Below are 144,179 nucleotides of genomic sequence, written 5' to 3'. Positions count from 1 at the left end.
CCAGAATACGTTTTTTTTGCGGATGATACAACCTGTATCCTTTGCTTTCAGCACTTTAACCAACAAAAATACATTTGACAGCCTTATCATCCAATTTTCTGCGCTGCACTTGTGGCACCAAAGCATATGCCAAACAGCCAAAAACACGCATGTGCTCAATAGAAGGCTTTCTATCATGCCATGCTTCATATGGAGTAATAGACTGCAAAGCTTTCGTAGGACACCTGTTAAGTACATAAGTGGCACACATGATGGCCTCAAGCCAAAAAGAATGCGGCAAAGCTTGACTTTTGACCATACATCATGCCATTTCCGTTAGTGACCTGTTTTTCCTCTCAGCAACACCATTTTGCTGAGGTGTATAAGGCACTGTACATTGGTGTTTTATCCCACGACTAGCCAGAAATGCATTAAATTCATGAGACATATACTCCCCCCCTCGATCGGAACGGAGGGTGCCCATAGTACATTTTGAGACATTTTCAGCCATAGCCAAAAATTGTTTGAAGCACATAAAAACTTCGGACTTCGCTTTAAGCGGAAATACCCATGCATGCCTGGAGTAATCATCAATGAAAGTCACGAAGTACAGGTAATTGCCCAAGGACGGAGTTTGCATGGGCCCACAAACATCACTATGCACAAGCTGCAACCTGCATGTGGCCCTAACTGAACCATCCTTTGGAAACTTAGAACGCTGCATTTTACCCAGAATACAGCCTTCACAAACATGTTTGACAGGTGCTTCAAGAGGCGGCAAAGAAGCAACCATATCAGATTTCTGCAAACGCAGCAAACTGGCAAAATTTAGATGACCAAAACGTGCATGCCAAAGTTTTGCATCTGAAATAGCCCTTGAATGTGCAACAGCATTTGCAAAATTTTGTCCACACTTGTCATACAAAGTGAGCTTATACAGCCCACGGCACAAAAGCCCAGATGCAGCTATTTCATCACCAAAACTGAGATCATGAACTGTACAGCTGTCATCCACAAATTTGACTACAAGTCCAAGTCGAGCAAGTGCGGATACAGACAAGAGATTCTTCTTGATCCCAGGTACATAAAGTGCATCAACAAGTGTGAAGGAACTGCCATTAGCAGCAGTGAGCACAATCTTTCCAACTCCCTGAACTGGATAAGAGGCGTTGTTGGCACAAGTGACTGAATTCCCATGAGGGACAGATTCGAGAGAGGTAAACAATTCACGATGTGAGGTAATGTGCTTTGTAGCACCACTGTCGAAATACCACACATGTGAATCTGCAGCAACTGACAAGCATGCATCATGGACATCAGGATTGTAAGTGCACTCTGCGCTAAAAGCCCATTCTGCATCAACATCAGCATCACAATCTCCTTTCACAGAAGACTCAACAATGGCTGCATTTGTAGTGGAACCAGCATTTGCAGTGGAACCACCCTCTTTCTTCTTAGCCTCTTTGGCCTTCAACTTAGGACACGACTTGATCAAGTGATCATTGGCTTTACAATAATGGCAACGCATCTTCTTTTTGCCCTTATCACCAGAATTGCCAGACGAAGTGCTGCCAGCGGAAGCATTAGGAACAGAATTTTTGCCACTCGCAGCAGAACCATAAGAAGTGGCTGCATTACTGTTACCACCCTTTCTTTGGGAAGCAATAAAAGCCTGTTCAACTGCACGCTGCCTAGTCCAGTTTTTTCTAGAAAGTGACTCTTGCAACAGCAATGTGCATAATGCATCAAACTTGACAACTTCAGGATTTCCTTGGGTCATCAGTCTCCAAGTACTAGCAAAAGTCTGGTAGGAATCTGGTAAGGCATCAAGAACAGTCTGCACAAGGGAACTGTCCGAAATGACTTCACCTGCAGAAATGAGTTGCTCATTGATATCCTTGACACTAGCAAGGAAAGTGTCCATATCATCTTCCTCATGCATAATCTTCGACTCTAGCTCTTTACACAACAAAGCAATTTTAGCCTCATTGCGGCTTGCATAAAGACCTGCTAGAATATCCCAAGCCTGTTTTGCAGATTTTGCTGAACGGATGTGAGGAATAATGGTGCGCTTCACAGACAACGCAATCAATGCATGAGCCTGCGCATCCTTAACATCCCAACGAGCTTGTTCTGTCGTAGGCAAAACAACTCTAACAGCTGCAATCCTTGCAGCAAGACCTGCAACATCCTCAACATCGCCTACATCTTCAGAACCAGGACGTACATCAATGCCCTGCACAATGTTCCAGACACCTTTTGACACAAGAACATGTTGCATCATATAAGCCCACATAGGGTAGTTGTCCCCATCCAACCTGTCCTCAGCAGCAAACATCTTGAACACATCTGTGTTGTTGTTGTCAGCCATGGTAAATGCTGCACCTGATGTGAAAACTGCCCAAAAATAGGAGAAATGGAGCGGGAAGAACTTGTGCTATATAGCACAAACCGTAGAAGACTATAAGGCACCTGTTATGCAAAAAACGGCACTGACAGAAAATCTGCACAAAATGACGAAATAGCCTGTGCAGTACTGCCCGTAGTGGAAACGGAGCCCGAAATGAGCCCAAATCGAAAATCTGAGTAGACCAAGCTCTTCGAGCTTTCCAAAATATTTGTCGACCTGCGAACGCTCGCCAAAGCTCACTGAAATCGGAGAAAGTGAGCAGGCGTGTGCTGGAGCAGCTGGCGACTAAGCCCGGGAGGACGTGACCTGCTCTGATACCAATTGTTGGAATTAGGGTTGCAGAGAAACACACACAGCTTGGAGAAGACGAAGGAAGCTCAAGGCACACAATAGAGAGTGTGTTACTTAGTGTGCAATGAAAAGATAGATAGCCCTAGAGTGATGGGCGTATATACAATGCACGGGGGAAAAAACCTCCTAAAGAGGGAAAAAATGCCCCGGCGGTCCTAGTGTGTTCACACACATCACTACCACATGTATATGGTAACACTGCTGATGTCACTCTTTACCAAACTGCTGTTGGCTGCCTCATTTATGTATGCAACACGAGGCCGGATATTCAGTTTGCAGTCTCACAGGTCAGCAGATTTATGCATAGCCCAGGGTCTAAGCATTGGCAGGCTGTCAAGAGGATTTTCCGCTACCTTAGTGGCACTTTACATCTTGGCTTGTTTTATCCCAAGGGGGGATCATTGCCGCCATACTTACATGCTTTTTCGAACTCAGATTGGGTTGGTTGTTTTGACACGCGAGTGTCCACAAGTGGTTTTTGTTTCATGCTTGGCAGTTCATGTATATCATGGTTGAGCAAGAAGCAACCTACTGTGGCCACTTCGATTTGTGAGGCTGAGTACAGGGCAATCTTCACAACTACGGTTGAGTGTGTATGGCTCAGACGCCTTATGGCTGATTTGGGTGTTGGACAGGACACTGCCAACACTATATACACTGACAGTCAGAGCGCATTGGCAGTTGTGAGGAACCCAGTTTTTCATGCTCGCACAAAGCACATTGAGGTGCATTACCACTATGTCAGGGAGAGGCTCTCAGCAGGAGAGATCAGCTTGGCTTATGTGCCAACACAGGACAACCTTGCAGATCTTTCCACAAAGGCATTGTCTCGTGAGAAGCTTGAAGCTTTCCGCAAAGCTTTGGGCTTACTCCCCTTTGTGGACTGATCTTGTCCTTAGGGCATGGCACTTCCCTTTACTCATGTGCCAGCTCTCGTTCACCGCATCACTCCAGGGGGGATTTGTTACCATATACATGTGGTAGTGATGTGTGTGAACACACTAGGACCGCCGGGACATTTTTTCCCTCTTTAGGAGGTTTTTTCCCCCGTGCATTGTATATATGCCCATCACTCTAGGGCTATCTATCTTTCCATTGCACACTAAGTAACACACTCTCTATTGTGTGCCTTGAGCTTCCTTCATCTTCTCCAAGCTGTGTGTGTTTCTCTGCAACCCTAATTCCAAGATTGAAATCATAGTCGTCCTCGACTATGGGGTAGAGAAGATAAAGCCTATTCATTAGTCCTTTTTCTAGCAGGCAGAGGATCCCTATCTTACCCGACAACATCGTTCCAGAATGGATGACTAATCCATTTGGCGCTTGAGAGCCTAAGCTGCCGCAAGCATGTCTGTGCATTAGTCCTATCAATCTTCCATAGTAGAGTGAGATGCTCTACTTGGTGTTTGGAAGACTTCGTCCGCAAACTTGATCCTAAGCATGCATACTACTTAACATTTGTGCACAATAAAGAAAAAGAGAGTCTTATAAGACAAAAACTTTGTTCATTTTAAACATTTGTACATTTGCTTACTCTAGGGAAGCATTGTAAGCATTGACAAGGTTTAGGTTATCCTTTAATTGTATGCCTTGCATCCATCTAGCATCTTCAAAAGGATAGTTCTTAAACTTACTAAGATACCGTCGGATAATCTTACCGCCTATCAATACCTTGTCTTCATGTTGGAGAATGGACTCGGGCTGCAACACCTCTTCTTGGTCCTCGATCTCCAGTAGGTCTTCAATAGTTGGTTCTTGAGGTGGCTCTCCTTTGTAAGGCTTTAATAGGCTCACATGGAAAGCATTGTGTATGATCCAATGACTGGGAAACTTGAGTTGATAGGCCATCTCATTGATTGATTTAAGAATCTGGAAGGGACCATAGTATCTTTTTGCTAACTTAGCATAGTACTTTTGGTGTCCCGTAGGATTCTTGCCCGTCGTGTGCCTTAATCGAGCCTTGGAAAGTTTAAACAACACCCAATCATTTTCTTTAAAGGCTTGGGTTCTTCTATACTTATGAGCAACAACCTTTTGCCTTTGCTGTGAGATAGAGATAACATCTTTAATCTTTTGGAAAGATTCTTGTAGGTCTCGGTTATACTCATCTGCAGTGAAGATCTTCCCGTGTATCTTAAGTAGCAGGGGACTTTTAGATCTTCCCTCAATTACCTTGAAAGGTGCTTTTCCCGTGGAGGTATGTACAATATTATTGTAGGCATACTCCACTAAGGGTAAGTACTTCTCCCATTGGGACCTTTGATCTACTTTTGTTACATAGGCTTTTAGTAGATCAAGAATTGTTAGGTTAGCTATTTCACTTTGGCCATCTATTTGCGGGTGATAGGCCGAAGAGAAGTTTAGCCTTGTCCCTAAATTCTCAAAGAGACCCTTCCAAAAATTATTGGTCATTCTAGGATCTCTATCCGACACTATGGACATTGGCAAGCCATGGTACTTGAAGATTTGTGATATGAAGAGGGTTGCCATTTGATGGGCTTTGATAGTCTTTTTGACAAGTATAAAATGAGCTTGTTTACTGAACCTGTCTACTATCGTCCATATTCCTGTATTCCCATGGATAGACTTAGGCAATCCAAAGATAAAATCCATGGATATGCTCTCCCATGGTGAATTAGGGATTGAAAAAGGTTGAAGCAATCCAGGTTGCTTCCCTCTATCAAACTTCTTCTTTTGGCATACCACACATTTAGAAACATACTCTTATATGTTTGCTTTCATGGCAGGCCAATAGAAATATGTTTCAATCCCTTTTAGGATAGATTGAATCCCTCTATGCCCCGCATAAGGAGGAGCATGAGATTCATACATTACTTTCTCATGTAGTGAGCTAGTAACACATAGTCTATTGTCATAGAGAAGATAACCATCTTGTAAAGTAAATGGTTCCTCTTTCTTCCCTAGTGCAAGGGCTGAAATCACATCTCCATCATAGAAGATAGATCATTGTGAGTTGCTATGGAAACCACATTCACTCTCGGCCGTCTTGAGAGTGCATCGGCTACTTGATTATGCTTGCCAGCAATGTGAGCAATATGAAAATGAAATTGCGAAAGGAAATTTTTCCACCTCATTTGTTTGCTGGAGAGCTTGGTCTGCGTCATGAAGTACTTAAGGCTTTGGTGATCTGTCCGCAGAATGAAAGGAGTCCCCAATAAATAGTGCTCCCACGAGTCTAAGGCATGTAGAACTGCGAGGAGTTCCTTTTCACATATGCCTAAAGCTTGCTCAACAGGGTCAAGCCTTCGACTTTCATAGGCTATGGCGTGCCCTTCTTGGAGCAAAACAGCTCCAAAAGGCAATCACCACAAGCATCACATTGGACCTCAAATGGCTTTGAGAGATCCGGCAGTGTAAGTACAGGTTGAGAGATAAGCTTTTCTTTAAGCTTTTTGAAAGCATTGTTCTCCTTGGCAGACCATGTACACCTAACGTTTTTCTTTGTTAGGTCATGTAATGGTCCCGTGATTTGTGATAACTTTTCTATGAATCGTCTATAGTATGCACACATACCTATAAAGATTCTTAGTTCATAAAAATTCCTTGGATAAGGCCATCCTTTTATTACCTCTAGCTTTGATGGATCCATTTGAATGCCATCTTGAGAGATAATGTGACCTAAATACTAAATCTCTTGTAAGAAAAAATCACTTTTCTTTTGATTAATATAAATTTTATTCTCTCGTAAGACTTGAAATATTACCTGGAGGTGTTGCTTGTGTTCGTCTAGTGAATTAGAGTAGATGAAAATATCATCAAAGAACACTCTAGTAAAGGTTCAGTGAGGCCTGATAGCTTTTCCATCAAGCGGTTAAATGTGGCTAGTGCATTGGTCAAACAAAAGGCATGACAATGTATTCATAAAGACCAAACGTAGTGCAAAATGCGGTCTTTACAATGTCTTGATCAACTATCCTTATCCGATGGTAGCCACTTTTTAGGTCAATCCTACTGAAGTAGGTCAACCCTTGTAGCTTATCAAATCGGTCTTCTACTCGTGGAACGGGAAACCTATTTTTGATAGTGATCCTATTTAGTGCTCTATAGTCGACACACATACGATATGTGCCGTCTTTCGGCCCACTTCGAGGCTAAATTGCCTCATAATACTCGTTTTCGGCCTTTTCTCATGAGAGCTTGTAAAGCACAAGGGGCTCCATATGGTTTTTTTCCCTTGTAAATGAAACCATCTTTGAATATATGATCCGCAAGCTTGTAATCTCTTTAGATGAGTCGCACGGTATCCAGAACTCTTTCAGTAATCACCAATGTGTTGGCTAGTATGGCAGCAATATTGTGAAGAAAAAATGAATGTATGCCCCTTTCAAGGCTTGCGAGCAAATTAATGCTTCATACTATTACTTCAAATTGGATAAGTGCGAATAAAAATTGAGTGTTTGAGAGATGAGAACATGCATCTTAAGCAGTGCAATAATAGGTGCAGATTGTAAAGATGTTTGAGTGCTTCAGGAGCAAGGTTCTGCATTACGAGACCTCCTTTGAATAGCAATAAGCTAGTGAGTTTTCCACAGTATGTGTGTGTGTGTGTGTGTGGTTTTAGGAAATATAAAATATATTTGTTTACGTATGATTGTGTCACCAGACGTTCCAAAAGCAGTTTTGCTACGCGATAGCTGAATCTGTTTTTGAAGTTGTCCTTAACGCAAAGCTACACTGTACAATAGGTAGAAAGTGTGTGTGTGTGTGTGTGCGCACGCGCATGCCCATGTTTAAGTATGAAATTCCCCTCATAATTGAACCATACTTAGACAACAATTGTATTAAATAATATATTAAATAACAATATTTAAAACAAGATATCATAAAAATGAATAACAACTCGAGTATACACCAATATGACATTCTGCATCTACTGGATACTATAGTCATTTAGATTAAAACTTTGATCTTTGACCATTACAAACTGATATCTTGTTGTTGTATCTCTATGTGTCCACCCTTTGGGATGAGCCTCCATTATATCTACATAGAGAAGGATCCAGTTGTTAACTGCATCCATACAAAAACATTCAGTTAGGACTGGCTATGTTTGTGCATGTTGCAGGTGTCAACACTGGGTCCAGTTGTTATCCATGTCACACATGTAGACCTAGTTTACAACTTACCCTGAGGATTGACCATTAAGTTAGAATTTTAAAGTAAGATAAGCTCTGAGTGTAGAGTCATGTGTATCCTAGTATTCACTGAGTTTCCCCAAAGAATTGATGCTGGTGTCTACATGTATTTTTGGGTTGACAATTATTGTAGACCACTTGACAAAAATCGGACAACATCTCCCCTGATTGTTCAAAGTGGCTGTCATCACACAGGATGAATTTTCAAGTTTGAAAGTTCATTGGTATGTTCAACAAATTGTGTGCCAAATGTGGGCAAAATCCTGATGTGTGTGTGTGTATGTCGCTACCTGCTCCCATATATCATAGGTCCCAAATGGTCTCCATTGAAGCATATTGTAGAAGAGTTCACACCATAGCGGTAGCCGTTCAAACACAAGTGTGAAAAAGCCCCCTCTACACAAGACTATGTGCATTGATGATAGTTCAATCAAAACCTTGGCATATACAATGACTTCTATTGTTTGTGGATGTGTGTGGGTATGTCACCTCTTGCTCTCAATACATGTAAGCCCTGAATTGAGCCTCATGGCAGATTTTTTCAGTCGTTGAACCATCTAGGTTGCAAGGCACATGCACACACACACATGTGTGTGTGTGTGTTCCAATAATAATATAACATATATACCAAAGAATCCTTTCAAATTACAAAAGACACTAGAAACTATGCCAATGAAAACGTGGTATAATTCCCATTCATAGTATAGAACAGTCTTTATACATAAGTACTAAAATCAAGAGCCAGAAGATATAATAGTCTGCCATCTTCAAGCTAAGGAACTTTGAAAACCATAGTTGAGAAGGTAACCCTCACCTACAGCCATGGAAACAACGCAACTTTTAGTTAGCATTGGCACCGTATGCAGGTGATGCATGGGTATCCCACATGTTATAGATGTCACCCAACTTAATTGCTTTCAAAGAGAAACAATAAGAAAGGTAGAGATGGTTTCAATCCTCCTTCAACAACGGATCTCATGGCGGAAAAACATGCAAAGATAGAAGCCATCAATTCGTCCTCCTCCTCCTCTCAAGTGGAGTTTGTCCTATTTTTTGCACAAATCGATATATTTTCTCCCTAGGGATCTACTCAATTATAACCCATGCGTATTTCTCATATTAGACCCAAGTTTTTGATAAATCAATAAGCAATTTTTGGGACACAAAAATTTGGGCGTTATTAACCCCGGGAACATAGCAATTTGCATCTTTTAAAATTCATGAGGGCTAAAGTCCAATTTTTCTCTTAAAATTCAACTTGGGAGGGTTGATTTTTTTTTTCATTTCCATAAGGGCTAAAAGTTGATGCGGATAACCAAACTAAGTATTATACTGTGTAATTCCTACTAGCTATGTATTGTGATTTGTTGTTTCTTCCTATCAATACGTACTAACCAACTTAAAAGGTCTACTCTCACCTGACATAGGCGTACGTAGCCCTAGACAGGTTCTCTTATCGACTTTGAATAGTTTTTGAATGCTTGGATAAGAGGGACATGGATGACAACTGTCGGGTTCATCCTATACCTGCATTCTATGACTCAACAAAAATGTTGATGAATTTTTTGTTTGCATGATGCTTGCAGGTAAGGATTCCAACTTCTTTTATCTTTGAATTTAAATGCTGCTCAACTAGTTTTTGCAGGAAAAATTCTATAACACCCTATCAGAGAGTTTGAGACTTTAGAGACAATTTGAGAATACCCAATGTCTTGAAGATTTGGCCATATGGACAAATCTCAAACTATTTTTTAAGGTTGAATCCTTCCACAAGGTAGTACTTGAAAAGCTCTTTCGAGTCATGCTCTCAAAACTTTGGCTAAGATTTTTCCATGTGATCAAATTTTAAGCTCATTTTTAAAGTGGTAATTATGAAATTCCCAAATTCACTAATATTGCTCTCCTGCTACATTTTACTTCTTAGATGTAATTAAAACATTAAAATTCTCCTTCAAAAGTACATATGTTTAAGAAAAAAAATGTATGTACTCACTTTTGTTCATCTTGGTCAATTCTCTTTTTGAATTGTATGGTTCAAGTTGTGAATAAGGTATATACACTAATACTCCAACAAGCCCACACACACACACACACACACACACACACACACACACACACACACACACACACACACACACACACACACACACACACACACACACACACACACACACACACACACACACATTGCTTGAAATAGAGTGTTTCTATCCCCATGGTATTATTAACTGGGGACTAATTGACCTGGGGAACCTCAGGTGAATAACTGTATTAAATTCAATAGGTGACTTTTTTAGGAGGTACCTTAAATGGCACCTAACCCTTAGTAACTAAACTAGGGTTATGGGGAGGGGCGGGGGATTCTTGGCTCTATCTTTTCTGCCCTCTTCTGCGTAATTTCACTGTGCCCCCCCTGGCAGGGTCCGCGCTACTGCGCTATCTAAATGCCCTCTTTCTCCCCCCTTCTCTCTCGCCCCCTCTCTCTCTCTCTATATATATATCTCTCTCTCTATTCCCCTCTCTCTGTACATGATGGTGATGCTGTATCTTGAAGCTGGGCCCGCCTCACTACTATGAAAGGATGTGGCCACTGAATAGGGTGACACTATTGTATCATCTTCATCTTGATGCTGAGCCCGCCTCACTGCTATAAAGGAATATGGCCACTGGCTCCCAGCCCTGTAAAAGTGAGCTTCCATTCTCACTTAGCATTGGTACTGTGTGCGTGTGTGTACTTGTGTACATTGGGATTGTGAGGCTTTTGCCCGCAAGGGTGTAGCATTAAGTAGTTGGCTATATGGCAAAGGACGAGGAGAAGCAGGCTATTGTGGAGCTAGCTACTCCGACTCAAGCTCAAGTGATTTATGGAAGTGTTATGGATGACTGTCCATATTGTGTGGTGTGATTCACTTGATGTTATGGTATTATTCCTAATGCATATACTGTAATGTTACATGATTGGCAACTTCTACTGAGCCGGTTGTGTCTAGGGCCTGATGGTTTACTCACCTTTAGGAAATGCTTTCAATTTATTGACAAATAAAAATCTTGAAGAAGTGCACCCATTTGGTATTTGTGGATTTGGTTTTGTGATTCCCTTTCAAATGTAGAGTTTTCTGTCGATGCATATATACAGTCCTTCATAGGCATGGTTTTGTTTAATCATTGAAAGAAGGTATCCTCTTACAATACTAGATGAATGTTGTCTTAAAAAGCTACAAATAATGATTGTGGTTGACCTACTTATGGGGTAAAAACTGCGGCCGGACATATATACGGTCCCATCATAGGCATGTTTTTTAGAGGTACTTTCTTGCAATACTGAATGATTGTTGCCTTGGAAACCCCCTTCTTTTAGTTAAAAAAATGATTAATGTCCTTCTTAAACACTTGATGATGGACCCTGTATGGTAGGATTGACCTACTTGTGGGTGGAAACAACGGCCTGGTATTTGATTTTTAAACAACCGCAATCGTTATCCTACTGGTGATGAGCTTTTGGGTTTGGTACCAAGCTTGCTATTCTTGCTCAAATATGGTCTATGCGGTTTTAGTGTTGTGATCCCTTGTAAAACTGCTCACCTTGGCCGTACATGGTTTAATGGTTGGTTATGAAACAGAGTTATGGCCGAATATGGTTAAAAGTATGATTGTGAAGTATGGTAGATATGGTTGTAATTCAACCACTCCTGAGGCTGTAAATGGTTGCTTGTTACATCGAGGTTATGGGCCATGGTGGCTCTCTTTCCTAGCTTTTGGAACAAATATGGAACCAAGGAATACCCCATCTTTATGGTGTAAGTGTCTAAGGGATTAGCACTCAAACTTACTACCTTACATGTGGTTTTGACTCTGTCTGGGGAGGTGTAGGACTTACTTACTAACATCTTTTTATGTTACAGGTGACTCCAAAGTATAGATTGACTGCACATATGATCACTATCACTGACCCGGAAAATAGCAGCAATTAATGCCAAACTTTGTAGAGTCAAAACATAGGTATATGTGGCCCATTTCGAGGCTAAATTGCCTCATAAAACTTGTCTCCAGCCTTATCTCATGAGAGTTCTCAAATCAAGAGGAGTTCGAAATGTTTTTTCCCCTTGTAATGGAAACCATGTCTGAATATTTGTGTAGCTTCACCTTTCTTATTATTTATCTTTGAAAACAATTTAGTTGGGTGACATCTATAACATGCGGGATACCCATGCATCACCTGCATACGTTACCAATGCTAACTAAAAGTTGTGTTGTTTTCATGGGTGCAGGTGAGGGTTACCTTCTCAACTATGGTTTTCAAAGTTCCTTGGCTTGAAGATGGCGGATTTATATATCGTCAGGCTCTTGATTCTCATGTACTTGTGTATAATGTCCGTTTTGTACTATGAATGGGAATTATACCAACTTTTCATTGACATACTTTCTAGTGTCTTTTGTAATTTGAAAGGATTCTTTGGTGTTTATGTTATATTGTTACTGGAACACACACACACACACACACACACACACACACACACACACACACACACACACACAAACATGTGTGTGTGTGTTCTCGAAGGTCTAAGCATGACCCATGGGATCAAATGAAACATGTGGCATGCTCTATGTTGAGATGACCAATAACTATTGAGATGATTGTGGAGGTAAGCGTGGCAATCTGGAGTCAGCAGCATGATTAGGAGGGAAAGGCATGGGAGTGGTCTAGGCTGAAAATAGGAGGAAAGCAAGCTCGGATGTTATCATGATCAAAGGCTGATCACCGAAGTAAGGAATGACTCTTAAGACTCTCAAACTTGCAAGGGGCTCTTCCCTGGTCCCCAAATCCTTGTCCAAGGGAGTGAGAGCTAAGTTGATTGCTGTTATGGTGGAGATTACAGATAAAGTATATGCTGAAGCATGATTGGACATAATTTTACAATTGGTGGTAGTGAAAACCTCCATAACTATGTAACATTGTGATACAATGGGCTTTGTAGGAACACCTCATTCACTATGGGGTGTAATGATGCATCATGAAGCAAGTATATTGCATTCCCTTTTGCAACCAGCGAGTCACTGCGGTAAAATCACTACTACAATACTAAATTGAAAGGCAAATAGCAAACTAAACTTAAAATAACACTGCAAACAAGAGACATAAATTGGCTTAGTTCCACTCTCAAAAACAATAGAATCTCAACCAAGTGTGCTTGGCGATATTTGTTTATTTCATTGATGAATTGTCACGGTTACATTTTGTTGAGGGTGCCAATATACTCACAATATGATACAATCCAAGTTGGTGCCAATATACTCACAATATGATACAATCCAAGTTGTAAATCTTAGTGGTGCTAGTGTAACACGGCCTCTCTTTTATAGGCACTTGGCACCAAAAGCCCCAAAAAAGACTCAAAAATCACTATTATTTTTTACAAAGTTCTCAAAAGACCATAAACCATCTAATATGATTAACTGTCACATGAAAGAAGTTGACTATTTATCGTTCAAAAGCAATTCCCAACGTAGAAACAACTATGCTACTTTATCTTTTTTGTGCGCCTCAGCATGTCACCAACCATGTCAACACTCCTTATACCTACAACATCAACACTATCCCTGTAATCTCAACATGATTCATGGGCTATTCTATACGGCTCTTGACTTTGAGTCTTGCTTTTTTGGTTAGTGCTTTGGTTGGGTGGTTGTGACACATCATCACTTTGTGACATACCTTGTCCCCTTGTAAAAGAAGACTAATCACCCTCGATTATACCTACAAAATAGACAAAACCAGTCTTTAGTAGACATTGACTCCATATAGACATGCAAATCACAATTCCCATGAAAAATTATATTCATAAAGCATGCATGAGCACATATTCTAATATTACGAGGTTTCGGATAACAATCACGTTAACATTGAAAATCTTAATCCACATTAGATTGTAGATGACATTCCACATTCACATTCTCACTGAGATTTGCACTGGACTTTAGGTTTCTACACTGGATTTATCTATCTTCTATGCCGTACCGACATGTCTTTGATGAACTAGAATCACCTAATGTGTGAGTTTTCTTGAATCTTTAGGCAAAATACTGCAACCATTCTTCTCAGAGGATTCCTTAGGTAGAATATCATCAACCATAGTACCCATGATTATGCTAAGAAGACATAACTGTAGACTTACATTCACAATCCCGGTCTACTTTGGGAGCAAGCACTTCACTAGATCAATGAGTGAACATCGAAGTTGACCTCTACACAGAGGCCCTCCTCAAATCTAAAGATTCAAAGACGAGATCTTTTCCCGCCAAGGACTATATGCCAAGTCATTTCTTTCTAAGGAACACCATTGGCTCCAATTCAAATAGAACTCTAGAAGATCCCTCTTTGAACATGTTAAATGAAGTAGGTCATACTTGAATCATATGTAGATTGATTTACAAGACAATATGCACCACGTTTATGTCCTTGACTTTCACATTTTCATCCTTTCATGAACATTTTTTGCACCAACCAAAACCAAGGAAATTTACATCTCTATGAGATCCATCCTTAACCCTTTTGACTTTGAATTCACCACAATTTGTGACCACATCTAACTCCGTTTGACTTCCTCTGACCATTGGGTTGGGCACATGGGGGTTCTTTCCTCTTTGACCCCAAGGTAGCAATGGGTTATTAACGAGTTCAAATAAAACTCTGCAAATGAAAAAAACTACCATTAAATTTTCTAGCAGAGTATTGATCCTTTATTAACCTTGTTTTGGTTTCTAGCCTATTGGACACCTGGACGTTCACCTAGAAAATATCACTGGTCTTTGTGGGAGGTGCTTATGGGTTGGTTCTTTTGCCAAACAAGGCAATGCATTGTCTCTTAAGGAATAGAGCTTATGGATCATAAACCAAAAAACAAGGCTAAAAAAGCTTACATATGCAACATATGAGAGTCACAATAAGATTGAAGGAGAGAGAATATGGAAGAATGGGAGAAAAGGAACAAAGGGAACACGTGTATAGATAATGAAACCAAAGAAATTGGTAAGCATATCACCAAGACCAGTCATTGACGGGTGGATGCAATGGTGAGAGGAGCAAAAGGTGAAATAACTTTGTAGGCATCTGAAAATAACCATGTGGGCTATCCATTTTTTAAAGGGTAAGCCACAAAGACCACAATTGGCAAAAGCATAAGGATGGGCAAACGAGACGAACAAGTATCAATAATCGAGCCACATTGGCCTACATAAGACAATGCCTAGTCAATGAAGAAAGTAGGCTTTTCATCATTATCTTTGCCATGCAACACTCATCAACATGATTTATTTAGTGGTCCACAATTGCCCCCAAGAGTTCAAACTGACGCGATTATGTCCAGTTGGATCGCAACACATTGCTTTCCAAAGAAATTTGAGCTCTTGAAAAGTGGAGAAGCAAACCCACATTGAAGAGGCAACACTTGGAAGACTCAACCATAAAGAGTATCATTTAGCTCACTAAGTGTACGTTATCCATGTGCAAGAATTTTCCTCAACTTTGAGTTTTTGAGGACATCAATCACAATTTGCCTTATATTACATCGACAGATTTTGGGAAATCATTATTAAAATCACTCCCTTTATGACTTTATCAGATGAAGAGAAAATGTGGCATTTTGAAGCTAAATTGGATCCCATCATACAACAGATCATGAAGGTGTATCTCCATGAAACCATGCCCATAATGATGTAGTCACCTCTCATTTCAGATGGGCTTCATTCACGAGGCATGCCTCATAGACAAGAGCAATCTACCTACCAAGCAAAGAAGTAACTTGAACCAAGGAGAGTCTTCTAGTCAAAGGAGGCCAACAAAACAAGATAGGGCTCCAATAAATAAGCCATTGGGAATCAAGAAGAGAAAATATCTTACACGTGGCCAACTAAAGATTTATATGGAAGAAGGGAAATACTTCTTCTGTGGTGGGAAAGGGCATAAGAAGCCATAATGCTTGCAAATGAAGAAAGACTCACTCCCTCCGTCTTCAAATTTTGTTCTACATGTACTAGAAAATGGAACCAAATGAAAAGGGAAGTAGCCCTTGCTTAAGGATTGGGGATCCTCAATAAATAACAAGTCCTCATTCTCAATGGACAATGAGTCCATGTTCTCTATATTACTCGTGTCTTTTGATCTTACCAATGCTGCAACAACTTCTAATCAATTGATGGATTGAATCTTTCAACCACATAGAAATTTTACAAGAGTTATATTTGAGGACATCCTCGTTTTTTCATTGTTGATAGAAGAAGAACATGGACAACACTTACAAGTTGTGTTTGAAAATATTAAAGAAACAAGGTTCAGATAAACTCTAAGAAGAGTGGAATTTTCTTTCTAAAATTCATTACTTGTGTCACATTGTGTCTCACAATCAAGTGAGAATGGGTCCCATGAAAGTCCAAGCCATTAAAGAATGGCCTCAACCCACTACAATGCATGTATGAAGCTTCTTAGGACTTTGCTCCTACTATAGGTGCTTCATCCAACACTTTGCTCATATAGATGCTGCTCTATGTGACCTAATAAGAAAGCGATATCTTCTATATGGAGGACACAACAAAAAGAATCTTTTAAATGCTTAAGTACCTTCTTAGTCATGGACCTATATAAATTTTTTTGACTTACCAAAATGAATTGAATTATACTATGATGCCTGCAACAAATGCATTGGCATAGTTCTAATTAAGACGGACACCTAGTAGTTTTTGAAAGGCAATGATCACAAGATGCAATTCTTCATGTTTCGATCTTACGGTAGTAATACAAAACTCTTTGTATGGAAACACTATCTCCTCATAGTAGACTTTGTGATTAAGACATATGATCAAAGATACTTTTTCTCTCAACAAAGGCTTTATGAGAGAAAAATGAGTTGGGGTTAATTTTCCTTCCATGCTTGACTTCCAAAAACTTAGGCATATTCCAAACTTTGTTGCATTTAGTTTGTTGTTGGCACTCAAGCAAGGGGGGCATGTTTTAGATGCAAGATTTGGAAACTTGTTTCTTCCTTCTCGTACTCCAAAAGGACTCAAGAAATATCCCACAAGAAGGATTTACCAAGGCGTATTCAAAAATCAAACACCCTGACAAAAAAAATGAGCTCCAAATCAACTAGGCCGAAGCCGACAATCCATAGATCAAAGCACCTTGATGGTTGTTGGGGTGCAGTCACCCAAAGCTAGCAACACATCAACTGGCATTTCAAAATGTTAGGAGGGTGGGTAGATAAGGGGGTGCTACAGTTTGACGAAAGGGCATCTCAAAATGTTGCCTACTAGAGGGGTTGGTAGAGGGTAAAAATGGGTGCAGGCATATCAAAACGCTGGTAGGTTCGCAATTTCCAACTACAAGCAGTGCCCACTGCATATCAAAGTGCAAGTGCAAGGGGGGAGTGGAGCACTACCATCTTGAGCTAGGGATAGGGTTTTCAGATTCTATTGGCAAGGGACCAATGGTAGGCAACAGATCCACCATGCTCACTAGTGTTATCCAGTGTTGAAAACAACTTGCATGTCAAAATGCTAGGGGGGGGGGGGACTCCAAGGAATTGATTGCTTCTTCTCTTCTAAATAGTCAAATTGGGCTATTCACTTGCAATGATACAAAGATTAACACTCCTCTCGCTTTCTTTTAGCTTGAGACATGCTCTAAATAATTTGACGCAAAGAAATTCAACCACAAAGCATTCAATTACATCATATCATTGCTTAAAGAAATTTCAATTGTTGAAAAGTGGAGAATCAAACCCTGAGGACATGATCAATTTACAAAGGAGAGCAAGCCCAAAGCTTTGCAGAAAGCTTCGGACTTCTCAAAACAATGCCTTTGTGAAAAGATTTGCAAGGTTGTCCTGTGTTGGCACATAAGCCAAGCTGATATCTCCTGCTGAGAGCCTCTCCCTCACATAGTGATAATGCAACTCAATGTGCTTTTTGCGAGCATGAAAACTTGGGTTTCTTGCAACTGCAGATACGATCTGACTGTCAGTGTAGATAGTGTTGGCAGCGTCCTTTCCAACACCCAAATCAGTCAAAAGGCGTTTGAGCCATACACACTCAACCGTAGCTGTGAAGAATTCCATGTGCACAGCCTCACAACTGGAAGTGGCCATAGTAGGTTGCTTCTTGTGAAAACATGATATGCATGATTTGCCAAGCATGAAATAAAAACCACTTGAGGACACTCGTGTTTCAAAACAACCAGCCCAATATAAGTCCAAAAAAGCATGTAAGTCTGGCGGCAATGATCCCCCCTTGGGATAAAACAAGCCAAGATGTAAAGTGTCACTCAAGGAGCGAAAAATCCTCTTGACAGCCCACCAATGCTTAGACCCTAGGCTATGCATAAATGTGTTGACTTGTGAGACTGCAAATTGAATATCCGACCTCATGTTGCATACATAAATGAGGCATCCGACAACACTTTGGTAAAGAGTGACATCTGCAGGATCACCAATATCATGAAGACTCAATTTCAAGCCTGTTATAGGTTTGCAATCCTCAAGTCCAAACTTACATAGCAATGTAGGTTTCAAACCTGTTATAGGTTTGCAATCCTCATGAAGACTCAATTTCAAACCTGTTTTTATAGGTTTGCAATCCCCAAGTCCAAACTTACATATCAATGTCTCTATGTAACTTTTTTGGCACAAGGACATACCACCATCACACTGCTTAAACTGTATACCCAAGTAATGATGCAACAACCCCAAATCTTTCATCTTGAAAGAAGCATTCAAATCAGCCTTAAATTCAACAATATGTCTCTCATTTGGTCCAGTGATCAACAAATCATCCATATAAAGAACCACAATGAGAAGTACATCACCCTCACGCTTCACATATAATGTGCTTTCTATTGGACTATTACGAAAGCCTCGTTTGACCAAATGAGTGTCAGCCTTCTCATACCAAGCACGAGAAGATTGCTTCAACCATACAAAGCTTTGTTACATTTGCACACCTTATCCTCTTGTTCTTTCTTGACAAAACGGTGAGACTGCGTTACATAAACTTCTTCAAATATTTCACCATTCAAGAAAGCAGTAACAATGTCTGATTGATGTACATCCCAACCAAAATGAGCTGCCAATGCACATAGAAAATGCATAGTAGTCATACGACAAGTGGGAGCAAAAGTCTCTTCATAATTCATGTCTTTTTGTTGTGCATAACCCTTTGCAACAAGTCAAGCCTTATAGCGATCGATCTCACCATCCGGCTTGCGTTTCAACTTGTAAACCCACTTCGTACAAAATGGCCCTTTTTCCAGGAGGCAAATCACATAAAGTCAATGTGTCATTTGCTATAAGTGCATCATATTCTAATTACATGGTAGCATCCAATTTTTTGAATTATGTGCTTTAGACACAGCCAAAGCATAACAATTTGATGCATAACATGTATTGAGAGAGCCTGAACGAGTGGGACTAGAAAAAGGTGCATCCAATTTATTGTCACACAATGTATGCATCAGCCATTTTGGCATACCTCTAGCTTGCTCATTTTCAGCCCTTTCCTCATCAAGTACATCATGTACATCTGCATCAGTAGTAGACTGATCTATAACATTTTTAGACACCCCCATAGGCTGTACATTTGCCACATTGGAATATACATTCGAACTTCCATACTAAAAAGAGGAAAAAAGTGTCATAAATGTCCTATGAACTGACATTACTGTCTCTAGTACATGACAACAAGGGCTGAACAGAACATGATACAACCTGTAACCTTTCTTTCAACACTATACCCAACAAAAATACATTTGACAACCTTATCATCCAATTTTTTGCGTTGTGTTTGTGGCACAAAAGCATATGCCAAACAACCAAAAACATGCATGTGCTCAATAGAAGGTTTTCTATCATGCCATGCTTCATCCAAAGTAATAGACTTCAAAGCTTTCGTAGGACACCTGTTAAGTACATAAGTGGCACACATGATGGCCTCAAGCCAAAACGAATGCGGAAAAGCTTGACTTTTGACCGCCCCATTTTTCCTCTCAGCAACACCATTTTGATCAGGCGTATAAGGCATTGTACATTGGTGTTTTATCCCACGACTAGCCATAAATGCATTTAATTCATGAGACATGTACTCCCCCCCCTCGATCCGAACGGAGGGTGCCCATAATACATTTCGAGACATTCTCAGCCATAGCTAGAAATTGTTTGAAGCACATAAAAACTTCGGAATTTTCTTTAAGCCTATACACCCATGCATGCCTAGAGTAATCGTCACAATGAAAGTCACGAAGTAAAGGTAACTGCCTAAGGACGGAGTTTGCATGGGTGCACAAACATCACTATGCACAAACTGCAGCCTGCATGTGGCCCTAATTGAACCATACTTTTGGAAACGTTGAACGCTCCATCTTACCCAAAATACAGCCTTCACTTGTTTGACAGGTGCTTCAAGAGACGGAAAAGAAGCAACCATATCAGATTTTTGCAAATGCAGCAAACTGGAAAAATCTGATGACCAAAACGTGCATGTCAAAGTTTTGCATCTGAAATAGCCTTTGAATCCACAATTGCATTTGCAAAACTTTGCCCACACTTGTCATACAAAGTGAGCTTATACATCCAACGACATAAAATGCCAGATGCAACAATTTCATCATCGAAATTGAGATCATGTACAATACATCTGTCATCCACAAATTTGACTACAAGACCAAGTCTAGCAAGTGCAAATGCAGACAAAAGATTCTTCTTGATCCCATGTACATTAAGTACATCAACAAGTGTGAAAGAACTGCCATTTACAGCAGTAAGCACAATATTTCCAACTCCCTGAACCGGCTAAGAGGCATTGTTGGCACAAGTAACTGAATTCCCATGAGGGACACTCAAGAGATGTGAACAAATCACGATGTGAGGTTATGTGCTTTGTAGTACCACTATCAAAATACCACACATGTGAATCTGCAGCAACTGACATGCATGCATCATGGACAACAAGATTATAGGTATATTCTGCACTAAAAGCCCATATTGCATCAACATCAGCATCACAATCTCCTTTCACAGAAGACTCAACAATACTTGCATTTGTAGTGGAACCACCCTCTTTCTTCTTTGCCTCTTTGGCCTTCAACTTAGGACATTGCTTGATCAAGTGATCATTAGCTTTACAATAATGGCAACGCATCTTCTTTTTTCCCTTATCATCAGAATTTCCAAAGGAATTGCTGCCAGCAGAAGCATTAGGAACATGTCATTTTCCACTCGCAGAAGAACCATCAGAAGTAGCTGCATTGTTGTTTACCACCTTTTCTTTCAGCAGCAATAAAGGCATGTTCAACTGCATGCTGTCTAGTCTTGTTTTTTTGGAAAGCGACTCTTGCAACAACAATGTGCATAATGAATTAAACTTAAGAACTTTAGGATTTCCTTGGGTCATAAATCTCCAAGTACTAGCAAAAGTTTGGTAAGAATCTGGCAAGGCATCAAGAATAGTCTGCACAAGGGAACTGTCTGAAGGGGATCGGGGAGCACCACAGACGGAGAGTGAGAGAGAGAGAAGGAGACACACAGATATGGGTGGGGAGACTCAAAGAGTGAGCAGCCCCCTATACACTTATGCTATGTATAAGGTATACAAGTCAGTGGGCGCCCAGACTCTGGGCGGTCGGGCAAGGCACAGGCGCCTATACCCCAACAACCTCCCACTTAAAGGTGACTGTGCCTTTAAGCAAGGGAACCTAGTCTAAAGACTACAAAAGTTGAGAGAAAACCGCTCTCAACCGATACCCAATGGCTGGCTGTGATCGTGTGCATCCGGCCGTCCTGCTCCCGTGTAAGTCCATACACCACCAGACGTACCGCACACGTACTGCAAGTATGTACGCAATACCTGCATATCTCCCTCGTGCACTATGCCATCATCAGTCAACAAACGACTGGCAACCCCAACTGCAAATGCTCCCACTGCAGCTACGATATCCGGTCTCAAGATCAACATCTCATACATGAGACCACCGAATGCCGATGCAATGCTAGCGGGCCCTGCTAGCTCTACGGAGCATGCATCAACATATATATCCCTGGCAATAGGCATCTCTGACTGACAAGGCGTGTCAGCCACATGCATCTCCTGACTGTCCGCAAAAGACGCATCAACCTGTCGTGCAACCTCAGAGCAAACCAGCTGCTCTAGGTGTCTGCTGGAAGACATATCCTGCACAACTATATCCCCATGCTCACTGTTGAGCATAGAAAGGAATGACTGCATAATCGCTGACATCTCAGCCTCCTCTGCAATCATCCACTGCAAACATGACCACTCAATCTACTGTGACTCACTAGAGCTCTCATGCTCTAACTCCGTATGCATAGACTCTTGCACAACGTCCTCCTGTCGTGACTCACTAGAGCAAGACCGCTCTACCTGTCTATCCTGCATAGAAGTATCTCGCACAACTAACTCTCTGCTTTGCTCAGTCACTAGCAAAGCATGCATGTCTGACTCTGTCACCTCTCTGTGTGACTGCTCAAGTTGTGCCCCAACTGTGTGCACAATGAGCTCACTACTCTGCACTCCATGCAAAGTACCCTGCAACCCATGAGCAAAAGAGACTCGCCTGCTCTCTCGCTCTCTACCTGGCTGCGTGATCACAGAGACAACACCGTCTCTCGCGTGATCCACATGCAATGGGTAACCTGTACCACTCCTGGCACCTCTCGCAATCACTAGCGAACCCAAATGCATCACAAAATCTCGCTCTCGTAGCGAAATCTGACATCCACAATCTCTAAGCTGACCAATCGAGATCAAACTCACTGTCAAATCTGGTACATAGCGCACATGTCGTAACAAGTAAGATGCACCACTCGGTAATGACAGTCTCACATCTCCTGCACCTGCTATCGCATGCACCGATCCATCGGTCAAACGTACACTGCCAAGCATCCCGCTAGAATAGCTACAAAACCAAGCACGATGCGGCGTGACATGAAACATAGCATCTGCGTCTAGCAACCATTGCGAAGGGAGTGCACTATCCACATGTATAGCATCTCGTGTATAGCTCGAGGTAAAAGTGACATCCCCGTCACTAGTGTACTCCGACACTACATGTGCCTCAACTGTCAAAGCAACTGAGTCCATGGCATCACTACATACATCTCTGAGACTGCCATGTCTCCTACGATGTTGCATACGACGAAAACAACGCCGTCTAACGTGTCCAGAATGACCACAATACCAACATGTCACCTCTCGGCGTGCTCGTGAATGTACATGTCTCACACAAGTCCGTGATGACTCAGATCTATCATACATATCATGTAATCTGCGCCAAAGTGCTCTCGAAGTAGTCTCATACATAACAAGAGCATATACAGATTCTGCAAGGTGCAAAGAGAGTGTAGATAGTGCCATCTCCTCTAGCTCTTGCCACTGATCGTCAGACATGTTTGAAGGTCTACCTGCATCACCACTCAATGGTCGATGCAACCCTCGCTGTGTCAATGCATCAAGCATACACTCTCTCCATGCCGCAAAGTCTGACCCATCAAAAACGCGCATCTGTGAGAGGTCACAATCTGATCGATCACCTGTCTCTGCCATGAGCACAATGTAGCAAAGTAGAAAGCAAAACCACCTCACCAACAACACCTAGAAATTGTCTACAAATATGGCCAGAAACACAATGTAAAACCTGTGAGACACACTCCAAAATAGAGCTCCCGCAATGTCAATACAAGCCTCTCATGCTCTAGTATCACACTGCAATCTGTGAGCTAATCACCAAGCCCACATTGTGCGGTATCGATGCATACACACGCACAAATCTCCCACCTGCAGAGAACACCGCACGCAAATGCTGAGTGCAGCCCGCAATCTCTACCTAGATCACATAAATGATACGCATAAAACTCCTGGGAAAATTTTGCCAGAGTTTCGACGCACAATGGCTATCAACACAAAATAACCATTGTCCTGCAAGCTCAATACAATGAGCAATCAATGCGCATCAAACTACACTCAACATACATGCATAAGCTCTGCAAAACTATGGCAAACAATGCTCGAGATCACATGACTCTCCCACCTGAGAGCAAACCATTGTCTCAAGCAAAGAAAGATACACAACTTCTCACTCTTGCGAGAGTGGATACAAAAACACAAAACTGTGTACAAACTGACAAAACCTGTCAAAGTGAGAGTAAACACTCGATCACAAACTATGGCGAGAATCTGGGAAAAATCCGACAGAATTTCCCCTGAAAACTGAGCAAAAAACTCAAGTACAATCTCTACCATAAACCATAACACTACTCAATGCCAATGAGTAGAAATGCCAAAATGGCTCCACATTTTCACATACAATGGCAATCCGCACTCAACGTACATCAACGGAGTGACCGCGCATAAGCAAGCGCCAAAAGATTTGCAATCCGGAAACTTATTCAATGCGAAAACAATGCTCTCAAGAGAGCTCACCGGCAGTTGAAAGTGCTCGCCAAAATACATGTATAATGGGCATCAACCATGCGCCATAACCATATGCAAACCATCCGCAAAGACCATGAATCCAAGCACAAAATCACTGCCAAAGTATTATGTGAAAACCAGTGAAAGAAGCTCCACCTGTGTGCTCCAAAAACCTGCGTCTCTCAAGAGACCGCTTCGGTGGTGTGTAAACGCCTCCGTACTTCGAAACCCTCAAACCACAAGCTTAACACAAGCTGCAATTGCATCTTCAACTCAGAATTTATGCACTCAACTTCAAGCATCTCCCGTGCTTCCAAAAGTGCATCAAACTCGCACACAATGCGACAACAAAAAATCTGGAATTTCTGTATACAGACAGTCTGAGCTGAATATCAGCAAAACAGTGAGGAATTTGCAAAAAGTTTCTTCTGCAAAGTTGTAGACCACGTCGAAACGGATGGGTTAATGAGACAGAATTCTCAGATCTGCATTCTACAAGGAGAAAAACGAATCTGAAAACAGTGCTGCTGTGCACACAGTTTTAGGGCAGCACCCTCACTTACACACAATCTTCCACACTCCTTTCTGAGCTTCCACAAGAGCATACATCACTCTCAACTGAGCTCACAAGCTCCCATTGCATTCTCACAGCAAGTCTTCTACTTTCTTAATCTCTCTATCGTCAAGAGAGAGCGAGCTATCGCCTCAAAGCTCTCAAAGCCGTCGTGCTCTCCGCAGTCACCATAGCTCTGATACCAATTGAAGGGGATCGGGGAGCACCACAGACGGAGAGTGTGAGAGAGAGAAGGAGACACACAGATATGGGTGGGGAGACTCAAAGAGTGAGCAGCCCCCTATACACTTATGCTATGTATAAGGTATACAAGTCAGTGGGCGCCCAGACTCTGGGCGGCCAGGCAAGGCACAGGCGCCTATACCCCAACACTGTCTAAAATGACTTCACATGCAAAAATAAGTTGCTCATTGATATCCTTGACACCAGCAAGTAAAGTGTCTATATCATGTTCCTCATGCATAATCTTTGATTCCAGCTCTTTACACAACAATGCAATTTTAGCCTCATTTGTGACTTGCATAAAGATCAACCAAAATATCCCAAGCTTATTTGGCAGATTTTGTTGAACAAACAATGCAATTATTGCATGAGCTTGTGCATATTTTAAATCCCAACAAGCTTGCTCAGCTGTCGGCAAAACAGCTCTAGCAGTAGCAATCCTTGTGACCTGCAACATCCTCAACATCTCCAACATCCTCAAAACCAGGACGTACATCAATGCCTTGCACAATATTCCAGACGCCCTTAGACACAAGAACATGTTGCATCATATAAGCCCACATAGGATAATTGTCCCCATCCAATCTGTCCTCAGCAGCAGCAACAAACATCTTGAAAACAATTGTGTTGTTGTCAACCATGGTAAATGCTGCACTTGGTGTGAAAACTACCCAAAAAGAGGAGAAACAAAGCGGGAACAACATGTGCTATATAGCACAGACTATAGAAGACTAAAAGGGACTTGTTATGGAAACAACGGCACTGACAAAAATTATGCATAAAATGACAAAATAGCATGTGCAGTACTAGTAGTCTGTAGTGGAAACGGAGGCCAAAATGAGCGTGAATCAGAAATCTGATCAAAAATCTAAGCTCACTAAAATTGGAAAAAGTGAGCAAGCATGTGTTGGAGTTGCTGGCGACTAAGCCCGAGAGGCTGCAACCTGCTCTGATACCAATTGTTGGAATTAGGATTGCAAGAAAATACACACAGCTTAGAGAAGACAAAGGAAGCTCAAGGCACACAATAGAGAGCGTATTACTTAGTGTGCAATGGAAAGATAAGTTACCCATAGAGTGATGGGCGTATATACAATTCACAGGGGCAAAACCTCCTAGAGAGGGAAAAAATGCCCCGACGGTCCTAAGTGTGTTCACACACATCACTCCCACATGTATATGGTAACATTAAAGCATATTAAGAAAGGAAAGAAAACCAAATTATATGCTTACTATGATGTAAAGAATATCTTAGACTTACCTAGAGGCCAAGTTTTCAAACATAAAAGATACATTACCAAAAGTCCAGCCTCAAAAGCCCCAATATTTCTTTGCCCTGTTAAACATTAAATGAGAGATTAGGAAAAATAAACCAATATTTAATTGATAACCCTAGGTGTTGTCTTGGAAATCCAAACCCCTTGGTTATATTTTTCAAACATATTGCTTAAACTATCAATTAACTGTGACCAGCATAGTCTACCATGTCACCAATAGTGATTGCAAGCAACTTGGTAAGGTGAAATTTTCTACTGCCCCTTGGAAAACTTAGGACTTCTTTCCTTGAAAGTACAAATTTGAAGTGACCAATCAGTGACCCTCAACACCTATCGACTGATTTTTCATTAGCTAGGTCATACTCTTGAAAATACTACTCCTATAGACACCCGGGTGAAATTCAAAAGTAAAGGCTCACTTGGAGCCTGTCTGTGCCATTTGCAAGCATAAATCATATCTCGGAACTGCTCAAGGTTTTTGGGGTCATTTCTCATCAACAAAGGCGCCTCTGATTGCCTTCAACAAACTACACAAAAGGGCAAGCAATCTACACCAACAAGGAGGCATTCAAGACCAACAACAAGCCTCTAAGCCAATATTTGCACTTCATACTACCTGCACCTCCTACTTAAAATTGACGCTCACCAAGTGCTCCAAGGTGTTGACTTTAATAGTGTTGAAGGGATAGAGTTGTTGCCTAATTACGCTCAACCACCATGATCACCATCACACTCCTCTGGGTATTGTTGCAATAATCTGGCCATACCTTCTACTGAGCTGCATTTATACATTGTTGACCTACTACCCAAGAAAGGCGTCGTGCCATCAAAATTATCAATCAGCTTCTTGAAAATCAAAATTGAATCTACAAAAGTTATTTCATACATATGTAGAGGGTTTCACACAAATATCAATTTTCTACAAGCATTAGGAAGTGAATGGGGTATAGGAGGGCCTCTTTTTTTGGCAATTTAAAGAAGCATTGAAAGATTCAGCCAAGTTTGACCAAGCCTAATGGAGTGGGCAAAAAGGCCTATGCTGAGCATTTTAAAAATGCTATTTCTATGTTTTGCTTTTGAAAATAAAACTATTTTAATACAAAAGAGAGGTGGGTAGCTAAATTTTATAATATATATTTAGAGATTTTAAAATGTCTTTTTTCCACCCCTATCTTCTCTCTCTTACCTTGAAACCACTCTCTCTCATGTAACAGTCATTAAAGGAAGCACTTTTCATCTCTCCCCTGCCAAAAAAGTAGAATTTTTCACATTTTCTCATTGTATTCTCTCTCTAAAATGTGAGCCAACTCTCTCTCTCTCTCTCTCTCTCTCTCTCTCTCTCTCTCTCTCTCTCTCTCTCTCTCTCTCTCTCTCTCTCTCTCTCTCTCGTCACTTTGCTCTCTCAATATTGAAGGGACATTCTTTGCTGCCTACTTCTAACAAAAAGTGGAGATCCTCCAAGGTTACAGATATGCTCTCTCTCTCACTCTCTCTTCCTTTATTCTCTCTCTCTCTCTCTCTCTCTCTCTCTCTCACACACACACACACACACACACACACACACATACTTCTTCCACTCCAACTCTAGGTGAGAACAATGGGATACTCCATTATCTTTGTGTGTGACAACATTTCTCTCTCTAAAACACTCATGATCCATAATTTGAATTAAAAGGAGATTAAACAATATTTCCTCCCTTTCTTCCCTCCAAAACATAATCATTTTCTCATATTGTGAGTACTCTCCATATCTAATTTTCTTGATAAGATAACACAATTCAATCCCTTCCACTGCAAGACATTACTAACAAGCCAAAACAATATCGATTAAATGTTGATTTGGAGCAGGAGTACGCTACAGTGCAACTTGGCACATCCAATCCCAATGGTGCAAATCAATTATGGAACCTTGGGTGCAAGGCAATCAACTTAGGGTTGATAGTCATATTTACCCAAGCGATCCTCTAACCAATGCATCACCATTCTTTTGGAATGTAGCTGAGCTATTTATTTTTGTAGGAAATGGAAGAGACAGCACGGCCTATTTGGCTATTGCTAGAGAGTGTATTCAGCTTTCTTCAATGAAAGGGAAGCAAGAAAGAATCTCTTTACTGCATATTTGTCATTCCTAGAGAAGTACGTGAAGGACATTCAACAAGTCAAAGAGAAATCCAATGAGAAGATGAAGCAGCGGAACGATGAGATGGGAAAGCTTAATAAAAAATTAGAGCAACAAAAAAAGGAGCAAGAGCTTCGGCTGGAAAATTGAATTCAACTACAACACACATTGGATGTAACTTATGTGCCTGCAAATCAATCATCTCACACACATTCCCCTTGGCTTCCACATATGTCAGTGCAAGAGAGAAGCAATGTGCATGCTAGCTTTAGGTGGTGGAGCTCAAAAGAATGGATTCATCACACTCAGTAAGGGCAATAATGCATGCTTTTGATTTGCTACATATTTTGCAAGCTGCTGTAACTTTATTTCAATCTATAGGAGTTTGGATTGAATGATGATGGGAATCAATTCCAATGCTCATGCAACATGACATATTCTATTGCAATATATCATCAAGCCAAAGGAGTTGGTGGAGATATTGGATGATCCATCCAATGCTCGCATTGCCAAAGTTTTGCACCAAAATTATTTCATTGAATTGAAGAATATTTCTTTGTTACCACAGGAGATGATGGAGGTGTGTGACAATGTAGTGATAAGTTTCAAGGCTTACGAAGTCTTGTACAAAATTGTCATGCTAGGACACAGGGAAAAGGGACTATTTAGGTACTACCAACACCTTACAATGTCAGCGTTGCAAAAAAATGTGCCAATAATGATGTTGCGAGCTTGCTAGGTGGATTTCAATTTATGGAGGATGTCATGCCCTTGTAAGACAACAGATCCTTCCACTACAACGAGTCAACAATCTCTATGTTGATTTATTGAAGCTCCAAGAGTCAATAATCAAATTCTATGGGGTGACATAGGAAGAAGTTATATTTGTTATGAAACTTGACGAGTGCCAAATTTTCAAAGGTCAACGGCTCAAATTGGTAAGCATTGCATTGATGAACAGGGCCTTGTTGGGCATCAATGATGAGCTAAATGCTAACAAGAAGGGAAACACATGTTTATGGGTTTAGTTAGAGAAGAATATTTGGTGGCTGGCAGCTTTTTATCTCTCGCATGAGACACATGAGTCCCTAAAATGGTATTTCAATCACACGCCAATTTTTTATGTCATTAGGCAACAAGAGGATTGACAAAGATTACAGGTTTTAGGTTTGGGTACGTTCCAAGTTGAATGGGATTTAGTGGTAGACTTGAAAACTCACAAGTGTATGCTAGTGTGCAAGCAAGGCACAATGACCCTCTTTTCATGCATTTATTTTTGCCACAGCAAGAGTGCAAAGACCAGCAAGTCAAAGGGTGATAAGGGAAAGGGTGACAACATTGCAATCAACTTTACACAAGGTGTGTCCACTACATAAACCGTATGAGTAAAACACTACAACAATGGTTTCAAGGTATTCTTAGTTGTTGTGACCAAAGTGTACCCCCTAATTGAAGGGGATCGGGGAGCACCACAGACAGAGAGTGTGAGAGAGAGAAGGAGACACACACTATGTGGGTGGGGAGACTCAATAGAGTGAGTAGCCCCCTATACACTTATGCTATGTATAAGGTATACAAGTCAGTGGGCGCCCAGAGTCTGGGCGGTCGGGCAAGGCACAGACGCCTATACCCCAACAACCTCCCACTTAAAGGCGACTGTGCCTTTAAGCAAGGGAACCTAGTCTAAAGACTACAAAAGGTGAGAGAAAACCGCTCTCAACCGATGCCCACTGGCTGGCTGTGATCGTGTGCATCCGGCTGTCTTGCTCCCGTGTAAGTCCATACACCACCAGACGTACCGCACACGTACTGCAAGTATGTATGCAATACCTGTATATCTCCCTCGTGCACTATGCCATCATCAGTCAACAAACGACTGACAACCCCAACTGCAAATGCTCCCACTGCAGCTGCGATATCCGGTCTCAAGATCAACATCTCATACATGAGACCACCGAATGCCGATGCAATGCTAGCGGGCCCTGCTAGCTCTACGGAGCATGCATCAACATATATATCCCTGGCAATAGGCATCTCTGACTGACAAGGCATGTCAGCCACATGCATCTCGTGACTGTCCACAAAAGACGCATCAACCTGTCGTGCAACCTCAGAGCAAACCAGCTGCTCTAGGTGTCTGCTGGAAGACATATCCTGCACAACTATATCCCCATGCTCACTGTCGAGCATAGAAAGGAATGACTGCATAATCGCTGACATCTCAGTCTCCTCTGCAATCATCCACTGCAAACATGACCACTCAATCTGCTGTGACTCACTAGAGCTCTCATGCTTTAACTCCGTATGCATAGACTCTTGCACAACGTCCTCCCGTCGTGACTCACTAGAGCAAGACCGCTCTACCTGTCTATCCTGCATAGAAGTATCTCGCACAACTGACTCTCTGCTTTGCTCAGTCACTAGCAAAGCATGCATGTCTGACTCTGTCACCTCTCTGTGTGACTGCTCAAGTCGTGCCCCAACTGTGTGCACAAGGAGCTCACTACTCTGCACTCCATGCAAAGCATCCTGTAACCCAGAAGCAAAAGAGACTCGCCTGCTCTCTTGCTGTCTACCTGGCTGCATGATCACAGAGACAACACCGTCTCTCCCGTGATCCACATGCAATGGGTAACTTGTACCACTCATGGCACCTCTCGCAATCACTAGCGAACCCAAATGCATCACAAAATCTCGCTCTTGTAGCAAAATCTGACATCCACAATCTCTAAGCTGACCAATCGAGATCAAACTCACTGTCAAATCTGGAACATAGCGCACATGTCGTAACAAGTAAGATGCACCACTCGGTAATGACAGTCTCACATCTCCTGCACCTGCTATCGCATGCACCGATCCATCGGTCAAACGTACACTGCCAAGCATACATCACAATACTCACTCCTGTGAGTGTGCCAAGATAACTGTACGTCTGTCAAACCGTGAGCTAATCACCAAGCCCACACTGTGCGGTATCGATGCATACACACGCACAAATCTCCCACCTGCAAAGAACACCGCACGCAAACGCTGAGTGCAACCCGCAATCTCTACCTAGATCGCATAAATGATGCGCATAAAACTCTTGGGAAAATTTCTCCAGAGTTTCGTCAGTAAAACGGCTACAAAACCAGTAACCAAACTAACTGCACGCTCAAAACCATGAGCAACCAAAGCGCATCAAACCGCACTCCAAATTCATGCACCAATCTCCACACTTTGCATACATCATTGCAAACACCTGCAAATTTAGTACACAAATATATGCTCTACCTGTGAGTGCCAAAAAACATGCTCGAGGCATACATTGCCAAGCTCAAAATGCAATCACATTAGTCTCCTTGAGCATCAAACCACATAAGTCATACATTACTCTCAACTGAGCTCACAAGCTCCCATTGCATTCTCACAAAGCTTCCAAGCTTTCTTAATCTCTCTACCGTTGAGAGCAAGCGAGCTATTGCCTCAAAGCTCTCAAAGCCGTCGTGCTCTCCGCGGTCACCATAGCTCTGATACCAATTGAAGGGGATCGGGGAGCACCACAGACAGAGAGTGAGAGAGAGGGATCGGGGAGCACCACAGACAGAGAGTGAGAGAGAGAGAAGGAGACACACACTATGTGGGTGGGGAGACTCAATAGAGTGAGTAGCCCCCTATACACTTATGCTATGTATAAGGTATACAAGTCAGTGGGCGCCCAGACTCTGGGCGGCCGAGCAAGGCACAGACGCCTATACCCCAACACTAATCGAGACATGGATGATCCAAATTGGGATCCTATTTTATAGATTCCATTGATAAATGTGCATGTGTACACTTTTCATGTCCGTCTAAAAATTATTGACAAGTTGCTAATGCTCCATATTAATTATACTTGGAATATAGAACCTGGAGAAAGAAGGGAAGAGTATATAAAAAAATAGGAGTCTATTCTATTGATTGTCGATCTCCATGGTGGCGCAGCTGAGTTATCAAAGGACAAGAAGGCATCTCGAACTACACAAGATCGTCCTAATAAAATATGTATGGGTGGTAGTAAAGTGAGACATTTGCTTTCAAACTATTCTGACTCCCAAAGTCCCACTGAGTTTTAGTTGTGGAAAAAGGTTTGTTACATTACCACCTACAAAGGTAACAAAGCAGCCCTTCGGATTAAGAGCGCTTGTGTGTGGTCTTCTATCGATTATATTTTTCATTTTCTTGAAAAGGTAAAGCTAACCTTTGATGAGATCTCCACCTTGAATTTTGCAATCAATTCATAGACCAAATGATTGATGCCTGGGGGGAAACACACAACACATTACATGGTGGATTGAACACTTAATCTCTAGAGTCAAAATGAATCTGTGTTTGAACTAAAGTCTTTTTTTTTTTTTGGTAGCACATTCTTTTTACACATGGTGCATTTTTTTCTCGACACATATGGTTCATTGGCATCTGAAGTAGCCACTAAATGGAGCTCTCACACTATCAAGCAAAAGAAGTATACTTCAAAAATACACGTCATGGAGCTGGAAGAAAAAAGAATAGAGCACTCTATAAGATGTTCAATTGGTTCTATAAAGTTTTAGCGGGGAGAGAGAGGAAAAAGACTAGAATGCAAAATAGTAAGTGGCTGTTGTGAGGCGACCACAATCATATCATGTTTCTAGTGTAAAAGATCATTTTTGACGATGGTTGGACACAAGGCAACGAAATGATAGGCGTTGGGTAGAAATCTCATAAATTTTTGACATCACTAACTAGCTCTATTGTAAACATGCATTGTAATGCCAAGTGATTTTTTGAAGGCACAATCAATGGTTCCATGCATGAAGTTTCATCTATTTTGGAGTTTTTCTAAAAATTATTAGTTTTATTGAGTTTTTAATTTTTTTTGAAAACTTTAAGTACTATATATGTCAAAATGAAGTTCATTTGTCATTGCATGTTCTATGAAATCCTCTCAAGCCCAAACAAGCACGCACTCATTGATACATAACAACAACCACTACACACATCAATGCCACCACCACCACTCACACCAAAGTAAATCCACAACTAGCCGCTCATGCTAAATTCATCACTTCAAATCCACAACCTCAACCACATGTGGATAAACCAACACCACAACTCGCTCTAGATGCCCATCAGCCTCCCCAACCTTCAAATCTAGAGGATCAAACCACCATGCAATTTTTTTTGGGTGATCTTCCACCATTAAATCATGCCAATCGCACACCTCTGTGAGATCCCCCACCAATCTCATTTATATAGAGAGCCACATAAGAAACAAGAACAAGTGAAGAAGAATACCAAGGTTTGCTATGCTAAATCAGAAGGTTTTGGATGTTATCACAACACCTGGTGCTCAAGCAAGAGCAGCAACTACATAGCAAAAATTTGGCCAATGGTTCAAACAAAAAATAATCAAGTTAGAACCAGGTGATCCCCTTTTTGAAGTGCGAGAAGCCCAAAGATTGAAAAGAAATGAGAGAGGCAAAAGAAAGAGGAAGCTGAGAGAGAAGCACAAAGAAAGCAAGAGGTAGAGAGAAGACAAAGGGAGCAGGAGGAGTGGGAGAGAGCAAAAACCAAGAGAACCCACTTGGCCAATTTATAAGCACATGTAGATGTTGGAATTAGGGTTGCTGGAAAACACACACAACTTGGAGAAGACGAAGGAAGCTCAAGGCACACAACAGAAATTGTATTATTGTGCGCGATGGCAAGATAAGATATCCCTAGAGTGATGGGCATATATACAATGCATGAGGGAAAAAACCCTCCTAGTGAGCAAAAAAATACCCAGGCGGTCCTAAGTGTGTTCGCACACATCATTACCACATGTATATGGTAACAAATCCCCCCTGGGAGTGATGCAATGAATGAGAGCTGGCACATAGAGTATAGGGAAGTGTCACGCCCTGAGGACATAACGAGTCCACCTAATGTGGCCCTAATTGAACCATCCTTTATATATATATATATATATATATATATATATATCAATACACACACACCACCACAGGTATATATATATATATACACACACACACACACACACACACACACACACCACACAGAGATATATCTTTGTGTGTGTGTGTGTGTGTGTTATACACACACACACACCACACACAGATATATCTTTGTGGTGTGTGTGTGTGTGTATGTATTTGTGTGTGTGGTGTGTGTGTGTGTGTGTGTGCGTGCGTGCGTGTATAACTGTTTTAACTTATATAATAAGACATAAATGAACTTTTACATTCAAAAGAGAGCTGACTTCAGAGAAAAGAAAAAAATAAGTACAAAAACAACTCAGTTTTAGAATTATCTTTGTACATGGCATATAAGAATGAAGCCTCATTCTAGTATATAATGATAGTGATCCAACAAAAACAACTTAGTCTTAGAATTATCTTTGTACATGGCATATGAGAATGAAGCCTCATTCTAGTATATAATGAAGAGGCATTGTTGGCACAAGTGACTGAATTCCCATGAGGGACATCATTGAGAGAGGTAAACAAGTCATGATGAAAGGTAATGTGCTTGGTAGAACCACTGTCAAAGTACGTATATGAGCATCTACAACAGCAATTGTGACATACATGCATCATAGAAGGATCGTAACATTAGGAAAAATATGAACCCTCTAGGGGTCCTTTGGGATTAAGGTTAATTAGAGGCCAACCAATAGGAAGAGGGTGGTGGACACACTATATACCCTCAAAACAAAAGGGGGACAAAGTTGACTTACACCTCTTAATGGCCTCTTATCTAGTGAGAAGGTAAGGGAGGTGGCTAGAGGAAAGGGATGGGTGGGGTGGGGGGGGGGGGGGGGGGGGGGGGGGGGGGGACAACACTTTGACCTCTTTTTTTCCACTTTTTTGGCCCAAATTTAAAAATACATTAGAAAATTCAAATTTCAAGTTTTCTCTCCTTAAAAGGTCCCCAAATCTATTTCATGGTCAAAAAAGTACTTTTGACCTCCAAAACTAAAAAACATGCACTTAAAAAATCAAAAAATTTATTTTTTTTTCATTAAAATTTTCAAAACATCATTTTCCACCCTCCAAAGTCTAAAAAGTGATTTTCTTTCTCTACAAACTGTTTTCCAAGCTCTCCATTGCTGCAACAACCACATGCACCCCCTATAGTCCAGCATTATCTCTCTGTTAGCTTTCTCCCTCCCCCATTGTAGCACCAAGCAAGCTCCTCCCCCATCTCTTCCCCTTGCCCACCACATAGTTTCACACCAAGCTAGCTCCCCTTCCTTCTCTCACCTCCATTACAACATGAAACAAGATTCTACTCCTTCTACTTTCATTCACTTACACTACATCTACTCCCGAAGATGGCAAAATTATGAGCTCACATGATTTGCATACCACAACAACAGGAGGTGTGAATAGTGTGTGGGCATTGCAAGGGTTCATTTCCAACATAAAGATAGAATGGTAAGAAAACTATCCTTAACATCATCTCCATCTTTAAGTTTATCATGCTAAGAGAATTAACCTCTTTATGGATTTCAATGTTTAGGCTTCATACCTCATAACACTGGGTGGTGCTATTTTGTTGATGGCTTTGGTGCACTATCAATAGTTGTGTAGCGTGTGATTGAGTCTCACAATGCAAGTAAGTTGTGTTATCTATGGAGAGTCATCAAAGATTTTTCTTATAATTTATTCTTTGTATAGAACAACATATTAGAGAGTTTGAGACTTTACAGCCAATTTGGGAACCACGAATGTCTTGAAGATTTGACCATTTGGACAAATCTCAAACTATTCTCTAAAGCCAAAGACTTCCACAAGGTAGTACTTGAAAAGATCTTTCCAGCCATGCTCTCAAAACTTTGGCTAAGATTTGGTCAAATCTTAAGCTTGTTATGAAAGTGAAAATTGGAAAATTCCCAAAATCACTAATATTGTGTTATAGTTGTCATTAGATTATTAGAATGATATCATTTTGTACTTTATAACTTTGTGCTCACATAATCTGTTGTTTACTTACAGAGTGACCTTGTTTTGAGAGGACATGAGCAAGAAACCATGTGCAGAGATGGAAATCGCTCTATTTTTGGACCATGAGGAACCTTTCACTACCATGTTAAAATATTTTGATAAGAATAGTAGGATTTTTGTAGAGTTTTGAACCAATAGGTACTCTCTAGGAGCTCTTAGAAAAGCCATCCATAAAGTACTACTATCTTCTCTAGTGTCATAGAAACACAAATACTCAAGTGTATATGAATCTGTAGATGAGGAATACAAATACTTGTGAGAGAAGCCTAACAGCAACAACAACATTGTCTCCGTTTGTAATTATTTTCATAAGGCTCGATTCCTCTATAAATGCAATATAATTTTATTTTTTTTGTTAAATGGTGTCGCATTGAGTGAGAGTATTTAATTTAGATTATTGAGTTTCATACAGATTTGAGAAATATTATTGACCTTTATGGGTATTTTGATGTTCCTGTAAGATGTTTCAAGTCTCAAGTCTTAATCACTCCACCATGAAGAAATTCAAGCAATATTTTGATCTCAGTTTAATCATTAATGGTTATTCTTATTAAAGTGGATCATAACCTTTGTCAAGATGTCCTCATTTGGGGATGTTGAATATATATCATTAGCAATGTTTCACAAGTTGAGAAAGCTAAATTCTTGCTTTCCAACATGTTATTATTTCCATACTATGCCTATGCCAAGCTTGACTTAGAGAAATGACAACTTGAGATAAAGGTGTCGATGAATAAGGGTGACTTATTATTGATTCATGTTTCATCATATACATATATTGTAAAGCCTTTGAGTTTCCACCTTTTTGCATAGTGTTGACAAGTTTTTGGTATCAAATCTTCTTAAATATCCCTATTCATTAGCTATTGGTAGCTATTTCTTTGGTATAGCTAAAGATGATACCAATAGCTATCACCTTGTGAACTTAACTGTTAAATTGTGGATTTGATTTTTACTATGTAGCTCATTTGGATAGAGAAAGTGTAAACATAAATTATAGATACATGCATTGTTAACATAGAAGATATGTACCACTCAAGCCTATGTAAACTGCTATCAAGAAACCTTTGGTTGGATACTATAACAATAGGAGTTACATGTGGTTTCAAATACCAAAGAAATGGCTTAGCCAAAACATTCCCAAGAACACAACACAAGGAAGTAAAAATTGGCTCCTTGTTTGGTCGACTTCATCAAACACTACACCTCTATCTCATAGCCATGCATTAACAAAAGCCCCTATTTGTTATTTTAAAGCCCTAGGGACCCTCAACGAGAGGGGCCACAAGCGAACTCTTGTCGCCCCTCTTGTTGAGGGTCCCTAGGGCTTTAAAATGACAAATAGGGACATATTTTAGTTGTTTTCCCATGCCTTCACTAAGACATTCCCAAGAACAGGGGGTGGACACAAGGAAGTAAAAAATGGCTCCTTCTTTAGTTGATTTCTAGGGGATTTGTGAAGCCTTTGAACATATAGAAAAAGGGGGGGGGGGGGAGCTCTTGCTCTCTGTACATCTAACACCACACCTTGTATCATGCTCATACACCTAAATTTTGCATCTTTTTGCCATGTAAAGTCTCCCGGGGCCCTCAACAAGAATGGCCACAAGGGCGCGCAAAATGCCCATCCAGGGGTACTTTACATGGCAAAAAGTTACAAAATTTAGGTGTAGGAGCATGATACCATGTTTAGGTTGATGAGCATGATACAAGGTTTATGTATTTGCCATTGAGGGGGGAGGGGGGAGTTTGCTATGAATACATCAAACTGCACACTTCTATCTCATGGCCATGCATAAAAAAAGATTGTATTTGCCATTTTAAGGCCCCAGAGACCCTCAACAAGAGGGGTCACAAGGGTGCGCAGAATGGCCATCCAGGGTCATTCTCACATGAATTTGTTCATCTGGTCGCGCTCTTCGACCATCGTGTGATGCAAAAAAAAATCATATCTTGCTTGCATTCTCCAAAAATCAACATGCAAGTTGGCAATTTTAAAAAAGAAGATGTAAAACAGACATTTCTTACTTTTTCCTTAATCTATGGGCTCCAACGAACATTAAAACCATGGACTCTAAAAATACTCAAAGAACCAATGTTTTTCATTGTGTTAAGGTCTATATTTCCTACATACAAAACTTTCCCAAAATCTTTCCCTAACACCTTCAAAAGTGGCTTCCAAAGAGTGCCCTCAATCAAAATTTGAATTTGAAGAAAAACAATCAGAATGAACTCCTAGACTGTGTACAAACTTTAGAATAACCAAAATCTCCTTTAAAAATACGTTATTACTAAAAATTTGAAAATAGGCCCCCCTTGGTCTTCCCACAACGATAGAAATCAAATGGTTCAAGGAGAGGTATGGTGTCACAAGTGCATGGTAGGAATCTCATCGAGGTTTATTCCATCAAGATCTCTTGTACTTTATCATGTCTTCTCATGTACAATCTTACCAAAAAAAAAAAAAATCACACTTTAAATGACTACAAGTCTTATTTAACTTATCAAACAATCTAAAATATGGTAGACCTACAGTGCTCTTACACATCAACAAACAAAAAAATCCAAATTTCTTCTCATTAACTTTGATAAACATACATTCATGAACAACTTCCAAGGGGTAGTGCGGTCATAGTTCTTACATCCATTACATGACATGGTATGCTCATGGGGTGACCTACCACATAGAAATATCTTTGGTGGGGGTGTTAGGAAAGGGTGTGTTGCTGATGAAAAGTTGTTGTATTGCCCTACTAGGGATCTCTTCGTGTTAGCATAATGATTTTTGGTGTAGTGTGAGCCACATTGCTTGAGGACAGTTTTGTGCCACCGTAAAAGCTTTATATTATGCCAGCTCTTTGATCCATTCTTGCAAACAATGCCACTGAACTAGCATAGTAAGAGGTCACCTTGTATCATGACGCGTTAGAGACATGTTCTTCAAACAAAAACATGTATGAATTCAACATTTACAAGATGTATAATAAAGACACTTGTTAAGTATATGTTGTACAAATTTGCAAGTATTTATATCCAGCTGGGAATAAACAATCCTAAAATATACATTAGGATGAGATTACCCACCTCTAATGAGCATGGATTTGAAGCACATACCTGCAAGATGTAACAAAGAAGGTTGTTTTAGAGGAAAAGTGGTGACACTTGACCTCTCTAACTTGCAACCTTTCACTATTTGTGCACAAAAGCAACCTTTGTGCCAAGCACTACAAAACAAGTAGAGGCAACACCTTAGACTTCAAAGTCTATGATAAGAAGAACACGACCAAAAGTAAGAAGTATATTGTTACCTTGCACCAAGGGTTGTTTCTTTCAAATATGTGATAGTATTGGAAAGCTTCATAATGTACACATCCTTTTCCTGCAATTATTGTTGGAGAGTTTCAACCTCCCTCTTCGAAGAGGCAATACTTTCTTGTAATGCCACTATTTTGAGCTAAAGAGCTTGACATTCGTGCATCCACGAATGCAAAGAAGCACATGAACCCATGAACAACCAATTGTAATAGCCTAACAAGCCTACTTCTCCCCTCCAAAGATATTGAAGAACCATCAACATTTTCGTCTTATCGACGGTACAACATTCCTGGGATGACCTCTGCTCACCCTCACAAGAGGCCTTCGGTGCAAACACCACGGACAAGAAAATATGTACGCTTTTGTTGTGCGGAGTACATGGTGGTGGAGGCATAAGATTTGTGATGTTCGTGAGCACCATGGAAGCTGTTGCATGAGGAAGCAAAGGATGAAAAGAGAGAGGGGAGAGGGAGAGGGAGGGACATGGGAGGAGAGAAGGGGACAAGGGAGGAGAGGGAGAGAGAGGGGAGGAGGAGGAGAGAACAAAGGTTTTTTTTTTTTTTTGGGGAGGGGGGGGGGGGGGGGGGGGGGGGGAGGGGGGGGATTTAAAAAAAAAATCCCACTTTCAGTGCTTGTAGGTGTAAAAAAATGTCAAAAAATAATATTTTGATATGTACATATGTTCGAGGGGAGTTTTAAGTCAAAAATAAGTAAAAGTTACTTTTTTGAAAAAAAGTCAAATTTTGGCTCTTAGTGACCCATGTTTTTGCTAATGCGGCCACACACCTTTACTCCCTTCACTTTCAAAAAGCCAGAGAGAGAAAGTGACCTCATAGGTCCACATCAGACATGTGTCTAAAAAAAGGCTAGAAAAGCCTAGTCAAAACTAGCTTCTTGAATGCCCTTGTCCCCTTAACCCTACTCAACATTGAACTTTACATCTAAAAATTAAGATTCCTTACAAGACCAATGCAAAGTCCATATTTCTCCTATAATGATTGCACTCTGCACTAAAAGCCTATTTGGCATCAACATCACCATCACAATCTCCACCCACATAAGACTCACCAATAGCTACATTTATAGTGGAACCAACCTCTTTCTTCTTAACCTCTTTTGCCTTCAACTTAGGACACTGCTTGATCAAGTGATCATTAGCTTTACAATAATGACAACGCATCTTCTTTTTTCCCTTTTCACCAAAATTCCCAGATAAATGTTTCCAGCAAAAGCATTAGGAACATGTGATTTACCACTCATAGAAGAACCATGAGAAGTAGCTACATTGTTGTTACCACATTTTCTTTAAGCAGTAATAAAGGCGTGTTCAACTGCACGCTGTTTAGCCCTGTTTTTTGTGGAAAGTGACTCACAACAACAATGTGCATAATGCGCCAAACTTGACAACTTTTGGATTTCCTTGGGTTATAAGTCTCCAAGTACTAGCAAAAGTCTGGTAAGAATCTAGCAAAGTATCAAGAACAATCTACACAAGGGAACTATCAAAATGACCACCTACAAAAATAAGTTGCTCATCTATATCCTTGATACTAGCAAGGAAAGTGTCCATTTCATCTTCCTCATGCATAATCTTTGACTCAAGATCTTTACGCAGCAATGCAATTTTAGCCTCATTGCGACTTGCATAAAGACTAGCTAGAATATCCCAAGCTTGTTTTGCAGATTTTGCTAGACAAATGTGAAGAGTGATATTGCGATTCACAGACAATGAAATCAATGCATGAGCCTACTGTTATTGAGGCATACAAGAAGTGGGAATTACGACTAGATCAACCATTAAAACATTACATCATCACCTCAAAGAATCAGAACAGTTTCAGTACCTGTAACGGTTCAGAACAGAATCAGGGTACTGAATGGAAACTGAAGACATAATACATAAACATAGAATCTTCATAGCCATAGCCTTTCATTGATCGTTCTTCTCTCATACAACACGCTACCATTAGGTGCGATGCCAACTACTAGGGAAGAATGAAGAGGCACAAAGCTCTTCACTAGTTACATACTGAAAAGTAAACTACTAAGGTTCAATAACACTTTACTGAAAGAATATGCAAGGCTGACATCTGGCACAGCCCGGTGGCAAAAAGTTTTGGAAAGCCAAAAAACTTTTGACTTGTTTCCCTTAAATCCTTTGTTAATCAAAATCTAGTGCTCACAAGATAAAGTAAAACAAAGTGCACTGCCTGGAAACACATCCAAGGTACACAAATACATTACTATACCCAATGAAACACTACCCTTTCCCACTTAGTGTTGAAAAACACTATTGAACATTTAGACATCAGTTTCCCCTGGCAACTCCCCACTAGGCTCCTCCAGGGTTACTGTTTCTGATTGAAATCTACAGGAACTGTTGTATCTGCAATGCCTTTTGCCACCTTTTTCTCATCATCAAGCAATGCCTCCTCTTTGTGGAAACCTGGAAATTCCTCATTGAACTCCTTGGTGCTCATGATCTCCTCCACAATTTCTGTCACTGCACCTATCTTAGTTTGTTCAGATTGCAAATTTTGAAATGAGTCATTTTTACCTACAGGTACAGGATCTCCCACATGCATTTCCTCATGAGTTTCCATAGCACTAATCAAGGTATGAAAATCAATACTAATCAAGGTATGAGTTTCCATAGCACTAATCAAAGTATGAAAATCAATACTAGATTCAGGATCAACTGCATGACCTGTGACCATCTTTTCACTACTGCCTTGTTCAATTTTACATCCTTGAGTAAATTTTGAACTTTGCTGCATCTTCAACTGCTCAAAATCTTTCTTCAAGTCATCAAATTGCTTTTGCAAAAGAACATAATCTTCATTCTGCTCCTCCTTTGCATAACTTTGATAGGGAATATTCACAAGGGAAAACATTTTTCTTCTCAAGTCTAACCACAGCTAATCACCCTACTTTTTGACTTCATTCTTCAAATTTTCTACATCATGTGGTAAGAGGTACCAGCCGTTCAATTCTAGGTCCTCCTCAGACATATCCCTGATCTTTGCTTCTAGCTCTTGACAAGCTTGGACTCTACTCAAGAGTGCACTATTCTCTGACTACAGTTTGGAATAGTCCTGAGCTAAGACTTCCAAATGAGTGATTAAACTGGACATCCACTGCTCTTTCCAAATCTGAATCTATTCTGAAGAATTCTCTTTCCTCTCCAACTGTGATCTGTAGAAGTTAATAGAGTTTCTAGCAGAGCAGCTAAATCATCTTTGAGTTCATGAATTATTCCCTCTTGCTCCTCAATCAAACTGCTATCTTCTTGACTCCTATTTGAAACACTTTGTAGCTGAACTACCTGAGTTTGCAACTGAAATTTTTCCCTCTGCAATATTGAACTGTTGAGTTGTGACTAGGATGCAAAGTTTCTCACCAGATCAAGAGCTTTATAAACATCAAAAATTCCAATTTGTTCACCAAATTTACTAAATTGTACTCCCTCCTGCAAGTCTGGTTTGACCTCTGCTACTGGGCTACTAAGATTCTTTCTTTTGAGTTTCAACGAAGGCTTAGGGGAAAACATTTTAGCAGCATCAACTTTTAGTGTAGGCTTAGGAGTTTCAACAAAAGAATCCAGATCAATTTCAAACTGATCACCCAAATTTATCCATAGATCTTGCTCCTCCTATTCAGTTGGGGTAAACTTCCTTTTTTGATCCTGAGGATCTGCTACCTTCTTTTTGTTCTCTTCCTGAAAACTGCCTACTTCATTATCCTTGTTTCCCTCAAGATGATTGGAAAATACAAAATTTTTTGAAGACAATCCACCTAGGGTTGTCATACTCATTGCATGGATTTGTAAAGCAATCAAGAATGCTCCAATCTTGGTAGACCTATCCTTCCTCTTTTTCTTCTATTTTTTTTTAAAAACTAAGCCTTTGAAAAAGCAAATTTGCCCAACCAATTGTTTGGCTCCTTGACTTCAGACTTACCATTCTTTCCTTTGCCTTTACTCTTTTGCTTATGTGCTTTGGACTCTTTCCTTTTCTATTTCTTCTTCTTCCTCCTCTTTGCACTCCATGTGTCATCTTCATCCTCTTCAAAATCTGTTTCCAGATCTGAATCTGAATCTGAGTCCTCTTCCTCTGAATCTGAGTCTTGTTTAGACTTCTTTTTCTTACTCTTCTTGAGTTCACTTGTGCCATATCTTCTTTCAGCTCTCATTGCTGCATCCACTATGTTCGCAAACTCTTGAGGTTGGGTAAGAGGAGCATGTCCTACAATTGCACTCTTCAACTGCTTCCTCAAACATCTATAGAAATAATCACCCAATTGCTCCCAAGAGGGCATTTGATTGGCTTGCAACCTGTTCTCATCAAATTTCTAAACTGTTGGGCATAATCTTCAACCAACAAATCCTTTTGCGTGAATTTTTTTATTTTCTTCAGAACATCTTCAGGGGTTTTCTCTACTCTGAACCTGGCCAGAAATCTGATCTTCAGGTTATCATAATCAGGGAATGCAGCAGGACCATACTGCATGAACCAAGACATGGATTTTCCCTGTAATGTTGCTGCAAAATGCTCCTTCTTGATAGCATCATAATAGAGTACATCATACCAACTAGCAGATCATCTTGTCTCAAACTGTCCCACATGACTGTCAACATCCTAGGATTCTTTCCCACTGAATTTTACTGCCCTACTTTAGGGTTGAGTGGTGGTTGTGCCATAATGGGTACTGGTTGAACTGGTTGACCTCCCAAAGGATGAAAAGTTAACAATGGTAAAGGTGGTGGTGTAGGAAACTGCAATTGCCTCTTTGTCCTCAAAAACTGATGGACTGCCTGAATGCCAACTAACTAATGGATGACTCTTCCAGGAGTTGGGTTTCTTCCCTGCACTATTGGCCGACGTGAAGATGTTTTCCCTTCCTCCTGTTGTTGGTCTTCACTTGTGTTGCTGGTCTCTCCACGTCCTGTCCTTCAGGAATTGATGGCAAACTTGTAACTGCTCCTACTTCAGGAATTTCTTCCCCTGCATGACCCCTTGATCTCTGGGGTTGAGATTCCAACCATGATTCATATCTCCTTCTCTGAAACTTGGTTCCATAGGAGATGTTTGGTGGTTCATCCCCTGAATCACTCTTACATATCTCCTTCTACTTGTGATCTTCAGGAAAATTTTGAGTTGTCTACTAGTGCAGTTAACCAAACTAATTGGACCATTCACTAATCCAAAAGGCAAAAATTGTGCTTTGTAAAATTGAAAAACCTTGGAAGCAATCTGAATCTTTAAATCACCAGGCAATTTGGGAAAATAGTCCTGAAGGAAAATCCGGTTGCAATCCTCCTGTTCTTCCTCCTCTGACTTCCAAGTAGAGAATGCTTGGCAGGAAATCTTCAGGTTCACAACCCCATATGCCCCAACTACACCCCATTGCCCATTAAGTCTTTGATCAAAGTTTGCTGCACAATCAGCAGGATCGCCAAGTGTTATTGAGCCATACAAGGAGTGGGAATTACGACTAGATCAAACATTACATCATCACCTCACAGAATCAAAACAATTTCAGTACCAGTACAGGTTCAGAATAGAATTAGGGTACTGAATGGAAACTGAAGACAGAATACATAGAGACACACAGAATCTTCATAGCCATAGCCTTTCATTCATCGTCCTTCTCTCATACAACGCGCTACCATCAGGTGCGAGGCCAACTACTAGGAAGAATGAAGAGGCACAAAGCTCTTTACTAATTACAAACTAAAAATTAAACTACTAAGGTTTAATAACACTTTACTGAAAGAATATGCAAGGCTAACACCTACGCATCTTTTACATCAAAACGAGATTTCTCATCCATAGGCGAAACAGCTCTAGCAGCAGCAATCCTGTCACTCACCAAAACCTGCAGCATCCTCAACATCGCCTACATCCTCAGAACCAGGACGTACATCCAAACACCCTTTGACACAAGGATATGTTGCATCATGTAGACCCACATAGGATAATTGTACCCATCCAATCTATCCTCAACAATAAACATCTTGAACACATCTGTGTTGTTGTCAGCCACCATGACAAATGTTGAACCTGATGTGAAAACTGCCCGAAAAGAGTAGTAATGAAGCGGGAATAATACGTTATATATAGCACAAACCATAGAAGAGTGTAAGGGATCTGTAATGCCAAAAATAGCACTAACAAAAATTCTACACAAAATGAAGAAATAGCCTATACAGTACTACCTGTAGTGGAAACAAAGGCCAAAATGAGCCCAAATGAACATTATGAGCTGACCAAGGTCTTTAAGCTTACCCAAAGTATTTTTTGACCTGTTGAAGCTCACAAAAATTGGAGAAAGTGAGCAGGCATATGCTGGAGCTTCTGGCAACTAAGCCTGGGAGGATGCAACCTGCTCTGGTACCAATTGTTGGAATTAGGGTTGTAGGAAAACACACCCATATTGGAGAAGATGAAGGAAGCTCAAGCTACACAACAAAGACTATATTACTTAGTGTGCAATGGAAAGATAAGATAGCCCTAGAGTGATGGGCGTATATACAATGCACAAGGGAAAAAAACCTCCTAGTGAGGGAAAAAATGCCCCAATGGTCCTAACTGTGTTCACACACGTCACTACCACATGTATATGATACTAGTAGAGCCATAGGAGAAGGCGATAGAGGATAGAACTTGAGCTACCCAACAAGCAAAAGCTAGGAGCTCTAAGTCTTCAAAGATTCCTTAGAGAGCAAAACAATGTGCAAAAAAGAAGAAAGACAAGTTCACACTTGAAGAGCAATGGGCCCAAGAGAAGAGAAGGACAAAGTATAGAAATGACTCTCCTCAATGGGCCCGACAACCAGCTCCTCCACCACCGTTAACATAAAAAAAAATGGAGATGAAGGCCAAGAATAGTGACTCTGTAGGAGATTCAAAAGTATCAGAAGAGCATTGAGCCGATCATATAAAAAATGGTTTTCTCTTGTGTGGTGAGAGAAATAATGGATGAGTACAATGATTTTAAAACCCATATACAACTTGCTGCTTTATTGGCCCTATTATAAGCATGTCTCCTCTCTCTCAGACCTGCACCATGCATCACTTGGGTGCTTGGGAATGGGGAAGACTAGAGCATCTCCCCACTATCTGAAAACCATATGAAAAAATGTTTCATGGCACAAAAATCCAACTTAAAAGACATGCGACAAGAGATGAGCACTTAAGTCACACCTGTAAAACAAGTGTCATGCTATGTAAGCAAAGTGGGGTTGCTCCTTGGGCTTGTGTGTGGACTTGATCCGTGCTTTCCATTTCTCAAAAGCTTTGTGAAAGTGCTTTCTACGGTAAACCTTCAATGTATGTCCAAGTGTGCAACCATGCATCTCTTCAATTTTCAACAACATGTTGGTTTTCTCCCTCCATTTTCTCCACCATCTCAAGCACTCATATGCACAAAATATCAATGCATGTATAAGACTTCCAATAAGCTAACTACCAAAACATAATCACCATCTCCCACCTCTCTAGTTGCCATCAGTACACATGGTACCAAAGCCATTGGATCCAACCCTTCTCTGTCGACACTATCTCATTCTCCTTTAAGGTTGACTCACCACTTTGAAGCATGTCAATTAAAAGGCACTTTCTGGCAAAACAAATAAGCAAACATGTTTATGAGATCATAATCTTAGTCAGTCCACAAACGAACAACAAAAAACATTTAACTTATTCTTATGTGCTGATTCGTGCACGTGCGACTCCGACCACTCTAGATGGTGTCATTTTTGTGTTCCTATCGCCGTTGTCAGTATATGCATAACTTTTGATAGACCTCGTTCATTCTGTGGATTTACAATTGTCACTATTTCAAGGCCTTTGCGAGAGAAATGTTGCTTCGTTTGAGAAAGCGATAAAGAAATACTCTGCTCATACACTTTCGATGCCAAATTGTAATCGAAGCTCCCTTTTTGTAGCAAACCTTCTATCTTGCTATTGTAGAGAGCATCAAACTCTTCCTGTCTATTGAAAAACATGCACTCAAAACATGTGCAAGATCCACACAGTCTCATTTTTGCATTGCTTTCAACACATACCTTCCAAGTTAGTTGAGCAAGGAGAGCCATGGGCAACTTGAGCCATTTTGATTTATTTGGCCCCCGAAAGTGCAAAGCCCTTTTCGCTGCCAATCTCGCCCTTTTGGAAATTTTTCCAAGGAGTGATGTTGGATCTGTTGTCCCTAACTTTTGCATCATAAAAATATCATGCGATGTAGTGTGAGGGATTAATAGCCTCGTAGCCCTACTAAACACTCAAAAGTAAAACTAGATGCATGACGGGTTGAGTTGCAAAAAAATTCATAAACTCCACTCAATTGTACATGTTTATCATGGCTAAAACAAGTAGGAATTCCGCTTTCTCCTCCGGTTTAACCTCTATGAGCACACACTCCACACGGGGGGCCTCTTCCATAGGGGTGTCATTTTCATTCATCCAACGCATCCATGCCTCCAACCTATGATGCCTGTCCCAAACCACAAAATACCTCTCGACCACATGACCAAGCTCGGGATGAGATGAAGTTCCTCATCTAAATCATATGACATTGCAAGATCTCTAGCGGAATGGCCGTGACAACCAAACCGGTTGTAATCTTTGTGGAGAATCCACTCACTCACAATAAACCTTACCATGGTCGATTGGTAACCTTTATCCACAATGGAGTGCTACAAATCCATTACCTGATCATCATGCGTATAAATGGTAGGGTTTGAAAGAAGGTGACAAAGAGGTAAGTGCTGCAATTTGCTACGGTAAGAAGCTATGAGCATCTATCCAACCCAAAGAAATGTGCTTGTCGGTCACATTTCCAAAGAACTCATTGCCACTGTCATCTACTTCAGATGCAACTTTCCCTTGAGTATCCAACCCTTCACTTGATTGTTCAATTACAACTCCACGTGTCCACAACGGACACAACACGGTCTAGAGAACTAGCCGCTTGAGATTGATCGCTTTCTTGGGTGGTTTGTATAGGTACTTCTTGTGTGCCAGTAATGGGAATCTCATGTGTAACACCACTTTTGGATTGATTTTGAGTCCTCATAGTGAAAAATAAAAATCTTGGTAGATAATGAAAGCTTTAGAGAAAGAGGGAAAGTTGAAATCTTATGTGAACTAAATATATTAAGAGAAAGAGAGAGATTAAGGCTAACAGTAGATTGAGAGATAGGAGAGTCAAAATTTGAAATAAAATGAGGATACTAGGAGACAAGAGAAACGTGGAACTTAAAAAAGAGAGAAAGAGATAAAGAAGAAATGAACTATGTGCTCCCTATTTATAACCTTTCGATAAAATTTTAATTTTAAAATTAACTTTTTTAAAAATAAAATATTTAAAAAATTTCATGTGTGTGTGTGTGTGTGTGTTTGTTTGTGTGTGTGTGTGTGTGTGTGTTTGTGTGTGTGTGTGTGTGTGTGCGCGCGCTATTTGCATGTATGAGTAAATTGAGAGATAGGAGAGTCAAAATTTGAAATAAAACGAGGATACTAGGAGACAAGAGAAACGTGGAACTTAAAATTTGAAATAAAATGAGGATACTAGGAGACAAGAGAAACGTGGAACTTAAAAAAGAGAGAAAGAGATAAAGAAGAAATGAACTATGTGCTCCCTAGTTATAACCTTTCGATAAAATTTTAATTTTAAAATTAACTTTTTTTAAAATAAAATATTTAAAAAATTTCATGTGTGTGTGTGTGTGTGTGTGTGTGTGTGTGTGTGTGTGTTTGTTCGAGTGTGTGTGCTATTTGTGTGTGTATGCCTGTGTGCGTGTACGAGTGTGTGTGCACACTGAAGGGGGCCATGGCGGTGGCAGGTGGCCCACGCCACCTTTATATGATGGTGACGTGTGGCCACATGCCACCCCATAAAGGTGACAGGGACACGCCACCTTTATCTGGGGCGTGCGGCCACTGCCCACTTACTTGGTGGGCCTGCATGGCCATGCATAGTGGCCACGTGGCTGCCACATGTACTGTTGGCCACCGATGATACACATGGAAACCCACATAACCACTATGTATGGCCCCACAGCCCCGCTAAGGAGGCTCATACTCGCACGAGGTGGCCTACTAGGCCACCAAGCGCTGCGACCGTGGCCACACGAGGGACCATGAGGCTCTGTAGCCACAGACTCTTGTGGGCCACGAGGCTCCGTAGCCCATGGATGTAGCCACGTGGCGATGCCACCTATATCGTCGGCCATCGACAGTACTATGCGTGGTCGCTGACATGGCATCAGTAGTCCATGTCAGTAACCACATGTATCACTGGTGGCCAACAGTACATGTGGCATTTGCCACATGGCCTCTAGCCATGGCACGTGGCATAGGGTGGCATGTGGCCAACACAACACATGCTTATTTACACACACACACACACACACACATATTTTGACAAATATTTGACAATCATTTTTTAATTTATAAGATAGGTTATTTATATAAATTTTAGAATTATTTTTATATTTTTAAAAACATTTATTTTTGAATTAAAAGTATTTAATTTATATTTTTGAAATATTAATATAAATTTTATAATAGCTAGTTTATTATGTGTGGGTATATAAACAAGTTTAAAATAATGATAATTCATTGTTTTCTCTAATTAATTGTAATCTCTTTTGATCTTTTTGTTTAACTTCCTCTTATGGCTTGTTCTTTAGTGCTTCCTAATGAAGAGCTAAACTATCCTTTTCATAATGGTAAATTGATTATACCTGAATCTTTCTTAAATGGAGAAGGCTTATCCAATGCAATTTACATCAATAGATGTTGTGATAGAAGTATGAATGTGCCTCTTGAAAGGACATTAAGTCACTTGGGTGAAGGGACCTATATGTTAGATGAGCAGCTTTCAGGTAAATACAAAGTTAATGCAAGCTATGGAAAGCACCCTACATGTTTGCTTGCAATGACTCCCATTGCAATAATAGATAGTCCTTCAAGCAAGCAAGCGGACCAAAAGTTAATACAAAGTTAATGCAAGCTATGGAAAGCACCCTGCAGGTTTGCTTGCAATGACTCCCATTGCAATAATAGATAGTCCTTCAAGAAAGCAAGCGGACCAAAAGGAGATCGCCGATCTGAGTAGTTCTACCCAAGTTTCTCTTTCTAATAGCTTTAAAAGGAGTACTTGGCAAAAACTTAGTTCGCAAAAGAGTTGGGACCCTTAGTGCAAGATAATTGGTATGCACATTTGTCGTTATCTTGTTTCAAAGCAAAATTAAATTATTGTGCATATTTAGTCTCAATGCTTTGACCTTGGTAGGGTTTGAAGGTCAGTGTCCGCTGCACGGGAGGGGTAGTGGCAAAGATTCTTTTGGTATTGATGCACTCCTCAAACTAAAGCGAGACTGCACATATGATTTTTTTCACAATAGTAGGTTTCCTGGTTAGGGAAAGGAAGGAGAGAAATGTTTTGTCTTAAATTGTCCACAGTAGGTCCAGCATCCAATGTGGACCTTGTGAATCGAATGAGACAAGATATGGACGGTGATCTTTGATGTGCGTGGATTCAATTCAATCACACTAAACGCGTTAATGATTGGGTCACCATGGCTTGTCATGTCTATGATCCAAGGTATGTGGGCAGCCTTGCAGCAATGTAGGTCACACATGACACATCCTCTAAAAATTTGTTTGCAGCATGCAAGACCTTCTCACTATTGCAACTTGTGAAACGAAGGAGGAAGATATGAAGTCTCAATGTTTGTTTTGGGAGTGCCTCGATGAGGTAATGATATCACATGGGTGTGAACAAGCTAGATTCATGACTGATGTAGCTCAAGAAAATTGGAATGCAACCCGAAATATCTTCAATGGTGGTGACAAGAATAATGTGATGATCGGATGAGAGCATTCTTGCCTTTTCCATTGGAAGCAAGGTTGAATCAACATACGACAAAGTATGTGGTGCAAGCCTCTCAACATGTACACAAATAAATGTGTGAAAATTGGAGACATGAACCAACAAAGGATGCTGCTGCAGCAGAGGCTCGCCTCATACGCCAATGGTGGCACAATGGTCAGTGCGTAGACCACACCATTCCATATATGGATTCATAGCTCAGTTGGTGGGAAAATCGTATTGCGCATTGGGGTGGCATTATGGCAAGTGTAGAGAGAAGCTCCGATGGACCAAACACTCCATGCAGAAACCTCGCAAGTAGCAAGCATGGTAGCTGGCTGGCATGGGAGGGTTTCCATAGATGCATCTCCTTGTACGATGCATGTACATCCGAGCTAGCAAATTCTATTCTACAAAGCACTAAGGCCTAATCAAGTAATATGGATGATGAGCAAAGCTACTAATGGCACTCCGATGTACAAAGCAAGCACTCCACTGACAAGGGATAAGGAGACGTCATGGTGGAAAAAAAGACCAAGTGAAGGTATTAATGTAGAGGATGATGCATTAAGCAAGTCAAAGTACAACTCCATTAGCAAAGATCGTAAGAAGTGTGGGAGGCCCCGTAAGATTGACTTTGCGCAATGAAGCACATCACAGGCCCGAGAATGCAGGATAGATTTAGATGGAAAGTGTGTAGTAGAATGCAAGGTAAACGAGGCAATGTGGTCTATATGCCGAACTCCACAAGGTAGCAGAGTCACGTGCAATGGCACACCACGAGAAGGACATAGGTGTGGGCAAAATATTGCAGGTTCAAATGTTGGTGTACTGGCCCCATCTTTTGAGGGATAACGAAAGCATCCCAAAGGTGTGGTGCACCAATGTTTTTGGTTTTTTCCAGATCATGTGTTACATTTTCTACATAGTGGATCCAAACATAGAGCCGCAGCCTCAACGATCAAAACATAGAGCCATAGCCTCAACGACCACCACACATTTGGCCTATGCATGTTGGCACCCACCTAACCAGTGAGGAGATGCAACTATTTTTTGGAGGGGGTATCAAGTGGAGTTTAGCAATGAAGGAAACTATCCTCATATGCTAGTTGCTGCTGCTCAAAACTAGAGGAACAAGCCAATCAGGTCAGATGATACAACCACTCTTCAAGGTAGTGCACGAGCCACAATGTGGGATGGTGTACGCATGCGTTATCGATCATCCATTTTGGAGATGCTGCTTGCAAGATCAGTCTACGCTAGCAATGAAGGCAATGGTGGTAGTGGAGATATGTGGGGTAGATGATTTTCATGAGGTCTTCAAAGTAGAGTCCCACAATGAAGATGGTCATGTCAAATTGTACAATGTTTGTATTTTCAAGAGTTTTTGTACACATGCCCAGACTTCATGGATCAGGTGACAAAGCACAAACCATATCTTGCATGCAAACACATCTATCTTATTATTTTGCGTGTACTAGGGCTTAGCCAAAATGAGAACATGTTTATCCATCTGTTTGTTCTACTTGATGCTGATATATTTAACGCACTTAGCCGGGGTAGAACCTATTCAATCATAGATCCGTAGCATTTTTCGTTTCTAATTTTTTGCAAGCAAGATTAGAAAGACGACCCTACTACCAGTTTTGGATATGCCCATTCAATTAACACATTATGGTGCACAATTTTGCAATTGTTTTGTTGATTGTGCTAAAGGATAACTTACTGTTGAGGTGTCACATTAGTAATAATTGATTGAATATTAAATTAATGGTCACCCAAATGCTATAAAATTGGTATTCGCTTTAGTTTTTTTGTGCAATCTCCCAAAAGCTATCATAGAGCTTGTCTACTACTCCCACAATGTTCGACGATCTTGAGAGCAGCATCAAATCAGCTTGGGATGTGCAATGGAGGCCATTCCCAATGGAGGTGCCACATACGGAAAATAATGATTTCCAGAGGCTCTCAAGGCAATGACAAATCTGTATTGCCTTTATCGATGTCGCAACAAAATCAACTTGTGCTCGTTGCTAAAATTGAACGAGAGGGGGCAATTTGCTATCAGCTGTGCTGGAAGAAAGTTGGAATTATCAAAGAAGAAGATGAGGGGAGACTCAAGGAGCAGTTAGGGTATGTGGTGAACTCTCTCTTGCCTATAGAGGGTAGTACTCCTACAAACACCAGGCCTTCCAGAAGATGAATGCGGCTGCACCATATAAAGTGTTGCCTTATGTACTTCAAGTAATAGCCTATGTAATGTTGTGGCTGCACCATATAAAGTGTTTTCTTATGTACTGCATGTAATAGGGAATGAAATATAGCGGTGCACCATATAAAGTGATGCTTTATGTACTGTAAGTAATATGGAACGTAATGTTTTCTATTATTAATGGATGTTCATATTTTAAGTAGCCTAGTTGTCGTTGTCTTTGAAACATTTTGAAAGTTGGCATATCATTGCCTATGACTCGTGGTTTGTATCCTCTCTCTCTCTCTCTCTCTCTCTCTCTCTCTCTCTCTCTCTCTCTCTCTCTCTCTCTCTTTGTGCGTTCTCACGATCTATGAACGCACATAGGAGAGGGGGGGGGGGGGGGGGGGGGGGGGGGGGGGGAAGAGAGACAGATAGAAAGAGCCTCCATAAGGGAAAGATAGGAGGCTCATTTATCCTTATGGAGTCTAAATCTTGTTTTTCACGTTGCCTCCCATCATGGTGCATTTCTTGTGTGCGTTGGTAAATGGGAAGAAGTGAGAATGAGATTGGATAATTTGAACAAAGGATGAGACATGGAATGCCATATGAAGAGAGAAAGAGAAGAAGCCTCCATAAGGGTGAGTGAGCATTGAGAGAGACAAAGGGGGGAATCTTTTTGGAATCTGGTCACCAGATTCGAAAAAGTGCTCGCTAAAAATTGGTCACCTAAAAATTTTCCCATTTGTAACACAATTTCATGCTATGTATGCTCTTCTACTTGGAGATGATATTGTAACTGAATGCGTTTGAGAACTAGAAACTTTTTTATATATGAATGGTAAGACCTCTCGTGATCACACATGTGCATGATGACTGCTCTACCCGCTTTGTGTGACATGTCTATCAAGGCATTTGCACTCACGACAAGATGCATTTATGATGAGCTACCTTCTAAGTCACCATTAGTTGTGGAGTTTGCACTCTCAACCAATAGAAATCACAAACATCAAGAACAAGATCATGATGATGAAGACGAAGACGAATAAGAACCGATGATGAAGCATTAAGCTATCATGAGACTCCATCTCTTGTAAGGCATCAACAACATACATATGAATGAATAAATTTGTACTACTAAAGGAACTACCTTGTGAACCTAGCATAGGAGATTAAAAACACCTTGTGAAAAATGGTGATGAATTCATGTAGAACCACCATGATAAATCAGTGTTTTCCATGCCTAGATGTATCAATAGTATCCTAGGAGTACACTACCCATGATAGCCATGAGCCATGAGCATTATATCAATCATTGTAAAACTCCCCAAGTTTGGCATTTTTTGGGATTAAGCCCACCTTCACTAGCCAATGGGTGCAAATTTTTAAGCCTATATATATGAGGCTCACATGTATGGAAAATTAAAGAGATTGTGAATGGAGTTCTTTTACGTATTTTCTTATTTCCACGTTCTTAACCCCTAAAGTTCCTAAAGCTGGTACCAAAGCCAATAGGGTCCTCGATAAATCTTTTTTTCTTTAACTCATCAACAAAGGCACCTCCGATTGCCTTCAAGAATTTACGCTAACCAGTAAGCAATCAACACCAACAAGGAGGCAATCAAGACCGACAAAAAGCCTTCAAGCCAATATTTGCACTTCATACTACCTACACCCAACATTCCAAATTGAATCTCACCAAGTGCTCCAAGGTGTTGACTTCAACAACGTCGATGGGCTGGAGTTGTTGCCTAATTACACTCATCCACCGTTATCACCATCACGCTCTCCTAGGTACTGCGGCAATAAGCCATCTATACCTCTCCCATACCTTCTACCCAGTTCCATTCATACATTGTTGATCTACTACCCAAGGTACAAATGACACTCCATCCAAAGTCTGCTGTCTTGGATTGATGTCATAAAATCTAATATCTAACTTTTCCAAATGGTTTTTTCATACTAAATTGGCCATTTAAAATGGGAAGATAAAGGGGGAAAGAGTCAGAATATTAATATGTGCCACTAGACTTATCTCAATAAAAGACCAAGAGGAGAGATTCTATCAAACAACAATGTGAAATCAATGAAACTTTCAATGGCCTTAGGGTAAGCTTCATTAAGCCGGTAGCCTACCAGGTTGAGGACCAATGAGGGTTGACCATTCCATGAGCTAGCTTGAAACTCATTCGATAGTGCACCTTGAGAGCCAATAAGAATATAGATTTATTCAATTAAAGAATAAATAAGCTCTCTTCTCAAAGAGGGAATGAAGGGCACTTGTCACAATGCTAACCCTCTTGCCTGAAATGAAATAAGCCATCCATTGGCTAGCCCATAGAAAGTGAAGTGCATGTGCGAAAGCGCGCGTGCGCGCGTGTGTGTGTAGCAATGGAGAAGAGAGAAGAAGAGAGGAGACACAGGCTTGGATGGACTCCAAACACAATAGTGTTAGGGTTATGAGTCCTTACTTTTTTATGTTGAATGAATGGTCAGTGTTAGTTCCCGGTTAGTCTCCGGTCGCCCAACACTTAAGCGCGGCACATTGGGATTTACCACCCCCAACAACCTCCCACTTAAAGGACAATGTGTCTTTAAGTTGGGGTGACAATGTATATATACATACAGTACAGGTAGACAATGACCATGATCATCTACCCAATGCCCATGAGTGACCGACAATGTGCAAACCGCTCTAAAGGTAAGCCCTTTGTTAGAATATTAGCAGGATTCTCAGTAGTGTGAATCTTTGCAAGCTGCAATCACTTGTTCTCAAGCACCTCACAAATGAAGTGATACTTCACATCCACATGCTTTGTCTTTGCATGAAACACTAGATTCTTTGCCAATTGCAAAGAACTTTGGCTATCACAATGTAACATGGGCATCTCAACATTGATTCCCAAGTCTCTCACCAGCCGACCAAGCCATGTAGCTTCCTTGCAAGCTTCTGAAGTTGCAACATATTCAGCCTCTGTAGTAGACAATGTAACACAATCTTGCAAACAAGATCACCATGAAACTGCACCTCCAGTGAATTCAAAAACATAGCTTGAAGTGGACCTTCTCTTGTCCAAGTCTCCTACATAATGTTCATCTGTGTAACCCATTACACATGCTTCTTTTCTTCCAAAGCAAATGCACGTCTTTTGTACCATTCAAATAATGCATAACCCCTTTCACTACCTCCCAATGTTTCTTGCTTAGATTGACATATATCTGCTAACAACTCCCACTATTGCAAAAGCAATATCAGGACGTGTAGCAATCATAGCATACATCAAACTCCCAACTGCAGATAAGTAAGGCACTTGTGCCCTTTCATCCTTTTCCTCTTTGGACTTAGGGCAATCATTTTTAGAAATTTTCACATATGGAGGCAATGGAGTACTCAATGCCTTCCCCCTCTCCATATTGAAATGCTTCAACACTTTAACAATGTACTCAGATTGAAACAAATAGACCAATTTCTTGCATCGGTCTCGCCTAATTCACATGCCAAGGATATGGCTTGCTTCACCCATGTCTTTCATTTCAAAGTTTGCATGTAGCTCTGACTTCAAGGCTGAAATCTCATCTCTGCATTTCTCGAAAATTAACATATCATCCTTATAAAGGACCAAAATCAGCAAACTACCATCTTTAGCTCACTTACTGTAGAGGAAATGGTCCACATTGCTACGTTTGTAGCCTTAAGAGAGTATGATCGAGTAGAATATGCGATACCACTCCCTTGATGACTGTTTTAGACCATAAAGAGTCTTTTATAATTGACACACCAAGTCTTCATTGCCCTTCTCAACAAAACTTTGTGGCTGCTGCATATAAACTTCTTCTTGAAGATCACCAAGCAAGAACAATGTCTTGACATCCATCTGGTCAAGTTCCACGTCCTCTTTAGCAGCCAATGCAAGTACACACCGCAAAGTAGTCATCTTGACAATCGGAGAAAAGATCTCATCAAAGTCAATACCCTGCTACTACTTAAATCCTTCAACAACAAGTCGTGCCTTGTACTTGGGTTTATTATCATGAGGTGTAATCTTTTGCTTATACACCCATTTACATGGTAATGCCTTGTTACCTTTAGGCAACCAAACCAACTTCCAAGTTTGATTCTTATGCAACGAGTCCATTTCTGATTGCATATCTTTCTCCCACTTTGCCTTGTCATCCATTGACATGGCTTCCTTATAGGCAAGAAGGCTCTCTGCAATCTGTCAACATAATGTAGTCCAATGAGGGAGTAAATCTATCAAGAGGCCTTGAAACTCTTGTAGACCTTCTAATAACTGCTTGAGTCGGTTGTCCCTCAGCAACATCTTGTACTACAAAAGGATTTTGTCCTTGTTGTTTGACATTAGGCACTTAAGCCCTATTATGGACAACTCCATCTTCTTGGAAGATAACTCTCCTGACCTCTACTGTTTACACAGGCTTCTTATGCATCTTTTCTTCATTTAAGTATATGTCATTGCTACAAACTATCGTTTTAGCTTCAAGATCCCATAACTGAAATCCCATCTCGCCAGTATTTCCATAGCCAAGAGATATGCATTTCTTTGACTTAGGAGCCAACTTGCTTCGAAACTCCTTTGGAACATGGAAATATGCTTTACAACCAAAGACTCTAAGATGCTTATAAGAATGTGGCTTCCCATACCAAAGCTCTTTAGATACCTTCTCATCCAAAGCCTTGTTAGGAGATCTATTAACAAGATGGACAGTAGTTGCTAATGCTTCTGTCCAAAATCCATTAGGCAACTCTGCATTAGACAACATGCTACGTAGCTTCTCTTGTATGGTACAATTCATCCTGTCATCAACACCATTTTCTGGAGGGTTATATGGAGCAGTCAACTTTCTTTTATACCTTTGGAATCACAAAAATTTTGAAAGGCTTTAGTAACATACTCACCACCATTGTCTAACCTTAAGCACTTGACTTTCTTGCCAGCACTAATGCCACAAAATTTTTTAATTTTGAAAAAACTTCATTCTTCTTCCTGAGAGGATATATGTAATAAAGTACAATGAACCTCCCATGGATATGTTAGGCATAGATCCACACACATCACTATGCACTGACTTTAATGGCTCACTTTTCCAAGTGCTTCCCCTTTTATGTTGGTGACTGTGTTTGTTTACCATAAAGACAATGCTCACAAACTGAAAAGTTTGAGAAATTGAAGCCAAGAACATAACCAAAACGAGACAAGATTTTCATTCCCTTTTGAGACATATGTCCTAACCGGGGATGCCACAAAGAAACACTTGGCTGCTCGATTACACAAATTACATTATTTTAACATTGGATACATGTAGCATGTACAAAGTCCCAAACTTTGAACCATGTGCTACCACTAAAGAACCTTTGGTGATCTTCCATGAACTATCACCAAATGTGTAGTAATATCCTGCGTCATCCAATTGTCCTGTACTAATCAAGCTTTTGGTAAGATTTGGTACATGTGTCACATTCTTGAGCATGAATGAAGAACCATTTTGAAATTTCAGCTGCACAACGCCAACACCAACTATGTTGCAAGCAAAATCATTGCCAAAAGGAACATGACCTTTACGGGATGCATCATATGTATTGAACCACTCTCTCTGAGGAGTCACATGAAACAATGCACCTAAGTCAAGAACCCAATCCTGTAAAGCATAGTCATCAATGGCAACTAAAAATGTTGAATCCATGCCAGATGTGAGATAAATGTCTCCATCAAAATCTTCAACAAAAACATTGTTGATCTCTTCAATGTTTATATTGCTTTCCTTAGTCTTGCTTTCTTCCTGCTTCTTGTTTTTACCTTTCTCTTGTTTCCACTTTCGACAGTCTTTCTTGATGTGACCCTTTTTGTGACAATGATAGCACTCGATGTCTTTTCGGTCTTGTGATTTTCTACGAGATTTTCCTCTCTGATTCTGCTTTCCCTTTTCCTCCGATCGACCATGAACAACGAGAGCATTGCTAGTACCACAAGAAGCATCAAGATTCTTCCTGCTAACCTCTTCAATAAAAAATTGTCCTCAACATCAGCACATGTTAAACCATCAGGAGGTGTTGAGTTACTTATGGATGTGCAAAAAGTATCCCAACTTTCTGGAAACGTAACTAGCAAGAATACTGCTTTGACCAAATCGTCGAAATTGACTCCTTGTGCAGAAAGCTGACTGAAAATTGTGTTGAACTCTTTGAGATGGTTGCACATGAGTGTTTTATCTACCTTCAAATCAACTAACTTTTTCAGCCAATAAACGTGTGATGCTACACTTTGCTTCTCATACAAGTCACATAACTTCTTCCACAGCTCATAGCTAGTCTTTTCCATGTTCACATTGAAGTACACATTCTTTGACAAAGTTAGCATGATGGTGGACCTGGAAAGCTCATCCAACCCCTACCAATCATACTCATCCATATCCTCAGGGTTTATCCCCTTCATCTTTATTGGCCAGATTTGCTTCTTCTGTAGTACTAGGACATTGTAAATTTATTCCTTCCAAAATGGGAAGTTAGTGCCATCTAATTTCTCAATGTTGAACAAAGAGTTCTCCGATGATGAAGCCATCACTCGACAAGGAACAAAACTGATAGATCCGCTGCACTAAAGAAGATGATAGAAAACCTAATAAATTTCGACAAAGTCTCCCATGCAAAACTGACTTATGAACCCAAAACAAATGTGTACAATGACTAAAACGCTAATCAAAGTGGCTAAACTAGCAAGATAGAATCTCAAAGAACTGTCACTATCAGTGTCTCCAGCTCTAGAGTGTCTCTGACTAATTGAACATTGTCAAATGCATACGCATAAAGATGACAACAATGCCAGGTCAGCAGATGCTACTGCACTAACCGCATAAACATACATCCTATGTCGATGCCAAAACTATGGGCATGTCGGGGGCTCGCTCGAAAACCTGTATCACCAAAAGAATCTTCACATTTGAAAATGTTCACGTTCAATAAAACCTTACCAAGACCCTCAACAATAGGATTTGCATATTTCCATCACAATACATAAACCGCATAAGATCTTACATCAACCACAGAAACCCTTTTTTGTAACTGCTGCGGCAATTTGTCTGATTTCACACCCTCAAGATCTTGCATCAAATATGCATGTGACAGACATTGCAGAAAGAGTTTGTAACAAAAACCTGTACGCAGAAGAACCGATGAAGGTATTTCTTGAACTGAATATCTCTCAAACCGTGCAAAATTTGTAGAAACTTCCTTTTGCAAAGTTGTAGATCACACGAAAGTGGTTAGGAATTTGCGGGAACGGACATGAAATGAGCTATTTTTACATGTCAAAACAGATCTATAAAATTTTGCAGCTTGTACTTCATGACCTATAGGCAGTCTGAGTGACGTGTCTCAAAATTCGTGAAGATTTTGAGAAACTTTCTTCTACAAAATTGAAGAGGACAAAAAACCGGTTCAAAAATTGTTGCGAATGGGCTTGAATGAAGACGTTTTGATAGGCCAAAACAGATCTGCAAAAACGTGCTGCAGTTTTTGTTACTTCTCCGCCTGCTTTTCCGCCAAGCTCGATAATCACAATTGAATTCACAAAATTTCTTTCATATATATGTAGAGGTTTTCATGAAAATTTCAATTTTCTACTAGACCATTATCTTATGCTTTTTTTCTTCTTTTTTGCATTTTACAAAAGTTCTTTCATATATATGTAGAGGTTTTCACACAAATCTCAATTTTCTACAAGACCATTACATTATGTTTTTTTTTTCTTTCTTGCATTTTAATCCTTGCTAGGTACATTATGAACCCCGCAAAATTTATAAGCCTTGTAACACAATTCCATGATATGTATGCTCTCCTACTTGTAGATGATATTGTAAGTGAATGCGTCTGAGAACTGCCGTATCCACAACCAGCAAGACCTTTCTCATGATCACACACGTGCATGATGACCGCTCTACCCGCTTTATGTGACATTTCTATCAAGGCATTTGCACTCGCTGCAAGATGCATTTATGATGAGCTACATTCTAACTCACCATTACTTGTGGAGTTTGCACTCTCGACCAATAGAACCCACAAACATCAAGAACAAGACCATGGAGACAAAGATGAACAAGAACCAATGATGTTGAACCATGAAAATATCAAGAGACTAGATCTGCTGCAAGGCATCAACAACATACATATGAATGAATAAATTTGTACTACTAAAGGAACTACCTTGTGAACCTAGCATAGGAGATTAAAAACACCTTGTAAACCATCGTGATGAATCTATGTAAAACCGCCATGATGAATCAATGTTTTCCATGCCTAGATGTATCGATAGTATCCTAGGAGCACAGTACCCATGATAGCCATGATCCATGAGCATTATATCAATCATTGTAAAACTCCCCAAGTTTGGCTTAAGGGTGCATTTGTTGGGATTAAGCCCAACTTGACGAATATGAGCATATGGGAAAAGCCCCTATCCTACTAGGATTGGATAGATAATGATTTGCTCCAATGGAAAGGAAGTGCAACTTCACTAGCCAATGGGTGCAAATTCTTAAGCCTATATATGAGGCTCATATGTATGGAAAAGTAAAGAGATTGTGAATGGATTTCTTTCTAATATTTGCTTATTTCCACTTTCTTACCCCGTGAAATTCCTACATATAAAGAGAAGCCTCTAAACTTTGATCTTGCACCATCAAACTTTTCAGGTGGGTTGAGCTTGGGCTCCCACCTTTGTTGTGGTGGACTAGCTGAAACCACGGATGTATTTTTGCATTTATTGGCTTCATGTAGTTTTTGGACTCAAGAATTGCACCATTGGACTTAGCAAGTGTGGTTGCTTTATTTTTCATCGTGCATGTTGCTTTTGAATTTGTTGCTACAAATTTTGCAAGTGGGATATAACACCTTCCAATATAGACTCCATGGCTCGACAAGTTTAAGAAGTCTAGTGTTGCCAAACTATTATGAGCACATCTTGAGCTAGAAGAGAGTGAGAGGAGAGTCGCACAATATACAATATTTTGAAACTTGATCACAATTTTAATATTGATTACAATACTTAACACTTGATTAAGAGAACTTGATTACAAAAGTCGTGTTACAATGCTAGAGTACAAGACGACTTGATTGCGAGTACAAGACTCGAACACAAAACAAGAACTGGAAGAGGACTTACCTCGCATGAGCCTCACATCTGGTGTTGGCAAGACTGACCTCTATTTATACTAAAGCCTAAGGAGGTTAAGAACCTTTTAGGTTCTTCCTTTTAGACCCTTCTAGCTCTTCTAGAACCTTCTATGTTCTTCCCCAAGCTTCTAGAACTTTCTAGATTCTTCTGGTTACTTCTAAAATCTTTTTAATGCTTCTAGAACCTTCTAGAATTTACTAGAATCTCTTCAAGTTTCTAGAACCTTCTAGATTCTTCTAGAACATTTTAGAACTCTTCTAAGAATTCACATTCCTTCATATCTTTGAGTTTCTCACAAGAAAGAGGTGTTCTAGTGCATCTTTCGTAAAAAAGAGTGTGCACATATACTTCCTTGGCTCTCTAACTCTCAAGAAAGAGATGATGTAGACAAGGAGTGTCTCTGTGCAAAGAAGAGTAGCCAATATTGAAGGAGTTGTCGGCTAAAAATTTAAAAGGGAGAAAGAGAGGATCAATGTTTGGTAAGGCATGTTGGCATCAACAAGGCAAGCACAAGGAGAGCCTATCGTGGAATAGCGGAGAGAGAGAGAGAGAGAGAGAGAGAGAGAGAGAGAGAGAGAGAGAGAGAGAGATGAAATGAAATGTTATATTAACGTCTTCAAAAGGCCAAAGTGACCTATGAGACCAAAAAGTTACAATGTGGTGGATCTGATACAAAGTCAGAGTAACAAAATGACAAAACAAATATACTATGGAATCCTGGACTACTAGGTGTGAACGGGGCAAAGCAGCTAGCTGGGGTAGCTAAATCACAAGAGATCAAGCATCGATCGCTAGCGGATGTCATCAATCTCCTCCATGGTAGTAGTCTGACCGAGCGTTGTGCATCGGGCCAAAGTGATCCGAATCCTATGATGCAACCTCCGTCAGTGCTGTGTAGTCCTCCGCAGTCATGGGCGTCTGGATCTCCCCAGCTCGATGACCCGGTCGATCAGTGTGCCTCTAGTGTGAGGCGACGAGCTCTGTTGTGGTAGTGGCTCCTCCGAGTGTCCAGTTGCATCGATGTCTTGCTCGTCCAACCATTGTTCAAGTTGAACAAAACATTAAAAATTTAGATAAACTTATTGAAACATTTAAATTGAGGTCTAAGAATGCCATCTTTGCTTATGTGCTTGTTCTAGCACGCTCTACACTGCGTTCAGATAATGTTATACCGCTCTACTATTCGAACTCTAAAACTTGACCAACAAATAACTCACATCAAGAATTTAAAAGACAAAAAAAAAAATCTCTAGTCAGCACCCAAACCGTTTGGTGATTTGAGGGAACTTCAATGTGATAATTATAAAAGACAATTCATACACAAAGGATAAACCTGATTTGGGGCCCCTAGCACGATCACAATATGCTAGGAGCACCTAATGTAAGTAGCAAGAAAATAATTGCAAAGAAGATCTCAAAAGACCCACTTTACACATGCCTAATAAAGAAAAAACTATTTTAAAAGGCAAGGAAAGAAACACATCCAAGTCAAGAATCTCTACAACATGAATGCATATCCGTTTAAGTTACATGCTAGAGTGTTCTTTAAAAACTTGTGTTTTCCCATGGAAGGTATGATCTCACACAAAGATTTATCTTTTGATCACACATACAAGCATGTGACTAAGAACTCGGGTGAGAACCAACACTATCCTGTCAAGACAGCTCCATCAAGTTTAAAACAGGATATGGAAAAGGAAAGGTAACTTGGCAAGTGTTTTATAGATATAGGTATAAATGACATTTCATATATAAAGACTATATTGATGACAAGGGAGAAAAAAATGCCAAGGTAATCAAGAACAAAGAGAACAAGTGTGAAGACATCGAAGAAGCCTTTTGCTACAAGGAGATCATCCTATAATTGTAGTCACACAACCAAGCATGATGCAAGATCATGGAGCGAAGCACATAATATAGAATGAGCAACAATATCGTCTAAAAAGTTGTTCCAAGATTCTTTACCATGTAAGAATGTTTCAACCAAGAATGGTCAAGATAAAGCTAAACAAAGTAGGAGAGGGGAAAAATGGAGCACAAGTTTTCATGGCAAAGGTAGGTGAGGATATCTCAAGTGCTATGTGGTACATATCAAGTGGGTCACGCCCTTGGCCATAGAATCCTTGAGTAATCAAGCCATGGGCTTTAATAAAATGAGAATCCACTACCACAAAAGCCCAACTAACAAGGTCACCTATGTCTTCAAGATACCTATGGTATGGTGTATTCTGATCAAGTAACGGTCAATCCTTATATTTCTTGTTTGAGCTTAAAAATAGTTACGAAGTATGGGGTCATTCTAACAGTGATAGTGAAAAACAGGTATGACCAAAGAAAGACACTAAAAACTATCACGATCTCTCAAAAAATAGCACGTGTACAAGCTCTAATTCTCATGCTAATATCATAAAAATTTAGATAGGGAAGTGTCAAACCCGCTTGATGTCTAGCCCAAAGCAGTAAGCAAAGGTAAAGCAACCCGTAATGAGCAAAAATTTGAAGAAAAAGAGCCATCCACAGAATCATAATGGGGAGAAAATGATGAATGGGCAACAAAGTAGTGTATGTGCAAGTAACTGCAATGGTGGGTTGATAAAGGGGTACCAACTTTTTGATATAATGTCATGTCGGATTGTGCAACAGCGAGTGGATAAGAGATGAAGACAAGGGGGCATAGATACAAGATATAAAGACACATGGAACAAATAGAACAATTTACCACCAAGGTCATGCATGCAATGTATGAGTAGGTGGATAACTTTGTAGGTGGGTAGCTTTGTAGCTGCTATGAAAAGAAAGCAAAAAGACATTCAGAAGTTGAGCCTCACATGACAATTCATGAGCTCACAACCTTTTATGAACAAGGATACATTCACAAGTTAAGAAGACTTTTTCTTTTACAACGATCATCTTGAATAGATTGTAGGCCAACTCCAAAGGATTATAGCTATAGTCAAGAGCATATAAGAAGCTTGGAGCATGATGGATACCTTAGTAAGAGAACTAAAACCATCACAGTCGGGGGTTGAGGGGCAAGCAATCTCAGCCGCCCATTTACTGCCTGTTCTTTGCCAGAATCTCCTGCAGCAGCTCACAGATGATCAGTGCGTCAGCAGATGGAATGTTAGGGTGCGCTGCACAGTCTGTGAGCGAATCGACTGCAGACAGATCAGCAAACGGAATAGTTGTTTCCCTCTGCAGGTGACACCTCAGCATGCGTAATATACTGTTGGATTCTGGTTGCTGATGTGGCAACGATCGTATGGCTGCCCGACTGTGCTGGCCGGGAAAGGCTCCGCCGGTCGCCATATGGGGTCGCCTTGATTATAGGGCAAGGACACTAGCCGTCCTTTCCCTACCGCATAAAGTCCTCTATACACACTCCTAGTCTCCAATTCCCAACCATGGAACAGAATGAGATCAAGAAAGCTACTAGGTAGCAAAAAGTCACCAAGAACTCAACGAAAAAAGACCTTTGGAGCCAAAGAAAGAAAGGGTTGTATAATCCAACAATAATAGGCAACTTTGGCTGCTCAAAACCTGATTGCACAGCCCATATTGCATGTGTGGAAAAAGGAGAAGAAGAAGGTAGCCATTTAGGATGCTCCTAAGATAGGATGCTTTCTCTTGGCACAAAGCTCTTCTCGTAGAACAACAAGAAGAAGAAGAGCATGAGGAACAAGAAGAGACAACCACAACAGCCGAGAAGGATCCTCCTCCTATCAACAAAGAGGACATTTTAAAAATTAAAAGAGCTTCAAGGTCGGTAGATATTTTAAAACCTGCAACTATCATCTTTAAACTTCAAAACTGAGAACATTGTAGTAGTTGTATTCTTTTATCTGTGAATCATCCAATGATGTATCCTAGAGAACCATAGATGTCATATCCTTGACAAGTGTCCCCCTAGCCAAAAATCAGAGCGAAGGGGGGTTCACATATTCCAACTTGAAATTTCTAGCTACATTAGCTCTAAGTCTGCATTCACTCTTGAGGCATAATAAAGCCTTTAAGTTTATTTTTAAAAAGAATAACAGACTTTTTACTTTTGGCCACCTTAGTTGTACCTACTTTGCGTTGAATAGTCTACAAGTAGCCTCAATTTAGCCTAGTCATAACAATAACTTAATTTCTTATCCCTAGCACTCATAGATCGCTCAATTGATGCTAATTTGTAGGCTATCCAATGGGTAACTCCAGGATATATACGACTAAGGTGGCCGAGAGTTAAAAGCCTATTAAAAGAAAAGAAAAAGCCTTACGCCCAAGAGTCAATGCAACACCTAGAGCTTAAGAGTTGGAAGTTTTAGGTCAGAATAAGTGAATGACCCTGCAAGTCGAAAAAGACCATGCTCCTTTTGACTGATCCTACAAGTCTTGTGGCAAAAAAACAGGCAGCATAAATTTCTCGGAGGAGCCAGCACTACGCTGTGTATTGACTGCATTGAATATCCTACATCTTCTCTTATGTTGTAGATGCAATAACATATTGGCTAAAACAATGCAAATCATTCCCGTCCTCATATTTAAAGGCACCACCGCTTTGTAAGCACGGACCACTTACTGATTGTGCTGGATGGACATATGTTCTTTGTACAGCAATAAGAATAGAGTTTCTTTGGAAAATCTAGAGGTGTGGAAACTCATCTTTGTTCAATTTGAACCCATCCCAACTAAAATGCCTTAGAAAGATCTGTAGATAGATACAACATGTGGCCAATTACTGGTAGGTTTTTTCCGACACACCAGAGGGCCCACAGGGGGAGGTGCTTATCCCTTCCAAATATTAGGCATGTTACATGGTCGGGCAAGAACCACGTACCATTGGGCAAGAGCCACGCGTAGGCATCACCATGGCCACCTAATTGATGCACCACGTGCTGGGAACGACGGAGAGAACTAGTGAGTCGTAGTTATGCCTGTCCCTAAAAGAAAATGCATAATCTTTTCCCTAGGCTTTTAAAGACCACCCGGTTCTTAAAAAATAACTCTTGCTTCTCTTTAATTACAAGCTACTTTTCTCTCCCCAGAAACCCCCTCCCCTCTAAAAAAGAAAACAAAGCATGTTGATGTGTTACCTTTAAATTAATGAGAAAAGTATCTTTACAAGTGATGTAATCTTACGAACTCCATCAATGGCTTCGCTTCTGTTTCTCATGGTGAAACAGAATGCTGTGTGTAGTCTTCCACCAAAATTTCTGTCAGGATTAACCAGAAAAGGTGAACTTATTGCAGGCTACACATATCAAAACGGAGATGAGGGATGCTGGGCAAACATCCCCTCTCTTGCAAATGGCTAACAGAATTTCCGGCCGTGTGTGTCGTAAATGCTTCTTAGTCGTGGTAATTTTCAAACCACACTTCTCAGCAGATCAACATGAAAGAGCTCCATGTGGTTTGCCCCATGTTTTCTGTCTGCTAAAAAGCAATCCGTTTTTTTGGGGGCATGCCCATCTGCTTTGCATGAGGATGGAAAATAAAAATCCTTCTGGTCTGGAGAAGAATAGCTAGAGATTCCATTTATAGCCCGGCAGCAAAGAAGTCTTGAGCCTTGTCAAGCAGGCAATCAGGAAACCGATTCTGGAGCATCAAATCAGGACGATGAGACATGTTTGGCTCTATGGAGTCAGCACATGTGGTTGCACAATCTAGTAGTGGTGGTGGTGCTGCTGGCGGTTGATTCTCAGAAAGGCCTGAAATGGGCTGCCTTTTGTTAAAAGCTGGACCTGTATTCGGGTTTCCACTTCTTGCTAAAGTTTCTAACCCACCAACTCTAATTTTCCTCAATTGAGAAGCATTCTCTGTGCTACTGAGCAATGCATTTCCTCTAGCTGCATTTTTGCCTTTCACTCCACCCAAGTCTTTGCTAGACGATACCTCCCCTTCACCTGTACCTGCACCTGCAACCTTAGAAGCTGTCTTACTAGAACGCTTGTTTGGAGAAGAATGTAAGTCAAGATTTGAAGACTTTCCACTGCTGGAACGAAGCGCAGACTGTTGCCGAGTGCTTGCAGTAGTTTCACTGTCAGAGCCAGTGCTGTCTTCAATCATCCGCTTGATTTCTTCCTTTGCTGGTATACTATCATCGTCTAGGATACACTGACCAATTTTCCCCTCCTTAGTGGCATCTGCTGAGATGCTGGAGGATGTCAAGTCATGCTCCTCGGTTACAAGTGAGTCCTTATCAGCCAGAGTATCACTCCTTGAGGACTTGAGCAGAGAAAGTAGCATTTCCATGCTTAATTCTTCTCTAACCACATCACGATTTTGTTCACTTCCATAGCATACTGCCAATAAGGTTCCGACCAAAGCTGGCATTAATGAAGGATCACTAAAAAATGCAAAAGGAAGGTCGCAAATCTGTGTGCAAAAGACAACCTCAGAAACATACACACAAGAAAGCCTAGTTACTTAAGCATGCTTAGGACAAGCGCACAGCTTAGAATCTTGGATGGTTAAAGCCAGCATAATGGTTGCAACTGAGTTTTTAGCAATGTGGGGTTAACCTTATGCAAAATTGTAGGGCTTTTTCCCCAACGCAGGACTGCTTGGTTTCCTGGATGCAATAATGCAAAGTATCCCAGCAATAGAAGTGTCTCTAGTAGCAACGAAGCCACCTATTGAAAACCAAAGCCCCACCCAAAAACCCGAGCAAAAAATTAGTAATTAAATTCAAAAACAAATTTCATCAGGAAAAGGTCTAAGGCCATCAAAATTACAACCAAAAACAAAAACCAAAACAACTAAATTTCTTGAACCTGGTCTGTTGAGTTACTCCATTTGCATGTACAGTGCGACAGTAGAAAGCTGACCAAATGGAAGAACTCCATTTGCAGATCTGGCATGGCCTGCTCCAAAAGAATTTTATGTAAACATGGAGTTAAGGATTATGAAATCATAGAAAGGTAACATCACAGTAGCATTGACTTTTGATAAGGACAAACCTTCCAGTACAACAATACATCCAAATTTTAGCATAATGATGCAAATTATGATAAGCTACTCCTCTCAGAACACAAGACTTGCAATCAAGCCATTGACATTTTGCAGACAAAACTAGTAAAATTGTAGCCTTACCAATAAACTCTGGACCAATCCCAAATCTAGACGAGCAAGGTTGTTCAGAACCTTCAGGACGCATGTGGCTACTTCTTCAAAGTTCGAAGGAAGGACTGCTGCAGCCTGCAAAGTCCATTCACTCATTCAAGAAATCATGCTACAAGTAGTGAGTACATCATTATCATGATTTTATTAGGTCTACAGATGTGCAGTTCAATTTTATTCCAGGATCTCTTGTGACAGCACATACTTGTTCAGGCGTAGAGCGGGGGTTGGTCTGTAACAAAACTGCAGTTAGCAATGAAGGAAGGCCAACCAGTCCTGTTTCTGAAATGGCAGACCCCAAAAAGTTGATGGAGTGGCATACAGGCATTAGGGGTTGTCGCATTTGACCCTTCTCGTCAATACTAATCACGTTTGAAGATTCTTGAGCCGTTTCACATCTCTGCTCCGTATTACCTTCAACTTTCCCCAGAGTACCCCTTGAACCATCCCTTTCGTTTTTCATGCCATTTTCCTTTGAGCTCACTAAGTCTGATTGTGGATGATCATTAAGTGACATCTCCACAATTTCCTTTGCAATGCTGACTTCCAAATTGTCAGCTGTATTTGTAACTGAAGCTATATCACTTGTCTCTGGGCTCCCACATGGAGTTTGATTAAGATCGTCTATCTGATGCTTTTCATTTTTAATGTGTGCATCATCAAGTTGTTCAGTTGTCCCTTCAGATACTGCTGTATTAACAGGACAGACTGATGCTGTGTCACTAGTCGCAACACCAGTTTCAAGGTAAGCCCTTGCTGTCTCTGGTCTATCAAGCATTGCGGAGAATTGAAGATCACAGGTTGCCTTACCTTTAGAGCTTGTGAGGGCCTGTAGAAGATTAAGACCAAAAAGTACAGGAGTAGGAAAGGGTGCCCCTTCAACTTGGGGCCTATCAAACAATGAAAACAGGTCACGGAGATGGTGAATAACTTCGCAAGCAGTTAGAAGCTCTATTAAATCATCCTGCATGGAAGCCTGCCTCTCATCTGCACCCTTGTGGTTGATGATCAGAATCAAACACTCTAATAAGCCATTGAGCACCTCACCAGCAACATCCAGTTTCTCATCGTTCAGTAGCATCCCACTAGGACCCGTAGTCGAGCTGTTAGTTGTAACAATGACCAAGTCTTGACTGCTGAAATTCTCCAAAGCTGTAGATAGTATAGGGATAAGAGGAGGTAATAGATTTCTTGATACAAAATAGCTTCTGTTAGCAGGCAGAGCCAGTAAGACTTTAAGTACGCGAAGCAAAGAAAGTGTTGTCTGAGATGCTTCAGCTTTTGAAGTATGAGACGCAGGAATTGCTGCGGCAATGAAGTCTATTAAACCGGCCTGACGTGCTGCATGGAGCTCTGCCACTTTTCCATCAAAGTACTGCATGTAGAAACAGAATGTCTCTCATAAGAGCATGACTCTCCTAAAAAGTGAATAAAAATAAACTCTCTCTGACAAAGACCAGGGCCGTAGTCTACACAAATGTTACAGCCTGGTGTTGTGCTGAGCTGAAGAGGTGGCGATTCTAGAGCCCTTAATATTGAATGCACTGCATGCTCTCATCATTCACAAATAGAACAAGCTAGCCCATGTATTCCAAATTTGAAACAATAAAACTAGAGGTCCCGTTGGATTTTGATCATTGAAAAAACACAAAATACAATATATCATCAGAACAGTATGCTCAAACTAATAAACAGAAGAAAAAACGACCTTTATCATCTCGGCAACTATAAAGCTGACGCCTGAGGTTCCTGCTTTCCTGGCCAACTGAAACCTCTGCAAATCCTGCAGCCACCTGCCAATCTTAGACCTTGCAGCAGCTGCAACAGCCATCGAACCTATTCCAAACCCTTCTACTCCTACAGGAGGCTCCACAAAATCATACTTCTTGGCCATCAATCTTTGCCTTATCTTCTTGACCCTTCTCTTCAAAGCTTGACGCCGCAAAGCCAATTTGGGGCCACCTTTACTTCCACATACTTGCCTCATTAACTCTTTCTCCATGGAACCATCACCTTCAGTACTTTTAGGCTGCACGTCCTTATTTAAGGATAGGCGCGTCGATGGGGAAGCCTGTTCTCTCGACTCCATCGCAGCCCTTTCACGAATCTGCTCTAAAGAACATTTTCGACGAAGCTCGCTCTCTCTAAGCTTCTCCATAAGCTTTTGTGCTTGCTGCTCAGTTTCTTCTTGTTGTGCTTTAGCCCTTACTTCTTTCTTGCGAACCTGTTCGACTGCCCTCGCTTCCCTGGCAGCACTAGCTGCTTTGCGCTCTTCATCTCTTCTCGCTTTCGCTTCTTCTTTTTTGCGTTGTGCCTCTGCAAGACGTTGTAACCTCTCAGCCTCTATGATTCTTCTACGTTCTAACACAGCCTCCTCCCGTGCCATATCCTCTTTCTGCTTGATCTTTATGATTTGCAATCTCTCAGCCCTGCGTAATTCGGAGTCCTGAAGCTTCTGTCTGAGAGAGAGCTTCTTGTTTTCTTCATTGAGTGACGTGATGAATCGGACTTCGCTAACCTTGCTACTTTCATCACCAGCACGTCTTGCTATCTCAGCCAAGTGGGCTTCATGACGAGACTCTCCTCTTTGTTGCCGAGCATGCATGCCTTCCCGTAGCTTACTGCTTTTAACAGCTTGCCACTCACTAACACGATTTAGCTTCTCTGTTGTTTTTTGAAGACGTTGAACGCGCTCGTTTTCCAACTCACGTCTGATCCTTGTGGCCCGAGCCTGCTTTTCATCAACCTCTTTCTTCATTTCCATTGGGCTTTTTCTTTTCCTTTCAGGTGACATCAATTTATCGTGCAGAACTTTGACTCTCTCCGTGCTTCTCCATCCAGCACAGGGAGATCTTGATGGCCTAGTCAGGGTCTTTAAGGGAGAAGATAGCACATCTTCCCAGTTCCTTTTCACTTTCCAAGCATCCAGGGAGCTTCTTGTCTTGGGTGTCTTCTTCTCTCTTTGATTATCAACAATAGAGACTCGTTTCTCAGTAGACTTGTTCGTTCTCTCCACAGTTTCTGCAACTACACGATCTGTTTCATTGTTTAAGGATACAGAACCATGCTTTTCAGGCATAACATTGACTGTCACCTCAGCATTGCAGTTCAGAGTGGCTGTTTCACATGCTCTTAAGGCAGCATCACAAGTTGCAGATTCTGCAGTTGCATCTGCCTCAAGTGGCTTTGCAATTCTTTGTTGAACACAAGTTTTGTCTCCACCTGGAGTACACACCATATTCACCTTTGCAAAGCAATTTCCGATGGCCTCTGTACTGGGGGCAGATTCCTTCCTATTTGCACTTAAATTTATTGATGACCTTTGCTTGGCAGATAGGTCTATGGAGGTCTGCTCAATATCAAGCAACTTAGATGCTTCGCGCCTTTTTGATTGAGAAACCAAATTCTTTTGGGCAGTTATTTGCTGGACCTTTTTAAAAGCCTCCAGTGATGATGATAAAATCTCCGCCCTGTGTGGGGAACATGCCATGCGGCGAACCTGCAAGTTAGCAACATAAATAATAGAGAATATGCAGGCAGTTCTGTGCAAGGATACGTACATACACTTGAATGCAAGGGTAAATCTATCTAACTAATTGCTAGAAGACAACAAATATAGAGCATGCTTCTTAAAATCAGATAAGAATGCACCTGGCCAGATTGATGACTGGACAAGTACCAAAAATTTCTGAATTGTTAAGATGATTAGCAGACTACAGCTGGAAACAAGTCAGAAAAACATGAACCAGTTACCTCCCAAGCAATGGCATGAGGACGTCTATGCTCTACTTTAGCTGGGTAGGACCCCACCACACCTTCCCCAAACAAACTTTGGGGTGGGCATGGATGCTTTTTTATCTTCTCAAACCCCTCAACCCGAGACTTCAGCTCATCAAAATCCATACCAGCCTCTTTCAGCACAAGAAGAGCCTCTTGTATTTGTTCCATGTCACACTCGAGCTCACACAAAAAATAGAGCTCATCGATCGCCCGGTTCAGGTTCTCAAACAGATAGCACCATAGCCGTTGCCGGAATCTTTCCTTGCTTTCACCTGACTTTGTCTCCTCAAATTTCCCCATCAGCAAGCTGGCAGCAACACTGAACTCCATAGGTTGCTTGGTAGAGCTCCTAGCTACTCCATAGCCCGGACAGTTAAAAACATCTTGCACTACTGCTTGATCCTTGGTGAGTCCTTCAACAAGAAAATTAAAGCTCTCTGATCCACTTTGCTTCTCTACCATCGATTGATTGCTGACATCTTGTGCAACCTCAGAAACCACATCACTAGTAGCAACTAAAACTTCAGCCTCATCAACACAGGGCACAGCAGAGCTCTCAGCCCTATCTTTTGATGGATACACCTCTTCGCACAATCCCAACTTGGAAAGGAAAATTTCAGCTGCTGGGTTTTCTGAGACCATCATGTGAACACCAGATTCATAGGCTTGTAATGCATCTGCATTTTCTGGTGTATTACACCCAGCATCCACTGTCTGTGAAAAATCAGCCACTGCTTTTCCTGACTCTTCATTTTTCAAGCCATTTAGTTCTTTGGTAGAGCTTTGCTTTCCTCCTTCCAGACTTATAGTTGAATCCTCAATCTTCATCATTGCACTTTCGTCTGGGCAGGCAACCTGCAAGGTTTTAGAGCCCTTTCCTTGACTGTCCACCAAGTTGCTTTGGTTCAAATCCTCATCATCCAAATTTCCCCACTTGAACTTTGGAGGATGCGATAATGTTGGAACCTGACAATGTGCCAATAGCTGTTTAGAAGGATCTCAAAGCTGCAGTTGCTCAAACATTGAAATTGACAACCAGAACCAAAGATTTACAGTGCAAACACTGCTAAGTATAAAAATGCTTCACAAGCTTAAAACCCCACAAAAGATAAATAGTGAAGTAACATGTTAGCCCATATTAACTTGATGTAACAGTTGAGTCCCATAGTTTTCATCACAAAAAACAGAAATAGGGGCGATGCAGTCAGTCAGTCCTAACCATCAGTATAAGATCATGGATAGTAGGATGTCACATGTTACTATCTGCAGATTGGTATGAGTTCTAAAAAGCTCATTAGATGCAATGGAAAAGATTGATGAGCACCTTGTTCCTGCCAACCACAGTTGCTTAGATGGCGCTACTTCCCAACACTTTCACATGAGAGATTCAAATCACTACTTTCAATCTTAAAATGAACTACTTGCCAACTGGACAAATCGGAGATAAAAAGACTTCTACCACGCATGAGCTAAATGGAAAGTGCAACCACTTGCTGAACATAAAACCACGTAAGATCTTTTATTTAATCAGAGCAACAATCAGACAAAGAAACACAAACCATTTCAGCAGCTGTAAATGATGCACATGAGGTTTCCACGTCAGTAGCATTGGTTGATAAATTTCCAGTAGCACAAATAGAAGACTCCTTTTGTACTGAAAATGATGATATGACTTTAGCCTCACTGCTTCCATTTTGTGCTGAAGATGCTTTGGCATTGTCAGCTGCTGACTCGGTCAAAACCTCTTCATTTGGACTAGATAAGCTCTCTTTCTGTTGTATAGGAACCTTATGGTTCTCTCTTCCATTCTGTTCTATGGAGGGTTTAGCCCTCCTATATGGTCCAGCTAAATTTTTTCCAGAAGTAGATTTGTGTATGTTACACTTTCCACTGGACCTGCTCTTCTGCAAATTTGAAAAAAAGCGCAATTTTTAGACATGAAAAGATTCGATCAAGAAATTTTCATTGTGCAAGCCTTTGATTCATGCTTTACTGTCTCACAGAGCCACTTGATTCAAACATTCAATAATGCTTATTATTTATCAGAGAAGAACATTTGGCGTGATTAACGGAGAGTCTCTCAATGTAACAACCAAAGACCAAATGGTGGCACGTACTTGGAGGGAGCTCTTTTGTTTGCTTATGAGATTTTAGCAGAGAAAATTCATGTAATATCATAATAGCACATATCTTTTATAGAAAAAAAAAAGCATGGGCACTTTTTATTACATGGAAGGAAAATTGCCAGCTACAAAATACATCCGTAACCAAATCTAGATTGACAAAACCCACAACATAATACATGACATACAAGTAAAGAAAAACCAAAGGATCAGCACAAGGTGAAGTAATGCATGCATAGAGGGCTAAAAAGGGGCCGAAGAGATAAGAGTCTAAGTTAGCGCTGCAGAAATCTGCCTAAGAAATCTGCTGCCACCAAACGATGCAACGCATAAACCACATCCTCCACGCCATTCCCCATACTGACGAGTGGTTTAGCATATCCAAAAACAGGATAGTCTAAATCAACTATCCATATCTAAATAAGTGCAGCTCATACTAAAGAATCTCATGTACTCCAAGGGACAAGGAATACCTTGTACTTATCAAAGGTGCAGCGGAAAAGGGTGAATTGGATGATGAACTTGACTGCAACTGCGAGCAAACCACCTCTCCGTACCGGGCAGCCAGTAGCCTCGTATCTATCGCGATGGATCTCCCGTCGTCAAGGTCCTAGTGCGTACCACCCACCGAACGGACACAGGAACACACCATAGGCAATGGCACACCGAAGAGGGTGTGCACACGCTGGGAGAAGGGAGAGCTAGCAAGAGGAGTCGTCCCATCCACCTCAGAAACACGAAATCGTTCAGATCACCGTGTAGTACCGGCTTCACACCAATCGGCTGGAAAATCTAAGTTGCTGAATCTCGCAAAGTCTCCAATAGCCACTTCGGCAACTTGTCGGTCTTGCTCCCTGGGGGAGGAGATACTGGTATATCTGGCTCTAGCTCGGCACTATGATGAGAACCATTGTCATCTGCATCATCTGGAATGGGTGCATGCTCCTCCGAAGCTTGAGGAACAGGGGTAGGAGAAGAGGGTTCATCAAGAGGCAAATCAAAATCAAGGTCTCCAAGTATCAGCAAATTGGGGGTAGCCGTGGAAGACTTGGGAGCGGAAGCCCGCTCTGCAGGTAAAATCTTGTCGAAGACAAACATCACGGCTGAGTATAACATCCTTCCTCTCTGGATCATAAAGTCGATATCCCTCGAAAACAGAGTTGTAGCCGACAAAAATCAATCTCCGAGACTTGGGGTCAAACTTTCCCCTTTGCTCCTTCGGTACATGGACATAGGCATCGCTCCCAAAAATTCGAAAGTGGGAGACCTCGGGATTCTTACCAAAATAGGCTTCAAATGGGGTCTTCTTAGGAACTGAAGAGGTTGGAGATCGGTTTATGGTATGGACAGCCGTCGAAACTACCTCTACCCACAAAGACTTCGCCAAGTCTCGATGCTCAAGCATGGTCTGTGCCATTTATATCACTGTTCTATTCTTCCGCTCCACAATTCCATTCTCTAAAGGTGATCCAATATTCGCAAGCTCTCGCTTGATGCCATGGTCCGCACAAAACTGAATAAAAGCATTGGAAGTGAACTCCCCACCTTTGTCCGATCAAATAGTCTTCAACACTAGATTGCTTTCTCCTCCACAAGAGCATCAGATCTTGAAGAGGTCAAATGCCTCGTGCTTGTGCTGTAGAAAGTATACCCAAGTAAAGCGGTTGAAATCATCTACCGATAACATGAAATTCAGAGCCTTGCCGAGGGAAGGGGTCTACATAGGTCCACAAAGGTCGGTGTGAACCAACTCCAATACCGCAATGGCTCGGCGTATAGCAAGCATTGAATAGATTCTCGATGTTGCTTCCTACGAATGCAAGTAATGCATTTCCCATGCTTGCTCCCAACATTTGGTAAGCCTGTAAGCATCTGCTCACGAAAAGCAAGCCGAAGAGCATCATTGTTCAAATGACCAAATCTGTAATGCCAAAGATCACCTGTGGGTATCCGAGTCGCTGAAGAAAGAGCATGGAGCCTGTAGAGTCCGTTCTCTACCGAGACCCCTCTAACCTCTTTGCCGGATTGCCGATCCCGAATAGATACCGCATCCTCTCTAAAGATCACCTCCATGCCAAGCTTGCACACCTCGTGCACAGACATAAGATGAAAACCCAGCTTTGGAGCATAAAGTACCTTGGAGGTATGCATACCCCCTCTACCGTCGGGAATGAGCTCCACGGAACCCTCGCTGTGAATAGGAAATTCAGATTTGTCACCAATGAAGATAGTACCACAATGAATAAGGATAAGTCAATGTAATCAAGAGGCTCGCTGTTGCTGCCCGCACCCCCCCCCTCGCCATCACTGCCCTCGCGTAGCCTCATCCCCCCTCACCTCCTACACGCAGCCTCTCAGCCCGCCCCTGCGTGCTCTGCCCTGCGCGCAACCCCTGCTGGTTCTCAGCGTGCCCCCCCCCCCCCCGAAACACCCGCCTCACGCTGCCTACAACATCCCGCCAGCCCCCTCCTCGCTCGCCTCGCACTCCTCTTACCATGCTCACCCGTCCCCTTCTCCCTCTTCACGTAGTCAACCTCCCAACTCACTCAATTCTCCTCGCATTCAGTGACGCCCTCGACCACCCTCTCAGCAGCAGCAGACACAGAATGGCGGCTTCTGCTCCAACCCAGAGGGACTCCATAGAAGCCCCCTCGCCCGACACCCCGGAGCCGACCCTTCAACTTGCTCTTTCGCCAAAAGAGCAAGCGAGCTTGATGGCCGAAGTGGAGTGCTTGCAGGCCACTTCGGTTATCTGTAAAATCATTGGCAGTCGGCCCAGTCGGGGGAAGTTCGGGATTTACTGTAGGCCTGTCTTCTCTCCGATGTGGGCAAGATCACAAATGTCCAGATCCTCAGGAGAGGGTACTACCAGGTCGAGTTCGAGTCTGCAGATATGGCGACCAAGGTGATTTCGATGAGCCCGCTCAGCATCAGAGCAGCTCGAGCTTACTTCCGATGTTGGCATCACGTTTTGACCCTACTACAAATGTGCTCGAGGAGGAGGCAGACTTGCCGATTTCGGTTTTCTTTCCAGGCCTGAGGCAAGATTACCATCCCCTCCTACCCAGGATTGGTTCCATGTTTGGGACAGTTTTGGAGTCTCCACGCACGGCAGCTTCAATTGTGGCCAAGGCCGCAGGTCTACCTACTGTGCGGGTTCTTGTTCGTGAGACACACTCCCTCCCCAAGGTGGTACTGCCTAGGGTGAGTGGGGGATGGATTAGACAGAGTGTGGAGTATTCGGGTCTCCCGAACCAGTGTTTCATTTGCAGACAGATGGGCCATATGGCAAAGGCATGTCTTCGCAGGAGACCTCAACCCACAGCGCATGCGCAGCCACCCAAGGCTAAGCATGCCAAGTAGCCAGGTACACAGGATACACAGGCTGGTACTTCGACGGAGACCAGTTACCAGCCAGCTGATGGTTGGCAGCAGGTGCCTGGCCGTCGCCGTCAGGGGAGAGCTCACCCCACTGCTCCTCTTGGTGGCCGACCTGTTGCAGATAAGCAGCACTGGATTCCGACTGGGAACCGTTTTGACCCCCTTCAACAGGACCTGCCTAAGGAGGCCCCGTCCACTTCTGTTCCTCCACCACCGCCTCCTCCCTAGAGAGAAGGAGGAGATAAAGGTTCTTTCATGTTGGGAAGAAGAGTGTAACTTGAGGCAACAAAGGAGAGGAGGGAGTGTACAAAGGGTAAAGGAGCTGAAAAAATTTTAGAGTAGGTGAGAGGGTCCATGAGGTGATGTAGGGTTTCATTGTTATATCAAGACTTAGAGAGGATAACCGGTCCTAGATTCTTATCAACCGGTTTGATAATTATGATATGATCACTTCTTAAGGATGAGATGGATTCAATCAAAAGAGGCTTGGTATGGAAAGGAGAAAAAGAAGAGAGAAGAGGTTTCAAGAGAGTAGAGATATGCTTAAAGGTTAGGCTAAGGATCATGGAGGGAGAGGAAGGATTCCAAGAGGAATTCGGGATAGAAAGAGAAGAGGGAGAAAAAGAGGGTTCACTTTGTTTAAGAAAAAATAAGTTGCAAACTCCTTTCCAAGTTAGAATACGCTCTAAGAATAGAGGAGGGAGGGGGAGGGGGAGGAATATAATTAAGTCCAAGGCCCAAAAGCTTTTGTTCAGAGGAAGAGAGGGAACGATTGGAGAGATTATGGAAAGTAAGGTTAGTAACCTTGTGCTCAAGAGAAAACGTGGTAATTTTGTTTAAGGTCAAAATCTTAAAAAGGTGGGGGTTTGTGAGAGAGCCAAAACTTACAACGTTTTCTACCCATGTAAGGGGGGTGGCAAAGAAAAGGGAACAAACAAGGAGGAGAGGTCCAAATACGAGGAAAGAGAGGGACTTGAGAGAAGAGCAAATGGACCCATGTGGTAAGGTGCTCCATTCCTACTTCACTCTCCTCCATTGCAAGTTTTTTGAAGTTCTAGGTAAGCTATATTTAGGGTGTAGAGGTTTGGATTGTGGTGTAAGAGAGTTAAGAGGATAATTAGGAGTTTTGAGTAGAGAGGGTATTTGGGCAAGGTTGGATGAGGAGGGAGAATAGAAGGGATCTTTTGGAGAGGCTAAAATGGGGAGATTACAAGAGGGGGAGGAGGAGCAAGGGTGGACCACCAGGGGAGAGGATTTGGGTTTTTTAAAAGGTTGATGGGTGAATTCTTCATGGGAGGTTTTATTCGAAGAGGGAGGCTTCTTGAAAGGTTGTCGTTTGTTATTACCATGTGAGCCAATTGCCGAAGGAGAGGGCTTGTAGGGGGCCAAGCGGTGGGGATTCTTGTAATTAGAGGGCTTCTTTGGGGGAGGGGGGGTAGTAAAAGAAGCTCTCTCATTTGGGTGGTGACTTCGTGATGCACCAATTCGCCCATCGTTGCTTCCTTTAGTAGAGACTCCACTTCTTCCAAGAGGGAAGTTTGGGTTCTCTTCCTAGCGTTGTGCGCCGCTATGCTTAAGGAAGAGGCCAAATGGGTTTGGAGAATCTCATTTTGTAGAGGTGTGTCAAACTCGTTGAGGGAAGTTTGCTTCCAAAGGACAAATTGATTGGCCAAAGCCGAGGGTTGAACTCTTGGATAAGAGATAAGTGCAAGCTTTTGATGAGGTTCGAAAGCCTTTCTTCCACGAGATCACGGTAATCATTAAAGCTTTTTTAGAGATTCTTGACAAGCAAACCTTGGGCTTGGATGTAAACTTTGGTACAATTTGTTTGAAATTGGATATTAAGAGCTTCTAGCTTGGTGCGTAAGTGTGCTTGTGCTTGAGAGTCGTTTAAGGTGAGACGAGGAGGCTTCATGCAAAGACTATGAGCAGCTTTTTGATTTGAGTGAAGGTTTTGCAAGTGAGTAAGGTGTGATTTAGCTTTGTTAAGCTTATGATTGAAATTGGATATTAAGAGCTTCTAGCTTGGCACTTAAGTGCATAGCAGCTACGGTATGGGATGGGATGTTTTATACGCGGTGTACAATACGCGTACTAGACGTATTTTTTAGAATCAAAAATAAAATACGTCCACTTTTTTTAGATATGATACTTTAATAAGGACAAATGAAGCGGTTCATGGACCTCCTCAATGACTCTTTAATATTTAACCATAGCATACATAAACAAGCACCATGAAGCTCTAAAACACAATTGATCAACTAGGAAAAGACAAACGTTTTGAGCAAAAAAACGTTAGAATAGAAAACATATTGTACATTTCAATACGGGACGTCCTGTATTCTAAATAAAATACGCGTATTTTAGCTGCTATGTTTAAGTGTGCTTGTGCTTGAGAGTCGTCTAAGATGAGACGAGGAGGCTTCATGCAAAGACTATGAGCCGCTTTTTGATTTGAGTGAAGGTTTTGCAAGTGAGTAATGTGTGATTTGGCTTTGTTAAGCTTATGATTGAGAGCTCTAAACTCATCCAAGGAGAAGGATACAATTTTATTGAATTCCAAAGGCTTATCAATAGCGGGTAGAATGGGAAGAGATGGACAGGGAGCAATTGCAAGTAAGGAAGAGCTCGCGGAGAGAGAGCCAACGGAGGAGGGGAATGTAAGGGGAGGATTTGTAACGAGGCCGCTTTGAATGGTGTTGGAGAAGATGCCGCTTTGATTGGAGAGTGAGAGCTAGCATTGCCGAGGTGATTGGAAAAGGAGGGGCTAACGTTCCCAAGGTTTTTGGTTGAGGGAAGGGAGAGTTGATCTAGATCTTCAATTGGTAGGTTAGTGGTGAGGCCAAGGATTTCTACTGAGATAAAAAGGGTCTTTTGAGAGGAGGTCGAGGAGGTGGGAAAGGTTGGCATCGGGGAGGGTTGGATTGGAGAGGATAGGTTGATGAATTTAGCCGCCAAAATGAAGCCGAGAAAAGTAGAATCATTATTAGGAAGGGTGTAATGCTTCAAAGCAACCACATGGATGGGGAAGAGGATGAGAAATTTAGGTGGCTTAGGGGGTTGGCCCCAACGTCGGAGTCGGGGAGAACTGGAAGGGGAGCTTTGGAGGCTCCCTCTATTACCATTGGGGTGGGATTAGACGCCAAAGTCGAGGATGAAGAAGGGGGAGAAGTCGCCATAAGGACTACAAAAGTTTAAAAAGGCTTTGGTAGGGCAGCTGCCTTGCCTATTGACTCGAGGTGAAGTCGCAACCTGTTGGAGTGGGAGGGTTAGCCTTTGTTAGGCTTTGACCCTTACTCTCTAAAACTTCGGGAAGCCTTCAAAAAAAACGCCACAAAGGAGTCGGAGGGCTCTTCAACCACAGAGGCAGCACCGTGAAGAAATCGGAGGGTTTGCCTATGCTACGCCTTGACCTAAACTCTCTAACAATCCGAAAACACCTTCAAAAACCTGTTTCCTGCCAGTGAGACAGCTACGGTTGTAGTCGGCAAGCGCCGTTTGTAGACGGAGTCGACGCCGAGGCGGTGGAGGTGAAGTGACTAAGCCAGAGTTGGGGTGGTAGCCTCGTTGCAACTACGGCGGTGGAGGTGAAGTGGCTAAGCCAAGGGCGGTAGTACCGTTGCAACTGAGGTGAAAGTCACGTTGCAGCTGAGGCGGAAGGCGCGCCATACCAGAGCGGTGCTTCCCGAGGATGAAGGAAAGGTTGCAATCGGTCATCTTCACAGGTAGCATGGAGAGGTGATGATTGTTGTCACGAGACAGACATCACGTGCCAATAGAAAAGAACAGATTGAATAGACTTTTAGCAATAGTAACAGGGGACGCCCTTTTTCGGGCTTCTTGTCTCCACTTGCCGTCCCGCCCTCTTTTTTACACTAAAAATCCATGTGAGCCCCGTCCCCCGTCCCGGAATGCGTCTCTTGTGACTATGTTTTTAGCACTTCAATAACAACTGAACTGAAAAGAGAGAGAGAGAGAGAGAGAGAGAGAGAGAGAGAGAGAGAGAGAGAGAGAGAGAGCACGCGACACAGAATGGCAGAATTACATCCCAGAGAGTACTGGCCCCAAACCTTGACACCCCTTTCGGTATTTCTTTATATTACTTGAACTCAGTACAATGCCGGTACTTGCGCTCTACACCTTCTCACCGAAGCATGCCACAGAATGAGCCCTCTGCACATATTTAAAGGCCCTTGGCCTCAAAAGCATGCCACGTCAGCATGTTAGCGCGAATTGCGGAATTCCGTATTGCCTGCTACGTCAGCATGTCAACATGAATTGCGAAATTCCGTACATCTACTGCCACGTCATCAATTGTATGTGCGCTAGTCCTTTATTTTAATGCCATTATGTAACTTGGGCCCCATCGAACGGGGTCCCATAAGTTGGTGGAAACTCTTCTTTAAAAATAGGCCACTCGGCAAGACTTTACAAGTTGGTAAAACTTCTTCGGCTGCTTCTGCTTCTTCACTTAGGGTTTAGGCCCCTCGGCCGGGATCTGCAAGTCGGCTCCGTTCTTCAGTGGCTTGACACGTCAGCAATTTGTGACATCCCCCCTTCTTGAAAGAAAGTAATCGTCCGCGATTACAACATATCTGCAAAACAACTCAAGTTAGCTCAAAAAGTTCCGAGGGTCATTCTGAGGGACATTCCAAGGGACAATCGGAGGGACAATCAATTTCTCAATCCAAATCGGAGCTCTTGATTCTTGGGTCGTTGGCTTCCCAAAAGAATCTCATCCAATAAGGAGTCTCATTCCAGATCAGAACTCTTGATATCCTGGGTCGTTGACTTCCCAAAAGTATCTCATCCAAAAAGGAATATTCAATGGTTGGCACATCACAATGCAACACAGATGCTCAAATATGCATGTTACAAGACATAGAAACATTAAGTCGCCGATGAACACTCCCCCCGCAAATAAACATCTAGGTCCAGGCCATGAGCTGTTCAACGACTCCCTCATCACTCCTCCCGCAAATAACCTAAAAAGGTCCGGACTATGAGATATAGAGGCCTTTTACAACCAAACGCCCCCCAAACCGCAGCCTGCGTCGTTTGGAGGTGCTGAGAGTAATGACTGCTCAGATTTCTTATTACTCCCCCCGTAAATAACCATCCAAATCCGGGCCATGAGTAAAAACAAGAGTTTTCAATCATTCAATACTCCCCCCGCAAATAACAACAAGGGTCCGGGCCATGAGTATGAACAAGCATTCTCAAACATCATTTCTCACTACTCCACCTGGGAGTAAAAATTACCAATCATTGAAACGAGTATTAAAACCAGGGTCAAACAGTTCAAATCGGCACCAAGACAGGTTTAAAACAGATAGCATCCATTTCAAACAATACTTTCTCAAACAGGGTTCAAAAGTATCTAACTATAAAACAACTAGAGAGTGCATTCGGGGTTCATTCAGGGTTTTGTTCGGCCAACCGAACTTTGAGGATGATTGGCTTGCCCTTCTGCATCACGGTGATGGTTCGGTTCCGAACCTGGAGAGTCGCATCATTCTTGTCGTGACAGGGCATGCCCAAGAGAACGTCACAATTGCCCAACTCCATAATGTGGAAATCGGCTTTTCCCTGATAATCTTGGATAGTCACTCGAAGAGCACCAATGAGCAGTAACACGTTCTGAGTTTCTCCTGTGGCTAGCTCAGTTTAAATTTCTCCACCCTCTGCATCATAATCAAAGTGCATCTGCCTTTGCGGTTGATTTTCACAAGACTCGAGAATTTGTTCGTTGTTGCCGAGGGTTGTGGTTAGTGGCCGGAGGTTCTTCTATGGTAAACTCTAGCTTTCTCTTCATCAGTTTGTAGCCAACTACGGCATGGTCCATAAGCTCTTGCATGGTGGAGACTTGCTTGGACACTGGAAGGTACACATCGAGAAAACTTTGGTTATAGTCGTCCATGGTTTCGGTGGCAAGCATTTTCAAATTGCCCCACTCTGCCAAAATCTGGACTTCAAAGAGAGAAGTCATGTAACTGCGTGCAAAGACCGTCTTGAAAGCTTGCCAAGTCCTTGGAGCATGCGGTTGTGTTGCGATTGAACTCCACCGCTGCATAGCATTATCTTTAAGAAATCCTCCTACTCGAGAAATCTTGGATTCTTCTGTATAGTTCCCCAAATCATAGATTTTGTCGAATAGCTATAGGAACTGCGATGCTTTCTTCCAATCTCACCCCAAAAAGAGTGAAAATTTTGACTATCGTGCAGACATCCTTGAAATATTTGGGTTGGTTAGGCGCATATCCCGGGTACGGATAATAAGGGTATCCATATGGGCTCCAACCATTGTAGCGTGGGGGCGATGGTGGTGGAGGAGGGGGCAACGACGGTTGGACTAGATCAGGGTCAGATGGTTGCACCATATTCCTAAAGACTCCCCCGATCGGAACAGACGGCCGGGAAGGTTGCCGGTTGGAAGCTCTCGTACTTTTTGGTGTCGGAGGAGGAGGTACACCGTACCACCCGGGCCATCAGAGGGGGTAACATGTAATTCAACAACTGTTGAAAACTTTGCAGCATCGAAGATCTGCTGAGGATGCCGCGAAAGAATGTCACAAAGCTCGTCGAGAAGAAACTACAAATATTCTGCTTAATCAAATATTCTGCTTAACCCATGAACGCCATGTCTTGGGTTCTTTATGGCTTATGCCCTGTAAGGCAGAGTGCTGAAGACGGAAGCGCGGCCGATGCGCGATGAAGTGAGGGTGGGAGTGGCTAATAAGTCCGGGGTCGGAGTATGAAGATTCTTCAAATAAGATTCCAGTAGCCTTTAGAAGTGCCGATTTGCTCTGTCTGCTCTTTTGCAGGACCAGGATGCTTTCTGAAAAGCAAACGCCTGATGCTCTGATACCACTGTCACGAGACAGGCACCACGTGCCAATAGAAAAGAACAAACTGAACAAACTTTTAGCACTTCAATAACAACTGAACTGAAAAGAGAAAGAGAGAGAGAGAGCACACGCGACACGGAGTGGCGGAATTCCACTCCAGAGAGTACTAGCCCCAAATCTTGGCGCCACTTTCGGTATTTCTTTATATTAATTAAACTTAGTACAATGCCGATACTCGCGCTCTGCACTTTCTCACCAAAGCATGCCAGAGAATGAGTCCCTCTGCACATATTTAAAGGCCCTTGGTCTCAAATGCAATAAACTCAAACGCAACTCGCCCAAGAGCATCTTGTCCCAAAAGCTGTCAACCCGCAAAACGTGAAAATTCGTACAGGTGCGACATGGCACTGCCAACGTAAAGTTGTTTGTGCGCTGGTCCTTCTTTATTTTAATGCCTTTATGTCACTCGGGCCCCATCAGACGGGGTCCCATAAGTTGGTGGGAACTCTTCTTTGAAAATAGGCCACTCGGCAAGACTTTGCAAGTTGGTAAAACTTCTTCTGCTGCTTCTGCTTCTGCTTCTTCATTTAGGGTTTAGGCCCCTCGACCGGGATCTGCAAGTCGGCCCCATTCTTCAGTGGCTTGACACGTCAGCAATTTGTGACAATTGTTGTGGTGGTGGGCTTATAATTGAGAAACAGAGATTCGAGATCCTCCCTCCTCCAAAAGTTACCTAAAACCAAACCTTCACCAACCATTGTCAAAATTCCTTTCTCACCTTTAATCCGCAATCTCAACCTATCCCGTCCCATTAACAAACCCCTCATTGAACTTCTTAAAGCCAATTTGTTGGTTGAATGCGCCCAATCTTGGCGCTCTTCTCTCTAAAAAAACCTTCCCTACTCTCCCCACATCACCTCAGTAATCTTTTGACGTAATACCACCTTCACATGGTAATATCTTGCCTTAACCAACTTTGGCCTCCTTTGTATATACAACCCCTCTAAGCTCCACCCACTCCCTATGCTTGGTCAAACTTCATTTTTCGACTAGTCCCTATTTTTGTACCCTCCTTTACCTCTTTAAAACGACACTAACTCTTTTCCTTTCATCCTTTTTTGTAAGTGCCCACTTAAGTTTTGTTCATAACCTATCTTAATAGGGGGCCTCTCTCCCTTAAATGTCGTACCTTGTATAGTTTTTTGGAACTACACCTCCCTATTTATACCCCCTCCATCTCCCTCTATTGTTTACACCACTGATGAGCTAATTAAGTGAAATGCGTTTGGTGTAAACATTGTGTCCCCCCCCCCCCCCCCCCCCCCCCCCCCCCCCCCCCTTCCCAACAGACACCTTTCTTTTCCTCTCTCTTGCCCCTTTTTCACTTCCTCTGGGTTCCCCTTACTTTTGGTCAATGCAAGTCCCGCTCGCTAAGTTTTTATTTAAATTTTTTTTGAAAGCTATTGGTACATCTACCTCTACCTCTGCTGTCATTTGCATCATCAGGAATGGGTGCATCCCCCTCCGTAGCCTGAGGGACGGGAATAGGAGAAAAGGCTCTATAAACCTCAAGAGGCAAATCGTCATCTTGATCTCCAAGCATCGGCAAATCTAGAGTCTTCGTGCTGTGAAGGAAGAAACTCGTCCAAGACGACATCATGGCTGAGCACAACATCCTACTTTATTGGATCATGAAGTCGATATCCTTCGGAAAGAGTAACTGACAAAAAAAATTCTCCTGGACTTAGGGGCAAACGTTCCCCTCTGTTCCTTCAGTACATGGATGTATGCATTGCTCCCAAATATCCGAAAATAAGAGACATCGAGCTTGCTACTAATGTAAGCCTCAAACGAGTCTTTTCTGGAATTGAAGCGGTCAAAGATCAGTTTATGGTATGAATTGTTGTTGCCATATTAACGAGAAACTCCGTTTTGGCCTTGGCAAAACAGTACGGCCGTTTTGGCTCGTTCCGTTTCTATCGAAACGGCGTTTCGGACATTCAATTTTTTGGTTTGGGCCTAGGCTTGCAAATCGCAAAAATGAAATGTTTTTACTGCATATTGAACACCCACATTGAATTATTCGCTATATAACACACTGCATGTACACTAGTAAGTGTGCAAGGCTCAAGTGAATTGTAGACTACTACTGTCTATAGGGTTGGCCCATTGACCTGAGCCTGTCACGACTCAAACATCATCCCATGCCTAGACAACGTAAAGAGCCCTCCGACTCCTCTGTGGCGTTTTTTTTAAGGCTTCTCGAAGTTTCAGAGAGTAAGGGTCAAAGACTAACAAGAGCTAACCCTCCCACTCCAACAGGTTGCGACTTCACCTCGAGCCAATAGGCGAGGCAATTGCCCTACCAAAGCTTTCTTAAATCTTTGCAGTCCTAATAGCGACTCCTCCCCCTTCTTCATCCTCGACTCTGGCGTCTAACCCCACCCCAAGGGTAATATGTAAGGTGCAGCGGAAGTGAATGTTGAACTTTGCTCAAGATGAGTGCTCCGAACTGTGCTCAAGGTTCCTTGTTCTTAGGGAAGGGAGAGCCTTCCATGCTTTAATGAGAGAGTGCAAGTGATCACAAACAAAGTGAATGAACACTGAATGAAGGTGCTGAGACTGAGAGATAGAGAGAAGAGAATACGACACCAGAATGTTGTCAAACCCTCCTCCGAAGGCCGCACTCTCTATGGCGAGAGCGGTCTACTATTGATTGCACAAATCTCTACAATGCTTCGACTTGCCGACGATGTCGACGACAATGAGGACGACGACAAGATGGGCTGAAATATGAGAATGCTAAGGGCTGAAATCTACAAATCTTTATCTGCTGAATTTTGACTCTATGTCGGTGACGATGGCGATGGCGACGACGACGCGCTGAAAACGCAGATGCTGAAATCTGCGTTTTCCGGGCTGAATCTGTAAACTTTGCGGGATCTGACCGTGCGGCAAGGATCTGATGCGCGAAGGTGAGATCTGCGAGGTTCAGGTCTAAAGGCTGAAAACTGAAAACGCTGAGTCTAGGGCTGATTCCGTCGCGAAGATCTGCAAAAACGCTGAGGAGTCAGGCTGATGCAAAAACGCTAGGGCTGATTTGTCTTGATCTGCAAAAACGTTGCTGATCTGCTGGTGCAAACTGCTAACGCTAGGGCTGATCTGTCTTCTATTGTCGCCAGGCTGCTGCAGATGCAAAAACGCTGGCTGATCTGGGTGCAAAACGCTAGACCTTCTTGCAGAGGCAAAAACGCTAGGCCTGCTGGGGTCCTGCTGAGAAGGTGCCTGTTGAACTGAGTTCGTGCTGCCTCTTCTGCCAAAAAGTGCTAGCACTAGGTTTGCTTATATACAAACTTAGCAAAATTGCCCTGCCTATTTTCCAACAAAAGTCAGCTTAAAAATAATAAGTGAAAAATGTCAAAAATAGGGAAAATAGGTCTATGCATTGTAAAAATGCTCCTGATGGGTTCTGATGGAAATCTGATGGTCATGCTGTGTGCAACCGGAGGATATGCATCTAATCTAAGTGACTGGTCATGCACGGTCTGCGAATAGACTCACAAAAGTGCCAGATCACTTCCTATTCTAGATTGACTTGACTGACTGAACCCTGGTCCTGCTATAGCTTGTCCACGGATACATAGGGTTGGATGTGTCACGTGACATCCCCTCCTTTTCAAAGTGAGGTACTGGTACCAAACTGTATGGCGTCAAGGGAGATTGCCAACAGGGTTTGGAAACCTGGGAAGGACTCTTCGTCGGCCCACTTTGAGGTGTGGGTCGTGCGATACTTGAACTTCATAAAGGTCTGCAACGCTTGCTTCTTTGGGCCGCGCCGAAAGCGACACAAAGTCTTCTGTGGCTCCTTCGATGCTTCAACTTCGTCTAGAGTCATGCTTCTTTCTTCTTCAAGAATCTCCATGGCTGAAAATTCCTGAAACCACTTCCAACACAAAAACATGAACATACCTATTCCATGTAAAGTGACGGGGAAAAATCTCGTCTTTCAAAAAAATTGTGCATGCAATGTAGATGAACATAGAGACGGAGTGCCAAACCGTTCATCAAACACACGCAAACAATGAGATGGAATCTTGTGCTTCTGATCTAAATCAATCAACTATGGCAATTCACAATGGACATGCCCATGCTTGGTGCTCATACTTTCATGTGCTCTTTCTACAACTGTGTCGTGTGACATGGAATGTGACTTCCTTGAATGCATACTTTTCAGCTTTTCATGAATAATCCGCATACATCCGTGCTCATTCATGAGTGAATCGTGCTCATCGTGCAATATGTCATGCCTAAGAAAAGGGATCACATAAGGACGGTGACTAAAATACAAGAAAGCATCACGAATGGTAAACACTCGAACAATGCGTGCTGACTAATCATACGAACACATAGTACTTCCTGTGGGGGTTCTTTGGACCTAGGCTCGAGAGCCAAGTTCGGTTCTTTCTGAGGGGGTTCTTTGGACCTAGGCTCGAGAGCCAAGATAGGTTCTTTGTGATTGATCGTATCTGCAATAAGGTTAGCTTCACTAGAAAAAGTATCAACTAACACATCATCCTTGTGAATAATCACATCATCTTTATCTTGCAAATCATCATGCTCGTGAGAAATCACATCTTGATCATCATGCAAATCATCATGCTTGTGAGAAATTACATCTTGATCATCATGCAAATCATCATCATGCTTGTCATTGTCATCCAATTCTTCATGCAAAGCTTCATGCTTATCCTTATCATCCAAATCATTATACAAATCATGTAATTCCTATGTGTCTTGCTTTGGAGAAGAAGAGACTGAGAGAGTCTTCTTTTCCCGAATCTCTTGCATCTGTGCCTGCACTTGAGAAAAGAATCGAAACAAGGTGGCTTTCCTTTCGTTGTGCTCATGCTCTATGGCTGCCATTCTTTCTTCGTGTTCACGCTGTATTTCTGATTTTCTTTCTGCGGCCTCCAAGTGTGCTTGCTCGCGCTCACGCTCAAAGTCGGCCTTTCCTTCTGCTTTTCTTGCTTCTCGTTCTAACTTCCTGTCCATCATCATCTTGTCGAAAGCCTCCATAAGAGTTAGTGCAATCCTTGGCGTAGATGGGGAAAGGGGAGGGTCGGAAAAACCTCCTGGTGGGGAAAATTCTTCTTCGCCTCTCTCATGCTCATCACCTCCAAGCGAAGTATCCATTCCGCTTCAAGTGATGACCATCCACTGAAGTCTTGGGTTCTTGTGGGTTCTTGTGGTCTTGGGTTCTTAAGTTCACGAGGAACTTGGGTTCTTGGGAGTCTTGGTTCTTGGGGTTCTTGAGAGTCTTGAGGGTCTTGCGGTTCTTCTTTCGCTTGCAATCTGTGTTAGAGAAGGATCTTCTCTTCACCCGAGTTCTGCTCTTTTCCGCAGGCGCACCCCTTGGCAGCCTTGCGCTCACACCAAGGTTGCTTTTTCCCACCTCACGTCGATTGGCCGGCTGCTAAGTGCACGGTCCGCTCTCAATGAGTGAAAAAAGGCACAAGGGCCCAAGGGAGGCTTAACAAGCCCATCTTTCTTGGGTTTCCTGTCACTCTTCAAAAATACGATTAGGAATCGACACACCCAAGTGAACTTGGGTTCGTGCGACCTCAACGAGCAAAAAAATTTATGTGGTTCTTGTGGTTCTTTCCTTGAGTGATACAGAACACTGCCAAAGCTCTGATACCAATGTTAGGTGCAACGGAAGTGAATGTTGAACTTTGCTCAAGATGAGTGCTCCGAACTGTGCTCAAGGTTCCTTGTTCTTAGGGAAGGGAGAGCCTTCCATGCTTTAATGAGAGAGTGCAAGTGATCACAAACAAAGTGAATGAACATTGAATGAAGGTGCTGAGACTGAGAGATAGAGAGAAGAGTACGACACCAAAATGTTGTCAAACCCTCTTCTGAAGGCCCCACTCTCTATGGCGAGAGCGGTCTACTATTGATTGCACAAATCTCTACAATGCTTTGACTTGCCGATGATGTCGACGACAATGAGGGCGACGACGAGATGGGCTGAAATCTGAGAATGCTAAGGGCTGAAATCTGCAAATCCTTATCTGCTGAATTTTGACTCTATGTCGGTGACAATGTCAATGGCGACGGTGCGACGACGACGAGCTGAAAACGCAGATGCTGAAATCTGTCTTTTCCCTGGCTGAATCTGTAAACTTCCCGGGATCTGACCGTGCGGCGAGGATCTGATGCGGGAAGGTGAGATCTGCGAGGTTCGGGAGTTGTTCTGCGATGTCTAAAGGCTGAAAACTGAAAACACCGAGTCTAGGACTGATTCCATCGCGAAGATCTGCAAAAACGCAGAGGAGTCAGGCTGATGCAAAAACGCTAGGGCTGATTTGTCTTGATCTGCAAAAACGCTGCTGATCTGCTGGTGCAAACTGCTAACGCTAGGGCTGATCTGTCTTCTGCTGTCGCCAAGCTGCTGTTGCAGATTCAAAAACGCTGGCTGACCTGGGTGAAAAACGCTAGACCTTCTTGCAGATGCAAAAACGCTAGGCCTGCTGGGTCCTGCTGAGAAGGTGCTTGTTGAACTGAGTTCCTGTTGTTTCTTCTGCCAGAAAGTGCTAGCGTTAGGTTTGCTTATATACAAACTTAGCAAAATTGCCCTACCTACTTTCCAACAAAAGTCACTTAAAAATAATAAGTGAAAAATGTCAAAAATAGGAAAAATAGGTCTATGCACTATAAAAATGCTCCTGATGGGTTCTGATGGAAATCTGATGGTCATGTTGTGTGCAACCAAAGGATATGCATCTAATCTAAGTGACCGGTCATGCACGGTCTGCGAACAGACTCACAAAAGTGCCAGACCACTTCCTATTCTAGACTGACTTGACTGACTGAACCCTGGTCGTGCTGTAGCTTGTCCAGGGACACATAGGGTTGGATGTGTCACGTGACATAATAGAAGGAGCCTCCGATGCTCCCCTTCCAATTCCTCCCATCTCCAACGTTGCGGCCAAACCCCTAAGCCACCTAACCTCCTCATTCTCTTCCCCGACCCATGTGGTTCCTTGAACCGTAAGACCCTTCCTAATGGTGATTCTACCTTTCCCGTCTTCATTTGGGCGGCTAAATTCATCAACCTACCCTCTCCAATCCAACCCTCCCTGACACCAACCTTTCTCACCTCCTCGACCTCCTCTAAAAGACCCTTTTCATCTCGGAAGAAATCCTTGGCCTCAACACTAACCTACGAATTGAAGATCTAGATCAACTCTCCCTTCCCTCAACCAAAAACCTCGGCAACGTTAGCCCCTCCTTTTCCAATCACCTCGGCAATGCTACCTCTTCACTCTCCAATCGAAGCAGCATCTTCTCCAACACCATTCAAAGCGGCCTCCTTACAAATCCTCCCCTTACCTTCCCCTCCTCCATTGGCTCTCTCTCTCCGCGAGCTCTTCCTCCCTTGCAGATGCTCCCTCTCCTTCTCCTCTTCCCATTCTACCCACTATTTATAAGCCTTTGGAATTCAATAGAATTGTATCCTTCTCCTTGGACAAGTTTAAAGCTCTCAATCATAAGCTTAACAAAGCCAAATCACACCTTACTCACTTGCAAAACCTTCACTCAAATCAAAAAGCCGCTCATAGTCTTCATCCAAAGCTTTGATGATTACCGTGATCTCGTGGAAGAAAGGGTTTCGGGCCTCATCAAAAAGTTGCACCCATCTCTTTTCCAAGAGTTCAACCCTCGGACTGGGCCAATCAACTCCTTCTTTGGCAACAAACTTCCCTCAACGAGTTTGATGTAAGAATTACACCTCTCTTCTGCTTCACAGGTCTAGGGCATACATGTACGGCTAGTATGTCTCCGGACTGGCCACCCATAGCCTAGGTTGCTCTTGGTCCAGCCGCCCGAGTTTGCGGCCGGCCGCCCACTTTTGTTCGGGCGCCCACATATATTTCCATATATCATTTTTCTGTTGGGTAGTGGGGATTTTTATCAGGCTTTGCCCTACCTCCCCTTAGGCACCTATTTATAGGGCCAAGGGGGTACCCACTCCCACATCTCACAGAGATCATACATCTGATTGTATTGGACCTTCTACTCATGGTAGTCATGGAGGGCTGATCGCCCCCTCTTCACCATCTCTAGCGTTTGTGTCTACTGTCTCTCCTCTCTCACGCTTCCACACACGCGCACTCACATGGTATCAGCAGCTTAGGCTTTCCATGGCCTGGGACAGCGCATCTCCGCATCAAGTTCTCCTCCCAAGATCAGCATAACCAGTGTTTTCATGCAAAATCTGTCAGTGTTTTGCAAACAGCCAGGCGTGCGATGAGATCTGCGTTTTTCGTCGCAGAGGATCCCCCTCCACCTGTGTTTTTGCAGATCAAGTCAGTGTTTTTGCATCAGGCTGCTAGCGCTTCACTTCTTGGATCATTTCATCGCCGGAAACCTCCTCTGCTCCATCTGCATTGTTCAGCCAGATCTGCGTTTTTGGGCTTTCAGCCCATTTTCGGCGGTTTTATTGGTCATTTTGTATCGTTGACACCTTCCACAAGTTGCTGGGCACCTAGGGTACCTATCAAGCCTTTGTTTTTTCAGCAAACAGAAGGTTTTTGGTGCCAACAAGTGCTGCAAAAGTGGACTGCAAATTGACCTGCGTTTTTGTAGCAGGAGGGCAGCACTCAACTTCTGAACCCCGGATCTCGCCACCACCTACCCGGCTTTGCATTTGGTGCATTGCCGGCGAGTATCCTCTCCATCTTCATCAGATTTCAGCCATTACCCCTTGCTGTTTTCTCTGTTTTCAGCCCATCGGGGGCAGTGACAGTGATTCATCACCCTTCGCATATCCCTCTCAACCCTCCAGACCCTGCCAGGAGCGTACGAGCACGCTGAAAATTGCTGGACAGCAGCGTTTTCAGCACCTCGCAGTTGTGTTTTTGGGTGGACAGCAGCCACATGGTTTGTGTTTTTCACAGAGGATGAAGTTACCTCCTGCTAGGACACCATTCGGTGGTGGTCCATGCGGTCTCTCAGTGACTGCATGGACTGCTGCAGTACACGGTATCTTCGACATCGGCTTGATCATCCACAAGCGTACGATCCTTGGGAGATCCATTCATTCCAGCCATCATTCGGCAGGTTGCGCACTCCAAAGGGGATGGTGACTTGTGGTTTGTTATGGACACACCTATGTACTCATCAGAGGAGTTCACACGAGATATGGCCATGCTCATGGCATATGGGATCACCACATTCCCAGAGAAGACACCACCATCTTTGGTGGACAGACACTTACCACTTGACCTCGACACGTCAGATCACTTGCTTACACAGGAGCATCTACATCGACTTAGAGAGAGGATCTTGGATCTCTTCTTGGACAAGTTCATTGCTTGAATCTACACACTGGAGTGGGACTTCAATGCTTTGGACTCTCTTGGAGAGTTTACCCGCGAGATGCGGGAGATAAGGCATCCCGCGACTACATCCGGAGTCACCCGGAGCTTGGCTTGGATGGTAGTGCAGTTGCTCTTCTACACTCTTGATCATTTGGATTGCTACCTTCAGAGTTTCTTACACTCACCCTCGATAACCTTACACCAGACTCATCCCCTGACCTGGGCAGTAGGCCACTCCTAGCTCATCCACATGAGAGCCACACCGAGTTGCGGTTTGGTGGCGTTGTTGGGGACGATTTTGTTTTGGTTGACACCGGAGTGTCTTACACTCACCCTCGGTAACCTTACAGCAGACTCATCCCCCGACCTGGGCAATAGGCCACTCCTAGCTCATTCACATGAGAGCCACACCGAGTTGTTTGGTGGCGGCGTTGGCGCGGATTCTATTTTGGTTGACACCGGAGGATTGGAGGCAGGAGATACAAGCAAGACGACACACACATATTGGTCTGGCCTTTCCTCTTCTCAGAGGATATTCACTGCGCAGACTTCTCAGTCTGGCTTCCCTTCTTCATACAGGATGATTACGATGCAGACAGCTTGGTCCGACCACTCCTCTTCTCAGAGGCCCTTCATAGCGCAGACTGTTGAGTCTGGCTTTGACCTCACCTTGGATTACCCTACCTACTGACAGACACCATCCGGTGGTGGTCCGTGCAATCTATCGGTGACTGCTGCAACTTACGGTCGCTTCTACAGTGCACACTGTCTAGTCTTGCTTTCCTTGATTCGGAGGAGTCTACAGCGCAGATTGCTACATCTGGCCTTCTTGGAGTTTTGCACAGCTTAGCCACCTGGCCACACTGGGTTGCAAGTTCATGCATTGACAGGTGTCCGTGCGTTCTCATGACGGTTCTTGGGCTTCTCCATTTTCTCTAGACGGTTTGACTACCGACACCACAGATCATATTGGGCAGGACACTTGCAGGGCTATTGGCACTTCTTTCATGACAAAGAGTTGTTTTCACACTCAGTTCGGGACCTTCACGCAGTATCTTCACCCTGTATCAACGGAGTACAGCAGTTTGCTACACTGCTCATGACAGCATTCTTCCATGGATATTTCTCGATGGTTCGGACACCTCAGACTGCTGCTACATTTGCGGAGTTTGCCTAAGTATGGACATCGCAACAAACATCTTCATCATTTGCCTCACATCTTCAGCTTCATGCAGTTTGTTCAGCATTCGAACCTGAGAGGGGGTGTTAGACTTACACCACTCTGCTGCTTCACATGTCTAGGGCATATATGTACGGCTAGTATGTCTCCGAGCTGGCCACCCATAGCCTGGGTTGTTCCTGGTCCGGAGGCCGCTCGAGTTTGGGGCCGGCCACCCACATATATTTCCATATATCATTTTTTTGTTGGGTCGTGGGGATTTTTATCAGGCCTTGCCCTACCTCCCCTTGGGCACCTATTTATAGGGGCAGGGGGGTACCCACTTCCACATCTCACAGAGATCACACATTTGATTGTATTGGGTCTTCTGCTCATAGTAGTCATGGGGGGTTGATCGCCCCCTCTTCACCATCTCTGGCGTTTGTGTCATATAACTTCCTCGAAGATAAAAGCAAGAAAGTAAAAGAATTTAAAGAAGGTGGACACTCGATTTGAATCCTTTCCGAGATGCTCGAACACAATGGTTCACTCTTCTACTGAGAAAGGAAGCTCCGGTTAAATGGTTGAAAGGCTTTTTATTTCTTCTTGGCTGACTCGGGAGTACGAACGAGATATACGAACCTCTTGGAATCATCTTTGGCTGACCAAGGGAGATTCTTTGGACGCTGATTGCGAGAGATTTTGGAGCTCTTTTCTACCAGCTTCTTCATTTAAGAAGGTCTTGTTTAAGGAACGGATTCAGCGGTTTTGCTGCAAACTTCCTACAGCGATCCGAGACTACTGCTTGGAACAAAAGTTGAATTCTATTCAAGAATTGATGGATCATGCGAAACGGGGTTTTGCCATACACTTGGGTAATTTGACATACACCACTGATGAGATCTTGACTCAGAGAACTCAATAGACTTCCAATAATGAAAGTAGAAAGAGAGAGTTCCTAGATCAAAGAAATGAAAGATACACGTCCCCGATAGACTCTTAGACAAAGGGTTATCTATCTCAAAGAGGGAAAGTGTTTTGGAGCCGGGGAATTTGGACACATCTCCGCGAAGTGCCCTAAAAAGGCACAGCAGAACAGATTGAAGACAGGCCAGAGAGTTCTAGAGCAACAGAGGAATGTGGCAGATAAAAACAGAACCGACACCACATTGCGTGGGGCCCGAACCAAATGAACGAAAGTACAAACTTTGCCGCACCTAGGGCAAACTGAAAGAACAGGAAGCCCTCATTTTCTTTGATGGAGGAGCCAAGGCCAACTTCTTTTCACTTGAATTGGCGGCTCGATTTAAAATTACGCCCGACAGGCTGAGGCCACAGGAAGAGGTAGTTCTAGCGGCACCCGGACGGGATGATGCCATTACACCGATCATTGGCAAACTTAGTTTGCAATGTCAGGGGTCTTTAGGGCACGAGGACTTCTACGTAATGCCCTTGGGAGGTTGTGACGTCCTCCTCAAAATCCCTTGGTACCAAAAGAACAATGTCGTGGTTGACTATCAGGCTGAGAAAGCGAATTTGACAAATGAAGGGCACAGACATTGTACTTGATGAAATTCAGTTTCTTTACTTTCTGGAAAGGACTGAATGATGATTGAAGGTCGAATATGTTTTGACCTCAGAAAAGAACGCCAAGATTTTCTCCACACTCATGCCGATTGCTTTTCAGTGGGCCTGCCAGGCGAGTTGAAGAAAGACGGATCTTGGAGAATGTGCATCGATTATAGAGCTCTCAACAAAATCACCATCTTGAAGAACAGATTTTCGATTCCTAGGATCGATGATATTCTTGATTGACTACAGGGATCCTCGTGTTTTAGCAGGATCGATTTGAAGAGCGGATATCATTAGATCCGGATCGCGCCGGGAGATGTCTACAAGACAGCTTTTCGGACGACTTTTGGGTTATTTGAGTTTTTGGTGATGCCTTTTGGCCTAACCAATGCTCTTGCGACATTTAACCGGATGATAGACAGGATTTTTCGAGAGTACAGACTATTTGTTGGCACTTTCTTTCACGACATCATTGTTTTCTCCAAGGATGAGACAGAACATAGAGAAGTTAGAACATCTGCTAGAGGTCTTTCAGGTATTACGAGATCACAAGTTGGTGATTAATGCGAAGAAAATTGATTTTTTCCTACCCAAGATACACTTTTTTGGACATATTGTCTCAGCAGAGCAGGAGTGCAGATGGACCCGGCCAAGATAGAGACTATCCCTGATTGGCCCAATTTGAAAAATGTCCATGAAGGATCTTTCGAGAGTACAGACTATTGGTTGGCACTTTCTTTCACGACATCATTGTTTTCTCCAAGGATGAGGCAGAACATAGAGAACATCTGCTACAGGTCTTTCAAGCATTACGAGATCACAAGTTGGTGATTAATGCAAAGAAAAGTGAATTTTTCCTACTCGAGATACACTTTTTCGGACACATTGTCTCAACAGCAGGAGTGCAGATGGACCCGGCCAAGATAGAGACTATCCGTGATTGGCCCGATTTGAAGAATGTCCATCAAGTTAGAAGCTTCTTGGGCTTGTGTTCGTACAACAGGCGGTTCATTAGAAAGTTTGTAGAGATTGCTTCCCCTTTGCATATTTTGACACAGAAAGGAGTCCCTTTCTCGTGGGGACCCACAAAGGTGACTGCCTTTCAGACATTGAAAGAGAAATTGACTACAGGACCTGTTTTGACTTTGCCGGACTTGCAGAAGTCATTTGAAGTATATTGTGATGCTTGTGGTCGTAGTCTGGATGCGGTCTTAATGCAAGAAGGCCATGTCATTGCCGATGAGAGCCGATTGTTTTCAAGGCCGGAATTGACATTATAGATATGTGAGAAAGAGCTTTTGGCGGTTATCCATGCTCTTATTCAATGGCGACATTACCTACTCGGAGCCGATTTTACGATCTCCACAGATCATCCGAGTTTATGGTACTTCTTGTCACAGAAGCAACTATCGGAGAAACAGATGCGGTGGGCAAACATCTTGTCACAGTTTTACTTTCGGATTGTCCATGTGCAGGGACAGACGAAATGGGTGGCAGATACTTTGTCTCGGAAGCCTTTGGTTCTGGCTTTTTCCGCGAGACATAGAAGCTTCGAGGATATGGTCGGTCAATACGCCACAGATACAGATTTTGTAGATGTATTCAGTTGAATACAGAATAGGGAGGTAGTAGCGGACTATTCCATTAGGAATGGCTACTTGATAAAGAAAACGATGTTGTGCGTTACACAACCGTTGAGGGAAAAGGTTCTAACCGAATGCCACTATCCACCTTTTACGGGTCACCGCAGCATTGCTACCACCTTGAAAGGTGTGGAGAGATACTTCTTTTGGTCGGGACTCAAGAAGGATGTGGACGATTTTGTACGCAGTTGCTTGGTATGCCGGAAGGTCAAGTTGCGACAGGCATAAAACAAAGGGATTGTTACAGCCTTTTACCCATACCCACCCGCCCCTGGAAAAGTATTGCAATGGATTTCATTTTTGATCTCCCGAAAACACAGCGTGGGTCTGATTGTTTATGGCCCAGATCTTCAGATTACATGGCATGTCTAAGACGATTGTCTCCGACAGACACCCCAGGTTCTCGAGTTTGTTTTGGAAGGCTATTTGGAAGAACATTGGAACGTGGTTGCAATTCTCGTCATCGTTCCACTTGCAAGCTGACAGGCAATCAGAGATTGCTAATTCAGTAGTACTGGATTTGTTGAAGTCTTCTTCTTTGAATCTGAAGACTTCATGGGAACAGGGTTTTTACCTTTGGTGGAATATGCCTACAGAAACACGATTAACTCTTTGATGGGGAAGGTGCCATTTGAGATTATTGAATTTGCTACGAAGGTTCCACCCTTCCTTAGCACGAAAGATAAGATTTTTCTTTGAAGCCGACCAGTTCACGAGGGACTTGAACTTGGTCCAGAAGGCTTTGCAAAAATCTCAAAAAAAGACAGCAGATCGCCATCGTCGCGATTTGAAATTGAAGGAGAACGATTGGGTGCTCTTACGTTTTGATAAGGCGCGCCCGAGAAAGAAAAAGAGAAAGGAGAGGCTTTTTCCAAAGCTTAGTACGCGATACTACGGACCTTTCCAGATTTCCGAAAAGATAAATGATGTCTCCTTTAGACTAAAGCTGCCTGACACTTGGAGACTTCACAATGTTTTCATGTGAGTCTCTTGAAGCCTTTTAAAGGCGATGTGCCCGATGATGGGGAGCCAGATGAGCAACCCGAATTGGAGAAAAAACGAGCAGATACTCGTTCCAGAACAGATATTGGCACAGAAAGATAGAACAATAAAAGGTAAAGCGATAAGACGGTTCTTGGTTAAATTCAAGACCTACTCCGCATTGGATGCGAAGTGAATGGAGGAGGAAGACCTGGCACATACTCCTCGGATTGTGAATCTTTACCTTGAAGCATTTGGATTAGCATAGTCTATTCTAAATGGAACCCTGAACTCAGCTTGGGCGGAATCTGGTACAACGGGTATACACAAGAGGGGAGTCGCTCCGCTCCTTTGTCTACAGATTGCCTCGATTTTGATACTAAAGTCACTGATGTCTCTTTTGAGTTTCAGGGATACTATGAGCTGACACTATTCTGCTGTATGACTTCATGAACTGGAATTCACGATAACATGATACTCACTTGTTCTTGACTTGTTTAAGTGTAGGAAATGATAGACAAAATGACTGCAGCATTTTGGTCTGAACGATCTCGATAGACGTGATAGCAATAAGGATTAATCAATCAGGCATCTATGAGGTCCCGACTAGATCTAGATGCGATTGCTAAATACGTTGCTGATTAATCATGATCTGAGATCCGAATGAATTTTAAATGTGAATTGTCATGTGATGTCAAGTGATGTCCTATGATGTCGTCTGATGTGATTGTCGATTGGTACATGTGCTAGATGTGTGTTCCTAGTGCATCGGTACTGACAGTCAATGTCTGCTAAGACAGTTTATGGCTTCTGTCTGTTTTGCAGGCGTAATCGAGGGCGCTTTCAAGAGGGGGGTATGTCACAACGAGTGACGTGGCAGCCCGTATACACACGCACACTCCCTCCCCTTGGCATGGACAGTCCCGGGAAAAAGGCTTCCAGATTTTGACGCTGAAATGCTGACGTGGCAGGTTCCCGAACTCTACGAAAATCTGTTGACGAGCCATTGCTGTACGGCAGCCCCCGCGTTTTGCAACGCGATTCACGGCAGTATACGGACTGTTCTTTTTGTACGCAAGCCAGACTAGGGAAAAAGCCTACGCAATTGGAAGTGCTTTAATTTTTGCTACGCAAAGCACAAGTGAGAGAGAGAGAGCTTTTGATTTTTAAGCTTTTGGGGCTCTGCTTTTAGCATCCCTTGTAACCTTTAAAAGAAACCCAAGGGGGCTCCCTCTGCAGAGCATCTGGACGCAGAGTCTAGGAGAGAGCATCCGCGGGAGTTGTACTTTGCTCGAAGATTAATATAAAAAGAGATACCGAAAGGGGCGCCAGTCTTTGGGGCCAATATCTCTAGGCACGGAACTCCGCCGGGCCGTGTCGAATCAATTGTGAACTGTGAACTATTTTGAAGTGAATCTCTACTATGTCGCGGTAGAATCTTGACTTGGAGTGTCCAAGTCTGCTAACCCTCTCTCTAGCGCTCCCCTTTCTTTCCGTGTTGAGTCCCCACATGCATGTGTGCACTTGCGGATTGCTACCCATGCCCGTTCGGTGGGCGATACAATCTGTCGCCATAAACTGGAGATCCATTCGCTGCTCGTTCCCGAGAGGAGGTTTGCTCGCGGTTGCAAACGAGATCATCGCCCGATTCACTCTTTTCCACTACACCTTTGACATGGTAACAGAGCCATGGCGTGGTCTCGAATGGATTGGTGATCTGTGCAAGCTTGTGAGGCTGAATTTCCGCAACAAAAAGACATGGTTTGCTGTTTTTTCTGCATTTTTCACTCATTTGGGGCTGATTTTGATTGTAGTGGACAGGTGTGGTGTCCATTCAGAATCATGACTCCGGCAAGGAGATCAGAGGGGGCTCAGTGGAGAATGGACTCTGCAGGCTCCATTCTCTCCATTCACTTGTAGATACCTACAAGTGATCTTTGTCATTACAGATTTGCTCATTTGAACAATGATGCTCTTCGGCTTGCTTTTCGTAAGCAGATGCTTAAAGGATTACCAGATGTTGGTAGTAAGCATGGAAAATGCATTACTTGCATTTATGGGAAACAACATCAAGATGCTATTCAAAAGCATTCTACACGCCAAACTATTGCCGTTTTGGAGTTGGTTCACACTGACCTTTGTGGACCGATGCACACTCCTTCCCTTGGCAAAGCTCTCTATTTCATGTTGTTGGTGGACGTTTTGAGCCGCTTTACTTGGGTATATTTTCTACAGCACAAGTCAGAGGCATTTGGTTTCTTCAAGAATTGGTGTGCTCTTGTGGAGAAGGAGAGCAATGAAGTGACAATTTGATCGGACAAAGGTGGGGAGTTTACCTCCAAAGCATTCATTCAGTTTTGTGCGGACCATGGCATCAAGCAAGAGCTTGCAAATACCGGATCGCCCTCAAAGAATGGAATGTGGAGCGGAAGAATAGGATAGTGGTTGAGATGGCGCGAACTATGCTTGAGCATCAACACCTCCAAATGTCTTTATGGGCGGAGGCGGTTGCGATGGCCATAGAAACCACCCGAAATAGGAACAGAAACAAAAAAACCAATGTTTCAGAGTTTCGGTCATGGTCCAAAACGGCAAGTAACGATGTTTTTTAAGTCATTATCATTGTTAAGGATAATTTGTGAGACAATCCATTAGCATCATTATCATCTCAAGTACACCCATCTCGGGATCGAGGTGCCACAATATTCAATACTGGTCTTGACAATAGCTTTGGGGATCAAAACTGAGCTGCCATGGGTGACAATGCCCAAGAGAAACTCACAATTTGCAGATTTGTAGCCTCACGCCTCCGCCTGCTACCTATAGCGGTCTGGGCATGGGATGATGTTTGAGTCGTGACAGGCTCAGGTTAATGGGCAAACCCTATAGGCAGCAGTCTACAATTCACTTGAGATGTGGGTGTTCAATATGCAGCAAAAACGTTTTATTTTTGCGATTTGCAAACCTAGGCCCAAACAAAAATAATTAAGGTCCGAAAAGTCGTTTCGATAGAAACGGAACGAGGCAAAACAGCCGTACCATTTTGCCAAGGCCGAAACGGAGTTTCTTATTAATATGGAAACAACAACTCATACCATAAACTGATCTATGACTGCTTTCAATTCCAGGGAAGGCCCTATTTGAGACTTACATTAGTAGCAAGCTCGATGTCTCTTATTTGCGGATATTTGGGAGCCATGCATACATCCATGTACCGAAGGAACAAAGGGGAAAGTTTGACCCTAAGTCCAGGAGAATGTTTTTTGTCGGTTACTCTTTACGAAGGATATTGACTTTATGATCCAATAAAACAGAATGTTGTACTCAGCCATGGTATCGTCTTCGACGAGTTTCTTCCTTCACAGCACGAAGACTCTAGATTTGCCGATACTTGGAGATCAAGATGATGATTTGCCTCTTGAGGCTGATGAACCCTCTTCTCCTATTCCTGTCCCTCAAGCCACGGAGGGGGATGCACCCATTCCAGATGATGCAGATGACACTGATTCTCACCATAGTGCAGAGGTAGAGACAGATGTACTAGTAGCTCCTCGTACAAGGAGCAAGTCAGACAAGTTACTGAAGTGGCTATTGGAGACCTTGCAAGATGCAACGACTTCATATTTTCCACCAAATGGGCAAGATACTGGTACAACACAACATTCTCAGCGACTTCGATTTGTTTAGATAGATGGAACTTTATTACAGGTGAACTATGCTTCGATGTCGATAGTGATCAAGGATAGAGACCCTCTTGACACTTGAGAAGGCACTCCCACAACCAAAGTGGAAGTTGGCCATGGAGAAAAACTTGATTCCATCAATAAGAATAACACTTGGGAGTTGGTTCCACGGACGACCAAGCAGAAAGTGATTGGTGTCAAATGGGTCTACAAGACCAAGTACAAATCTCATGGTTCTTTGGACAAGCACAAGGCATGACTCGCTACCAAGGGCTTCTCTCAGAGATAGGGTGTGGACTATGACAAGACCTTTGCACCGACTGCGAGGATGACCAACATTCAGACAATTTTTGCCCTTGTTACCTTTTTCGGATGGCCCATTTTTCAGATGGATGTAGTTTCGGCCTTTCTCAACGGGAACTTAGAGGAGGAGGTGTACGTGGAGCAACCTCCACGGTTTCTCGGATCCAAATTTCAATGACATGGTTTGTGGGTTGCTAAAGGCTCTCTATCGCATGACACAAGCCCCTCGAGTGTGGTACCAAAAGATAGACTCTTTCTTCCTACGACACTCCTTTCAACGTTCTGCTACAGACCCAGATTTGTATATTTACAATGAGGGAGGATTCCTGACTCGTTATCCTCTGTGTGGATGATCCTGTGATCACAGGTAGCCATCTTGAGCACATCCACAATACTATGGAGACCTTGGCTAAGAAGTTTCAGATCACAGATCTCGGCTTGCTTCACCATTGTCTTTGATTGGAGATATGGAGGGGGGCATCTTTCTCTCTCAGGAGCGCTATATCCAATAGCATTTGGTACAACTGAAGGAAAACCTATCTCATCTCTTATGGATCCCAATCAAAGTTGTCACAGTATGACCCCTCAGATGTAGCACAAGCTACAAAGCATCGAAAACTGGTCGGTTCTCTTATTTGGGTTCTCGATACCTGGTTTGATGTCAGTTTCTCGGTGGGACTTCTTAGCTCTTTCATGCAGAGACCCACCGAGTCACATTTGGAGCAGGCTCTTCAGACTCTATGGTGTATAAAGGCGACCAAGTCATTAGGCATTCATTATGCGGCTAAAGGTACATATTCCAAGATCATTCTACAAGAATGGAGTGATTCAGATTGGAGTGGAGATCCAGATGGACGACGGTCGACTATAGGTTAGACCTTTTGTTTTGGCTCAGGAGCAGTTTCATGGAGTAGTAAGAAACAGCCTACAGTTGCCTTATCTTCCACAGAGGCAGAGTACAAGACTGTTTGCAGTGCTACATGTGAGTCGGTGTGGTCACGGTGGCTACTTTCGGAGATTGGATTTCCCCAGCAGACGGCCACGATGTACTCTGACAACCAGAGTTGTATAGCCATTGCAAGAACCCGATGTTTCATGCCCGCACAAAGCATATAGAGATACGATACCATTTTGTTTGTGAGAAGACCAAGGATGGCTCTATTCGACTAGAGTATATTCCGGCATCAGATAACCCTATTGATATCTTCACCAAACCTCTTCCTCCAAAAGCGACATTATCCTCTCATGCCAACTCCCTCGGACTTGTTTTTCGTCCAAGAGCTGAAAGGGGGTGTTAGAGTTCAAATTCCTGTCCGGTGGTGGCTCCAATATCTCCCATGAGCATATTAGGTAGTGAGGGTTGTTTTGTGGTTGTGCCTGCCGGCTGTATCTGAGGTGGACATACATATCTCAGTGATGCACTCCACGACGTTGCCAACCCCGTAGGTTGGCATGAGACAGGACCCCTATTCCTAGAGTCACCCGGGGTCAAAGTCTCTAGTGTTTAGCATTTGTCCTGCAAATGTGTGTTGCAGGTGACTTTTAATGAATTTACACATTTAAAATCACTTTATCCATTAATTTGGATCGTGGGGTTTTCTGGATGGGTAGGGCAATTTGCCTATTGCCCTATATATACAGACCCACCCCTTGTACTTTTGGTATGTTGTATCAGTGAGCAAAGCTTCCAATGTTTTGGAAACACTCTCTCTCTAGCGTTTCCCTGTGCGGCCTCTCTCTCTCTCTCTCTCTCTCTCTCTCTCTCTCTCTCTCTCTCTCTCTCTCTCTCTCTCTCTCTCTCTCTCTCTCTAGCGTTTCCCTGCTCTTCCTGCTCGTTGCTCCCCTGCCCCCCTGCGCGCGCGTCTGCCCCCCGCCCTCCTGCTCGCTCGCTGCACCCACCCCTGCTCCTGCTCGCTCGCTGCTCCCTTGTCCCCTGCTCGCGTGCGCTGCCCCCCCCCCCCCCCCCCCCTGCTCGAAACAGCACTGCACCCTACTGCTCGCTGCCTCTTTCCCGCAGTCCTTGCATAGAGACAGAATGGGCATTTTTTCCAACGTAGAGAGAGAATGTGGTCTAGGAGCGTAGAGAGTGTGGTCCCAAAGCGTAGAGAGAGAATGAGTTTTTTTTTAGGCGTAGAGAGAGAAAGAGGGGTTTTTCATGCGTAGAGAGAGAATAGGTTTGCGAGCGTAGAGAGAGAGAGGGAAGCTGCGTAGAGAGAGAGAGAGAGAGAGAGAGAGAGAGAGAGAGAGAGAGAGAGAGAGAGAGAGAGAGAAAAAAAATCCCTCTCCTTCTCCTGTGGCGGCCTTCCGACCATGAGGAAGCAGAATGGCAAAGATGGCCCGGTGGAGGATGCCATCCAAAAATGCAAAGAAGAACTGAGCGAGTCCATCAGCATGATCAACCGCCACCTCCTAGGTACTATCAACATACTCGACGCGCGCGTGGCAGCACGGGAAAGCACGATACATACACTCGAGGATACGTGAAGGCTCAAGATGAGGAAATCGCACTACTCAAGAAAGAGCTTGCAGAGGTGCGATCGCAGAATGTCCTCGAAGAGGGAGAGCTTCGACCCTCAGTAATTGAAGAGCTTAACACGATTAAGGAACAAGTGCGAGCCATCAAAGAAGGTGGGGAGCAACAAAAAGAAATGACGACCTCGTGGGTAGATGTCATCACAAAGACCCAACAAAAAGCAGAAAAGGTCAAAAAATGGATCGAGATTGTCAAGAAAGGGAAAGGCAAGGAAATAACCCCCACCCCCACACCAACCATCATCAACTTGACACTAGAAGAGGAGCAAAGGAGATGTGTGCGGACCTTACACGTAAGGATATGTGGCCTCAGAGACCAAGATAATGTGGAGGAAGAGGTGAAAGAACTCATGACTCTGGTGGGGGTCAACGAGCAAACGCATAAGAGGGCCTGGAGAGTGGGCACAAAGAAAAGCGGAAACAACGGAGAAACCTCGAAGGAAAGGGCACTCATTCTCCGCTTCCCCTCCATGGAAGCGAAGAAGGATTTCCTGAAAAAGATACCGACTCTAAAGAAGACTGGCATCTTTCTTGGAGATGACCTCACCCTCTCGCAGATTGCTCATATGCAAGAAGTAATGCCGAAAATTAGAGCAGCAAGGGAAAAGGGGAAGATTGCTTTTTACAGAGATGGAAAGGTGGTGATATTGGAGCGACGTCCCGCATGACGGTGCGAGACCTATGGGACCACACTAAAGATGGCAACCTGGAATTGTAATGGTTCACTTCGTCTTGATGTAGGGGCCTTTGAGGATAGCTTCACAAGGAGAGACATCATCTTCTACTCTGAGACGCATCAAGCCCCTGGGCAATCCATGCCACAGGTGAGCGGATATAGATGGGAGACAGCCTGCAGACAAGAGACCAGATCAAAGCATCGAGGACGAGGCTCAGGGGGAGTGGCAGTTCTATTTAGGGAGGATTTGCAGCCATTGATATATATAGCACGCAAGGATGAGCATGCTAGGTACATGTGGGTGAGGCTCAGGGCAGAGACAGGCAGATACCTCTACATTGCTATCTGTTACTTTCCTCCTAGTACGTCAGTATATGCATCACCTAAGGGACAATCCTCCTTTGCTATTTTGGATAATGACACATGGGAATTTTCTAAGGATGGTGACATTATCATACTAGGGGATTTCAATGCTAGGACTGCCCACCACCAGACAATATTTTATGATACTTCCGAGGAAATGCTCAGGGAGCTCGACGATACACAGATGGGTCTATCCAGATTATCACAAGATGAGGAATACACAGAATATGGCAGATACTTGATAGATATGGGAACCGCACATAGATTGGCCATTTTGAATGGCCTACAAAGATTTTCGACAGCTAGAGGTTTTACTTGCTTTCCACACCAACATGGTGCCAGCACAATGGATTATGTTATGGCCCAGCCAAGTCTCATTCCATTCTTTCAAGATTTCATGGTGGGCACTAGGCCAGTTGGAGTAGCAGTTGATCATGCTATCTTGTCCTTCACCCTGACGTTTTAGTTCAGCACAGCTCCATTAGGAGAGGTCCCTACACACATCCGGTATACCTTCATGAGGGAGACGGACTCTGTGTCTATGGATGAGATATACAGGAAGCTATGCACCCAGGAGCCAGGACGGTCACTAGATGAAATCACTCAGATACTGACAGAGATGCTCCATGATGCAGCATCAGAAGCATACCCCCACAACCAGCCTACACGGAGACAATCTGGAAAAATGCCCCAGAACAATTGGTATGATGAGGAGTGTAGAGAGATGAGGATCAAGTTACAGAGGGAAGTGCTCATCGGTATTACCACACATAGACAGTCACGGATTATCTTTCGCCGCCTAGTGCGACGAAAGAAAAGGGCTTATTTATCCCAGCTAGAGCAAGATCTGTATCAGTTATTTATGAGTCGGGACTCAGGCGAAGCATGGAGGTTATTCCACGAACATTCACCACCACCAGCGGTCACCTCCACTGAGACATGGGGGGAATATGCCACATCTCTCTACACAGCATCAGGACAACCACCTCTACCGGACCCACTAGAGACATGCCCGGAGACATGTTCTTTCTTTACTGCCGAGAGGGTAAGGAAAGCTATTGACAGGATGAAGACAAGGAGAGCACATGATCATGATGGTCTGGTAGCAAAGCACTTCATCCATGCCAGGGATATGCTCGCAGAGCTCCTGGCTACGATGTTTAATCGAGCCATGTATGCAGGCTTCCCTGAGACTTGGAGTATGTCCACGATTGTGCCTATTTTCAAGTCAGGAAATCCCATGATTCCCGGGAATTATCGCATCATCATGGTTGGTCACACATTAGCTAGGTTGTATGCATCCATTCTTGAACAAGAGCTGAGTAGATGGGTAGAGCGAGAGGGCACAAGAGCACCACGGCAAGCAGGTTTCAGGAGAGGTTTCTCCACTCTTGACCAGATTCTGACACTCAGAGCTATTATTGAGGAGGGTAGACACCATGGCAAGAGGATCTATTGTAGCTTTGTGGATTTCCGCATAGCTTTCGACACAGTGCCAAGAGCCAGACTTATACGTGGATTACAGGACATGGGTGTGCCTACAGAGCTGATTTGGGGGATTCTGGCTCTATACAGGACAATGATGGGGCGGGTACGCACCACTGAGGGAATGTCGAACATGGTCCTCTCCAATATTGGAGTAAAGCAGGGATGCCCCCTATCACCGACTCTTTTTGGGATGTATCTGGATGAGTTTTCGAACTATGTAGAGCGTCAAGGGGACAGGGGGGCTCAGCTAGCACGGACATGGATCCCGCTGTTACTATATGCTGATGATATTGTGTTGATTTCTGACTCACCAGAGGGGATGCAACGTCACTTGGATGCTCTGCATACATTTGCTCGTGACAGTGGATTGTCTATCAATCTGGGGAAAATCAAGGTTATGGTGTTCAACACCACACCACAGTGGGTCAGGAGGTCGGCACCCACATTTATGTATGGCCAGGAGACTGGAGTACACAGATGCATATACTTATCTTGGGTAGTCTTCGGTGGACCGGTGTTTTCACTAAGGAGAGCATCAGAGACTAGACTGACGAGAGCATATGCAGCGTTGGGAGGACTGGAGAGGATGTGTTCGCAGGTTCAGTTTCAGGAACCGCGAACCAAGCTTTGGCTTTTTGACACTCTAGTGACTCCAGCTATGCTCTATGGAGTTCAGATGGGGACCCTCAGTAGACCACCATGGGAGATCTGGCAACACAGATGGATGGAGATGTGTGGAGAAGCCTCTGGTCTCTATGATCGCTCGGATGATTTCGGCTAAGGCCTCAGTACCACATGAGATTATCCGACCCGAGCTAGCTGCCCCCCCCCCCCCCCCTCGTGGTGGAGGCGTTGACGAGATCAGTTTCTTTTATGCACGTTCTATGGGATCTCCCCAGGGACAGATACGCTCGGCTTGCCTTGGAGTCATCTCAACAACTAGCTCTACAAGGCGATACAGCATGTTGGTATGGACAGATGACAGCATGGTTTTAGTCGCATGGTCTCAAGATGGATAGATTACCTCCGCTTCAATACTCCCTGGATGCACCCTCCCTGTCTCTCACACGGACAGAGATCACCATACTCATACGTCAGGATCTGATTCAGCTAAATACCAGGAGCACATGGATACACCCGACACAGGAGTTGGGCACGAAGATGGCCTTCTACAGAGAGCATCTTCTCCAACTCACGGAGGACGGCTTTGTGACTAGGCCCGCATACATGGGCACACACTTATCTCATGGGATAAGATGCACTATTAGACAGATACTCACATCAGCTCCAAATTGAGATTGGCCGATTTCGAGGGGTACCAGCAGGAGCTAGGATATGTCACCTATGCAACTTAGAGCCAGAGACAGAGCTGCACTACACATGTCACTGCCCGACATACTATGAGATACGCGACCGCTTCCACTGCCAATTCAGAGAAGGGTTCGGACCATTTTCTAGAGTCATGAGATACAAGGATCAGAGGTGTCTCGGATTGTTCCTGCTAGAGCTGCGCAACCTTAGGGAGAGCTTGCTGAGAACATCAGAGGAAAGACAGTCTCAGAGACGAATCACAGATTTCTTTACACCAACCAGAGGAGAGCTAATGGAGCAGTCATTACAGCAAATGTCAGAGCCTACTCATACTAGAGGTACACTGCTTGATCAAGCCACGGAACTTGGCAGATCCAGACGTCCACGACCTCGGGGGGTTTCCCACTACCCACGAAGGCTGCAACAAAAGATACAGATCACTCTAGCTCGACATGCAAGACGCCCAACCAGAGTACTGACCATGGAGAAGATCGATGAGATCCGATAGCGACCGATAAGAAATTTCATCTAAACCCACAAACCCCCCCCCCCCCAATTCCTTTCTCCTTAGCGTCTTAGTCTTAGTCTTAGTCTTAGTGTTAGTTCTTTGTAACTTTGTAATTTCCGTACTCAAACGTGGTATCAAATTCACCAATTGTAACTTTTTGGTCTCATAGGTCATTTTGGCCTTTTGAAGACGTTAATATAACATTTCATTTCATTTCATATCTCTCTCTCTCTCTCTCTCTCTCTCTCTCTCTCTACCTACTTTCAGCTCAGTTTTGTATCAATTTGGTTTCATTTGTCTTTCCGATAGACGGATGACATACACACAATGTACATTTGATTTGTCTCATAGGCCGATTTCGGCCTGACATAGACGTTAAAAATCTTTCTTTCTTTCTTTCTTTCTTTCTCTCTCTCTCTCTCTCTCTCTCTCTCTCTCTCTCTCTCTCTCTCTCTAACTTGATATCAGATACACCACATTGTAACTTCCTGGTCTCATAGGTCACTTTGGCCTTTTGAAGACGTTAATATAACATTTCTCATTTCTCATTTTTCTCTCTCTCTCTCTGTGTCACGTGATACATCCAACCCTATGTGTCCGTGGACAAGCTACAGCATGATCAGGGTTCAGTCAGTCCAGTCAAGTATAGATTAGAAGTGATATGGCACTTTTGTGAGTCTATTCGTAGGCCGTGCATGCCCAGTCACTGAGTGTAGATGCATATCCTCTGATTGCACACGGCATGATCATCAAAATTCCCATCAGAATCCATTAGAATCAGTTAGGGGAATTTTCCAGTGCATTTAGCCTATTTTCCCTATTTTTGGTATTTTTCACTTATTATTTTTTAATGACTTTCCAACAAAAGTAGGTAGGGCAATTTTGCTTAGTTAATATATAAGCAAACCCAAGTTAGCACTTTCTGGCAGAAGAGGCAACAAGAGCTCCCGCTCAACAGGCACCTTCTCAGCAGAACCCCAGCAATACCCCCAGCGTTTTGGGATTTCCTTCATCGCCGGGCATTTCCATCACTTGGCGTTTTCAGCAGTCCCATGATCGTCATCCTCTCCAGTTCCCTAGCATTTGCAGATTCCCCCACTCGCCAGCAGAAGTCACAGATAGCCAACGTTTTTGGTTTCAGCCTTGGCAGTAGAAGAGTCTGCGTTTTTGGCATTTTCAGCCCTAGCAATCACCCTCAGGATCAGCGTTTTCTTCAGCAGATAAAAACGCAGATTTTCAGCCTCCAAATACGCTATTTCAGCAGTAGGAAAAACGCAGCAGATTCAGCCTAGTTGGTTGCAGATACACCTCATTTTCAGCCCATAAAAACGCAGCCAAAACAGTCATTTTCAGCCACCGAAACAGTCCCAAAATTCAGCAGTTAGAAGACCACAGATTTCAGCCCTAAAGTCGTCGTCCTCATCACCGTCGTCGTCATCGGCATAGTCCCAGATTGCATCAGTCCATTGCATCGTCATTGTACCACTTTGTGCAATCAATAAGTAGACCACTCTCGCCGACGAGAGCGGGGCCTTCGAAGGAGGGTTTAACGTCTCTGGTGTCGTATCTCTCTTCTCTCTCTATCTCTCAGTCTCATACACTTGCACGCACAGTGTCCATTCACTTTGTTTGTGATCATAGCACTTTCCATTAAGAACGGAAGGCTCTACCTTCCATAAGAACAAAAGGAACCTTGAGCACAGTTCGGAGCACTCATCTTGAGCAAAGCGCAAACATTCATTCCGCTGCACCTTACATTGGTATCAGAGCTTTGGCAGTGTTCTGTATCACTCAAAGAAAGAACCACAAGAACCACAGGATTTTTTTTGCTTGTTGAGGTCGCATGAACCCAAGCTCGCTTGGGCGTGTCGATTCCTAATCGTGTTTTGTTGAAGAGTGACAAGAATCCCAAGAAAGAAGGGCTTGTCCAGCCTCCCCTTGTGTCTCTTTTCACTCATTGAGAACGGACCGTGCACTTAGCGGCCGGCCAATCGACATGAGGTGGGAAAAAGCAACCTTGGTGTGAGCACAAGGCCGCCAAGGGATGCGCCCGCGGAAAAGAGTAGAACTCAGGTGAAGAGAAGATCCTTCTCCAACGCGATTTGCAAGCGAAAGAACACCTGAAGAACCTCAAGATCCTCAAGAACCCAAGACCCTCAAGAAACCAAGACCCTCAAGAAACCAAGACCCTCAAGAACCCAAGTTCCTCGAGAACTTAAGAACCAAAGATTATAGTGCATGGTCGTCACCCAAAGCGGAATGGATACTTCGCATACAGGTGATGAGCATGAGAGAGGCGACGAAGGATTCTCCCTACCAGGAGATTTTTCCAACCCTCCCCCTTCGCCATCTATGCCACAAGTTGTACTAACTCCTGTGGAGATGATGGTCAAGTCAATGATGAACATGATGCTGGCACAACAAGAAGCGACTCGCATTACGATGGAACGAAATGAAAGAAATGCAATACAACAGCAAGAAGCGAATCGAGTTGCGTTGGCACAACAAGAAACCAATCGCCTTGCTTTCGAACACGAGCGCGATGAAAGAATGACCGAAAAGCAGAAAGGGAGGCCGAGCGTGCAGCTCAAAGAGAGCTATGCACTCAAGAATTGCTTCGACAAGTGCTAGCCTCGAAAACCGAGCCACCCAAAGATCGTGGGAGTTCATCAAGTGGTGCAAGCCACGACACGGATTCCAACCATCCAGTCACAGAGAAGTTGACTTTCAGTAAGTATGACGGTAAGATGGATGCTACGGTTATTCATTCTTGGTTGCATCAATTTAATGCGTATTTTGCAACAACTAAGAAGACAGGAAATAGAAAAGTTTTGAGGGCAGCTATGTACCTTGCCGGTGATGCCATCAATTGGTACCACGCATGGCAAGAGGCACAGCTAGCCGCGCACCTAGAGGAAGCCGACAGATTCACGCCCCTTTCCTTCGATTGGGCTGATTTCCAAGACAAGCTCGAGGCGCGGTTTATGCCACCTCAGTATCTCGCACGATTGAAGGACGATTGGCGCTCTCTTAAGCAAAATGGTATGCCAATCATGTCTTTTGCTAATCGTGTTTTGCCGCTAGGTACTCAATTACGAAAATCGGATGATGAGCGCAAAGAGGCTTTTCTCTTTGGATTGGACGAGTATATCAAGTACGATGTCGAGGTACTCGATCCAATCGATCTCAACAAGGCGGTAGCGATGGCTCTTGCACAGGAGATGAAGCACAACAAGGGAAAGCCTAAGGAGAACATGTCACGTGACACATCCAACCCTATGTGTCCGTGGACAAGCTACAGCATGATCAGGTTTCATGCAGTCAAGTCAAGCTAGATTAGAAGTGATCTGGCACTTTTGTGAGTCTATTCGTAGACCGTGCATGCCCAGTCACTTAGCATAGATGCATATCCTCTGGTTGCACACAGCATGATCATCAGTATTCCCTTCAAAATCCATCAGATTCAGTCAGGGGAATTTTCCAGTGCATTTAGCCTATTTTTGGTTATTTTCACTTATTATTTTTAAGTTACTTTCCAACAAAAGTAGGTAGGGCAATTTTGCTAAGTTCATATATAAGCAAACCCAAGTTAGCACTAAATGGCAGAAGAGGCAGCAGGAGCACCGCTCAACAGGCACCTTCTCAGCAGGGCCCCAAAGGCTTCTAGCGTTTTTGCTCCACAGCATCTTGGCTAGCGTTTTTGGACAAGACCATAGCAGATCAGCCTAGCGTTTTGCATCTACAGAATCCCGGCGACAAAACACAGATTTTCAGCCCTAGCGTTTTTGCATCTACCAGCAACCTCAGCGTTTTGCAGAGCTATCGCGACAGAATCAGCCCTAGGACCAGCGTTTTCAGTTTTCAGCAGTCAGACATCGCAGATCAAGTCCCGAACCTCGCAAATCTCACCTTCCCGTAGCAGTTCCTCGCCACACGGTCAGTTTCCGCAAGGTTTACAATTTCAGCCCGGAAAACGTAGATTTCAGCATCTGCGTTTTCAGCGCGTCGTCGTCGCATCGTCACCATCGACATCGTCATCAACATAGAGTCAGAATTCAGCAGATAGAAGATTTGCAGATTTCAGCCAATAGCGTTTTTGGACAACAGAAGAAAGATTGCAGATTTCAGCCCTTAGGTCGACTTCGTCATCACCGTCGTCATCGTCGACATAGCCTAAACTTGCATCAATCTCATGCATACCATTTGTACCAGATAGTGCAATCATAAGTAGACCACTCTCGCCGACGAGAGTGGGACTTTCGGAGGAGGGTTTTACAACGTCTCTGGTGTCGTATCTCTCTTCTCTCTCTCTATCTCCCAGTCTCATACACTTGCACGCACAGTGTCCATTCACTTTGTTGTGATCATAGCACTTTCCATTAAGAACGGAAGGCTCTCCCTTCCATAAGAACTAAAAGGAACCTTGAGCACAGTTCGGAGCACTCATCTTGAGCAAAGCGCAAACAATCATTCCGCTGCACCTGACATTGGTATCAAAGCTTTGGCAGTGTTCTGTATCACTCAAGGAAAGAACCACAAGAACCACAAGAATTTTTTTTTGCTTGTTGAGGTCGCACGAACCCAAGTTCGCTTGGGCGTGTTGATTCCTAATCGTGTTTTGTTGAAGAGTGACAGGAATCCCAAGAAAGAAGGGCTTGTCCAACCTCCCCTTGTGTCTCTTTTCACTCATTCAGAGCAGACCGTGCACTTAGCAGCCGGCCAATCGACGTGAGGTGGGAAAAAGCAACCTTGGTGTGAGCGCAAGGGCGGGTGAAGAGAAGATCCTTCTCAAACGCGGTTTGCAAGCAAAAGAAGAAACTCAAGACCCTCAAGAACACCAAGAATCGCAAGAACCCAAGTTCCTCATGAACTTAAGAACCCAAGACCACAAGAACCCACAAGAACCCACGACTTCAAAATGGTCATCAGTCGAAGCGGAATGGATACTTCGCTTGGAGGTGATGAGCATGAGAGAGGCGAAGAAGAATTTTCCCCACCAAGAGGTTTTTCCGACCCTCCCCCTTTTTCATCTACGACAAAGATTGCACTAACTCCTATGGAGGAGTTGGACCAAATGTTTATGGAAAGGAAGTTAGAACGCGAAGCAAGAAAAGCAAAAAGAGAAGCAGAAAGCAAGGCCTATGAAGAACGAATGGCAGCCATAGATCGTGACTACGAAGAAGAAATGGCAGCCATAGAGCGTAAGTACGACTTGGAAGAAAAAGTAAGACAAGCAGAATTTGATCAAGAGAAAAAAGCAAGACAAGCAGAATTTGATCGCGAGAACAAAGCCCTCAAAGAAAAGAGCGACCAACACATGAAAGAATTCTTGCGACTCTTTTCTCAAGTTCAGGCACAGATGCAAGAGATTCAGGAAAAGGAGACTCTCTCAGTCTCTTCTTCTCCAACGCATGATACACAGGATTTGCATGATTGTGAGAAGCATGACAAATTGAATGATAATGATCTGCATGATGATTTGAATGACAATGATAAGCATGATGATTTGGATGCCAATGATTTGCATAATGATTTGGATGATAATGATGAGCATGATGATTTGCATGATCAAGATGTGATTTCTCACAAGCATGATGAGTTGCATGAAGATAATGTGATTGTTCACAAGGATGAGGTGTTAGTGGATGCTTTTTCTAGCGAAGCTAACCTCGTTGTAGATTCGATCAATCACGAAGAACCGATCTTGGCTTTCGAGTCGAGGTCCAAAGATCCCCCACAAGAAGATTCGATAGATCCCGAAGAACCGATCTTGGCTCTCAAGCCTAGGTCCACAAAACCCTCACAGGACGTCTTATGTGTTCGCATGATTGATACGCACACATTATTTGAGTGTTTCATTCGTGATCATTTCCTGTATTTTAGTTAGCATCTTTATGTGATCCCTTTTCTTAGGCATGATATATTGTATGTTGAGCACGTTTCTCTCATGGATGAGCACGAATGTATGCGGATTTTTCATGAAAAGCTAAAAAGTATATATGTAAGGAAGTCACATTCCATGTCTCTTCCTTGGCATGACACAGTTTCAGAAAGAGCACATGAAAGTATGAGCACCAAGCATGGGCATTTCCGTTGTGAATTGCTACAGTTGATTGCTTTAGATCAAAAGAATGATAAGATTCGATCTCATTGTTTGCGTGTGTTTGATGAACGGTTTGTCACTCCGTCTCTATGTTCATCTACATTGCATACACAGTCTTTAGCGAAGTCGAGATTTTTTCCACTCACTTTACATGGAATGGGTATGTTCATGGTTTTGTGTTGGAAATGGTTTCAGGAATTTTCAGCCATGGAAATTCTTGAAGAAGAAAGAAGCATGACTCTCGATGAAGTTGAAGCATTGAAGGAGCCACAGAAGACTTTGTGTCACTTTCGGCGCGGCCCAAAGAAGCAAGCATTGCAGACCTTTATGAAGTTCAAGTACCGCACGACCCACACATCAGAGTGGGCCGGCGAACAATCCCTTCCCGGATTCCGGATGCCATTGGCGATCTCCCTCGACGCCAACAGTTCGGTACCAATACCTCACTTTGAAAAGGAGGGGATGTCACGTGACACATCCAACCCTATGTGTCCGTGGACAAGCTACAGCATGATCAGGGTTCAGTCAGTCAAGTCAAGCTAGATTAGAAGTGATCTGGCACTTTTGTGAGTCTATTCGTAGACCGTGCATGCCCAGTCACTTGGCATAGATGTATATCCTCTGGTTGCACACAGCATGATCATCAGTTTTCCCTTCAAAATCCATCAGATTCAGTCAGGGGAATTTTCCAGTGCATTTAGCCTATTTTTCCTTTTTTTGGTTATTTTCACTTATTATTTTTAAGTGACTTTCCAACAAAAGTAGGTAGGGCAATTTTGCTAAGTTAATATATAAGCAAACCCAGTTAGCACTAAATGGCAAAAGAGACAGCAGGAGCACCGCTCAACAGGCACCTTCTCAACAGGACCCCAAAGGCTTCTAGCGTTTTTGCTCCACAGCATCTTGGCTAGCGTTTTTGGAAAAGATCACAGTAGATCATCCTAGCGTTTTGCATCTGCAAAATCCCGGCGACAAAACACAGATTTTCAGCCCTAGCGTTTTTGCATCTGCCAGCAACCTCAGCGTTTTGCAGATCTATCGCGACAGAATCAGCCCTAGGACCAGCATTTTCAGTTTTCAGCAATCAGACATCGCAAATCAAGTCCCGAACCTCGCAGATCTCACCTTCCCACAGCAGTTCCTCGCCACACGGTCAGTTTCCGCAAGGTTAACAATTTCAGCCCGGAAAACGTAGATTTCAGCATCTGCGTTTTCAGCGTGTCATCGTCGCATCGTCGTCATCGACATCGTCATCGACATAGAGTCAGAATTCAGCAGATAGAAGATTTGCAGATTTCAACCAATAGCGTTTTTGGACAGCAGTAGAAAGATTGAAGATTTCAGCCCTTAGGTCGACTTCGTCATCACCGTCGTCATCGTCGACATAGCCTAGACTTGCATCAATCTCATGCATACCATTTGTACCAGATAGTGCAATCATAAGTAGACCACTCTCGCCGACGAGAGTGGGACCTTCGGAGGAGGGTTTTACAGCGTCTCTGGTGTCGTATCTCTCTTCTCTCTCTCTATCTCTCAGTCTCATACACTTGCACACACAGTGTCCATTCACTTTGTTGTGATCATAGCACTTTTCATTAAGCACGGAAGGCTCCCCCTTCCATAAGAACTAAAAGGAACCTTGAGCACAGTTGGAGCACTCATCTTGAGCAAAGCGCAAACAATCATTCCGCTGCACCTAACAAAACAAGACTTCTACAAGTACCTCACAGACTTCTCAGAACCCTCAGAACGGTAAGAATGGTAAGAATGGTAACCCTTCTAACCAATCTTCCAACAGTCTCTCAGAAAAGAATTCTTCCAATGAAATTAAGGGTAAGGCTAACACAATTGCTAAACCTAAGCTTACTCGAGATGAAAAGGTAGCACAAGGAATTGTGGGCGGATACATCACGTCAGAAGAGCAAAGCACTTATTCTAAGGAAGGTTGTTGTTTTCATTTTCACATTAAGGGTCACATAAAAAGAACATGTCCTAAGCTTGAAGCGAATGAATCTAAAGAATCCACAGAACCCACTTCCTCTATCAATGCAATTAATGATAACACGAGTGTGCCCCAAGTTTCTCATGACCCTCCCATTGATGATTTTCTCATTAAATGTTATGGTCGTATGTCGGGGCAACGTTTTGTCATATTGTTTGACCCAGGTAGTATGCATGATGTGATCAGTTCCTCTCTTGTTGAGAAAGCCCGCCTCGAAGTTAGTCCGAGATCTCCTATCCAGGTCTCTTGCTTTCGTCCCAGTATCGACGCTCTCATCACGGAGGAGTGCCTTGATGTGTTGTTTGCAATTCAACAAACTGCCTTTAGTAGAAGATTTGTTGTTTCTCCTCTCTCAGGATGTGATATGATTTTGGGCATTTCGTGATAATGACGCTCTCATGAAATTTGCGGCTATCACTATAACTCTCAATGCCGACAATGATTCGCCTATTGTCATTCATGGAGAGGACATTGCTCATTCTCCATGTCTCATTGCTAATATGCAGGACAAGATTGAAAGGATTCAGGAGAAGGAGACTCTCAGTCTCTTTTTCTCCAAAGCATGACACACAAGATTTGCATGATTGTGAAAAGCATGATGATTTGGATGATAATGATGAGCATGATGACAAGCATGATGATTTTGCATGATCAAAATGTGATTTCTCACAAGCATGATGAGTTGCATGAAGAAGATGTGATTGTTCACAAGGATGATGTGTTAGTGGCTGCTTTTTCTATCGAAGCTAACCTCGTTGCAGATTCGATCATTCACGAAGAAGAAGCGATCTTGGCTCTCTAGCCTAGGTCAAAAGAACCCTCACAGGAAGTATTATGTGTTCGCATGATTGATACGCACGCATTGTTCGAATGTTTCATTCGTGATCGTTTCCTGTATTTTAGTCAGCATCGTTATGTGATCCTTTTTCCTAGGCATGACATATTGTATGTTGAACACGTTTCTCTCATGGATGAGCACGAATGTATGCGGATTTTTCGTGAAAAGCTGAAAAGTATTTATGTAAGGAAGTCACATTCCATGTCTCTTCCTTGGCATGACACAGTTTCCGAACGAGCATATGAAAGTGTGAGCACCAACCATGGGCATTTCCGTTGTGAATTGCCACAGTTGATTGCTCTAGATCATAAGAGAAAGATTCAATCGCATTGTTTGCATGTGTTTGATGAACGGGTTGTCACTCCGTCTCTATGTTCATCTACATTGCATACACAGTCTTTAGAGAAGACAAGATTTTTTCCCTTCACTTTACATGGAATGGATATGTTCATGGTTTTGTGTTGGCAGTGGTTTCAAGAATTTTCAGCCATAGAGATTCTTGAAGAAGAAGGAAGCAGGACTCTAGACGAAGTTGAAGCAAGGAAGGAGCCACAGAAGACTGTGTCGCTTTCGGCGCGGCCCATAGAAGCAAGCGTTGCAGACCTTTATGAAGTTCAAGTACCGCACGACCCACACATCAGAGTGGACCGGCGAAGAGTCCCTTCCAGGATTCCGGATGCTTTTGGCGATCTCCCTCGACGCCATACAGTTCGGTACCAGTATCTCACTTTGAAAAGGAGGGGATGTCACGTGACACATCCAACCCTATGTGTCCGTGGACAAGCTACAGCATGATCAAGGTTCAGTCAGTCCAGTCAAGTCTAGATTAGAAGTGATCTGGCACTTTTGTGAGTCTATTCATAGACCGTGCATGCCCAATCACTGAGTGTAGATGCATATCCTCTGGTTGCACACAGCATGATCATCAGAATTCCCATCAAAAACCATTAGAATCAGTTAGGGGAATTTTCCAGTGCATTTAGCCTATTTTTCCTATTTTTGGTATTTTTCACTTATTATTTTTAAGTGACTTTCCAACAAAAGTAGGTAGGGCAATTTTGCTAAGTTAATATATAAGCAAACCCAAGTTAGCACTTTCTGGCAGAAGAGGCAACACGAGCTCCCGCTCAACAAAAACCTTCTCAACAAAACCCCAGCAGTACCCCCAGCGTTTTGGGATTTCCTTCATCGCCGGGCATTTCCATCACTTGGCGTTTTCAGCAGTCCCATGATCGCCATTGTAACAAACTTGGACACTGTAACAAACTTGGACACTCCAAGTCAAGAATCAACAGCGACAGCACCAAATAACCACTTCAAAGCAATTCACAGATCACAATAGATTTGCACTCGCCCGGCGGAGTTCCGTGCATAGAGATATTGGCCCCAAAGACAGGCGCCCCTTTCGGTATTTCTTTTTGTATTAATCAATCATCAAAGTACAAGAGAGCGGTTAGGGTTTCACTCTCAGACTCTGCGTCCAGATGCTCTGAGAAGTGAGGCCCTCACCACTAATTTAAAGGTTACAAGGGATGCCCAAAAGCAGAGCCCCAAAAGCTTTTAAAATCAAAAGCATCAGTTCTCTCTCTCTCTTAGAGAGGCTTTTCTTTTTTTTTTATAAAAAAAAAGCAAAAGCAAAATTCGCGTCGCTCATCATTTTTCAAAAAAAAAAAAATTAATAATCCGCCTCCGCGATTTCCGGAATTTAGGGTTGTTGGCAAAAATTAGGGTTTGCAGGAATTTTAGGGTTTCTGGCAGAAATTAGGGTTTCTGCTGTCCGCCACGTCATCACTTTGTGACATACCCCCCTCTTGAAAGCATTGTCATGGTCTAAGATCCGAATGAATGTTGAATGTCATGTGATGTCCTGTGATGTCTGGTGATGTCGTGTGATGTGACTGTCGATTTTGTACATGTGCTAGATGTGCGTTCCTAGTACGTAGGTACTACCAGTCAGTGTCTGCTAAGACGGTTTATGGCTTTTGTCGGTTTTGCAGGCGTAATCGCGGTCGATTACAATGCTTTCAAGAGGGGGGTATGTCACAAAGTGATGACGTGGCGGACTGCAGAAACCCTAATTTCTGCCAGAAACCCTAAAATTCCTGCAAACCCTAATTTTTGCCAAAAACCCTAAAATTCCGGCAAACCCTAATCAACCGCGACAGCACCAAATAACCACTTCAAAACAATTCACAGATCACAATAGATTTGCACTGACCCGGCAGAGTTCCGTGCCTAGAGATATTGGCCCCAAAGACTGGCGCCCCTTTCGGTATTTCTTTTTGTATTAATCAATCATCAAAGTACAAGAGAGCGATTAGGGTTTCACTCTCAGACTCTGCGTCCAGATGCTCTGAGAAGTGAGGCCCTCACCACTAATTTAAAGGTTACAAGGGATGCCCAAAAGCAGAGCCCCAAAAGCTTTTAAAATCAAAAGCATCAGTTCTCTCTCTCTTAGAGAGTCTTTTCTTTTTTTTATATAAAAAAAAAGCAAAAGCAAAATTCGCGTCGCTCATCATTTTCCAAAAAAAAAAAAAAATTAATAATCCGCCTCCGCGATTTCCGGAATTTAGGGTTTTTGGCAAAAATTAGGGTTTGCAGGAATTTTAGGGTTTCTGGCAGAAAGAAGGGTTTCTGCTATCCGCCACGTCTTCACTTTGTGACATACCCCCCTCTTGAAAGCATTGTAATCGACCGCGATTACGCCTGCAAAACCGACAAAAGCCATAAACCGTCTTAGCAGACACTGACTGTTAGTACCTACGTACTAGGAACACACATCTAGCACATGTACAAAATCGACAGTCACATCACACGACATCACAGGACATCACCAGACATCACAGGACATCACATGACATTCAACATTCATTCGGATCTTAGACCATGATTTATCGGCAATGTAGCTAGCAATCACATCTAGGTCCAATCGGGACCTCATCCATGTCCGATTGACTAACCCCTATTGCAACCATGTCTATTCGAGATCAATCAAATCAAAATGCTGCAGTCATTTCGGCATCAGTTCCTGCACTCACAAGAAGTCAAGAACAAATCAATATCATAATCAGGAATTCCATTTCATAAAGTCATCCAGCACAATACTGTCAGCTCTCAGTATCCCTGAAGTTCAAAGAGACATCAGTGACTTTAGTATCAAAATCGAGGCATCTGTTGACAAGGGAGCGGAGTAACTCTCCTCTTGTGCATCCCACTGCACCAGATCTTCGGCCAAGCAGAGTTTCTGGGTTCCATTTGGAGTAGACTATGCTAAACCAAAACATCGAGGTAAAGTTTCACAATCCAAGGAGTATCTGCTAGGTCCTCCTCCTCCATCCACTTCGCATCAAATGCAGGAAAGTTCTTTAACTAAACCAAGAACTGCCTTCGGACTTTACCTTTCTTCGTATGACTCATGAACTCCTGAATAGAAGCTGACTTCTGTTCCAAGCAGTGATTTCGGATCTCTGTAGGTAGACCCAGGGTAAACCGCTCAATCTGTTCTCTGAACGAGATCTTCTTGAATGAAGAGGCGGGTAGAAAAGAGCTCCAGAATCTTTCACAATAAGAATTCACTGTATCGCTCTTGGTCATCCGGAGATGGTTCCAAGCAGCTCGTATATCTCGCTCAAACTCTTGAGTCAACCAAGAAGAAATAAAAAGCCTCTTGAATTTCAGCCATGTAATTGGCACAGTCTTGCTTAATAGAAGCGTGGACCACCAAGTACGAGCATTCCCCTTAAAGTAAGAGGCAGCTCTCCGAATCTTGGAGTGCTCTGAATAGCGTCCTCTCGCTTTACTGTAACAAACTTGGACACTCCAAGTCAAGAATCAACCGCGACAGCACCAAATAACCACTTCAAAACAATTCACAGATCACAATAAATTTGCACTGGCCCGGCGGAGTTCCGTCCCTAGAGATATTGGCCCCATAGACTGGCGCCCCTTTCGGTATTTCTTTTTGTATTACTCAATCATCAAAGTACAAGAGAGCGGTTAGGGTTTCACTCTCAGACTCTGCGTCCAGATGCTCTGAGAAGTGAGGCCCTCACCACTAATTTAAAGGTTACAAGGGATGCCCAAAAGCAGAGCCCCAAAAGCTTTTAAAATCAAAAGCATCAGTTCTCTCTCTCTCTTAGAGAGTCTTTTCTCTTTTTTTTATAGAAAAAAGCAAAAGCAAAATTCGCGTCGCTCATCATTTTCCAAAAAAAAAAAAAAAATTAATAATCCGCCTCCGCGATTTCCGGAATTTAGGGTTTTTGGCAAAAATTAGGGTTTGCAGGAATTTTAGGGTTTCTGGCAGAAATTAGGGTTTCTGGTGTCCGCCACGTCATCACTTTGTGACATACCCCCCTCTTGAAAGCATTGTAATCGACCGCGATTACGCCTGCAAAACCGACAAAAGCCATAAACCGTCTTAGCAGACACTGACTGTTAGTACCTACGTACTAGGAACACACATATAGCACATGTACAAAATCGACAGTCACATCACACGACATCACAGGACATCACCAGACATCACAGGACATCACATGACATTCAACATTCATTCGGATCTTAGACCATGATTTATCGGCAATGTAGCTAGCAATCACATCTAGGTCCAATCGGGACCTCATCCATGTCCGATTGACTAATCCCTATTGCAACCATGTCTATTCGAGATCAATCAGACCAAAATGCTGCAGTCATTTCGGCTATCAGTTCCTGCACTCACAAGAAGTCAAGAACAAATCAGTATCATAATCAGGAATTCCATTTCATAAAGTCATCCAGCACAATACTGTCAGCTCTCAGTATCCCTGAAGCTCAAAGAGACATCAATGACTTTAGTATCAAAATCGAGGCATCTGTTGACAAAGGAGTGGAGTGACTCCCCTCTTGTGCATCCCACTGCACCAGATCTCCGGCCAAGCTGAATTCTGGGTTCCGTTTGGAGTAGACTATGCTAAACCAAAACATCGAGGTAAAGTTTCACAATCTGAGGAGTATCTGCTAGGTCCTCCTCCTCCATCCACTTCGCATCAAATGCAGGAAAGTTCTTGAACTTAACCAAGAACCGCCTTCGGACTTTACCTTTCTTCGTATCATTATGTGCCAAAATCTGTTCAGTAACAAGGATCTCCTCGTTTTCTTCCACTTTGGGTTGCTCATCAGGCTCCCCATCATCAAGCACATCACCCTTAACAGGGTTCAAGAGACTCACATGCAATGCATTATGAATCCTCCAAGTATCTGGCAGTTCCAATCGGAAGGAGACATCATTTATCTTGTCAGTAATCTGGAAAGGTCCGTAGTATCACATACTAAGCTTTGGAAAAAGCCTCTCCTTTCCCTGTTTCTTTCTTAGGCGTGCCTTCTCAAAAGTAAGAGCACCCAATCATCCTCCTTCAGTTTCCCGTCGCGACGATGGCGATCCGCTGCCTTTTTCTGTCGTTCTTGAGACTTCTGCAAAGTCTCGCGAACCTTGGCAAAAGCCATATCCAAGTCTCACGAATATTCATCCGCTTCCAATATCTAATCTTTCGTGCTCAGGAAGGATGGAACCTTCGCACCACTTTCAACAATCTCACATGGCGTCTTCCCTGTCGAAGAGTGTATCGTGTTATTGTAGGCAAATTCCACCAAAGGTAAGTTCTTTTCCCATTCAGTCTTCTGATGCGAGATACAAGACTTCAATAAATCTAAAATCACTGAATTGGCAATCTCAGATTGCCCGTCAGTCTGCAAGTGGAACGATGACGAGAACTGCAACCGCGTGCCAATGTTCTCCCAAATTGCCTTCCAAAACAAACTCATAAATCTGGGGTCTCCATCGGAGACAATCGTCTCAGGCGTGCCATGTAATCGGAAAATCATCGTGATCATTCTGTATTCTCGGGAGATCAAAAAAAATGAAATCCATTTCAATATTTTCCCAGGGGCGGGTGGGTATGGGTAAAGGCTGTAACAATCCCTGTGCCTTATGCCTGTCAAACTTGACCTTCTGGCATACCAAGCAACTGCGCACAAACTCTTCCACATCCTTCTTCAGTCTCCGCCAACAGAAATCTCTCTCTACCCCTTTCATGGTGGTAGCAATGCCGCAGTGACCCGTAAAAGGTGGACAGTGGCAATCAGTCATAACCTTTTCCCTCAACGGCTGTGTAACTCACAACATAGTCTTTTTCATCAAGTAGCCTTCCCGAAGGGTGTATCCAACTACTGTCTCCCCATCCCGTATCCGTGTGAAAATATCTGCAAAACCTGTATCTGTGGCATACTGATCGACCATATCCTCGAAGCTCCTATGATGTATCGCGGAAATAGCCAGAACCAACGGTTTCCCAGACAAAGTATCTGCCACCACATTCTTCTGTCCCTGCACATGGACAATCTGGAAGTGGAACTGTGACAAGATGTTCACCCACCGCATCTGCTTTTCCGAAAGCTGCTTCTGTGACAAGAAGTAGCGCAAACTCTGATGGTCTGTAAAGACAGTAAAATCCGCTCCGAGTAGGTAATGCCGCCACTGAGTAAGAGCGTGGATAACCGCCAAAAGCTCTTTCCCATAGATCTGTGCTGTCATCTCCGGCCTAGAGAACAAACGGCTCTCGTAAGCTATGACATGGCCTTCTTGCATCAAGACCGTACCCAGACTACGACCACAAGCATCACAATATACTTCAAATGACTTCTGCAAGTCCGGCAAAGTCAAAATATGGTCCTGTAGTCAATTTCTCTTTCAATGTCTGAAAGGCAGTCACCTCTGTGGGTCCCCACGAAAAAGGTACTCCTTTCTGTGTCAAGGTATGCAAAGGGGAAGCAACCTCTGCAAACTTTCGTATGAACCGCCTGTAGTACGAACACAGTCCCAAGAAGCTTCTAACTTCATGGACATTCCTCAAATCGGGCCAATCACAGATAGTCTCTATCTTGGCCGGGTCCATTCGCACTCCTGCTGCTGACACAATGTGTCCCAAAAAGTGTATCTCTAGTAGGAAAAATTCACTTTTCTTTGCATTAATCACTAACGTGTGATCTCGTAATGCCTGAAAGACTTGAAGCAGATGATCTCTGTGTTCTGCCTCATTCTTGGAGAAAACAATGATGTCGTCAAAGAAAGTGCCAACAAATAGCCTGTACTCTCGAAAAATCCTATCCATCATCCGGTTAAATGTCGCAGGAGCATTGGTTAAGCCAAAAGGCATCACCGAAAACTCAAATAACCCAAAAGTCGTCCGAAAAGCTGTCTTGTAGACATCTCCTGGTGCTATCCTGATCTGATGATATCCACTCTTCAAGTCAATCCTGCTAAAGCACGAGGATCCCTGTAACCTATCGAGTATATCATCGATCCTAGGAATCGGAAATCTGTTCTTGATGGTGATTTCGTTGAGAGTGCTATAATCGATGCACATTCTCCAAGATCCGTCTTTCTTCAAAACCAACAACACTGGAGAGCAATACGGTGAAGTACTAGGCTGGACAAGACCCTTTTCCAAGAGGTCTTTCACTGAGTTCATAATCTTTTCATTCTGTACTCGGCTCACACGATAAGGTGGCCGATTCGGTGGCGTGCTTCCAGATATCAGATCAATGGCATGATCTTCAGGCCCTCTCAAAAGCAATCGGCATGAGCGTGGAGAAAAAAAATCTTGGCGTTCTTTTCTTCAGGTCAAAACATATTCAACTTTTATCCATCGTTCAGTTCTCCCAAAAGAATGAGTACGAAAACTGAAGTTCTTCAAGTACAATCTCTAAGCCCTTCATTTATCAAAGTCGCTTTCTCGGCCCGGTAGTCAACCACGGCGTAGTTCTTGTGGTACCAAGGGATCCCGAGTAGAACGTCACTCACGTGCCCTGAACACCCCTGTCATTGCAAACGAAGTTTACCAATGCTCAGTGTAATGGCAACATCCCATCCGGGTGCCAGTCGAACTACCTCCGCCTGTGGCGTCAGTCTGTCGGGCGTAGTTCCAAATCGAGCCGCCAATTCCAAGTGAAAAGAAGTTGGCCTTGGCTCCTTCAAAAGAGCTTCCTGATCCTTCACTTTGCCCCGAAAGCGGCAAAGTTTGTACTTTCATTCATTAGATTCGGTGCAGGTCCCATGCCATGTGGTACCAGTTCTGCTTTTCTATCTGCCTTTTCTGCCACATTCCTCAGCTGCTCTCAAACTCTTAGGCCTGTTGTCGTCTTTATCATTCTGTTCTTTCTGTGCCTTTTTAGGGCACTTCGCGGAGATATGTCCAGTTTCCCCGCATCCAAAGCACTTCCCCTCCCTGATGTAGCGAGTCCGCTCCTAAGGAGTAAGTCTAGGTCGTGTATCCTTTTTCTCTGGGTTGCTCTTTCTTTTTCTACTTTCATTCCCAGAAGTCTGTCCGGTTCGTTGTGTCGTGACCTCGTCTGTGGGGTAGGCCAAACTGCCATAGTGAATGGCAAAGCCCCGCTTCGCATGACTCATCAACTCCTGAATAGAAGCTGACTTCTGTTCCAAGCAGTGATCTCGGATCTCTGTAGGTAGACCCAAGGTAAACCGCTCAATCTGTTCTCTGAATGAGATCTTCTTGAATGAAGAGGCGGGTAGAAAAGAGCTCCAGAATCTTTCACAATAAGAATTCACTGTATCGCTCTTGGTCATCCGGAGATGGTTCCAAGCAGCTCGTATATCTCGCTCAAACTCTTGAGTCAACCAAGAAGAGATAAAAAGCCTCTTGAATTTCAGCCATGTAACTGGCACAACCTTGCTTAATAGAAGAGTGGACCACCAACTACGGGCATTCCCCTTAAAGTAAGAGGCAGCTCTCCGAATCTTGGAGTGCTCTGAATAGCGTCCTCCCGCGAAAGCGATGTCAAACTGCTGTATAAAAGACAAAGCCTTCGAAGCATCTGAGTATCCTGAAAAAGTATCAAACATGATCGAGTGGCCACCTTCCTTAAACTCTCGGACTTTCTTGCTTTTATCTTCGAGAAAGTCATACTGGTTGGCTTTGTAAAAATTCTTCTTGTTCGCATAAAACTTTCCGTCATCGGAATCTAAGCTTTCTGTAGACGAGTCCTCAGTAGAACTGTCAGTCTCTGGGCGAGAATGTAGCCTTCTTTGCCTTTTTCTTGCCCGTTCCGAAGCTTTGTGTCTTGCTTCGCTTTTTGCTTTTTTCTGTCTTCTTCGCTCTAATCCGAGGAGCTAGAAGAACTGTCAGAAGAAGAAGAAGAAGAACTGGGTACTCCTTCAAATCGAACACGCTTCTTCCGTTTCTTTGCTTTGTCGAATGTCGATTGACGACCCAAATATCCCGGGAAGTCAGTACCTTTGTTCTGCTTTTTGCCGTGCTTCTTGCCTTTCTTTTGCACGTCGAAAAGCTGAGCAATCTGTGCATCAACCACGTTCTCCAGTTCCTTCTTCGTATATTTCTTGGAGGCAGAAGGTTTCTTGAGAGCGGGTTTCGGGAGTGGTGTTGTGGTTCTCTGCCACTCCATCTGTACCTCTTCCAAAGAGGTCTTGTTCATATATTTTGCCATCTTCGGGTCCTTGGCAAAATTGAGCATCATCATTGTTGCCTCGCTGATCAACTGGCGACGCTCTATCTCTCGCCGCTCCGCCTAAGTAGGCCAAGGCGGGCCATACTCTCTGCCTGAATCTTCGTTGTGATCCCAGCCCGCATCTCCAGATGCAGAGGGAGTCGACTGATCATTGCCTGAAGCCATAGGTGCCGCGGAAAAAAAAATTCGGAGATCGGATTTCCCGTAGAAGAGAAATCGGCCGTGCTCTGATACCACTGTAACAAACTTGGACACTGTAACAAACTTGGACACTCCAAGTCAAGAATCAACCGCGACAACACCAAATAACCACTTCAAAACAATTCACAGATCACAATAGATTTGCACTCGCCCGGCGGAGTTCCGTGCCTAGAGATATTGGCCCCAAAGACTGGCGCCCCTTTCAATATTTCTTTTTGTATTAATCCATCATCAAAGTACAAGAGAGCGGTTAGGGTTTCACTCTCAGACTCTGCGTCCAGATGCTCTGAGAAGTGAGGCCCTCACCACTAATTTAAAGGTTACAAGGGATGCCCAAAAGCAGAGCCCCAAAAGCTTTTAAAATCAAAAGCATCAGTTCTCTCTCTCTCTTAGAGAGTCTTTTCTTTTTTTTTTATAATAAAAAAGCAAAAGCAAAATTCGCGTCGCTCATCATTTTCCACAAAAAAAAAAAAAAATTAATAATCCGCCTCCGCGATTTCCGGAATTTAGGGTTTTTGGCAAAAATTAGGGTTTGCAAGAATTTTAGGGTTTCTGGCAGAAATTAGGGTTTCTGCTGTCCGCCACGTCATCACTTTGTGACAGCCATCCTCTCCGGTTCCCTAGCGTTCAGATTCCCCCAATCACCAGCAGAAGTCCCAGATAGCCAGCGTTTTTGGTTTCAGCCTTGGCAGTAGAAGAGTCAGTGTTTTTGGCATTTTCAGCCCTAGCGATCACCCTCGGGATCAGTGTTTTCTTAGCAGATAAAAACGCAGATTTTCAGCCTCCAAAAACGCTATTTCAGCAGTAGGAAAAACGCAGCAGATTCAGCCTAGTTGGTTGCAGATACACCTCATTTTCAGCCCATAAAAACGCAGCCAAAACAGTCATTTTCAGCCACCGAAACAGTCTCGAAATTCAGCAGTTAGAAGACCACAGATTTCAGCCCTAAAGTCGTCGTCCTCATCACCGTCGACGTCATCGGCATAGTCCCAGATTGCATCAGTCCATTGCATTGTCATTGTACCACTTTGTGCAATCAATAAGTAGACCACTCTCGCCGACGAGAGTGGGGCCTTCGGAGGAGGGTTTTACGACATCTCTGGTGTCGTATCTCTCTTCTCTCTCTATCTCTCAGTCTCATACACTTGCACGCACAGTGTCCATTCACTTTGTTTGTGATCATAGCACTTTCCATTAAGAACGGAAGGCTCTACCTTCCATAAGAACAAAAGGAACCTTGAGCACAGTTCGGAGCACTCATCTTGAGCAAAGCGCAAACACTCATTCCGCTGCACCTCTCTCTCTCTCTCTCTCTCTCTCTCTCTCTCTCGCGTTTTCTCTCCACCATCAATCTCTCTCTCAAGAGTTTTTGCCAATAATACCTCGCTCTCTCTCTAGCACTCCCCTTCCCCTTCAAGTTGAGCCCCTACGTGCATGCGTGCACTTGCAGATTGCTCGTTCGGTGGGCCATACGCCATAGGAGTTCGTCTACAAGGAAATCTGTCGCGATAGATTGAAGATCCATCCGTTCCCGAGAGGAGGGTTGCTCGTGGTTGCAGACAAGATCATCCCCTTATTCACCCTTTTCCAGTGCAGACTTATAGAAACCAACCCTAAATTATTTTTTCTTTTGATTTGTATTTAGACACTTTTTAAAACACTATTTGAGAATACTGTTTGTAAATTTTTGGAATAGATTATATTTGTTTTGAACTTGTCTTGGTGCCGATTGAATTTATTTGATTCTGGTTGCAATGTTGGTTTCAATCTCGTTTGATAACCTCTGAACAACGCAGACTATTGTCTAGGGATGGTTTAGTCGTAGATAGAAGCCTCTAAACGGCGCAAACTACGATCTGGGGATCGTTTAGTTGTATTTGCAGCCTCTAAACGATGCGGACTACGTTCTAGGGAGCGTTTGGTTGTATCTGGATATCTTTACGTTGGGGGACTACATATGTACATCTGTGTCAATTGCATAGCAATTTGTTTCCTTTGGTAGAGTTGTTGGTGATGCCAGCTGTTTCTTCTCCATCATCTTCATCATCGACTGCTCAGTCCCTTCTGTTTTTCCTCAGCCCTATGTTTTAACATGATACCAGTTGGTGGGCTCGGTCCGAAATTGAACAGCTTCCTTGGCAGCCCATTCCTTACTCCACATCACCTCTGGTGGCTTTTTGGTGGTCTTCGTATTTGATATGCAAATGCAGAGTGAGCTTTTGGTGGGAGTGCCTATCTTTCAGAGGCAGCTGTCATCTTCTCTCTTCCTTAGCTTGCCAGGGCACTTTTTACTCTCTTTAGGTGTTTTCCCCTGGCATTTCAGTTTTCTGTTTGCCCATGTGGCTAGTTGTAAACAGTTTTTTAGATGTTGCCTTCGGGCATGCTTTGTAATCAGTCTTGCACTTGCCCTCAAAATTGGCACCATTTGAGCATTCTGAGGGCTTTTCTAGTAATAGAAATCAGCCACTTTTTCTTGCCAAAAAACAAAAAGTATGACTGACCCTCACCATGCTACTATTCAAGGTGCTCTCTTTATTCAATTTTCATTATCCACAAAAAGCTCATCAACTAAGAAACTTAACTCCATTTCAGGCTGTGTTATATACCACATGGGAATATTTTCCTCCCTCGTTACCAGGACTTGTCAATAGCAGGTTGAAATGAGCAGCGAGAGATACAAAAATACCTTTTTGACTTCAAACCAGCCTGAATTTTGATCTCCTTGGCTGTCTTTCAGAGCATCCCCGTCTGTGTTACAAGTGACTTCAGCAGCAGGCAATCCACCTTGATTTGACTTTACCTCAGAAGCCTCGTTGCTGGATTTTAACAGTGTCAGATGTGAAAATTCAAACACAATCAATCAACAAATAGTTTACCTTGCTTCTATACCGTTCCTCCCTTTCTTGCCCCACCCCATTCCCCCAACACAAAGCCTCTTATCACTTCTGCTGATGCCATAAAACAACGCTCCAAATACTAACCATCAATTATAGTCATACCCCTTGTGATTTTTTGTGCCACTTTAATCATAAGTCAGAAACACTGATCAATCAGAAAGGTTGGAGTCAATAAACCTAGAAAGGCAGACAACCTCTCCAAAATGATCACTAGTAACTAGATCAACTAACAATAGATTGAGGAAAGTTTTACCTTTCAGCCTTCGACATGAAGGCCCAGCTCTTGAAATCTGAACAAAACTTCTCTTTACAAACCTGAAGCAATTAAGAATAGCTTAAGTAACCATTAATTCACCTTGTTTTTGAAAACGCTCTTTCAAGTAACTATGCAGCACACGCAAAAGAAGTTGCAAGGCAAAAGACAACACAAGCAACAAGGCCATTGCCACTTGTTTCTAGCATCGTATAAAAAACAAGCTGTCTCTCTTTATGATGTACTACAAACTGAGGGATAGAAGGAGCCTTTCAAATAAAAAAACTATTTGTGTAGCCTTTGGGTACAAGATGCTATAAGGGGTGCACCAACTCTATCAAGCTGGGTCTCTAAAATATGCCAGCAATTGACAGCATGCTCATGTAGATCAATAATTTAAGCTATTATACCTCATTAATTTTATGCTATGTGAGCTAGGCTGTCCATTATTTCAAGTATATTGTGTATTGAATGCTATACTACACATATTAACTTCTCATTTATTCCAAAAAGTTTTTGCATATGCCTGGAGAGGGGAGCAAATAGAGGAGACAAATACTAAGAAAGAGAGGCAGAGAGAGAGAGAGAGAGAGAGAGAGAGAGAGAGAGAGAGAGAGAGAGAGAGAGAAGAAGAAGAAGAAGAAGAAGAAATGCAATGATATATTAATGTCTTCGAAAATGACCGATGAGGCCAAACCATTACAAACTGGTGAATCTGATACCATGTTTGGGTACAAAAAAAGAGGGGGTACTAAACTAGAGGTGCTACTGATTGGAAATGTGTATGGCATGTGTGATCACTGATATAGTGTGTGCCCAATACAAGAGAATGATATGATGGGTTGATGAGTCCATCCTCATATGTACTCTGGATGTCGAGCTAGTATGGCTTGGATCCTCTGTTGTAATCTCCGTCGATGCTGTGAAGCTCTTCTCATCGGTCGTGGAGAGAGACAGAGATGAAATGAAATGAAATCTTATATTAAGCATCTTCAAAAGGCCAAAATGACCCATGGGACCAAACTCATACAATCCTGATGTATTAATACAATGTCTGGGTACAAAATATGAAGTAAAATAAAAGCTAAAATGAACATCAATGTCCAAGATGTCCGGCATCGGATGCTGACTGAGGATGTACTGCATCGGTCGTTGAAGAATATTGTCAATGTCCACGCTGGTAAATAGTCGTACTGGACGTCTCGCATGCCGTGCTAGAATAGTCCTGATCCTCTAACGGAGCCTCCATCGATGTCTTCGTGGCCCTCGTAGACATGGGCGTCTAGCTCTCCCAAGCTCAACGGCTCTGTCAGTCAATATACCTCTGGTATAGGTGGACTTTGAAGCCTATTGTGAAGCTTGCTCATCTGATTGTTTAGTCTCTGCTCTAAAGAAATCAGTGATTTTGTAATGTGACAGCGGAAGTGAATGTTGAACTTTGCTCAAGATGAGTGCTCCGAAATGTGCTCAAGGTTCCTTTTACTTAGGGAAGGGAGAGCCTTCCGTTCTTAATGAGAGAGTGCAATCGACACAAACAAAGTGAATGGACACTGTGAATGGAAGTGCATGAGACTGAGAGATAGAGAAGAGAATACGACACCAAAGACGTTGTAAAACCCTCCTCCGAAGGCCCCACTCTCTATGGCAAGAGTGGTCTACTTATGATTGCACAAATCTCTACAATGCTTGGACTTGCCGACGATGTCGACGACGATGAGGACGTCGACAGGACGGCTGAAAACTGAAAATGCTAAGGGCTGAAATCTGCAAATCTTTATCTGCTGAATTCTGACTCTATGTCGGGGACGATGTCGATGGCGACGATGCGACGACGCCGCGCTGAAAACGCAGATGCTGAAATCTGCGTTTTCCGCGCTGAAACTGCAAACTTCGCGGGATCTGACCGTGCGGCGAGGATCTACTGCGGGAAGGTGAGATCTGCGAGGTTCGGGACTTCTTTTGCGAGTGCCAAGGGCTGAACACTGAAAACGCTGGTGTTTCTTGATCTTCCGTTGCGGTGAAACTGCAACGCGAGGATCTACTGCGGGAAGGTGAGATCTGCGAGGTTCGCGACTTCTTTTGCGAGTGCTAAGGGCTGAAAACTGAAAACGCTGGTGTTTCTTGATGTTCCGTTGCGGTGAAACTGCAAAACGCTATGCTGATGCAAAAATGCTAGGGCTGAAAACGGTCTTCTGCTGCTGCCGACAACCTTGCATTGCAAAACGCTAGGCTAATCTGCTGTGGTCTGGTCGCCAAGCTGATGCAGAAGCAAAAACGCTGGCTGATCTGAGTTCTTGTCAAAAACGCTAGCCAAGCTGCTGTGGAGCAAAAACGCTAGAGGTCCTTGGGGTCCTGCTGAGAAGTTGCTTGCGAGCAATGCTCCTACTGCCTCTTCTGCCAGAAAGTGCTAGCGCTAGGTTTCTATTTATACAAACTTAGCAAAATTGCCCTACCTACTTTCCAACAAAAGTCACTTAAAAATAATAAGTGAAAAATGTCAAAAATAGGGAAAATAGGTCTATGCACTGTAAAAATGCTCCTGATGGGTTCTGATGGAAATCTGATGATCATGCTGTGTGCAACCAGAGGATATGCATCTAATCTAAGTGCCTGGACATGCACGGTCTGCGAACAGACTCACAAAAGTGCCAGATCACTTCCTATTCTAGACTGACTTGACTAAACTGAACCATGGTCATGTTGTAGCTTGTCCACGGACACATAGGGTTGGATGTGTCACGTGACACATTTCCCTCTGTGAATGTCTCCCACCGTCTAATCTCCTCAAGAGACTCTCCCTGTGTCTGCGTAACTCTAGCACAAACAACCCGAGGCATCTTTGATCCTGATATCTCATGACTAGCCAATGGTCCAAAGCCCTCTCTGAATAGACAGTGAAAGTTGCCTCATATCTCATAGTACACTGGACAATGGAATATGTGATGTAACTCTATCTCTAGCTCTATATGACACAACTGATAAATTCCGGCCTCTGTTGGTAGTCTCCTAAATCTACAAGTTTCAATCTTTGGCTCAATCTCTAGTTGGTGCGATGATGTGCGCATCTAACCAATAGCACATCGTATCCCATGAGATAAGTGAATGTCCATATAGGCAGGTCTGATCATATATCCATCCTCTATGACCAAGAGAAGATGCTCTCTGTAGGAAGCCATCTTCGTGCCAAGCTCTCGGGTCGGCTCTGTCCATGTCCTCCAGTGTCTAGTTGAATCAAATCCTCTCTAATGAGGCGGGTAATCTCGATGTATGTGAGGGACAAGGAGGGTGCATCCAACAAGTACTGGAAGGGGGGGTAGTCTGTTCACACTAAAACCATGTATCTGAAACCAGGATGTCATCTGTGCATACCAACAAGATGTGTCTCCATGTGAGGCAAGTTGTCGAGAAGACTCCAAAGCTAAGCGAGCACATCTATCTTTGAGGAGATCCCAGATACTCTATATAAAAGACACAGATTTCATAAGTGCCTCAATGACCAGCGGGGGAGCTTTGTTTTCATGATTGGTCATGACTGTTCGTTCATGTCTCTTGATCTCCTATAAAAGAACCTATTGTACTCAGTTTCATTCATTCAATCAAGCAACATAGTTCTAGTCTCTTTAGTCGAATTTCAACTTTTAAGTATGGGAACACTCCCCAATGCCTACACCTAGCAGACACGGGCTGTGCTCATGTGCAATCAGAGGGTCTGCAACTACTCCAAAGTGTCTGGACATGCACATCTACAGGCTCACAAGGTGCCAGAACACTTCCTAGGTTGTCCTAAACCCTAGAAGTAGGAGTTAGCTTGTCCACATGCAACTAGGGTTAGATGTGCACGTGACTATTCTTAGACGTGATGTGTTCACAGTTCACGAATGGGGATTCTTGGACGTAGTGTGATCTACAGTTCAACTTTCTATATGGCGACTGGTGCTCAAGATGGCATCTTCAATATGGTGACAAGTTGACGATTGCAAATCTCAAGTGCCGGTAGTAGACGTACTACTGGGGTGTCCATGGTCGCTTCTTCGACTTGGATCTTCCCATATATGTTCACACAGGGTGTTAAAATTATGCATCTCAAGTGAATGCCTAGTGTGATCCTATTTATTGAATCTGTTATTATTACGTATTTATTTTACTTGCTTAACATGAGCCTCGATCAAGCGATTCATGTGAGGGGTATTTAAGTCCCTCGAGAGAGTATGAAAGAAGTACCCTTTCCCGATTGTGATATTAATATAATTCATTGCTAGTTGGTTGGTTTGAGCAAACTCTCATTCATTCTCTCTCTATCTCTACGCTTCCGCATCGCCGACTAAAACAACTCTCAATCCCTAATCTCCTCTTGGGAGATAATAGAGCCACTAGTCAATAGAAGATGAAACTCTAACAGATGCACTGCCTTCTTGTCCCCGTACATGCATATTGTGCCCATGTTAGAACTTAGAGGTCATGTCGGGCAATTCATGTGAGGGGTATTTAAGCCCCCCAAGAGACCATGAAAGAAGCACTCTTTCCCGATTGTGATGACAATATTATTCATTACTGGTTGGTTGGTTCTAACAAACTCTCTCTCACTCTCGTTCATTCTCTCTCTATCTCCACACTTTTGCATCGCCAACTTTGGAAAAAACAACCCTCACTCCCTAGTCTCCTCTTGGAAGATACTAGAGCCACCAATGACGGTGACTCGATAGAAGACGAAACTCTAACAGATGCAGTGCCCTGATGTCCTCGTACATGCATATTGTGCCCATGTTAAGAGGTCATGACAACAGTGTGCAAGGCTAGTTGTACGGATGGTCTATCGTGCAAGGGGTACTCCTACGAGGGCATGTCTCATCTATACCAGACTTCCCCATGAACGCACTTGTACGTGCAGCTTGTTATGAGCATAGAGCCTTTCGGAGAGCTCTCTCACCCAGATGTCCTGTCTCTATCATCTGTGATTTGTCTTTTCCACATTGTTCTGTATGTGGACGTCGAATTGCAAGTGTTCTTATGTGGCAGAGGATCCTACAAGAGTCTAGCCACATGAAAGTGGGCATGTCCACTAGTTCGGAGGCCAATCCATGTTATTACCGCATCTTTCACTGCGTATTTTAACATCTATCGCATCCATCAACAATGAGGAACTTGGGTGAAATGGATTTTGCAATCAAGTTTTTTAGATGAGTATAAAGCTTGCCTTGTTGCAAAAGGTTATGCAAGAAAGAAGGTGAAGACTTTGAAGAGACTTTTGCTTCCATCTGTCACAAACTGTTGACGTGTCAAGTCACGAAGAACGGAGCCAACCTTCAGACCCCGTCCGATGGGGCCTAAGTGACCTAAAGGCATTAAAATAAAACTGGACCCAACACACACAGGCTAATTTGCGAGTTGATGACGTGGCAGCTGCTGTACAGATTTTCGGATTTTACGTTGGCTTGCTGACGTGGCAGATTGTACAAATTTTCGCATTTCATGCTGGTTGCTGACATGGCAAAGCTGTACGGGTTTCCGTGCGCTGGCAGCTTTTGAGCACCTACTTTTGGACCAGATGCTTTTGAGTTCGTGTAACTACTTTTGAGGCCAAGGGCCTTTAAATATGTGCAAAGGGCTCATTCTTTGGCACGCTTCGGTGAGAAGGTGCAGAGTGTGACTACCGGCATTGTACTGAGTTCAAGTAATATAAAGAAATACCGAAAGGGGCGCCAAGGTTGGGGCCAGTACTCTCTGGGGTGGAATTCCGCCACTCCATGTTGCGTGTGCTCTCTCTTTCAGTTCAGTTATTATTGAAGTGTTAAAAGTCTGTTCAGTATGTTCTTTTTCGTTGGCACGTGGTGCCCGTCTTGTGACACCATCACACATTAAATCATTATATGTCTTGATTTGCTCTCGCTACCTAGTGTTGCATGTCTATCAAACAGATGGTAGGTACGCTTTCTTTAATGGTGATTTGAAAGAAAATTTGTATGTGCAAATACTCCTTGGTTTTGTTAATGATGCTTATAAGAATCATATCTACTTCTTGAGGATCATTCCTATTAGCTAAAGAAAGACTTTTAACTCTTAAGGTCTTAAACAAGCACCCCAAGGCATGCTATGATAAGATACACAATTATCCCGTCTATCTACATTTTGGAGCTTTCTGATACCTATACTAATCTCTATGTGCTTCTTGTGGATGACGCGATTTCAACATTATCTTGAACACGGATTATCCCACTCACACTCTTTGACAAGAACCTTGTTAGTCTGAAGTCTACATTGCTAAAGCCTATTTTTGTTGTCACTCACCTTGGATCATTGCACTAATTTTTGGCTTAGAAATCTGGCAATTTCCGATTCAATATTTTCATCTATCAAAGGAAGTAGGTTCAAAAATGGCTTGGGGAGTATGTACTATACCATGGAACATACCTTTTCAATATCTTGTTCTATAGATCCTAATTCTAGATTGCCAAGGATGTGATACTCCTAAGATAGACGCCATGGTATATAAGCAGCTAGTTGAATCCCTATTTTATTTGGCTAACACTCGACCAGATCTCTCTTATGCTATGAGTATCTCCAATCAATTCTTTAGTCGGCCTCATAGCTCGGACTGACAGACTACGTGCAATTAGGGACTATGGTGTTTCACATTTGCTCGTGGTGATGCTCTAACTGGTTATAGTGATTCTGAGATTGGGCTCATTGGATTGACAATTGAAGATCAACTTTTGTTTATTGCATTTGAAATCTAGAAAGGTAAAGAGTGCTGTCTGTTTTTCTATTGAGATTGAGTATCAGGCTTACCTTGACACTTTATCAGAAGCCCTTTGGCTACAACCGACTCTAGATCATCTTGCCATTCCATCTCCTTCCATATTCTCAAAGTGCTATTGCTCTAGCACATAATCCTCTTGTTCATTGATAACTAAAACATAGTATAACTCCGCACAAGCACAAATATACAATGGGTAGAAACTATGACAGTACTCTGCTAATACCTATCAATATCTGGTCCAGCAATTTGCACTTAACATGGCCATAGGTCACATAAAAATTGCCTCAAAGCTGCAAAAATACTCAGATTGCCATTGCCTTGAGCGTTTATGTTAAAATAGACAAAAAAGGGTGTCAGGAATCTGGATGCAAGTCCAAACAAGGAAAATTCTCCATTAAACGCAACTTTTGTACGTGGAGCATCATACATACGAACACCAGTGACCACATTGATTCTAGTCAAGAAGAGATGTTTTTGGACTGACCTGTGGGCAAAAACTTGTGGCTGAGCCTCATTGCTGAGAAACCTCTGCTTTCACAATAGGTGCAAGCGTCTCTCTCTCTCTCTCTCTCTCTCTCTCTCTCTCTCTCTCTCTCTCCGTCCGTCTCTCCGTGTGTGTACATGTAGATTTGCACATTTCAGTGCGCTTGTGTATACATGCTTCAACTGTTTGGAGCTCTACAAGGTCTGTGCGTGCGTATTCCCTCGGGCGAATGCTCACGGCAGGCGCGCTTGGAATTCTTTTTTCACATTTCACGCGCCATCTTGGAGAAACAACTGCTATAATGCAGGAGGGCCGGCCATTGAGTACTAAGTATCTATATGTATACTTTCTATACTTTATATATTAAGGAGACTGGTTTTCAAGGCCACGTGTCAAAGTTTGTTGCATCCGGTGAGTTTCGATTTATATGAGTGAGGGGGAGAGGGGGAGAGAGAGAGGCCGTCGAGGCGGTCGGCCGTACTAGTTAATCTATATTATATATTAAGGAAACTGATTTTCCAATGCCATGTGTCAAAGTTTGCTGCATCCGGTGAGTTCCGATTTATATGAGTGAAGGGGAGAGGGGGAGAGAGAGAGGCCGTCGAAGGCGGCCGGCCGTACTAGTTAACCTACAAAATTTGGAAGAACTAGTCTCTTTCTCTTTCCCTCTTCATCGCATGCACAGAGGCTTCTGAGTTTAGCCTTCATGTCGCAGATTTTAACACGTGTAAAGGGCTCCCCCTTCCACCATATTATGTTAATTTAGATTTAACGGAAAACAAGTGGTGAAGCCTTCCATGACGAGATGCCGCTGAGCAAAAAAAACTTCTTTTGAAGAGGAAATAAGCAAAGAGCAATGGCGTATTTTAGGTGTTTATTGCTAAGAAAGGTCTTGAAACAACACTTTTATCGAGTAGTGCTACATACATAAGCAATAATAATCATACAAGTACTTTTTGCATATATACCTAAGAAAATTTTTGAAAGTTACATGTTTATATAATAGAGATATTTACAATCAACAAGTCTGTAGTGAAAGGGAAGGGAGGTAGTAGGGTTGGGTGCAAATCAAGAGCGCATGGGCTAGGGACTCCCATGTTGGGGACTCAAGAGAGTCTAGAAAGGGGGGGGGGGGGGGGGGGGGGTTGATGTATGGAGAGAATCGCATGTGCATAGGAGCAAGGTCATGGGAAATCCGATTAAGTAGGAATCTTTGAAAGAAACAAATCATAATCTTTTTTATTAAAGTATCTCTAGTAAATTAAAGTATCGTTAGTACATTTCTTTCAAATATGGATGTTGGCAGAGGTCCAAGCTTCCATGGTAGTTTGACAAAGGACTATGCTAGCTAGAAGAGTCGTTGGTGAGGGAAGTGGGAGCTTTTGCATATGTATCATAAGTTGTCCACAATGTGTTTTACATTGCTTGCAATGCAATGCGCCATAAGCCTCAAGACAATCAACCCTTTGTCCACAATGTGTTTTACACTGCTTGCAATGCAATGCAATCTACTTATGAAGGCACTTGGAGAAGGTGATAAATGCTTTATCTGCCATGACAAAAGAACCCTCATTAATTAGTACGACCATCGCTAAGCCTATACCAAACTAGCATTTGCAAAATTTGGTGCCAATGTTTCTCTACATGCATTGCAAAATGGCCTCCGACATTTGGTCCTTGGGAAGCATTAACGTGTTGGAGATGCTCGTCTCCTAAAGCCAAGGCTAGCACTAATGAGCTGCAAGAGAGCCCACCACTACCAAAGCTGGTGTCCACACAGGCCAATGATAATTCTTGGCTATGTTTGTAAAGCAACCCGAAGGCAAAGCCCACAACACATTGGAGATTGTGCACCAATCGATTGTCATGTGGGACTGTAAGAGAGATCAATCGGGGAAGCAGGAATCAAGTGCAATTGAGAGGATTTATTAGGTTCAAGGTCTCCAATTAGAAGCTACTAGACCAATATCGAGGATGAGATCATGCATGTTGTATAAGTAGTCTATCAATATGCTAATTTTTGGTGGCACTCAGCTCCATACTAAATGCAATTGGTGTTATATAAGTCCCACATATGTGCAAGTTTGACTACAAATATAAGTTAGATGAAGCGCACGGAAGTTGGGGAGCTCCTCTAGTTGTTGCCCATCTGTCGCAAGAAGTTCCTCTCTCTCTCTCTCTCTCTCTCTCTCTCTCTCTCTCTCTCTCTCTCTCTCTCTCTCTCTCTCTCTCTCTCTCTCTCTCTCTCTCTCTCTCTAAGGTCAGGGGCTATCACCCATGCGGTGCCCATTGAGCACACGATTCTTACAACAGGCGCGAGTTGAACTAAAAGGTTGTTGCGCAAGCCTCCTCGGGGGAAGGGGCGGTGGTGCACACGTGAAGAACAGAAGAAGGGGAGGGTAATCGTGCTACCAAAAGGGGAGGGGAAGGGAATATTTGACGTTAATGAATTGATTTCTTCAAAAGTAGTAGGTAGATGATAGTGATGGAGTATGTCTGTTCAATTTTTAAAAAATTGAGAATCAACGAATTTAATAAGATTGTTGGGTTTATTGGTCTCTCTCTCCCACATGTCGTTGTCATGCCATCGCTCTCTCTTTCTCTTCCACGTGTAGCTCCGTGTATAGGGTTCTCGATTCGGCTCTTTTTGTTGCACATGAGTAGATTTAGTACGCAAACTCTTGACCCAACATCTGTGTGTGTGTGTGTGTGTGTGTGTGTGTGTGTGTGTGTGTGTGTGTGTGTGTGTGTGTGTGTGTGTGCACGCGCGAGAGCATGTGTGTGTGTGTGTGCGTGTGCGCGTGCATGCGTGATTTCATATTGCTATCCTTTGAGCCCGTGGGGAAGACGTCTTCTACTGCTTTGCCTCGGGAGCCTGTCAGCCATCTCTGCACCCAGCTCTCTCTCTCTCTCTCTCTCTCTCTCTCTCTCTCTCTCTCTCTCTCTCTCTCTGCCCCCCCCCCCCCCAAGAGTCGCGAGGTGAGACCGTGAGAGGCGGTGTAGGATAGGGGAGCAGCGACGATATAGAGGAAAGAAATGGGGGGCCCGGGGGGGATCCAGGGGGAATCTTATAATTTTTGGGGTTTCTTTTTAAGATGAGCGAGTATGTAAGTATAGTATGTGTAGGTGGTTCTATTTTT

The 144,179-nt window shown here is 43.0% G+C and overlaps 1 protein-coding gene across 4 annotated transcripts; it reads right to left on the bottom strand.

The window, feature by feature from the left end:
* Positions 1–68,208: 68,208 nt before the first annotated feature.
* Positions 68,209–141,349, bottom strand: LOC147453495 (uncharacterized). Of its 4 annotated transcripts, none has more exons than XM_086515671.1 (12): positions 141,040–141,349; positions 133,799–133,860; positions 133,525–133,690; positions 133,335–133,464; positions 75,588–75,932; positions 74,002–74,994; positions 71,957–73,747; positions 70,454–71,623; positions 70,222–70,326; positions 69,903–69,992; positions 69,651–69,761; positions 68,209–69,504 (listed from the first exon to the last, which is right to left on the bottom strand). In XM_086515671.1, the coding sequence occupies exons 3-12, from the start codon at positions 133,563–133,565 to the stop codon at positions 68,665–68,667; spliced, it is 5,616 nt and encodes a 1,871-aa protein (XP_086371797.1). In that variant the 5' UTR covers positions 133,566–133,690; positions 133,799–133,860; positions 141,040–141,349; the 3' UTR covers positions 68,209–68,664. The 4 variants fall into 4 exon arrangements, with proteins under 4 accessions (XP_086371797.1, XP_086371798.1, XP_086371799.1 ...); XM_086515673.1 differs by having other exon boundaries at positions 69,240–69,431; XM_086515672.1 differs by lacking the exon at positions 133,525–133,690.
* Between the last annotated feature and the right edge of the window lie 2,830 nt (positions 141,350–144,179).

This window comes from Adiantum capillus-veneris, chromosome 7 (assembly GCF_014529385.1).
Source record: "Adiantum capillus-veneris isolate H3 chromosome 7, ASM1452938v2, whole genome shotgun sequence".
In the NCBI taxonomy this organism is placed as follows: Eukaryota; Viridiplantae; Streptophyta; class Polypodiopsida; order Polypodiales; family Pteridaceae; genus Adiantum; species Adiantum capillus-veneris.
The sequence above is the reverse complement of the archived record's forward strand: the minus strand, read 5'-3'. Positions and strand labels throughout refer to the sequence as shown.

What these genes read in the sequence shown, in the direction of transcription:
- LOC147453495 (XM_086515671.1), bottom strand. Translation starts at nt 133,565, where the DNA reads ATGGGGTGGGGCAAGAAAGGGAGGAACGGTATAGAAGCAAG. An exon ending in AGGAACGGTATAGAAGCAAG is followed by an intron (nt 133,465 to 133,524) that starts GTAAACTATTTG and finishes GTTAAAATCCAG; the next exon opens with CAACGAGGCTTCTGAGGTAA. An exon ending in CTCATGCCATTGCTTGGGAG is followed by an intron (nt 73,748 to 74,001) that starts GTAACTGGTTCA and finishes GCTAACTTGCAG; the next exon opens with GTTCGCCGCATGGCATGTTC.